The 115,017-nt window shown below is 33.1% G+C and overlaps 5 protein-coding genes across 6 annotated transcripts; all 5 read left to right on the top strand.

Moving 5' to 3' along the window:
* Nucleotides 1–3,110: 3,110 nt before the first annotated feature.
* LOC114325746 (uncharacterized) lies at nucleotides 3,111–4,024 on the top strand. Its single transcript, XM_028273879.2, has 3 exons — nucleotides 3,111–3,315; nucleotides 3,600–3,696; nucleotides 3,807–4,024. The coding sequence occupies exons 1-3, from the start codon at nucleotides 3,218–3,220 to the stop codon at nucleotides 3,939–3,941; spliced, it is 330 nt and encodes a 109-aa protein (XP_028129680.1). The 5' UTR covers nucleotides 3,111–3,217; the 3' UTR covers nucleotides 3,942–4,024.
* Nucleotides 4,025–20,197: 16,173 nt separating this feature from the next.
* Nucleotides 20,198–24,320, top strand: LOC114325745 (uncharacterized). The gene is made up of 2 exons (XM_028273878.2): nucleotides 20,198–20,507; nucleotides 24,203–24,320. Exons 1-2 carry the CDS (start codon nucleotides 20,410–20,412, stop codon nucleotides 24,318–24,320), a joined length of 216 nt encoding a protein of 71 aa, XP_028129679.2. The 5' UTR covers nucleotides 20,198–20,409.
* Nucleotides 24,321–24,718: 398 nt separating this feature from the next.
* Nucleotides 24,719–52,600, top strand: LOC114325694 (uncharacterized). Its single transcript, XM_050656340.1, has 3 exons — nucleotides 24,719–29,175; nucleotides 47,668–47,767; nucleotides 49,772–52,600. Exons 1-3 carry the CDS (start codon nucleotides 29,078–29,080, stop codon nucleotides 49,904–49,906), a joined length of 333 nt encoding a protein of 110 aa, XP_050512297.1. The 5' UTR covers nucleotides 24,719–29,077; the 3' UTR covers nucleotides 49,907–52,600.
* Nucleotides 52,601–63,554: 10,954 nt separating this feature from the next.
* LOC114325743 (uncharacterized) lies at nucleotides 63,555–83,424 on the top strand. 2 transcript variants are annotated; one of them, XM_028273876.2, is made up of 3 exons: nucleotides 63,555–63,703; nucleotides 73,014–73,122; nucleotides 83,122–83,424. In XM_028273876.2, the coding sequence occupies exons 1-3, from the start codon at nucleotides 63,606–63,608 to the stop codon at nucleotides 83,305–83,307; spliced, it is 393 nt and encodes a 130-aa protein (XP_028129677.2). In that variant the 5' UTR covers nucleotides 63,555–63,605; the 3' UTR covers nucleotides 83,308–83,424. The 2 variants fall into 2 exon arrangements, with proteins under 2 accessions (XP_028129677.2, XP_028129678.1); XM_028273877.2 differs by having other exon boundaries at nucleotides 73,014–73,126.
* Nucleotides 83,425–97,645: 14,221 nt separating this feature from the next.
* On the top strand, nucleotides 97,646–107,287 carry LOC114325742 (uncharacterized). The gene is made up of 3 exons (XM_050656335.1): nucleotides 97,646–97,867; nucleotides 105,501–105,609; nucleotides 107,047–107,287. The coding sequence occupies exons 1-3, from the start codon at nucleotides 97,782–97,784 to the stop codon at nucleotides 107,269–107,271; spliced, it is 420 nt and encodes a 139-aa protein (XP_050512292.1). The 5' UTR covers nucleotides 97,646–97,781; the 3' UTR covers nucleotides 107,272–107,287.
* Nucleotides 107,288–115,017: the final 7,730 nt, after the last annotated feature.

Here is a 115,017-nt window from a genome sequence, read left to right as displayed (position 1 = left end):
GACAGATCATTTCAACACCCAATCAGAGCCTGTATAACGACTAATACCATACTGTCGGTGTGCGCATGCGCGCAGATTAATAATAAATAATCACCCTCACTCTCAGTCGCGCCTAAAGAAGTGTAACTTCAAAAATGTATGTTGATATATTTATTTAATAAACTTATTTCAGCTTTTTCTTATTGTGTCGTCTCTTTTCGAAAATTGCAAATCAAATTGGCAATTTTAGCTTTGAAACCTGTTGTACGATAGATTTCTGCTTATGAACAATCAAACCATCTCCTGAGGCGTTTTAGACATGAGTTCCGCTGTTAGTCTAGGCGTCAAATAGAGGTCACCGTGTCCTTTTCAATTCTGATGGACAAACTCAACTGTTCCTTAGGTATTTTTGGCTGCTTATTATCCTGGAATTATCCTGGCTGGAATTTCAAGAGTGGATTTCGATCGGAGTGGTCAAGAAATTGTTATCTTCTTCTTGTAGTGCCTATCCGTTCCGGATGTTGGCGACCATCATGGCAATCTGCACTTTGCACACTGCTGCTCTGAAAAGATTTGTAGTGGTTGTGTTGAACCACGTTCGTAGATTTCTCAGCCAGGAAATCCAGGAAATTGTTATAAACAAATTAATTGTTATAAGGCTCTGGCTCATAAACTAAAAGAGATAAAAAATGTTTCAAATAAAAGTTCCTTAATAAAAAACGAAGAAAAAATCGTTTACTAAACATAAATCCCACAATTAGAACTCAAGACATTGTAAAATTAGTGCAAAATGCAAATTACAAATTGAAAAATAAGTATTTTTCGAAGCTTTATCGATATTAACTCGACTACTACGCATGCAAATGGGCCTTTGAAGGTCTCATTTTTAAGCTTAATTAATAGGCTTCCAAAAAAAGTTTGACAAATTGCTTTATCTTCATTTGTTTTAAAGTTATCCCCGTTTGAAGTTATAATTTTCTTTAAAAAAATTGTACATTAATTTGTTTATGTTGAAACTTTATTAAATAATCTAAATTCTAATCTCTGCTTTATTACGCCCCTAAAATTATGTCACATTTAATTCACGATTTTGGCGTTCTTAAAAATTAAACTCAAAAAATGACAGTGATTATTTCATTCATAGGAGATTCTGACCAATAGAAAGCTACAGAAATCTGAATTAAATCGATAATTTTTGATAATCTCCCGTCGTTAAGTATACTACGTCAGATGCCCTTCGTTGCTACGAAAAAATACATTCAGTGACATTAATGACAATTAATGTTTTAAAAATTATAAAAGTGATGACTTTCAATCGTCAAATATTTATAAAAACTGTGTGTTTATTGGTACTTACATAAATAAATTACAATAAAATTTTGGTTTTGAACAGTTTTATTCATGAAATAATCGCAACAAATTGCACTCGACCTCTGAAATTAATATAGAATTTTTGCTCTCGTGGCACTTTGACAAAACTGTCAAAGTGTCACTCGGAAAAATTCAATAATTTCAGAGCTCTTGTGCAATTACTACTGATAATTCCTAAAAAATATTTGTCATTGTGATACATTTTTCAAAAAACGATAGCTTTTTCCATTATAATAGTTCTTATTTGAGTCCCAATTAATATTTTCGACTTTTTTGTACAACATATTAATTCTCGCTGTATCTGGCGTAAAAGCTAAACTTAGCTTTTAGTAAGTGTAGTCTTTTTTAAATAAAACAATTAGTGAAAAAGAAGTCATTCATTTTTCAATCAAGAAACGGAGAAAACGGTTTGGGATTTGAAAACAAATCGGTACTTCTTCAGTTTATAAGGGTTTAAAGCAAATTTGAGCTATAAACATTAATACTTTAATTAACAATATTGTTAGAAGGGCTAAAAAGAAATATTTTGAGATTAAGAAAATGTTTGTAAGTTTATTTTTGGCCAAGATATCGATATTTTAATAGCGCGCTCTGAGGCTAAAGCAACTTTTGTTGCTTAGAATTAACCAGTTTATCCAATTCCCGACTTATTTTAAAGGTTTCTTTTTTCACCCCGAAACGGGGTGAAAGTCACCCCCAGGGTAAAAGCACACATCGGCATAATATCACTTGTTTTGTTTGGCATGTTAGCTACGTGCACGCCAAATTTCATACAATTCCAAGCGATTTTTTTTAAATTTAGAGCAAAAACTGTGAGTAAACGTACTTTAAACCGTTTTGTCAATAATTTATTAATAACAAAGTCGGAACGTGGTTTAAGCTTTCACGTCTAGTAACAATCGATTTAGCGTATAAAAATACTATGAAGAAGACTACAAACTTGCTGTAGATAACGCATTTCGAGCTTTCGGCGAATAAACAATTATTTTGTTATTAACAAAATAAGAACACATTTCGAGTAATCGCGACTAGTCGCATTCGATTCAGTGACCAAAAATACACCAGAGAAGACCTTAACACTATCAATTTATTTACAGGGCTTCTAATAATTCCTGAAATACACCTAATTTTACCATAATTTGTTAATAACAATTAAACGCACCACATTTGGGCTTTCAGACCACTTCCATTGGATTCAGCGATCCAAAAAACCTATAATAATACCATCAAATCGCGGCGAATAAAAAGTGTCCACTGGCACCTCTATGTTTCGACTAGAGACTAGACTATCATAGACTAGACAAGTCCATCAGTCTACTGTAGGAGGGTTGTTGAACGACTGGGGCACATTGGGCCTTGAAGAATTCGTCATTGACTTACTCTGACCAATCCTGCTCTAATTATTACTTTTGCTTGATTACTTCTGCCTCTGGCTACTCTTGCTTTTTATTTTCTATTTTTTGCCTAGATTGAATACAGTATGTTTTCAAAAATAGAATGCTGATGGTGAATATTAAAAGATTCATTTTTTATTATAAATTTGAAACTTTTTGTAAATATTGTAAAATAAAATAAATGAATTATATTTTTTTATTGTACAATATCCTGTTTGTTACGATAAGTGACATTTTCAAGTGACTCTTTTATATTGCACATTATTCTAGGAATTATAAATAATAATGTGAATTTTGAGAATAAGTATTATAATATCTTATCTAACCTTATTTCAGAACTATTCTTTAATTTCTCATAAATAAGAACGTTAAGTTGTAAATAAATAAATATTAAGTATAAATAGGTATATTATTGTTGTGATACTATACCAACAACCACACTTGACTTCATATTTGTAAACATATAGCTTAAAATGGGTTCCAAAGCTTCTTTTGTTTGCGTATTGATGTTGTTGGTTGTTGTAGCCAATGCGTATGATGCAACAAATTGTCCTTCAAATACAGGTCGCCAGTAAGTAGTAATTTTATAATTATTCTTTTGTTATTTCCTTTTTCTTCTTCAAGTGCCATCTCCGCGACGGATGTCGGCAATCATCACAGCTATTCGGATTTTAGAGACGGCTGCTCTGAAAAGTTCATTAGAAGTTAGAATTGTAGAAGACTATGATATTAGTTTGTAAACAGAATTTGTTTTCCAGCGTAAAGAATCTTTTTTTCTTCGGTTCCTTGGATTTATTTTTGCTTTTTATATATTTTAAATTTTTATCACTATATTTTATTTTTTTAATGTTTTAGAAAAAATCTTGTTTACGACAGTCTTTTGACAGGAGTGTCTATCAATGTTCGTATTCCACAGGCAGGATATTTTAATAGACCCATAACCTGCCTTCAAGTAAGTTCTTTTAAATGCATGATTCATGATTCTAAATTTTTTTGTATAGAAAATTTCTTTAAAAGCTCGAAAAAAAAAATGGGTTTTCTTATATTCTTTTTGATTTTCAGCTAATTGATCGACAGGGAACCTCTGTTTCTCCAAGGATAGTGGAAGGCGGATATCTCGATACATACATGGTAGTCAATATTACATCATTAAATGGCCAAGTACTTTACTACTATGCACAAATATATATTGATTAATTTAATTTTTTTAGTTGAATAATATTTATGTCAAACTTAGTTTTAACAAAATAAAAGCATATCCTTTAGGATAACTAAAAGTTTCTCCTATTTTTTTTCTCGTATTGACAAAAACGCAATTATTGAAGTAGGTACGAAGATGGTCATCATTGATCATCAATCGACATACATTCATGGGACAAGTGGACGTTCAGAGGCAGGGGAGTCTACAATATTATGTAAAAAGAAGAAAAACATAACCCAAAACTCCAAAAAACAATCCCGGAGAATACACGATATTTGGACACTGATTTTATTGTTAACAAGGAAATAATCAACTCAGTCTTGGATTTCTGTTTATCTCAACGTCAAAATGTAGAATCTAATCGTTGTCCGCCAAATTAATGAACAAAGTTGACACGATTGTTAATTTCCTTGATCCTATCAATGAGTCAAACATGAAAGAATAGAAGAAATCTTTAGAAGGATTATAGGAAAAAGTAGAAGAAATAGTAGAAAACATTCCCAACCATGATTCTATTATTTTGACTGGTGATTTTAAGACACAACATGGCCGAGAAAAAAAATATAATAATAGTGTCATCATCCCAGCTGATGGATGACAACTATAATATCATTTTGGAGTATATTGGGATGAAATTTATTATCACTAAAGTTTTAGTTAAGTGAAGACACGTAAATAGTAAGACTTACAAATGTTAATTATGTCGAATACAATATCTAATTGAAGCGTTTATTTGAAAAACAACACTTGTCCAAGAATTAAAAATTTGGCAAATCAAGAAAAACTTTCCAGATATCTGTTGTTTTTCTAATACTATCCAAATGTTCTATGTAGTTCACTCCGGATATTTGAGATTTTTACACAACTGAATATGTCAGATTAGTACATTCTTTCACGGTTTTTGTTCTAAATTTTAAAGAACCGCTTGGAGTGACATGAGATTTGGCATACGCATGGCTTACATGTCAAAAAAAGTGATATTGTGCCGAAGTGTGCTTTTGCCCTGGGGGTGACCTTCACCCCCTGTTGGGGGTGAAAAAATATAAGTCCAAAATAAGTCCGGAAATGGATGAACTGACTAATTTTAAGTAACTTTTGTTCTATAGGGCTTTTTCGCCAAGTCAACACTTTTCGAGTTATTTGCGAGTGAATATGTTCATTTTTTAACAAAATAACTACATTTTTTGACGGTTTTTCGCAAATAACTCAATAAGTAAGTATTTTGTCGAAAAAAACGTTCTTAGCAAAAATATGGCCTGTAAAAAAGTAAAAAAATGGTGTACGCGTTATCCAAAATATCCAAAAAATTAAGCACTTTTTGGGGAAAATCTATTATAACTTTTTTAAAGCGTTTAAAAAGAGCTTTATTTCTGTTTTTATAAAAAGTTTTTATCATTAAATTTAAGCAAGTTACGCTCAAAATAAAGTTGGTCCCTTTTGTTTTGGCGAAAAAAAATCGGGAAGACCACCCCCTAATTAGCAACTTAAATGAAAAAAATCGTTACCGCTCCACAAATTGTGTTAATTATGTTGTGTTTATATGATCTTAAAGTTTCATCGATTCAAAGTGCTTATTTTTGAAAGAATTTGGTTTTAAAGTGAAATTTTTAAAAATTTTAATTTTGAAAAATATGATTTTTTTCAAAATAACTTAAAAATTGTTAGAGATACCAAAAACCACGAAAAGCAAAAAAAGTCAGCATTGCTTTTCTGAACATCATGTATATTTTTGTTTTTCTGTTAGACAAAAATTGATTAAGATTTTGTGTTTCTAAATTTGCATACATTCGTGATCAGTGACTCGTTCAACCCCTTTAACTACAGCCCTTTCAAAAATAAGAACTTTGAACCGATGAAACTTACAGATCATATAAATAATACATACACAAATCAAGCAACTTGTGAAGTCGTAAGAATTAAGTTCATTTGATATATTAATTAGGGGGTGATTTTCCTGATTTTTTTACCAAAAAAAAAGGGACTAACTTTATTTTGAGCGTAACTTGTTTACTTTTGATGCTAGAAATTTTTTTTATAAAACAAAAATAAAGCTTTTTTTAATTATTTAAATAAGTTTTCCCCGAAATGTGCTTCACTTTTGTTTATTTCACGTTAAAATATTCCATTTAGAATTTTACGAATATGAACCTATATTTAATTAGCTATAACTCTGCTTCTACTAGGTATATAGAGGTGATATATACACCATTTTTTTAAATTTTTACAGGCTATATTTTTGTTAAGAACGTTGTTTCGACAAAATACTTATAGTCCAGAAAGCCACTGCGCATCCGTTAGGAAAAATATTCTAATTCGTATTTCTTGCACAATCTTACTCAAAAAGGAATCCTTTTAACAAATTTGCATGTTGCCAGGACCAAAAGGTGGTCAAAAATTTTTTAAACGTTTTTTTTTTGTTTTTTTCCTAAAATTATTTTTTTTGCATGGAAAAAAGTTTTTTTAGGTTTTTTGGATCATTCCAAACAGAAAAGGTCTTTAGTGACTTTTCTCTAAAAATGATAGTTTTTGACATAATAAGCGAATAAAAATTGGAAAATTGCGAAATTGGCCAATTTTAACCCTCAAAACTATGTAAAAAACTGAAAATTTGAATGTTGCCAAGGTAGGTAGATATTCTTTAAACATCGATTGATGAAATCCCTAAGAGTTTTTTGCAATACAATATTCAAAACTCCTTTGTTTTTTAATTGCTAATCAAGCGTGCGCTACACTATTTTCCACCGACAGTATGGTGCAAATGAAAGGAATAAATTCGTTATTTCGTAAACCGGCGACTTTAAGGAAAAATCCCGAAACAGGTCGATTTTTATTGTTAAGTTATGATATTGTGGCATATATGATATACTAGTGACGTCATCCATCTGGACGTGACGACGTAATCGATGATTTTTTTAAATGAGAAAAGGGGTCGTGTGCTAGCTCATTTGAAAGGTTCTTCAATTCTCTATTCAGTAATATAAACATTTACATAATTATTTATACAGGGTGTCCAAAAAAATTTTATTAAATTATATTATTTGACAAAAAAATAAGTAGAAGGACAATGTTTACATTACTGAATAGAGAATTGAAGAACCTTTCAAATGAGCTACCACACGATTCCTATTCTCATTTAAAAAAATCATCGACTACGTCATCACGCCCAGACGGATGACGTCACTAGTATACCATATATGTCACAATATCATAACTTAAAAATAAAAATCGACAAGTTTCGGGATTTTTCCTTAAAGTCGCCGGTTTACGAAATAACGAATTTATTCCTATCATTTGCACCATACTCTCGCATGTCGGTGGAAAATAGTGTCGAGCACGCTTGATTAGCAATTAAAAAAAATAGAAGTTTTGAATATTGTATTGCAAAAAGCTCTTCGGGATTTCATCAATCGATGTTCAAAGAATAGCTACCTACCTTGGCAACATTCAAATTTTCAGTTTTTCACATAATTTTTGAGGGTTAAAAATAGCCGATTTCGCAATTTTTCAATTTTTAATCGCTTATATGTCAAAAACTATCATTTTTAGAGAAAAGTCGCTAAAGATCTTTTCTGTTTGGAATGATCCAAAAAACCTAAAAAAACTTTTTTCCATGCAAAAAAAATAATTTTAGGAAAAAAAACAAAAAAAAAAAACGTTTAAAAAATGTTTGACCACCTTTTGGTCCTGGCAACATGCAAATTTGTTAAAAGGAGTCCTTTTTGAGTAAGATTGTGCAAAAAATCCGAAATAGAATATTTTTCCTAGCGGATGCGCAGGGGCTTTCTGGACTATTACTATTTGAGTTATTTGCAAAAAAAACGTCTAAAGGCGTGGTTATTTCGTTGAAAAAATGAACATATTCACTGCCAAATAACTCGAAAAGTATTGACTTAGTGAAAAAACTCTGTAGAACAAAAGTTACTTAGAATTAGTCAGTTTATCCATTTCCGGACTTACTTTGGACGAATATTTTTCCCCCCCAAGAGGGGGGTGAAAAGCACCTCCAGAGCAAAAGCACATATCGGCACAATATCACTTTTTTTTTTGATTTGTTAGCTATGTGTATGCCAAATTTCATGTCAGTCCAAGCGGTTCTTTAAAATTAAGAGGTTTTGCAATATTTTACCGTTAAAGAACGGACTAGATGGATAAAGAAACTACTATTCCATGAGAGAAATACATAAAGTCGAATACATAAGAGAAAACAATCTTTTTATATAAAAAAAGGCAGAAATTTTACCTTTCACTTTGAGTTTACCTCTGTTATTGTTTTTACAGATTTTCTGCTTCTTCTTCTTGGTATGTTTGTGTAGAGATGACTATGTCTGTTTTTTAATGCTCATCCAATTATACACCAGTTAATAGGGAAAAAATTCATCGATTTCACGTAAAAATGTTAAACAGGGTTTTGAAGGTTTTAAACGATAGATGAGGGATAAATGATGATAATTCCGTGAAGACGTACAGCTAATATTTCTTCTTCTTTTTTCTAAACAGTTACACAGAATGAAAAACTCAGTTTTTTGACTATAAATCGTTTCTTGTACATTTTAGAGAAAAATGTTTCAAATAAATATTGTAGATCTTAAAAAGTTCTTTAACTTGGTGGGACAAGTATTAAAATATATAAAGAATTGACCGAGATAATTGTAAAAAACCCTCATATTTGCACTAATTTATAAATGTTAATAACTGTATTTTTTGCACAACGAAATTTAATTTAACTACTTTAGATTATGCCAATTAAAGGGTTATTTCAGTGTTCTAAATTTCAACCAGATTGACCAAATAGTTTATGAGTTATTCAATTTGTTTATGCCAGAGAGCAATTGTTTAAACAGCTGTTCTTGCCCTAACAGTGACTCTAGAGATATTTTACAAATCCCAATCGATTATTTGAGACTTTAATTTTAAGATGTATTGAAAATGTTTTAAGATTTTATTAAAATTGTTATTAAAAAAACCGTCTGAAAAAGACCCTACTTTTTAGGTTATAAGCAATTGGAATAACATTGACAGTTTTTATGATACACGCTTGTATGTAGGTTCACTGAAAAGCTGGTGAAAAAATATACTTTAAAATTGTAAAAAGAATTTTATGTGACCAATATAAATCAAGTTAGATTTTTTTTCAATAAATCATATTTCCATTGTTATAAACATTAAGAGCTGAAAATTGAATGAGTTGTTTAAGAAAATCTGTATTTTATGATCCACTTCATATATTGCATATGCGGTGAAAAAATAAAAAGTCATGACTACTCATGAGTCATGACCCGTTAAACTGATGGTATTCGTGAAACACCGCCAACGAATGTGAAGGTGAGAATAGCTTCGTTTTATTTTTTAGAATGGAATCTCAATTTAAAACAATTTACAATTAATTCAACTTTTATGTGCAGAGCTCAACAAATCTGGGTACCGAACTAAAGTAGCAGATGAAGATGCAGACGTATTAATAGTGCAGACATCTCTTTACGAACATACATATGAACCTGACAAGATCGTTGTAATAATTTGTAATGATACCGATATAATCATAGTATTGACGCAACTCTCTGTTCCGGACAATTACATATATTTTGAAAGAAAAAAAAAGCGAAAAAGGACAATCTATCTATCTATTATAGTTGTAATAGGTTTAAACAATCTCATATAAGAAAATACGTTGGGTTCTTCTTATATAGTTTTACTGGGTGTGATACAACTTTTTAGATCTGACAAATATTTTTTATGACGAGAATGCTAACAAGGAGGACATCATGAAAAACGGATATATCATTGTTGCTTTGTATTCTGCTGCAATTGATGTTACATATAAAAAACACAATAACATATTGGCATTAAATGAGTTACGATTTTTAAAATTTGTAAGAAATACAGGGAAAAAAATTTGCGTTTATCATCAATTACAACACTGGTTAGGTAAAAAACTGGATGCTACCCATACCCAATATGGATAGAAAAAGACTGATATTGATTTTGAACCCATTTACACCTTATATTGTTTGACTCCTTAAGTGATATTAAAACAAATAGCATGTAAATGTTTAACGGGTTGCAAAAGTACAAGATGTGGCTGTAAAAAATATGGTATAAACTGTACGGATCTTTGTACACACTGTGCAGAGTGTGCAGTGGAAGAACAGGAGAAAAAATGTTGCAATCGCGCTGCAGTGGTTCTTGACGATGTCGAGTCAGACTTTGTAGACGATGAACTAACTGTAACTTGCCGAGAAGTCTAGAAGTTGTAGATGTTCACTAGAATAATCAAATTAAAATTCATAAACAATGTTTTATTATTTATTTTTATACTTATTAGATGCCTACCTAGACAAATATTAATAGCTTCTTTCAATTAAATCATAATAAAACAAAAATTAATTTTTTAAAAACTATTAACCCTCCGTTAGGCGCGTGGTCTACAATCGTAGACCACTCTCCTTTAAGGGGTCGCCAATTGCATAAAACTGCACATACGCCCCCATCCCGCTTAGTAGCTATCACTAATACTTCCAACTTACTCTTCAGTTTGCTAAACGCCGCCGATCTGTTTGCATTATTTTTTTACCATTATTCAAAGGGCACTGGTCTACAACCGTAGACCACGCGACTAAGCGCGTTTCAGTTTTTAGTTGTATATATAAAGCTAACATGTAGCCTGCTGTGTATATAAAGCTAATGACATAAATGAAAATGTTTCAAGAAGAGACTTCATTGAAAACTTAGCATGGGAACTAATCAAACAGCAAATTGAATATGGATTAACTATGCCTTCCCTGCTACGAGAACTTAGACGACGAGCTCGCGTACTGCTCGGAGTTCAAGAAGTCGTACCCCCTTCCCCTAATATTCCAACAAATTACGTGGGACGATGTTGTATTTGTGCATGAATTTGCAATATGTCAACAAGAAGGGCATGCCAAAGATGTGACAAATTTTGCATTCAAGGACCATTTTGGGGATATTTGCACTGAATGTTTGACGGACTAAAATTGTGCCACTTTGACCATTTAATAGTTTTGTTCTTTTTTTAATTTTTAGTTTTATTCCTTATTATTTATCCCTATTGGTCATTCTATAAGTTCAAATATAAAAAATATTTGTGTTTTTTACTAGATTAAGCTTATTTTTGTGACCATTTTCATTTACTTGCGAATAAAGACCCAAAAAATCATGACCCCGTTTTTAATTTTACCACTGTCAAAATGAGAAAAGCCAAGGAACAAAACATATCTATTATCAAAGTGCGAGCATAAATAAACATGTTATTAACCACTAATTTGTTAATTTTGTCAAAATCCGGTATTATACGACAAAAAACTATTGGTCTACAATCGTAGACCACGCGCCTAAGCTTGTCAGCAATAACGACGCGCCTAACGTAGGGTTAAGGACTTTTATATACTTTTAATTAATGCAATTAAAATAAATAAATATTGTATTGTACTAATTTATAATTATTTTATACTTATATAAAAAATATACTTTGTTTAATAAAATTTAAAGGAATTTTTACGAAATACTTGTAAAATTCAATAACTTTTATAGTATAATTAAATCAATTGATTTTCACGGGATTTTCCCATTTTCCCGGAAGTTGAAATTTGCACAGTTTTTATTATTTTTTTGAGCTAACCCAGTTAAAAAAAGAAGGTTGCGCGAGCTATGGAAGGTGATAATTTATTTCAGTTTTTTTTCCAAAAAAGGAAGCGAATCTCGAACAGTTCCCACCTTCACTTTCGTTGGTGGTGTTTCACGAGTACCGTCAGTTAGCGATACCGTTATAATAATAAGTTTTTTTATTATTTCACTGCCTATGCAATCTATACACTGGATCATAAAATATAGATTCCCATAAATACAATATGTTCAATTTTCAGCTCTTAATGTTTATAAACAAGGCAAAATTGATTTATTAAAAAAATAATAACTTGATTCATATTAGTCATATACAATTAATTTTTCTATTTTAATATGTATTTTTTCATCAGCTTTCCAGTGAGCCTACATGCAAACGTGTGACATAAAAACTGTCAAAGTTATTCTAATTGTTTATAACCTAAAAATTAGGGCCTTTTTCAAACGGTTTTTTTAATAACAATTTTAATAAAATGTCAAATTTTTTAATATATCTTAAAAATAGATTCTCGAATAACTGATTGCGATTTGCTAAATATCTCTAGTCACTGTTAGGGCAAGAACAGTTGTATAAACAATTGCTCTCTTGGATATACAAATTGAATAACTTATAAACTATTTGGTCGATCTGGTTGAAATTTGGCACACTTAAATAGCCCATTAAATAGCATAATTTAAAGTAGTTAAATTATAAATCATTATGCAAAAAGTAAAGTTATCAATATTTATAAATTAGTGCAAAAATGAGGGTTTTTTGCAATTATCTCGGTCAATTGTTTATATATTTCAATATGTGTCCCACCAAAGTAAAGAACTTTTTAAGGTCTACAATATTTCTTTGAAACATTTTTCTCTAAAATGAACAAAAAACGTTTTATCGTCGAAAAACGAGTTTTTCATTCTTTGTAACTGTTTAAAAAAAAGAAGAAGAAAAATTAGCTGTACGTCTTGACGAAATTATCATCAGTTATCACTCCTCTACCGTTTAGCACCTTCAAAACCCTGTTTAACATTTTTTCATGTTTTTTTACCTATTAACTGGGGTATTAGTAGTAGCCCAATAAATGACCGTTTCGGAGTGTAATTTCCAGGGGCAACTCCGAATTGCATGAAAATTTGGATTTAGGTTCTACTTATCCTCCACTTCAAAGTTGAATTTGTGCCGTTGGTTGCTTTTACTTGGGGGGTGACATTTACCCCTTCTCGGGGGGTAAAAAACGCGTGTTTAAAATAAGGCCGGAAATAGATAAATTGACTTATTTTAAGCACCTTTTGTTCTATAAAGTTTTTTACGTAAGTCAAGACTTTTCGAGTTATTCGCTATTAAAAATGTTGATTTTTCGACAAAAAAACTACGTTTTCAGACCGTTTTTCCCAAATAACTCAAAAAGTAAATATTTTATCGAAAAAATATTTTTAGCAAAAGTGTAGCCTATAAGAAAACAAAAAAAATGGTGTACCAGTAAAATCTACAAATTGAGTAGAAGCAAAGTTGTAGCTCATGAAAAATACGTTCTTATTCGTCTACTTCCAAATCGAATAATTCAACGCGAAATCACCGAAGAAAGATGCGTTTTTCGGGAAAACCTTATTAACATTTTTAAAGTATCGAAAAAAGCTTATAATTTGTTGTTTTAAAAAGTCTACAGCATCAAAAATTAACGAGTTACACTGAAAAAATAAGTTGGCCCCTTTTTTTTTGGAAAAAAAAATCGTGAAAACCTCCCTCTATTTAGCACCCTAAATGAAATTAATCGTTTGGTTTACCATCTATTTTAACTGTTTTATGTGTATTGTTTATATGATCTGTAAGTTTGATTGGTTTGATGTGCTTATTTTTGAAAACATTTGGTTTTATAGTAAAAAAAGAATTTTCTAAAAATTTTTGAAAAATTTTATTTTTTTAAAATAACTTAAAAAGTATTAGTGATGAGAAAAATCTTAAAGAGTAAAAAAATGTAGGTCTTCCTATTATAAATATGCTAGTTTCATTTTGTTTCTCCATAAGACAAAAATTGGTTAAGATATGGCTGTTCAAAATTTGCATACACTCGTGATTAGTGACCCATTCAAGCTTTCTAAATTATAACCCTTTCAAAAATAAACACTTTAAACCGGTGAAACTGACAGATCATATAAAAAATAGATAGGTAAGTAAATTGTTTGTAATGCGGTAGCTATTAATTTCATTTGGGGAGCTAAACACGGCGAGATTTCCTTATTTTTTACAAAAAAAAGAGGGCCAACTTTATTTTGAGCGTAACTCGCTTATTTTTAATGCTAAAACATTTGTTAACAATTAAAACAAAGCTTTTTATAAACACTTTAAAAAAGTTTAAATGGATTTTTCCCGAAAAGTGCTTAATTTTTCGGTGATTTCACCTTGAAATATTCGATTGGGAATTAGACGAATAAGAACGTATTTTTCATGAGCTACAACTTTGTTTTTATTTGATTGATAGATTTTACTGATACACCATTTTTTTGGGATTTTTATAAGCTACAATTTTGCTAAGGATATTTATTAGATAAAGTATTTACTTTTTGAGTTATTTGCGAAAAACCGTCTGAAAACGTAGTTTTGTTGTCGAAAAATCAACCTTTTCAATGGCAAATAACTCAAAAAGTATTGACTTACGCAAAAAACTCTATAGAGCAAAAGTTGCTTAAAATTAGTCAATTTATCCATTTCCGGTCTTATCTTGAACGTATGTTTTTTCACCCCCGAGAAGGGGTGACTGTCACCCCCAAGTAAAAGCAACCAACGGCACAATTTCAACTTTGAAGTGGAGGGTAAATAGAACCTAAATCCAAGTTTTCATGCAATTCGGAGTTGCCCCTGAAAATTACACGGTGTCGCCGAATTTCCCGTTCATTTACTGGGCTATAGTTGTCGTTCTGTAATTTTTTTGATCTTGCCACTAATCGTTTTCCATCGGGGAATCGTCCCTCGCCGTCTTTACTACTCTATTTGTTGTCATTCGGCTTATGTGGTCGTTCCATTCTATTCTTCTGTTTTTACTCAGTTATTAATGTTCTCCACCTTGCATCTCCGTTGTTTATCTGTACTTTTAGCTTTTTCCCTTTTTGTCCATTCTCTGTCAGGTCGTGTTTCTGCCGTGCATGTCATTATTGGTCTCATGACTATATCTTGTAAATTCTGCCTGTTATTTCTTTCGCGATGTTTTTATTTCTTCTGATTGTTTTATTAAAGCCAAGTGTGGTTCTGGTTTACAGATTTTGTATTAGTTAAATGAAATGATGGGATGATCGGACACTGACACAAAAGGAAAGAACAAACATAGACGCCACTGAAATATTCTTTTGGAGACGAATGTTACGAGTTCCTTGAACCACCGCGTAGAACAAATAATTCAATTTTAAGAGTATAACGACTCTCCAATAAAGTCCATCTTTACCAACTAAAATACTGGCACATGTTATGAGAGCAAACACAGAAAATATGGATAGACTCACTATACAAGGAGAGGTGGAAGGCCAAAGATCACGAGCAAGATCCCCGACAAGATGGATCGATCAAATTACAGGAATCTGCAAAAGACCTATTCACGAGTTAAAAGAAATGACCAGACACATAGATTTTTGGAAACGGACAATACACGACATCACGTTGACCAATACACTCACTCAGAGGGTCATAATTGCAGAGAGATAATTCAAATGATAGAGTACGCAAATTTAATCGAGGACACTCAACGAAATGCTTTGGTATACTTAATATACCAGAAGTAGTTTGGTATGCTAAATTTCTCGTGACCAGACACCTCGTAACACGACAGTTCGTAACCGGACAGTTGGTAACGGACAATTCGTAACAGCGACAGTTCGTAACGGCGACACTTGGTAACGGCGACAGTTCGTAACTAGACAAATTCGTAACGGACAATTCATAACGTCCAAATTGAATTATTCTGTTTATTGAAGTTAAACTTCTTTACCGGCGATAGAGGGTAAATTTTTATATGGGAAAACCTAGCGACCGGGCGCATGCGCATTATAACTTTGTTCTGATTGGATGTTCAAATGACATGTCAAAAATTATTCAATATGGTGGCTGTGGCACAGCTGTAGTTAGATTATTTATGGTTGTTGCGTTTTAAAATTTGTGTGAAAAGAAACAACAAACAAAAGTTAGTTAATAGTTATACTGCCTTTTTAAATAGTTTTCATATACCTATATTTTTGGACTTTTGGACTATTTTGGACAAGGAAAACTCATTCTAATTTGGTAAGTACCTAGTTTTTATTATAATCATATTGTAATTATACATTTGGATTAGGTTGAAATACATACATTTATTTTCTCAAGAATGCGGAATTTAGAGAGAAATCCCAAATTAGGTTTGATTTTTATTTTTAAATTATGATTATTTGGCGTAGATTTATTTATCTAGTAGGTATGTAATGCTTTGATTTACATACTTAATTTGATTACCAACAAAAGTTCTACCAATCTTCATCTAATATATTGTTTTCTTACTGTTTTGTTATATTTTTATATTTTCTTCCACAAAATTTAAACTACATAATTTTCAAAACAATTGTCAAACAGTAAAACGTTCAGTTACCGTATTTTTCCACATGATAAATGATGTGCGATTGGACGAGTGAGTCTACGCTTCGATTACGAGTCAAAGCGGCACGAAATTCAAGGGTTCAATTCCCGATGCAAGTTTTATTTTTTTATTTTTTTATGCATATTATGATTGTAAGTATATTTGTTATATAATTTTTTTTTCAGCAAATGCGTATTTAAAATTTTTGCCAACAATTATTATCGTCCAGAAATCATTTTTTCTTTGTGGCATTTTTCAATGTGTTTGTGTGCGTTTTATTCTTTTATTTTTTTAAATTTTTGGTATAGTCTTAAAAATCACATAATATGTAGTAGAAGTATAACTTCTTACGTGCGTACAAAGTACACACACATTCTTGTTTTTGTTAAAGTGGAAACTAACTGTTATCACAGTTATAATTGAAATTATCTTTATCAATTTAACGAATCAGTACGGGGATAAACATGTTTAACATATTTTATATTTCGTGTTTCAGAGTATATCAAAAGTCTTTAAACACAAACAAATATTTAAATACATACAAACTTTTAACAATATTCTTAAAAGTTTATTCCTCTTATTGTTCCTTAAATTTGCATATACTAAAACCTGTGTTACCGGCCACCTGCCAAAAACGGCCACCTGTACTGACGGCCAGTTTAAAAATTCTCCAAACCAATTACATATATGTAGACTACAAAAACTGGCAATGCCGGCCACCTTTCTATATCGGCCAATATTTCTTTCATTTGTAGTGGTCGTTATTCACAGGTTTTACTGTACCCAGACAAAGGAATAATGAAGTACTTAATTCCTGAAATCTTTAATCTGACAATCGTCTTTAGACAGCCCCAACTTTTTAAATAAACATTTTGTAAAGGAAAGATTATAATTACCTGTTATTATAATAAACCTTGTGATTGGTAATAGCTTTGGGACATTCAATCAACGGTTATACAGTAAAACCTGTCAGTAACGGCCACTAAAAATGAAAGAACTATTGGCTGATATAGAAAGGTGGCCGGTATTGCCAGTTTTTGTATTCTACATATAATTGGTTTGGAGAATTTTTAAACTGGCCGTTTTTGATAGGTGGCCGGTAACACAGGTTTTACTTTAGTTGATAAGAGGGATGGCTTTTATTACTTTAATACCTGGTTTAAATACTTTTATTATATTCTGAAACACGAAATATGAAATGCCTTAAAAATGTTTATCTTGATACTGATTCGTTAAATTGATAAACATAGTTTCATTTATAAATAGCAGTTAGTTTTCACGTTAACAACAATAAACAGAATAATTCAATTTGAAAGTTAGGAATTGTCCGTTACGAATTTGTATAGTTACGAACTGTCGCCGTTACGAAGTATCGCCGTTACGAACTGTCGCTGTTACGAATTGTCCGTTACCAACTGTCCGGTTACGAACTGTCGCGTTACGAGATGTCATGGAACCTAAATTTCTACTATGTATTATTTGACTTGTATTGAAAACGTTGACCTAAACTTGATCTTAACTTATAATAATAGATCCATGTTCTCTGCTCTACATATAATAGACCTGACTATATAGACCTTATGTAAAACATCCTGGGGGTTCCATGTGCAGATAGCCTGCAACCCGGTTGTTGAATTTCGTTGGCCATGCATGTAAATATTTGATCAAAAATGAATAATCATTTTCAATTTCGTTGCAACACGAAACTACAGCCGCATCATTGTTCCAGTTCAATCAGAGAGTGCAGCAAGCACCTCTACCGGTTTCGAAACTTATTAGTCTCTCATCAGGAGGCACATATGCTGCTCTCTCTGACCCAACTAGGACAAACCCCGGCGTGCAGTGACGGATTGCAACGAACGAAATAGCAGGGATACCCTAACGGCAACTGCTAGGAGGAGACTAAACTTTCAATCTAATAGCACATAAAACAACACAAAAAAATATTACTCTACATCCTACCAGATTGAAAACCATGGGAACCTTCTCTGGTAACACCTCCGCCATAAAGGCCATTGTTTTAAATCTGGTAGGGTGTAGGGTAACATTTGTTGGTGTTGTTTTATGTGCTATTAGATCGAAAACTTAGTCTTTTGCTAGCAGTTGCCGCTATGGCATCCCTGTCATTTCGTTTGTTGCAATTCGTGACTGCACTCCGGAGTTTGTCCTAGTTGGGTCAGAGAGAGCAGCATATGTGCCTCCTGATGAGAGACTAATAAGTGTCGAAACCGGTAGAGGTGCTTGCTGCACTCTCTGATTGAACTGGAATAATGATGAGGCTGTAGTTTCGTGTTGCAACGAAATTGAAAATGGTTATTCATTTTTGATGTTCATGTGTACTCTGATTGGAGTACGAAGGGAACCATTCTCGTTGGAACTTTACCGCGCTGAGCAGATGGGACGTGAATTATAAATTGTAAAATTCTCTCATCTTCCTTAGTCTCAGCATCCGTTATGGCTTGCAAATTGTAGAAGCCTCGGAGGTGTTACCAGAGAAGGTTCCCATTGTTTTCAATCTGGTAGGATATACAGGGTGTCCAGAAACTCTACCGACAAACGAATACAGGAGATTGCTCAGATAATTTTAAGACAATTTGACCCAATTCATCTAGTCCGAAAATGCTTCCTAAAGGAGCTAGAGCTATTTGAAGATGGCGTCTGGTAATTGGTTTTCCTTAAATATCTCCAGAACGCTTATATTTAGAAAAACGAAAATTGTTGCATATACTTATAAAAGAGATAAATCGATTCCATCCATTGCAAATCTCTAGTACCGGTCACAGGCATCCGTTTTGGTTAGGGCAACAGTTATATTATCGCATAACTTTTTGGTTTTTATTCTTTAAGCATTTTTGAGTCTCGATTATTAAAACGTAAGGTATTATAGTGCTAAATGGTACTTTTAGTTTAAGTCGATAGGATACACCGTTTTCTAGAAAAATCGATTTTAAAATTTTTCGTTTTTTTAATATCAATAAAAAATTAAAAAAAAAACTATTTAGAAAAAGGAAAACTGATAATTTTATTTAAATTCTACAGATGAATCGATTTCATTAATTGCGAATTGCTAGTACCGGTCCTATGCGTCCGTTTTGGGTAGGTCAGCGGTTATTTTATCGCATAACTTTTTTCTCTTCAATTTTTAAGAATTTTTGACACTAGATTATTAAATTATGAGGTATTCTAGTACTAAAAGTTACTCTCGCTTGAAGTTGGTAAAATACACTTTTTTTTTAATTTTTTAAATTTATTTTTAATTCAGGAAACGAAAAATTTTCAAATTGATTTTTCTAGAAAACGGTGTGTCCTATTGACTTAAATCAAGAGTAACTTTTAGTTTTAGAATACCTCACAATTTAATAATCTAGTATCAGAAATGCTTCAAAGTTAAAGGCAAAAAAGTTATGGGATAAAATAGCCGTTGCCCCACCCAAAACGGACGCCTATGACAGGTACTAGAAATTCACAATGGATCCTGTCGATCTTTCTCTGGAAGATAAATACGTTTAATTTTCGTTTTTCTAAATGGAAGCGTTCTGGAGGCATGTAAGAAAAACTAATGACAAGACGCCATCTTCAAAGAGCTCTAGCTCCCTTAGTAAGCATTTTCGGACTAGGTGAATTTGGTTAAATTGTCTTAAAATTATCTGAGGAATCTCCTGTCTTCGTTTGTCGGTAGAGTTTCTGTGCACCCTGTAGAGTAACATTTTTGGTGTTGTTTTATGTGCTATTAGATTGAAAAATTAGTCTTTTGTAAATATTTGAGTTTTAGATGATGTTTTCATGATAGTTATGTAAGTATTATATTTTTATTTTATTCTTAACATGATAATACCTAGCACACGTTATATAAAACTTTAGAAAATTATTATTAATACTTAATAGTACAAACATGTTCGAATTTGAAGGAAATTGCAACATATAAAAATTGTCTTTTGATTGTAATCTTTACCTAGAAATATCTGGCATAGTTTATGTAAAAGATTAGAGAAAATATATACCAAAATAACAATAAATCAGCATTATTTTAATCCACTTTATCTTGAAATTGGAGTTTATCCCAAAAAAGTACTTCAGATAAATAATCTCATTAGGCAACTTAGCGAAAATAAAAGGGATTTGATATTCAAGGAAATAAAACATTAGTCAATTTGAGTAGGTATATATATCTTAAAGATTTCACCATTAGCCAGAAGAAACTTATCGCAGATTGGGCTAGATATTTTTGAAAAAACTCTCATTAAAAATGGTTTTTAAAGTATCCCTTTTGTGTACACTGCTGGTGTTAGTTGCTTATTCTAGTGCATACGATTACAGCAATTGTCCTGGAAATACCAACAGACAGTAAGTACAATATGATAATCGTTCTATTAGAGGTAAAACCCACTAAGTGCAGTTTTTTGAGATTTTGACATTTTCATCAATTTGAACTCAATACGGCACTGACCAGCCCCGAAGAAGCCATCTGGAGCTCTATTCCTTCGACATGCCGAGATAATTTATGGTACAATTCACTAAGTGCATTATTGTGATTTTCGGTTTCATGTTAAAACTCATTATTATTGTACTTAGTGAATTTTCCTTACAATCTGGAGTGCCGAATCGGTACTTAGTGATCTTTCAAACAATACATTAATAAACATATCTGTGTATTATTTGTCTGCCTGATTTATTCGGCAATTGATTAAAGAACTGAGTTTAAATTTATTTGCAACAGATAGCTTACATAAAGGGTAACATAATCTATTTTGCAAATAAGCTGGTAACTTTTGTGGCTGTCTTAAATGCCGAAAGAATTACATTCATTTTCAGAGAAGGAAACTTATTGTTCATTTTATCTTTTTTGATCATAATATCGCACACCTAGTTCAATTGTGCCACAACTGCAAAAAATTCGAATTTTGTGTTAAGGCTGTAAAATATTGCCTATATAATGCCCCATCTTATGCAATACAGCCTGAACTAAAATATTGTTTTGGATAAGTATAAAGTAAGTTACTTCGGTATTTCACTGTAGGGTTTTTGGAGATTTTAAAAATGCAATATGGCCATAACTGGGAGATGTGGCGATAATATACACTGCCACAATACAACCGATGTAATTATTCAATACGTTCAATACGGCCACAACTGCAAAAATAAATTGATTTTTTCATTATATTGCCGCCGTATCTCCTAGGTATCGTTCTATAAATGACTTTCTTCACAATTTTAATAAACTGTAATATGATCCAGCGAATAACTGTATAATTTGCTACCTAAATTGTAATTTTGAAGTCAGTCATTCTCAAAATAAATTATTTACAGGGCATAACGCGTTTGCTACAGAACGTTTTACACTTGTGGCACTATTGAACTAGGTGTGCGATATGTTTAGTTTTAACATTTTTGTAATACAGTCAAACCCGCTTATTGGAATAGCCTTTGTGCCAAGTAAAAGTATTCCTATAACCGGGATATTCTAACCGATCATTGGTTGCTACTATAAATGTTTCGGGACCTCAAATTTCTATTCCTTAAACCAGGATTCCTTTAAGAGGTATTCTAATAAGCGGGTTCGACTGTATAATGCATTTTTTGTTACTTATTTCTTTCATTTTAAATCCCAAGGTCATGATACTTTATGGAGACAAATTCATTAACTGCTCAATATCCAATAATTACATTAATAGAAAAACGCATCAAGTACAAACATTGATCTAATATTGATTAAATTGTAGTTCTTGTGACAAAACAAGGCTTAGAATATCTGATTTTACTTAGTCTTTAAAGCTGCATTATTACGAAAATTTTAATATTCAAGTCAGGTGAAAAATCAATTTGTTTTGATTGATTTTATTGATACAAAATTGATTTTATTAGGCATGTACACTAAGCGTCGAAATTAACGCACCACCTTAAAAATGGGACATTTTTGAAGTCTCGTATTTTCTAAACCTGTTATCCGATTTTAGTGATTTTTTAGTATGTTATAGCTTTATTCTTCAAAAATATTACATAATAATATTGTTGCTAAACAAGTAAGTGTCATTGTATACCGGGTGTAAAAATGATAGTGTGTTTTTTCCTCAAAGTTTGGAACACCATGTGGAATATTCTAGCATATATAAAATATTGAAATTAAAACTCAATTATAGTCTTAAGCTTGCTTAACATTTTGGTTTTTGATTCATTCGCTTAAGTTGCATAACAAAAAAGTTAGGTACTTTAACAACTACCAACGTTCTTCATCAATACAGGGTGTTTCTAAATAAGTGCGACATACTTTAATAAGGGATAATTCTGTATGAAAAATAATGACTGTTTGACTTATAAACATAATATGTCCGCAAATGCTTCGTTTCCGAGATACGAGATGTTGATTTTTTTCTTACAAACTGACGATTTATTTACTGCTCTAAAACCGGTTGAGATATGCAAATTAAATTTGGTAGGTTTTAAGAGGTAGTTATTGTGAATTTTTCTGCTGCAATTAAGAATTTTATAAAATTAACATGAAGTAAAACTCCCTAGTGTAGTTGGTATATTTAATAAAAATTCTAAAAAAATTTTTATGTAGGCCAAATTGTTTAACAGATTTCACCCTGTAGTTAGAACATACATCTTGACCAGTGTTTGGCATTGTGGCTATTTAGCAAGGACAGCGAGTAAGTAATCGTAACCACACTTTTCAATTTTTAACATTCAAAATTTCACCCTTTTCAATTTTACTAAGTGAGATTACTTACTTTTAGGTTCACTGATGATGGACTGATAAGTCCGAAAACAGTAATCCGTTTGGATTTTTAAAATTTTTTTAGAATTTTTATTAAATATACCAACTACACTAGGGAGTTTTACTTCATGTTAATTTTATTTAACTAGATGGTATACAGCCAACCTTCGGGTATTATCCCGTTTTATTTAAGAATTTTATATTTACTATTAGCGTGCATACGGGTCATATTACCCGGTCATAATCCACGTATGCACGCCAATGGTGAATATATAATTCTTTATTGTATGCCAAAAAATGCGCAATAACCACCTCTTAAAACTTACCAAATTTCATTTGCATATCTCAAACGGTTTTAAAGCAGTAAATAAATCGTCAGTTGGTAAGAAAAATTTCAACATCCCGTATCTCGGAAAAGCATTTGCGTACATGTTTATAAATCAAACGGTCAATATTTTTCATGCAGAATTACTCCATAAAGTTTGTCGCACTTATTTAGAAACACCCTATACAGTTTAGTTTTAATTTAAATATTTTATATATGCTAGAATATTTCACAGGGTGTTTCGAACTTTGAGAAAAAAACACACTATCATTTTTACATCTTGTATACAATGACACTTACCTGTTTATCAACAATATTACTACAACGATATTCTTGAAGAATAAAGCTATAACATAGTAAAGAAATCACTAAAATCGGCAACAGGTTTAGAAAATACGAAACATCAAATATGTCCCATTTTTAGGTGGTGCGTTAACTTTGAGGCTTAGTGTATTTAGGAGTTTCTTATTTTATTATTTATTTGAATGTTAGTTCTCACTGTTCAAGAATCTTTTCCTGCTAATGGCCTTAAAAGTTTAAGTTCAAAGCATACCTTTTATTTTGTCTGTTCTCTATTTTTATTCTTATAGTCTGACAGCTGTCAGTTAACCTATAGAAATTTTGTGTTGATTATGTCAAACTACTACTATGCCAAAAAACTGGCAAAACTATATTACAATAGATTGATGAATGAATTTAGTGTTCCCAGTCATAAACCCAATCAAACAACAAGTCTTTGAAATAATCATATGCTCTTGTAAATACATCCAAGCGGTTGAAATCCTTTCTAGAAGATGTTTGCAAATATCTTGCAACGCAAATAATAAAAAACGATAATTAGTATGTTTCCTTTCACGGCCATTAAAGTAGATGAAACTTTTGTACATTATTATAATCATTCTTTTTTCTTTAAAAATATAATGAAAAGAAAATAAAAGAATAAATTTTATGTTTAAGTATAAGTATTGGATTTTAATAATTTTTGTCTTCGTATTACAGAAAAAATCTGATATACAGCTCTTTACTGCCACCAGGATATAGCGTGAAAACTCGTATCCCAGCAACTGGATATTACCAAAGACCTATCACCTGCTTACTGGTAAGACCTAAGAATTAAAGTGTAATTTCTGTTGTGCTTTTTGTGTAAAGTAAGTGTTTTTGTTATTTTCATGTCTGTTATAGTGGTACCTTTTTCATTAAAACCTTTCCTATTTTGTAAACTTGCAGATGATTCGTCACTCGATAAAGATTGTCACTCGATGTGAAATCATGTAACGTAAAATCAAAGTTAACTTTGTTCGTATTTTCTAAGTTATTTTTTACCTAATTTAACGTTTACATTTTTAATTTTCAGCTAATCGATCAAAAAGGAAGCGCCAGCTCACCAAAAATTATAGAAGGTGGATATCTCGACACTTTTGCTGTAGTAAATATCACTTCCACAACTGCGCAACCAGTTAGTTACTATGCAATAGTATTTATTGATTAGCCTATTGATTAGCCTTTAGTAGTATTTAGATATATTTATGCACTACTATTATTTATTTAAATGATATATTTTCGTTGATAAAATAAAAAAATTATAATATTAAAAAAATCAATTTTCTCGTGTAATTTTCCTAATATAAAATTTTTTAATAAGACTATTTGATAATATGATAAATCAAGTTGTATTTGTATCCAAATGGCAGAAAAAATATAAAAACTATTAATAATTTAAACTTCAAAACTGTGTTTAGAAATAAATCCTTGAAGGGGAGCTCTAAAAACTCATAAAATGTAAATACATGTAAATATTTGCAAATCTCTGGTAATACAATGAATAGATAAAAGTAATTAATAAATTGTTTTTGTTCATAGCTGTCGAAGTAGATGACACCATTACACGCTTACTACTTGAGTGGGCAACATTAAGGCGTCGTTTGTTGGCCTTTGGATTTTGGTTGTACATATTCAAATATTCCGTATCTGATAAGTTCTAATGAAAACGAAATACTGCATTGTAGGTTAAATTTGATATAATTCCAAACATCTCAGAATTTGTGGATCTTATATCAAGGACATCATCATCATCAACAGCTATTTCATCCATCGTCACATGTAAGCCTCCCTTAGGTGTGTCCAGTCATATCTGTTTGCTGTTTTTTGCATCCATTCATGTCCTCAGCCCATCTTGTTTTGTTGTCCATCCTGTTGTTAACAGCCCAAGTTTCAGTTCCATATGTCAGAACTTGCAATACGTACTGATTGAAGGTTTTGCCTTTAGAGTACTTGGTAAGTTTGATTTAAATACTCTTTGTGATTGACCAAATGCTGCCCATGCAAAAGCACATCTTATATTTTAATCAGTCTTAACCTTTAACTACACGCGCTGGCGTATTTTGTACGCCAGATATAAGAATTCCACTGCAAATGTATTTAAAAATTTAATTTTTAACCTTGTTTATCTCTCTAACCTATCACTGGAATGTGTTTTACAATTTGGTTTTAGTTTCGTTATAATCGGCTTTCTGGGAAGATCGTAATTTACAGTTTAGTATTTGTTGTTTCCGGTGGTGGAAAATATACGCCACGTTTATATTAATATAACTAGTAATATAAGTTGATATTTCAATTGTTTTTTAGTCAATATGGCACAAAATATATTTTTCTTAATAAACAATACTTTTTCTCCTGTAAAAAATCACATTTCAAAAAAAAATTTATTAGTAATTTTATCTAACATGGAATCCAGTTATTCCATGATTCCAGTTATAAATCCCAATTGGCTTACTGAGAAGAAACTCCAAGTATTCACTGATGCTGAATAAGGTTTATAACAAACAACTTAGTGTATTTTGTCAAAATAAAAATAAACAAATCTGCTGTTTTTAAGTGTATTGTCTTGTGGCGTATAAAGTACTCCACGCGTGTAGTTATGTCATAACTTAATGCGCGGGTAGTTAAAGGTTAAGCTCAGTTATATCTAGAGTTGTTGGTTATGGTGGGGGAGCAAAGTATGCTAAATGTGCAGTCTCTCGAGCGCTTTGGGGACCTACTGGGTTGTGAAGAGTAGGTCCTAAAACCAAAAAAAGTTAAGTAAAGTTTTCCATTTAAGTGGGCGCTTGCCATTTTTTAATTTAATTTTCCATTTCCAACAATCGTTTTTTCGATTATAGCGCCATCTATCCATAATTCGAAAAAACGTTTCGAATAAAAGTTACTTACTTTTACGTAAGGAATCCAAATCTGCAATAAAAAATGGGGGCTCCTATTTAGGATTTTAAAGTAACCCCCACCTCACCTTCGTGGGAGGTCGTGTGTGGTGCCATTCTATAGATGTTTCAAAAATATTGAATAAGTGTATTTTACAGTTGTTCGATCTGATGTTCATTTTGCGAAATATCGCGGAATTCGTATTTAAAATATTAAATTTACCCCCCACCCCTCTCCGTGGAGACTCGTGTTTAGTATCATTCGATAGATTTTTAAAAAATACTTAGCACAATTTTTTTTAGTTTTTCGATCTGTCATTTATTTCGCGAAATATTCGCTTTTTCCTGTTGAAATTTTGGGACTTTCCCATTTCCATTTCCTTACGCCGGGCTCAAATCGTCAGATTTTTGAAATATACACTCCTTTGCATGTATTTAACTTACCTTATCTTAATCTGACAATTTTGAGATTTTTAAGGATATATTTTTTTTTCGGGCCCCCCTTAACACTAGAAGCACCAGAGCGGTCATTTTGACTGCTTTCTATTATTGACACTCTGTTTTACTCATTCATAGTTATTTTAGAAACTTGATAATTTATGACTTTTCCTAGATCTATTTCAAGAATATAATTTCTCTTTTACAGCTACTTAGCGGAGTTACTTTTTAAGATATGCTAATGTCTACCTAGAAGCAGCAGAGCAGTCATTTTGACTGCTTTCCCTTTTTGACCCTTTGTATTACTCATTCATATTTATTTTACAAAATTTATAATTTGGGACTTTAATATTTATTTGAGGATTATAATTTCTCTTTTACAGGAACTTTTACAGTATAATTACATTTTGAATATACTTAATGTCTATCTAGAAAAATTGGGTAGTAATGACAAGGTATTCTACATTTTGTTCTATTTTTCTGGGAAGTTTTTACTTATTTTATGTATAAAATGCATCGAAAACATTTGTTATTAAGTAATTTGAGTATACTTTTTGCAAGTGCGTGCTCAATATGTATTTTGATTTTTCATTGTGAACTTTCTCTTTTCTGCTGTTATCACGTCTCGTCGATATTTGACTGAGAAATAACTATTGGAGTGGGTACAGAATTTGTCAGATAATGAATATAAAGTAGAGTTATGTGATGAAAATATATCCAATAATGAATAAGACGAGTATGTGCCTGATCAAGTTGATCAAGGACATTCATCGGGTAGCGATTCTGAAGATAAAGTTGAGATTGAGGATACCAATACCTCTTTAGGAATTATTACTAACCGGGTAAGAGGAATTCGCGGAAGCAGTTTAGAGAATTCCTCCGTCGACACTATAGGATGGAAGTTACTTTGCAATAGCGCTAGACTATACTATAGTAGTAGCTTCACTAGCTTATATTTATGTATTCACTTAGGCATATAATATTTTTGAGCATATTATTTTTATGTGCCTATCCGTGATGAATGTTGGCGACCATCATGGGAATTTTTACCTTATCCGCAGGATGTTCTTCTTCCTGGGCCCCGTTTTCCACATATTTTTCCTTGCAGGATGGCTTCTAGAAGGGTATATCTGGATTCATTTCGCAAAATGTGTCTAAAGTACTCGCACTTTCGAGATTTGATGGTGGTATCTCTCGGTTCTTCTACATTATTCTGAGGACCTCCTCATTTGTGACTCTCCGATTCTGTTTTGGCTATTCTCCGATATAGCCACATTTGGAATGCTTCCAATTTTCTGCACATATTCTTTGTTCAAGGTCCACGATTCAACACCACAAAAAACAACAGAGAAGACATAGCAGGTGAAAGTGAAAAACATGTGAAATTTGTCATATACATAAATGTAAATAAAATTTGTGTGGGTCTTGTACAAGCAAAATTGAAAAATTTTGCTACTGCATAAATCGTGCTTAAATAATTAAGTAATTCATTTAAATTAATTAAATATGTCTTTTATTATTAGTTATTAACTCAATATAGGTTTTTATCAAGTAAAAAAAGAATTCAAAAACGGCTGGCAATAGAAATTCTAATACCCGTCATTTTGACCGCTGCGGTGCTTCTAGGTATGCAGAAATGTTGGTGCGTCTAGTGTTAACGAACTCCCCTGTGTTAAGAGCCAATATATGGTAGAGGTACATCTGCAGGGTACCAGGTTTCTCCCCATATGATAATCTGACGCGCTCGAGTAACTGCAAAAGTCCCCGCTTGGGTTTCCCTACCATTATATATTTAGTTTATGTTAAATTTATTTTTATTATATCAAGGTACCTCTTTCTTTTCTTACATGTTTATAAAAACTCCCGTTTCTACATAGTTTTTTGGAATACAAAGAACTTGCAAAAGAGAAGGTTTGTAGAATTATTATTTTTGATTATAACCTTCACCTGGTAATATATGCAAAATTTACATAGGTAAAAGCTTAGAGAAAAGTTATCAGTAACAACACATCACTTACATTTTAATCCTATTTACCTTTAAATTAAAGTTATTTTAAGAAACTATATCAAACAAATAATATTATTACAAAATCTAACAAAAATATAAGGATTTTGTGTTCTAGGAAGTATTAGAAAAATAAATAAAGTAGGCATATATATCTTGAATGTTTTAGCATTAACTTTAAAACAAAATCTTCTCGTATATCTAGCTAGAGATATTCTCAAGTGTTTATTGGTCAAAATGGTTTTTAAAGTCTCCCTTTTGTGCGCGTTGTTGGTATTAGTTGCTTATTCTAGTGCATACGATTATAGCAATTGCCCTTCAAATACCAATAGACAGTAAGTACAAATTTTAAAAATAAAATCACTAAGATAATAATTCTTATGTATCCTATAGTGCTTATTGTTTAGTTTGATGTTAACTTTGTGTACAGTAGAGCGTCGATAATCCGAACTAATTGGTACAGGGGTAGTTTGGATTATCAAATTGTTCGGATTATCGAACATATGTTCAAAATACATACAAAGCTCATAAACATAGTACATATCGTCCCACTAGAACAATACTAGGATATCTTTAAATATTTGACTTTTGAGTTATCTGCTCTATCTGATGTAAAATTTCATAAGCTATCTGGAGAGATACTAAGATTTGTTCAATCGGCTGCTTTGTGGTGTTTATGAGCAATATCCTAATATTGCACTAGTTGATTTGTTGGAAATACCTGGGTTAAAAGGAAGATATCTTAAAATACCTTTTTATTATCCGATTAATATTTGCCTTTTCTCGTCATAGTTGTGGTGAAATAACCGGACATTCCCACATGTCTTTGTTTAGCCCCACATCTGCATTATGATTTTTTTAACATATCTGTGTTTTTAAGTTGTCTTAGTATTTTACTAGCCAACTTGTCCGACTATTTCACCGAGTGTGGCAAAGAAAATTTTAAATTAACCTGTTTTTTTAAATTGCCTGTATTTCCCTATAGTCCAGAAAGCCACTGCGCATCCGCTAGGAAAAATATTCTAATTCGGATTTTTTGCACAATCTTATCAAAAAGGACTCCTTTTAACAAATTTGCATGTTGCCAGGACCAAAAGGTGGTCAAAAATTTTTTAAACGTTTTTTTTTTGTTTTTTTCCTAAAATTATTTTTTTTTGCATGGAAAAAAGTTGTTTTAGGTTTTTTGGATCATTCCAAACAGAAAAGGTCTTTAGTGACTTTTCTCTAAAAATTATAGTTTTTGACATATAAGCGATTAAAAATTGAAAAATTGCGAAATCGGCCATTTTTAACCCTCAAAAACTATGTGAAAAGCTGAAAATTTGAATGTTGCCAAGGTGGGTAGATATTCTTTAAACATCGATTGATGAAATCCCGAAGAGTTTTTTGCAATACAATATTCAAAACTCCTTTGTTTTTTAATTTCTAATCAAGTGTGCGCGACACTATTTTCCACCGACAGTATGGTGCAAATGAAAGGAATAAATTCGTTATTTCGTAAATCGGCGACTTTAAGAAAAAATCCCGAAACAGGTCGATTTTTATTTTTAAGTTATGATATTGTGGCATATATGGTATACTAGTGACGTCATCCATCTGGACGTGATGACGTAATCGATGATTTTTTTAAATGAGAATAGGGGTCATGTGCTAGTTCATTTGAAAGTTTCTTCAATTCTCTATTCAGTAATATAAACATTTACATAATTATTTATACAGGGTGTCCCAAAAATTTTTATTAAACTAAATTATTTGACAAAAAAAAAAGAAGTAGAAGGACACCCTGTAAAAATAATTATGTAAATGTTTACATTACTGAATAGAGAATTGAAGAACCTTTTAAATGAGCTACCACACGACCCCTATTCTCATTTAAAAAAATCATCGATTACGTCATCACGCCCAGACGGATGACGTCACTAGTATACCATATATGCCACAATATCATAACTTAAAAATAAAAATCGACCTGTTTCGGGATTTTTCCTTAAAGTGGCCAGTTTACGAAATAACGAATTTATTCCTTTCATTTGCACCATACTGTCGGTGGAAAATAGTGTCGCGCACGCTTGATAAGCAATTAAAAAACAAAGGTGTTTTGAACATTGTATTGAAAAAAACTCTTCGAGATTTCATCAACCGATGTTTAAAGAATATCTACCTACCTTGGCAACATTCAAATTTTCAGCTTTTCACATAGTTTTTGAGGGTTAAAAATGGCCGATTTCGCAATTTTTCAATTTTTAATCGCTTATATGTCAAAAACTATCATTTTTAGAGAAAAGTCACTAATACCTTTTCTGTTTGGAATGATCCAAAAAACCTAAAAAACTTTTTTCCATGCAAAAATAATAATTTTAGGAAAAAAACAAAAAAAAAAACGTTTAAAAAATTTTTGACCACCTTTTGGTCCTGGCAACATGCAAATTTGTTAAAAGGAGTCCTTTTTCAGTAAGATTGTGCAAAAAATCCGAATTAGAATATTTTTCCTAGCGGATGCGCAGTGGCTTTCTGGACTACTAACTAAGCTTCAAAAATAAGGATTGTTTGAGTAAATGTCCGAGTATATCCCCACGCTCATCTACGAATTCGTGGATGAGTCGGTCAGTTACAGTAAAGTTGTTCACTTTCACTGGTCAGTTCAAGTTGCTCTCCGACTGCAATAGAGTGCGGATGCGAGAAGTCGTTTTTTAAATTCCTTATCGTGGGGCATACCCAAAATGAGGGTGACTCTATGCGTTGCTGCATAGAGTCTGCCAAAAAAAGAGCTTTATACTGAGTGGACCTATTTCAACTCCACAGGAAATGGCAATGATCATAAAATTAGCCAAAAAAAAAACAGGAAAGCCTTACATGGTTAATAATCTTCAATTTTCTGATATTTTAGATTGGAAAAAGTTTAGCATGAATTTTGAAGTTTTTCTAAAATTTCAATTGGAGAGAAAATACTCTGGAGCAATATTAAGGTACTGCGAGTGACCAAAGAAAGCCCAAATATTATTATCTACATCTACAAGGAAACCTTTGGTACCGATTCATTTAAACAAATTAACGTTTGAATGAATGAAGTTGACAATATTGCTCCAGCTTATATGGAACGCCCTAAAATTCCCTTTAAGAAAAAAGAAGATCTTTTAAGTTTAATCCGACATATCCCTGCTAAACGTCACGATTTTTTTTTTAAATCTAAAATCGTACAAGAAAGGTCAACAACAAGTTCAAGAAGTTAGCGATTAAAAAATGTTCGCGGTTTTTTTTTCAATTTATTATTGTTTATTGAGTGGAATTTTAGTATAAATGATTTAACCAGTTGGTAATATTTGATTTCATTTTATAAATTTATGTAATAATATAATGTTTTCTATTTCTTGAAGTTTCAGTAAAAAATAAAAAATGACAATACATACCTACTGCATTGTTTTGCGAATAATTATTGTGTAAAGATAACTTGAAAAATTAAAGAAACAAGACAAAGTGGTCAAGTGCGTCAAAAAATAGTGTAAGAGTGGGATATTTTGAAATGCTAATAATGGTAACAAAATTAATTGTTGAAAAATAGAATTGGTGAAATACTAGGATAAGATGAAGAAAAATAAAGAAATTTTAAAAGAATATTACAAAAAATAAATACAATACTAGGAAAACTTCAACACTTAGCAAAGATAAATTGTATATATCAAAAAATTTTAAAGTGTAAGAGGAGGACATGTTATAAAATCTTAGTTTATTGTCATTATTTATTATTTCAAATTTTCAGTTGAACTCTAAACACACTCAAGAACAAATAGGGCACCATAAAATTTAAGAAACAATGCAATAAACTGATGTAAAATATTTTTATTTCATACTTTCTATGGAGGAAATTTAAAACTCAATTTACTCGAAACTATATTTTTTAAGTTGTCTTAGTATTGTTCTAGAACGACGATGTGTAAATACATTTTAGTTACAAGGAATAAAACACCTACATAATAAACAAATATATTGTATATATTTCTGCATAAACAAAACAAAAATTCGCTGTCATATTTTGCCCATATTGTCATATTAAATCCAAAAATTCGGTCCGGCGATCATATTTTTTAATTTTATAATTTTTTTTGCGTTCGGATTAGCGAACGTTCGGATTACCAGGGTTCGGATTATCGACGCTCTACTGTATTTCTATATACAGGGTGATTGGTTAGTGGGTTAAAGCTCAATGGATCCGCTATAGTAATAGATAGCAAAAAAAGTTAATAACGAAAATTTTAGCCACCTTTGAGCTTCACATTACAAAATTAGTTAGAATATTACAGGGTATTCGATAACACAGTGGCAGATCAAACTTATGTATTTTTAAATGGAACACCCTATATTTTATTTTAAATTCGAAATCCTGTTAACTTCTCAATCACAAAAATATAAAGGTTTGTTATGTTATACAGGGTATTTACAAAGTTATAACCAATTTTATATGAAAATCGTAACCAGTTCAGCTCCCTGTATAAATAAAAATAAGTAAAACAGCAATGGTTTGTTATTGCCTTTGATGCAATAGTTTGATAACGTATTGTTAAAATTTTCAAGAATGATTGATATTGCTTATTTTTTTTTTATATCAAATACAGGGTGAGTCAAAACGCACATTATTTTCTCAGTAATTTTAAATGGAACACCCTGTATTTTATATCACTACTGAAAAGTACCATTACCGTACTTTTATTTTTAGATAACATTTCCTATGTCTAAATTTATTATTTTCGAGATATTTTCATTTTTCAATGGACCAGTAGCGTGACCAGCCAAATCAGCAAAATTTAATAAACTGGACCGATCTTTTTTTGGGGTTACGTTAATAATGAAGTTTATAAAATACCTCCAACAACAAGGGATAAGATGAAAAATAATGTACTAAGTGTATTTCGCTGTGTTAATTTACAAATGCTTCGTAGAGTAAGTATCTCATTCAATGATCGTTTTTAGGCGTGCATAAATTTCTTCGACAGGCATGCAAACGAGCCGTATCCATCCTTGAGTGTCAAGTTGTTCTCTTGAATCTCTTGCTAGCCAATTCTATTCAGTTTGCCTCTGTCTCTTCATATTTCTACTACTATCCCTTTTAATTCCCCTGTCCTCAACTTCATCGTCTTATCATTATATCCCCTTTCATCCCTCTTTTTTCAGTACTACTGCAAAGTAGTATTTTTTCTTACTTCGGCTCCTCAACGTAGAAGCCACTTCACTCTCTTCTTTACGTCCGATCTATTTTCATTTTTGTCCCACTATTTACTCTCTTTTCCTTACTTCTGTTGGAGTATATCTTTCTCTTTACTTTCACTCCAACAGAAATTCTTCTTTCTTTTTTGTTTCATATTAAAAATATTTTATTAAAAGTAGCTTCAAATTTTTTCAAACATGTTTTTTTGCAAAATGTATTACTGATAAATTATGTTTTGTTGTTTATTTGTTACATTGTTACATTTACATACAAAAGTAGTGTTTAATTGTCTTCACAAAATGTTGTATTTTGTGTTTGTGTATTTTTTTGTAAAATTTATTACTAATTTTCTTTGTTTATTTGTTGCATTTACATAAAAAAATAGTTTTTAATTGTTTTAAAAATGAAGCAGGTTGTGGTTGTGTGTTTTTTTGTAAAATGTATTACTAATAAACTACACATTTTTATTCCTTTACTTGCTACATTGTTACATTGATTACCGGATTACAGTCATGGCTTATTTTATTTAGATAAATTTAGGCACCTAAAATAATTTGCTTTGAAAAATGAAAATATCTCGAAAACTAATAAATTTAGACATAGGAAATGTTATATAAAAATTAAAGTACGGTAATGTTACTTTTCAATAATGATATAAATAGAGGGTGTTCCATTTAACATTACTGAGAAAATAATGTAATTGCATTTTGACTCACCCTGTATTTGATATAAAGAAAACTAGCAATGTCAATAATTCCTGAAAATTTTGACAATAAATAAAAAATTATAGCATAAATAAACCATTGCTGCTGTGCTTATTTTTATTTATACAGGGAGTTGAACTTGTTACGATTTTCATACAAAATTGGTTATAACTTTGTAAATACCCTGTATAACATAACAAACCTTTCTATTTTTGTGATGGAGAAGTTAACAGAATTTCGAATATAAAATAAAATATAGTGTGTTCTATTTAAAAAAAAAAACATAAGTATGGTCTGCCACTGTGTTATCGAACACCCTGTAACATTCTAACTAATTTTGTAATGTGAAGCTCAAAGGTGGCTAACATCTTGGTTATAAACTTTTATTGATATCTATTACTATAGCAGAGCTATTGAGCTTTACCCCACTAATCAATCACCCTGTAACTGTCATTTTTGTGTGTGGTAACGGTTTTTAAAAACCACATGGAAAAGAAAAAATTTTCTTGTAGTTGGCTGTATACCATCAATTACAAAAATTAAAAAAATATTTTGTAAAAGGTACAAAATTTTATTAAAAATCCCTTTAAGGGCTACATCACAAAATGTTTTTGATTTTATTAAAAAATCATGATCAGTGTTAAAACAGGTTGGATGCCAGCTGAGCCACCAAAGAAATACTAGGGTAAAAACCCTTTAAATATTATATAGTTGCATTACAGGTGCATACTTGATTAAAACTCCATATGATGGATATAGATTAACAGAATAGTGCCCTTAGGTAAAGTATAGACCTTCCCAACACGTGGGATGTAAATTGAGTTGGTTACATTACAATATTTTGATGGCAAACAAATGGTTTTTAAAATGTATATTAGAGTTGATATCTTTTACTACACTCGGGGCCGGTTGTTCGAACGCTAATCAAAAATGATCATTATCAAATATTTAATTACTCTCACAACTGTCAATGTAAACTTTGATTGGGTTGCTGAAAACATAATTATTTATTACAATTTTGAAATTAGTTAATCAATTATGTTAATAATTATTGTTATGTTAATTGATTAACTAATCTCATAATTATAATCAATTATGTTTTCAGCAACCCAACCAAAGTTGGCATTGACAGTTGGTGACAGTAATTAAATATTTTATAGTGATCATTGTTGATTAGCGTTCGAACAACCGGCCCTAAATTTATTATTATTTGAGTGAAGAAGTATTTAAAATAAAAATAAAAAATATTAGTTTTGTAGGGTCCGCGTTTAGCTATTTTCCATACTGCTTATTATGATACATTGGATATTCTGCACAAGGAATTTTAGCGCATGATTATCTCAAGTCGAGTTGGTGTGAACCTTGCATAAACTATAGAATCCTCAAAACCATCGGTCAAATTTAGCCTGATTATTGCGCGCATTATTGAGTAGAAACAATGGCGTGCTGGCCATATAAATGAATCGGGGCAATCACCGAGAGGCTGCGGCCTCTTGAGGCCGGTCAAATAAGAATTTCCCAAAAACATAGATATAACAAACATTTTTTTTAATTTCTAATCGAATGATATTAAGAAAATATTTCAAAAACATTTTGTTTTTTCAATACCACTGATATCTTTAGCAACAAGGAGCATAGACGGTATTATTCTTTAACATGTGTTTTAACTGAAACAAAAGTTTGAGACACCCTGTAGGAAGGAAAACGTACAAAGGTGGATACATTGAAGTTATGTTGTACTCCCATATTTTGTGAACATTTTTTTTTAGTTTCTCTGATATCTTTAATAACAAAGAAACTAGACGGTTTTACTCTTTAATATGTGTTTTAACAGATGACATGCGATACGTGAGGAGGTTATGTCTTATCATACACTAAGATGAAATTATTTTCTATATATAGTGCGAAAGGAACAAAGTGTTCAAATAAAGAAAATCTGTGCAATGTACCTCTCGCTATTTAAAGAGCCTCCACGTAGACACCAAATCCGTACTCACTCTCAAGGAAAGTCCACCCCAAAACATCACAGAGCCTCTATTAAACAATCTCGTCTCTCTTATGTTGCGCTGTGAATACCGCTTACTTGTTCGACAAATATATCTTAAGGTTTCGACCAGAATTGTTAACGTTATATGCCTCTCTGTTTTTAAAGGTTTGTTAGCTCTTATTTTTTATTGTTAATTTAGTTTTGTTTCAGCTAAAACATGTCATGCTAAAGAAATAAACCGTCCATTTTCTATGTTTCTAAAGATATCAGGGACATTCAAAAAACAAAATGTTCACAAAACATAAGACTACAATACGATTTCGATGTATATCAACATTTATACCTTGTCCTCCCTACAGGGTGTCTCAAACTTAACATAAGAAAAACATTTCTTTTCTTCCACCCGGTATAGGTACAAAAAAGAAGTTTGAGTAAACCTTTGTCCAACTGGGTAAATACCAAAGAAAAATCTAAAATAGTAAAAAAACATAGCGGAATCCGCTAATCTGTTCACGAAAAAATCAACTATGAAAATGAGCATAATTTTAAGTAATGCATAACTTTTGAAACTATGTATATTTTATTATGTGATATGTGATGATAGGTGATAATATTTATTATTTGTAAGATTGCTTATTCCTAAATAAAAAATATAGCAAATTTAAAAAAATTTCATTGAATTCAAAGTCTTATGTTTGATTTAAAAATAATTTATATTTTTGTATTTTTGTTTTATAAATAACGAATAAAAAATCCTGATAATAGAAGGTAAGATGAGGATGGGAGGCCGCTTTTCTATAAAATCACCGGGCCGCTCGAAAAGTTCCAGCACGCCACTGAGTAGAAACGTGGACATTGAAAGCGGAAACTCTATCGAAACTTCACACTTTTGAGCTATGGTTCTACAGAAGGATCCTAAAGATACCATGGACAGATAAAGTCACTACTGAACAAGGATGAACTACGAAGAATGAACACAACCACAGGTTTGGTCAACATCGGGAAGGGCCGTAAGCTGCAGTACTTGGGACATAAAATGGAAAATCAATGTTGTTCTGAAGCTATATAATAAAAAATCAAGGCATATACGAGCTACTCCAATGAAATTTTCAAGGTAAAATTGAAGGAAAAAAGGCCCCAGGACGAAGAAGAATATCCTGGCTTGCTAACCTGAGAGCATGGTATAGAAAAACCTTAACACAGCTATTCCGTATAACTAACAAAATAATCATAGTCAGAAGTATCGTCAACTTTCGGAACGGACAGGCATCTTGAGAAGAACAATTGCACCAGTATGACTTAAAGATGCAATATACTTATTAGTCAAAGCTGTGGGTGAAAAATAGGTCGATTTCAGGATATAATTCAGGAATTTTGAAACCTATCAGGCGTTGTAAAGGACGATGCCAAGAATAACTTATACTAAAATGTAACCAAAAATTTTGTGCGGTTTTTTATTTATGACGATTTTCATTTGTTAAATTTGCAATTTTTAAAGATTTTTAATTTTGCCGCTTAGGATATTTATTTTAGAGAAAAACTTTTAAATAGAAAACTGTAGTAAATTAAAAAACCTACAATTTGAGCTATTGTAAGTTTAATTTCGGTAATAAGTTATTGCAAAACAGCCTGCGAAAATCCAAAATGGCCGTTTGTTGCAATTACGTTATTTATTGTAAAAATAACTTCTTTGTATTTTTTAAGGCTTTAAAATGAAGATCCTTCAATACTTAACATGAAAAAAATTTGTAGTGCCCGATTTCTGAACTTTTTGCTTAGATATAATTTGTTTATCCCAAGAAGTCAAATGTCCAAGGCTATAACTTTTTCAAAAAAAATCGTACAGAGTTAATCCAATTTTTGTTAAAACTCTTTTTTTCAATAAAATACTTACTTTTTGAGTTATTTGTCAAAAATCGCCTAAAACCGTGTCTTTTTAGGTGGTATTAACTCGAAAGGTATTAACTTGGTGAAAAAATGTTATAGAACAAAAGGTGCTTAGAATTAGAGGTTTTATCCATTTCCGAACTAATTTTGAACGTATATTTTTTCACCCCTTATAAGGGGTGAAACTCACCCATAGAACCAAATAACACAGAGGCACAATATCATTTTTATTCTTTAACATATTTATCTATGTGTTTGCCAAATTTCATGTCAATCCAAGCGGTGCTTTAAAATTTAAAGAAAAAAATCGTGATACAATGTATTATAAGTTGCTAGCCGTTGCTAAGGGCAACAGACACAATAAATCATAGTCGTAACGAAAAATCAATCTCCATTACATTTTAAAAATCATTTTTAATAACTAAGTGTAATTTTCGGTTAAAATAATTTTTATTTTAAGATAATATAAGTCTTTCTTTAGTCAATGACTGTGAAATAATTTCTTAATTGTTATAAATAAAGTCACTACGATTTAAGAAAACAAAAACAATTATCTCGGCTTCAGTTGGTCGTAGAAAATTTTTATTTAGTTTTGAATCTTTATTTTGTCTTCAGCAACAATAACCTGCAAGTTAAAAACTCATAGGATGTACAGGCTTCAGTTATAAATGTTTATAACGAAATTTGCCCCTTTATTTTCAAACCCAAAATAATAGGTTGAAAAATGTTATACGCATTTATTTATATCAGAATATGAAAATATAAGTCTTAAGAAGGAGAGTTAATCTTGGATTAACTCTGTACGATTTTTTTTTCAAAAAGTTTTAGCCTTGGACATTTGACCTCTTGGGATAAACAAATTATAATATCTAAACAACAAGTTCACCAATCGGGCACTACAATTTTTTTTTATGTTTAGTATTGAAAGATCTTTATTTTAAAGCCTTAAAAATTTAAAAAAGTTATTTTTTCAATAAATAAGGCAATTGCAAAAAACGGCCATTTTGTACTTTCGCAGGCTGTTTTGCAATAACGTATTAACAAAATTGAATAATTGATGGATTCGACCGTTACTTGATGGAAGTTCATTTTATCTCACAATAAAACACTGAAAAACGTTTGTTTTTCTATACTTCCACAAAATTTATTACAACTATGTTATTACTACAGCTGTTTCGGCAAAGTGCCTTTCTCAAGTGATATATTTAACAATGTGTTTGCCTTTTTAAGTCTTTAACTGAAGAGGTTGAGGAGTGGGGAGCTGTTTATCTCGAGTTGGTCATTCAAAATTATATCTGTATTTTTCAATTTATTAATTTCCATTGATTCTAAAAGTGATAGCTTAAGGCCTTTATTTTGAATATGTAGAATTTGAAACTCTTCATTGAAAGAATGATTATGATCTAGAAGGTGAAGTGCGTATGTAGAAGTGTCTGTTTTTCTATTGTTGAAAGCCCTTTTGTGTTCTGCTATCCGTTTGTCAAAAGTTCTGCCAGTTTGACCGATGTAAGTTTTCGGACAGTCACCAAAAGTTAGTTTGTACACACCACTCTGTAGTTGCTTTCTCTTTCGGCTTTTATTGTTTTTAATATGTTTGCTTAAGTTGTTGTTAGTTCTGAAAGCTGGTGTTATTCCTTTCTTTTTTATGTATCTGGCTATTTTTGTTGTTATTTTGCCAGTATATGTGAGAGAGCAGAAGGTACTGGGTTCTTTCTGTGGTGGTGGATACACTAATTTCAAGGCTTTCTTATGGAGTTTTTGGTTTAAAATGTTGTTAACTGTTTGTTCGTTATAGCCATTATTTACTGCTATTTGTCTAATGATATTTAGTTCTGTCTCGAAGTTATTTTTTGTCATAGGAATTTCTGTCAGTCTATGTATCATGCTATGGTAGGCTGCTAATTTGTGTTGTGTAGGATGGGATGATGAATTGTGTATAGTTGTGTCAGTATGGGTAGGTTTATGATATACGGAGAACTCATGTTTGTTGTGTAGTCTGGTAATCGCTATCATGTTGGTATATCATAAACCTACCCATACTGATACAACTATACACAATTCATCATCCCATCCTACACAACACAAATTAGCAGCCTACCATAGCATGATACATAGACTGACAGAAATTCCTATGACAAAAAATAACTTCGAGACAGAACTAAATATCATTAGACAAATAGCAGTAAATAATGGCTGTAACGAACAAACAGTTAACAACATTTTAAACCAAAAACTCCATAAGAAAGCCTTGAAATTAGTGTATCCACCACCACAGAAAGAACCCAGTACCTTCTGCTCTCTCACATATACTGGCAAAATAACAACAAAAATAGCCAGATACATAAAAAAGAAACGAATAACACCAGCTTTCAGGACTAACAACAACTTAAGCAAACATATTAGAAACAATAAAAGCCGAAAGAGAAAGCAACTACAGAGTGGTGTGTACAAACTAACTTGTGGTGACTGTCCGAAAACTTACATCGGTCAAACTGGCAGAACTTTTGACAAACGGATAGCAGAACACAAAAGGGCTTTCAACAATAGAAAAACAGACACTTCTACATACGCACTTCACCTGCTAGATCATAATCATTCTTTCAATGAAGTGTTTCAAATTCTACATATTCAAAATAAAGGCCTTAAGCTATCACTTTTAGAATCAATGGAAATTAATAAATTGAAAAAAACAGATATAATTCTGAATGACCAACTCGAGACAAACAGCTCCCCACTCCTCAACCTCTTCAGTTAAAGACTTAAAAAGGCAAACACATTGTTAAATATATCACTTGAGAAAGGCACTTTGCCGAAACAGCTGTAGTAATAACATAGTTGTAATAAATTATGTGGAAGTATAGAAAAACAAACGTTTTTCAGTGTTTTATTGTGAAACAAAATTGAACTTGCCATAGCTCAAATTGTAGGTTTTTTTAATTTACTACAATTTTCTATTTAAAAGTTTTTCTCTAAAATGAATATCCTAAGCTGCAAAATTAAAAATCTTTAAAAATTGTAAATTTAACAAAAGAAAATCGTCATAAATAAAAAACCGCACAAAATTTGTAGTTACATTTTAGTATAAGTTATTCCTGGCATCGTCCTTTACAACACCTGACAGGTTTCAAAAATTCCTGAATTATATCACGTTTTTTCACCCACAGCCTGGGGTATATATCTTGTGTAATAAAAAGATACCCGCTGGATATTATACAAAAAATTGAAAATGTCTCTTAAAACAATAAAAAGGCAGTCAGAATAGATGGGCAGCTTACAGATCGTATAGCTACAGGCAATGAAATACGAGAGGGGGAATCACTAAGCCTTATGTTATTTAATCTAACCATGGTAAAGCCATAACGAACGTCAATAACGGAAGAGGATAAAGAATAGGGAACAATGCAATCAGAATTCTCCGTTATACAGACAATGCAATATTGATAGCCCAAAATGAAGACATTTTTGAAGGGCCTTTGTGGCCTAGTGGCTCCAGGGTGGGACCACTTTTAAACATTTTTTTTCCTACTGCCTGAGTAATCGTACGCTGGGACCACCGGACGGAATGCAATGTATAGTAGGGTGGAGCGATAAATTCAATTTTTGAAATTTGAAGTGGGGTAGTGCGCAAAAGTTGTCTATCGGTATACAAAATAACGTGTTAAAAGCACAAATAAATTAAAAATATTTCAGAGGTTCCCCGAAGGCTTCGAATTTTACAATAATAAGGTATATTATATATACGGTATTTTTTTGGTTTACAACATCAATTTGATTCTCCCCCGTCAACAGTCAACAAGTGTATGAGTTCTGTGAAATTACTTGCTCGCGGATCTGTGTCCGTAGCACGTGACATCACATCACAAGTTTCAGAAGACTGGGTCAGTACGTGTTAAGTTACGGTATCGAGTGCGTCGCTTTGTTTTGTTTTCTGTGTTACGTATTTGGATTTTGTGTATTTTATTATTAATCGCGCCATGCCAACAACAAGAAAAGAGACCTTTTGTGCAGTGTTTGAAGCGTAAAAAAAAACTAAATGAACTAATGTTACCGACTTATAGTGATGTAATGAGACATTTTTTATGGATTAGATTTCAGGTAAAACAAACTCATAAAAAGGAACCAAATGTTTCTGAAATAATAGCGCTAGTGACAACAGATCTGGAAGGAGTTTGGACCAAAGCTTCGTTACCTGTTTTGTCGCACAAAAGGATTACCGATATGTTAAACGGATATTATAAGGAATATCAAAATTTGAAGAAACCATTAAAAAGCAGAAAAACAACTGCCATGTCACAAAAACTAAAAAGCTTTCACGACCATGCCTAGTACTATTACTAGTATTACTTCATGTAAATGTACCGATTTTGCTTTATGCAAGTGTAAAATAAAAGTTCCCTTAACAGAGAGGACTTTTTTATTAGACCAGCGAAGCCAACGTAAAATGTCAATTAGTTCCATAGATAAGATTGAAAGTAAAAAAATAGAAAAGAAAATGGCAAGGAAATTAGCAGATAGACCTAAAATTACCGAAGAACCAAGACAAACAGAAACTGTCATACAAGATGTTACTTTACGAGAATCCGATTCTTCTGATGGTGTTTCAGAAACGTCAGAAACAAATTACCAATCGATTGCTTTAAGTTCCCAGTCATGTGAAAATATTGGACAAATGAGAATTTTCTTGCCAAAATTGGCGAAAGCGTGTGACAGAACAGGTGTCTCTAATAGAGCTGCAGCAATAATAGCTACTACAGTTTTAGAGGATTTTAAAATAGTTACTCCACGCGATACTTCTAAAATAATCGATAGAAGTAAAATACGTCGTGCTAGAAAAAAGAAGAGAACTGATTATGAGAGCGCAAGTAAGGCTTATTTTTTGACGGTCGAAAAGACAAAACACTGTCGAATGTATGAAGGGAAACAAATTTTATAGAAACACCGTCGTTGAAGAACATGTTGTATTAGTGTCAGAACCGACTCCAAGTTTATAGGACATGTGACGCCACAGTCTGGAACTGCATCTCATATTAAACAAGCAATCGGAAAGTTCTTAGAGACAAAGGTGGATTTTTCCCATTTAAATGCTATCGGATGTGACGGAACAGTTGTGAACACTGGAAATAAAAATGGTGCCATAAGAATGATGGAACTATATCTTAAACGCCCCGTTCAGTGGTTGATCTGCCTTTTTAACGCAAATAAATTATCCCTAAGGCACTTACTTCAAAAGTTAGATGGACCTTTAACAGGACCTAGCGGATATTTTGGTACCATTGGAACAGTTTTAGAAACCTGTGAAAATTTGCCAGTTGTGTCATTTAATCCAATACAGAGTGGAAACTTTCCAGTGCTTGTTCCTGATGATCTAAGTACCGATCAAAAATATTTGTGGGATATATGTCAAACTGTTACTTCTGGCATTTGCACGGAGAGCCTAGCCAATCGAAACCCGGGCAAATTATCCCATTTCCGTTGGCTAACAGCGGCAAATAGGATACTTAGACTTTATATATCCTCAAATGAAGTCTCAAGTAATCTTCAAATTCTAAGCGAATACGTACTAAAGGTGTACGCACCTTTATGGTTCCATATTAAGCTAAAGCCGTCATGTAAGGACGGTCCTCGTAATCTGTTGAATATGTTTAGATGGTCCAGAAATTTTGACAAGAAACTTTTGGAAATTTATTGATCCCGTCATTCAGAGAAATGGATTCTATGCTCATCCAGAAAATCTGTTACTTGCGATGGTAACAGATGAAACCAAGTCCATAAGGGAGCTAGGTTATCGTCGTCTCTTGAAAATTTGTCAGCAAAATCAGAATAATCAATATATACGATTTTTTACTATTCCAAAAATTAATTTTAATGCCACAGACTTTGTGGAACTCATCGATTGGCAGTCTTGCAGGCTGACGGAACCTCCATTACTAGCTGATATTTCTAACAAAGACATTTTAGCTATGATAGAAGTGCCAGATCAAATGGAAATTATTAAATATTTATGTAATACTCAAGCAGTTGAACGATGTGTCAGACTGGTTACCAAAGCTTCTATGGCGGTCTGTGGGGAGGACAACAGGGATGGATTTATCAAATCAAGATTAGACTCACGACAACAGATGCCGCATTTTAATACAAAACGTGAGTACTCACTAGACACTACATAATACCATATTTACATTATGAGTTAGGGGGTGAAAAGAATTTTTGGTGGTGGAGGGCGGTGGCGGGGGAGGGGTCGAACTCGTTTACCAGCCACCTCCTCGTGGTGAGTTCTGGGTTATATTTTAATGCTAAAATTTAAAATACAAGCGAAGAGCTGCTATTAATGTATACAACGTTATAGGCAAATTTCAAGTCCCGGGGGAAACTCTAAATTACAACACAGGGGGTTGATTTTTTTTCCCTATAATATACTACCTAATAGACAACTTTTGGGTACTAGCCCATTTCGAAAAAAGAAAAATGAAAAATATCGGTCAACTTAGCTCCACCCTAATGTATAGGTCTTCTTTTTCACCGATCACGTGATTACAAAATTTTAGGATCAATCATTATTATTCATAGTGTACTTCATACATTTGGCGCGCTAACACGTGGATGAGAGTGAGGTTATTTTATTGTTGTAAATAAACAAACCTTCTTCTACTGCTAAAAGATATAAATTATGTTAATGTGTTAATAAATAGATGCATTTATATATTTAGTCCAGTCGGGTTAGACGAATAACAGGCCTAACCTTGCATTAGGAGCTGTCCCAAATTTTATTTTTCTAATCTTTAGGGAGGGTCAATATTAGTCCAAATTTAAAATCTCGACTGAATTCCACTGTTGCGTTAGCCGCCATCTTGATTTTAAACGAGAACCGTTTTTCCTCAATATCTCCGCCATTTTCAATTTTTTGACAAAAAGTGTAGAAACTAAAATTGTTGGAAATACGATTTTCTATAATTTCATTTATTATAATTTTTTTCGTGTGGTCGATATTTTCCGAGTTATGAGGGGAAAATAGTGACAGTTGGAGCATAATTATTGTATTACTGAATTATCTCGTTTATTGTTAGTTTAACAACAAATATCTACCTATACAAAAATGAAGAGAATTAAATTCTATATAATTTTGATTTCTTTCATTTTTTTGCTAAAATTAATATTTAAGGTAGTACGTATGCGTTAATAGCGCGAGCGTAAGACCGGATTGATTTTATAGCAAATGTTTTTGTTCAATAACTACGCCATTTTCAACTAAAATTGTTCAAAATATAATTGCCTACAATTTCTTTTTAACAATTTTTTTCATGCGGTTGATATTTTCCGAGTTACATGGGAAACTAGTAAAAAGCGGTGGGGGGAGCATAATTATTGAATTGAATTTTGTTTGCGAGCTGCCCCAAATTTTATAATTCTATCCCTTAGGAGAGATCAATGGTAGTGTAAATTTAAAATCTCGACTGAATTCCGCGGTTGCATTAGCCGCCATATTGATTTTAAATGAGAACTGTTGTTGCTTAATATCTCCGGCATTTTCAACTTTTCGACATAAATAGTGGGATGCAATTTCCTACAATTTCTTTGGCACAATTTTTTTATACGATCAATATTCTCCGAGTTAAGGGGGACAATAATGGAAGCGGAGGGGAAGCATAATTATTGAATTGTCTCATTTATTATTAACTTTACGACATAATTGTACATAAACAAAAATAAAGAGAATTATATTTTATACAATTTTTGAAACTTCCAATGAAACATCAACCAAACTAAGTATATAAAAGACCTAAAAAGACATTATATGCATTAAGTTCACTTAATTTTATTAACTAGCGGGTTTTATTGGTTGAATTTGTCTGTCGATATTTTAAGTTTTATGTCAGCTAAAATATCGTGATGTTTCAACATTTTTTTTTAAATTTTGGACCTTGTTGGGGGAAATTTTCCCATTTCCCCCCTTGTAGACCCGCCACTGGTTCTCTCGAAAAATTGTAGTAAATCGTAATTGCAACAATTTCAGTTATTACACTTTTTGTCGAAAAGTTGAAAATGGCGGAGATATTGAACAAAAACCATTGCTACAAAATCAATCAGGTCTTACGTTCGCACATTTACCACATACGTACTACCTTAAATATTTATTTTATCAAAAAATGAACGGCATCAAAATTGTACAAAATTTAATTCTCTTCATTTGTGTATAGGTATATATTTGTTGTAAAACTAATAATAAACGAGATAATTTAATAATTCAATAATTATGCTACAACTGTCACTATTTTTCCCTCATAACTCGGAAAATATCGACCGCACGAAAAAAATTATAATAAATTAAATTATAGAGAATCGCATTTTTAAAAATTTCAGTTTCTGCACTTTTCGTCAAAAAATTGAAAATGGCTGAGATATTGAGCAAAAACGGTTCTCGTTTAAAATCAAGATGGCGGCTAACGCAACGGTGGAATTCAGTCGAGATTTTAAATTTATACTAATATTGACCCTCCCTAAAGATTAGAAAAATAAAATTTGGGGCAGCTCCAAATGCAAGGTCAAATGCTATCCCGACTGAGCTAATTACCGTATTGAGACTTTCTGAACTGCGAAGATAACTAAGCGAATTTTGATATTTTGTTTGGTGGTTCCAGTAAGGTGCCACTAGGCCATCGGTAACTAGTAGGTATGTTTTTTTTTAAAGAATTCCGTAATGAAAAGACGTCTTGATTTGAGTAAAATAACAAAAATTGACGCTTACGATTTACTAAGAGATATCCCATCGGATGAATCTGACGCTAAAAAAATTGTTTCATTCCATTTCACGCTAAATAATTTTTTCGTTTGTGGCCTAGCGGTTCCACATGGTTCCAACGTTTTTTATAATAATTACAAAAATTTAATATAAAAAGCCTTTATTTTGCATGTGTTTTGCCTTTATATGTCCTAAAAACAAATTATTCACCATCTAATATAAACAACAAAAAGTTCGTCCGCAAAGGGTTAAAGCTTTCCTTTTGATATAAATTAATATCATATTTAATTTTGTAATGTTTACACTTTACAGGAAAATTTTGACTTACAACGCTGTATTGCCATCAGGATACAATGTGAGAGCACGTCTTCCAGCAACTGGATATTACAGCAGACCTATCACATGCTTACTGGTAAGTTTAGAAAAGTACTTTTACACATTTGTCTTCTCCTTCTTCTTTTTGTGTAGACATGCCTCTGTCTGTTTTTTCAATGTATCTCCAGCAAGTTGTCATTCCATCGTTTTTGTGGTCTTTCCACTGATCGTCTTCCTATTGGAGAACCTTCTATCGCCATGCTTACTATTTTATTTGTTGTCATTTGGCTTATGTGATCGTTACATTCTACTTATCTGTTTCTCACCCAATTAATAATGTTCTCCAACTTGTATCCCCCTCGTGTACTTCTAGCTCTGTGTCATAGTCCCTCTGTCTCACCATCGATTTTTCAAAGAGTTTTCATTTCTGTTGTTTTTAGTATTGTTTTTTGTTCTTTCTGTACGTCCATCAAGTTAGCAGAACAAAGTCAGCAGAACACAGTTATTTTTATACCATAATTAAGTGTAAATTAAATGATAATTTAATGTTCCAAGAAAAAAATTATTGCTCTTCTTCTTTAAAAGTTATCGCATGTTCTGCTAACTTGATAATCAATCTAGCAGAACACTAGTTAAAAAATTTGATAAATCATTTATAATTGAATGCCAAAGTATTCTCTGAATTAAATGCTAATTAAATGTCTCAAGAAAAAATTTATTGCTCTTCTTATTTAAACGTTATCGCAAGTTCTGTTAACTTGATAATCAAGCTAGCAGAACGCAAGTTCAAAAATTTGATAAATCATTTATAATTGAATGCCAAATTATTCTCTGAATTAAGTGCAAATTTAATTTTCCAAGAAAAAATTATTGCTCTTCTTCTTTAAAAGTTATCGCATGTTCTGCTAACTTTATAATCAAGCTAGCAGAGCACAAGTTCAAAACTTTGATAAATCATTTATAATTGAATGCTAAAGTATTCTTTAAATTAAATGCTAATTTAATGTTCCAAGAAAAAATTTGTTGCTTTTCTTCTTAAAAGCTATCGCATGTTCTGCTAACTTATAATCAAGCTAGCAGAACAGTAGTTCAAAAATTGATAAATCATTTATAATTGAATGCCACAATATTCTCTGAATTAAATGCAAATTTATTGCTCCTCTTCTTTAAAAGTTATCGCAAGAGGAATATATTTTTTCTTGGAAAATTAAATTTGCATTTAATTTAGAGAATACTTTGGCATTCAATTATAACTGATTTATCAAATTTTTGAACTACTGCTCTGTTAGCTTGATTATAAGTTACCAGAACATGCGATAACTTTTAAAGAAGAAGAGCAATAAATTTTTTCTTGGAACATTAAATTAGAATTTAATTCAGAGAATACTTTGGTATTCAATTATAAATGATTTATCAAATTTTTGAACTAGTGTTCTGCTAGCTTGATTATCAAGTTAGCAGAACATGCGATAACTTTTAAAGAAAAAGAGCAATACACTTTTTCTTGGAACACTAAATTATCATTTAAACTTTGGCATTAAATTATAAATGATTTATCAAATTTTTGAACTAGTGTTCTGCTAGCTTGATTATCAAGTTAGCAGAACATGCGATAACTTTTAAAGAAGAAGAGCAATACATTTATTCTTGGAACATTAAATTATCATTTAATTCAGAGAAAACTTTGGCATTCAATTATGAATGATTTATCAAATTTTTTAACTAGTGTTCTGCTAGCTTGATTATCAAGTTAGCAGAACATGCGATAACTTTTAAAGAAGAAGAGCAATAAATTTTTTCTTGGAACATTAAATTAGCATTTAATTTACACTTAATTATGGTAGAAGAATAACTGTGTTCTGCTGACTTTGTTCTGCTAACTTGAGCTTGATGGACGTCCTTTCTATATCAGGTCGTGTTTCTGCCGCTTATGCCATTATTGGTCTGATGACTGTTTTGTAAATTCTGTCTTTCATTTCTTTTCCGATATAATTATTTCCTCCTCTGTTTACTTAACTTTTGTCTAAAATATAATTTATTCTATCCAACAGAAATGTGTTATAATGCATCTAAATTCAAATTTTCATTTTTTATTTTGTAGCTAATAGACCAAAAAGGTAGTACCAGCACACCAAAAATATCGGAAGGTGGATATCTCGACACCTATGCCTTAGTAAACATTACTTCCAATACAGCCGACCCAGTCACTTACTACGCACTAGTATTTATTGACTAAATTATTTTTTTTTATACAAATAAGCTAGAATTTTGTTAGACTGTTAATTTAATTAATAAATTATATTTTTTGGTTATTCAAATAAAAAATAACTAAAGACTTGTTTACACGGGTAGAGTAATGATGCAAGTACTTGATAGAGTAGAGTAACTCTACCCGTAAAAACGCTCAGCACAGTAGAGTAGCAAGTAGAGTGTATAGTAGGTGGTAAAGTAGAGTGACTAGCAGTGTTCCCAGATGACTTTTTTGAGGATCAGGAGGTGTCGCCACGAACGATCAGGAGATTTCAGGAGACTCGCTCGCCTCAAAAATTGGTAGAATTCTGTAGTTTCAGTCTTTACGTTTATAGATAGGCAACTAGATGTCGCCACGAAAAATCAGTAGAATCAGTTGGTGGACGCCACCAATCAGCAAGGAGGGGGGTATTTTTTACGTTTATACTATGGAGACCTGTAAGAAGGAGTGGAAACGCAATGCATCGTTTGTGGGCTAACTTTTCAACCTCTAATTCAACTTTCAGCAATCGCCGCTAGAGGCGCAAGTGTTCGAATAGGTGCTACAAATACATTAGCTCTTATGGACTTATTTATTATTTAACTCATTTTATTATTGTTTTTAGCGTAATTAGACATTAATTTATTGGTGGATTGTAGCTGAATATGTTTTATGCCAAAAATAAATTATTTTAACCTTATAACATATCGATGTGTGGTAAAAAGTGTATTCTTTTTATACCATTGTAGATGGAGATGTGACATCAAAATTAAATTTGTCATTACTTTAATATGTAGGACAGCTTATTTTGAAGCGGAAATATTTTGTCACATTATCTAACTGCCACATTTATATACCAATGGTATTTCAACCGCAAATTAATTTGTTAATATCTTTGTAACTGATATCAAAAAGTTTGTTAGTTGAAAAAATTTAACTTAACTGTAGGTAATTGTTTTTAAAAAGTTTAAAAAGTTATTTAAATAATTTGAAGTTTATTGATAAATTTTTTTTAATTATTCTTTTTATCAAAATTTAAAAGCTTACCTATCAGATGTTTAAATTTAGTTAATAAAAATATATGTCTATAAACTACGCAGACGATAGTCTGACTTTTATAAAATTAATGTTAATTTTTGTGAAATATTTTGTCTCAAAAATGCATTGTTTCGACAGAAAAACTTTCAAGATCGTCCTACTATTATCACTATAATTTTCAGGTTAAAATAAAAACCAATAATAGGCACAAATTTTATTTACACCGAAGGAAATAACATACAAACGAATAGGTTTAATCCACGAACGTTATAAATAACATAAAGACAAATCTTTATAAAAAGTCTTTATTAACTTCGTTAAGTTCCCTTTTGAATTTTTTATCGGAACGATAACTCGATATAAATCCCGGTACGAAGCAAGTTCTTTTAGTGTAAGCTTTCTTGGCACTCATATTTAAATAATATTAACCACCAAAACCAATAATCTTATATTAACTACGAATAATTAATTATTTTCGAAATTTTCACATTCACTCCAATGCAAAAGTAGCATCTATTTCTACGCCACCGCCGCCCTAGCGAGAAACCAAGCAAACAGGCAAAATTGTGTACAAAAATTTCAAGGTCGTCCTATCTCGATTCCTCTCCTCTGTGTAGGTCTCCATAGTTTATACTTATACATAGGTACAATACACAGAAAATAGCTGATTAAGTTCCATCTGTTGACTTTTGGGGGAAATGCAACTTTATAAAATCTGTAAGGGACGGCTGTGGCAACGCTAGATGGCGGCTAAAGCATAAAAATAAAAAAAATAAAATAGGATAAAATTCTGAAAAATTCAAACTCCATACAAAACCGTTCTTGAATCGTTACGCGCATGCGCAATGACGAATAATGCTGCGCAGTAACACATTTTTCGTTACTACGCATCCTCGTAATCGTCCAAGAACGGTTTTGTATCGAGTTGGAACAAAACCAGATGATTTTCAGAATTTCATCACTTCATCAGGAGGTTTAAGGACGCCATCAGTAGATCAGTAGGCGAGGGTCGCCATCAGTAGGTCTCCTGAAATTTCAGGAGGTCTGAGAACACTGGTGACTAGCAACATGTGGCAAAGTAACTCTACTCTACTACCACCACCACCACCACCACCACCACCATCGCCAAAATGTCCACTCGCCTGCGGTCACTACCCATGGAACTCGCTCAATTCTGGTAGAAGTGATAGAGTAGAGTAGGTAGGAGAGTACATAGGGACGCTGTCATTCCGGCTGGAATTGTGTTTTGTGTAATTAGTGAAAGTTAAGTTCACCGAAGATGAAACTTTAAAACTTGTAGATCTGTATGGTGAATACCAGTGTTTATGAAATAGGTAGTGCACACTACAGAAATAAAAGTATGAGGCAAGCTGCGGAGGATGAAATCGTCGAAAGAATGGCAAAGGAGGTCTTTGGAGTAAACGAGATCAAGCAAAAAATTAAGAATTTAAGGTGCACTTATAATCAAGAGTGTTTAAAAATATAAAAGTCAAAAAAAATCGGGTTCACTATACTAGCATCAGTACTATACTTGTACTCTCCTCCTGTGAACGGTATCAAGCCATTTTTGGTAGAGTAGCGAGTAGAGTCTACTCTCCTCGCTACTCTACTCTCCTCAAAGCTCTACCCGTGTAAACAAGTCTTTATGTATTAAGAAACATACATTTTGTTTTTCTATTTCATATTCTAATATGTTAACTCATAGTAGTCTAGGGCGCATCTGTTTTGAGATGGACGTTGAGAGGTGACTTAAATTTTTTTGCAGAAATTGCTTGAAAATAAATCAAATAATAATATTTGAGTTATCCTCCCTCTCAAAAACGTCCGGAACATTGTTTAAATAAACAAAATGGCAAAAAATGAAGAAAAAATTCGATTTTATTCTTCGATTATTGATTATAACTTTAAAATTATTCATTTCCGAGAAAAATTGTTCTAACATAAAAGTTGCATAATTAAATTTCCTACAATATGGAATTGGTTACAAATTTAAAAAATACTCACCCTAGTTGCAAAATAGCAATAATTGCGAAAAAAACATACAAAATCAAATATTGGCATTTTACATTTTTCAACCATTTATGCTACACTTAGGACCTTCATATTTCACCCAGAAAAATTCTATGATACAGTAAAATAATAATGTAAATTTCATTAAGATCGGTTCAATAGATTTTGCAAAATAAATTTCGCAATCCAGCTTTCGCAAAAAAAATTCATTTTTTCAAAATGTTACAGAACCGAAAATAAAGCAGATAGCAAGTTGATTTTCTTTTGCTTATAGAACTGTACTGTACCTTTCATTTTCAATTTGCAAAATTAAAATCAATTAATTACCACGGCGTCAGGAAATCTTTTAAATAAACATTAATTTCTGGTGCTACGCGCAGGACAGCGGTGTTCGATTCACAGAAGTTGATTTCCACCAAAATTTCTTCCAATCTTTATCTAATATATTATTTTCTTACTCTATATTTTGTTGTATTTTAATATTTTAATTCCACAAAAATCAAACTAATTTTATTATTGTTTGTGAAATATTGTTTAAACAATTCCATATATTTAAAAATAATAAACTTTTACTCTCTAAGTTAAATTATATGAACAAAGAAAATGTTTGCTAATTAAAGTGTTATTTCAAAGGATAGAGTATGAGTATTTATTTTGCAATAAACAAATTTATTTATTTACATCGAAATGTAATAAAAATTAAAATGTATCAATCATTATCAAAGGTCATTGGAATGACCAATCAGAGCAAACTATCCGCTGTCCTGCGCGTAGCACCAATAATTAATGTTTATTTAAAAAAATTCCTGACGCCGTGGTGTTAATCGATTTTAATTCTGCAAAATTGAAAATGAAAGGTACGGTAAATTTCTATAAGCAAAAAAAAATTCAACTTGCTCCCTGCTTTATTTTCAGTCCTGTAACATTTTGAAAAAATGAATTTTTTTTGCGAAAGCTGGATTGCGAAATTTATTTTGCCAAATCTATTGAACCGATCTTAATGAAATTTACCGTATTATTTTAATGTATCAGAAAGTTTTTCTGGGTGAAACATGAAGGTCCTAAGTGTAGCATAAATGGTTTAAAAACGTAAAATGCGAATACTTGTTTTGTATGGTTTTTTCGCAATCATTGCTATTTCGTAACAGGGGTGACTATTTTTTAAATTTTTAACCAATTCTATATTGTAGGAAATTTAAATACGCAACTTTTATGTTAGTACAACTTTTCTCGGAAATGAATACTTTTAAAGTTATAATCAAAAAACGAAGAAAAAAATCGAATTTTTCCTTAATTTTTTGACATTTTGAACATTTAAACAATGTTCCGGACCTTTTTGAAAGGGAGGATAACTCAAATATTATTATTTGATGTATTTTAAAGCAATTTTTGCAAAAAAATTTGAGTTACCTCTCAACGTCCAAATGTACTAATATTTTTACAGATGCGCCCTGGTCTATAGTGGAAAATGGTTGACTCAAAAAAAAAAAACTACAATCGTGTGGAACTTCGATAAAACCTGCATTTATTTTCTTATCTCAACAAAAGGCCATCACTGAGATAAGAAAATAATTAAAAATATACCAAAACCATCCAAAACATAATAATGGTTCCAACTGAAATCATCAATAAGACGTATGAAGTGTTGCATACACTTTAGTGGGTTTTCTTAAAAAATATTAAAATAGATTTGATTTACGAAGGCAAAATAATTCATAATAATTACAAAATGCGGTAAATATAAAGTATAATATTCTATTGGTTATAGAAAAGTCAGTACTTACAATCTTTAGTTAGTTTATTGATGTTTAAAAAATAGGCCATCGGTTTCGAGACTTAGATCTACACTTTTTGCCTCATCAAGCTCAGTACAAAGTCTTCGAGAAATGAAAACTACAAGAGATTTCATTAACAAGAACTACCTACCATGCAACTATAGATGATGTTTTTTTAAATCAATAAACTATCTATAAATAATTATATAATACTTGTAAGTACTGATTTAATATTATATACAGGGTGTCCCGAAAAGATTGGTCATAAATCATACCACAGATTCTGGAGTCGAAAATAGGTTCATTGAACCTCACTTATCTCTATACAATAGTGCACACAAAAAAGTTACAGCCCTTTGAAGTTACAAAATGAAAATCGATTTTTTTTCATATATCGAAAAGTCTTAGAGATTTTTGATTGAAAATGGACATGTGGTATTCTTATGGCAGCAGCATCTCAAATAAAAATTAAAGTAAAATTTGTGTACCCCATAAAACTTTTATTGGGGTTTTGTTCCCTTTAACCCCCCAATCTTTTGTGTACGTTCCAATTTAAATTTTATTGTGGCACCATTAGTTAAACACACTGTTTTTAAAACATTTTTGCCTCTTAGGACTTTTTCGATAAGCCAGTGTTTATCGTGATAGTTTGAGTGTTTATCGAATCCACCACATATTTTTATGTGGTTAAGTACGATTATAGAGACCTGTTAATAATCTTGCGTTAAACGCAAAAAAGTTGTAAAAACAATGTGTTTAACTAATGGTACCACAATAATAGTTTAATTGGAACGTACACAAACATTTGGGGGTTTAAATAAACAAAACTCCCATAAAAATTGTATGTAAATATATTAAAAAAGAAGCCGCATCTCGATAAAAACTCGCTTATCGAAAAAATACTAGGAGGTAAAAAAGTTTTAAAAACGTTGTGTTTAACTAATGGTACCACAATAATGAATTAATTGGAACGTACACAAAAGTTTGGGGGGTTTAAGGGATCAAAACGCCCATAAAATTTTTATGGGGTGGACAAATCTCACTCTAATTTTGTTTTAAGATGAACCTGCCATTAGAATGATACATGTCCATTTTCAATAAAAAATCTGGAATAGTTTTCGATATATTGAAAAAAAAAATCGATTGCCATTTTGTAAGTTCAAAGGGCTGTAACTTTTTTTATGAGTATATTTGTACTAAGGTAAGTTAGGTCCAATCGAACTATTTTTGACTTCAGAATGTGTGGTATTATTTATGACCAATCTTTTCGTGACACCCTGTATAATATTATTTAATTTATATTTAATATTATAAATATAATTGTAAGTACCTACTGATTTTTTAAAACCAATTGTATAATGGACTCACATTGGCAAAATTAATAAGTATTTTTATGAGGGCTTTTTTATTAATGAAAGATTACGTTATTACTGATGGCTGAAAGTCTCTGAAAACTTCTATATTATTTATTTTAGTAAGTTACAGGGGTGAAAAAAATAAAAGATAAAATTTAGTGTGACTTTAAATTTCAAATATCTCATTCAAAAGAAATTGTTTGGTTATTCTAAGGGACTTTCGGCCCTCGGTAATAATACATTCTTCCATCCTGTGTTTAAATTTTTCAAAAATATTTATTAATATTCTCAGGATTCGAAAAAAACTAATACATTTAAAACACATTGAACATTTTGACAGGCGACATTTTGCACATTTTGCGACTATGCCCTTAAGTGACTGCAGAAACTAATAAATATTTCCTCAAAGGATCAACCAGAACAGCTTCTGGTCTCTTGCTAGAGAAGTTCATCCAAATTTATTAACAAAGAGCCTAGGACCATCGACGTCATCGTTCAGGGAGACTTTCTCTAGATCTGTATTAACTCTTGCAATGTCCCCTATACCAACCTTAAAAAAACATATTAGTTTTTAAAAATCATCCACGGGTTTAGATTTTGTTTACTATATTTTGTCACTCATTCTGTAAGAGTAAGACTAAAAGATGTAATCCAGCTTCTATCTATATAATAAAGAAATTACCCTAGACATCATAAAACCTTTTGAAAACATCTACCAAAACAACAAAATGGAAGTCAGGATAGATGGCAAATTACAGAAGCTATAAACATAGGCAGCGGAATAATACTCATCGAGCCACATTCTCTTCAATTTAATCATGTGTAACGTTATCAAAAGCGTCAACAAAGAAAGAGGACACATAATGCGAAACAAAGAAGTGAAGATACTTTGTTACGAAGACGACGCAATACTGATAGCCCAAGATGAAGATAGTCTGCAAAGATTAGTCCATAGTTTTAACATACGAGCAAAAGAATTCAATATGACATTTTCATTTCAGTACACTAAAACAATAGTAAATCAGTAAAGAAGCAATTAGATATAAGTAAATTAAAATTAATAGGGTCAATATTTAACAAGTAATGGAAATAAAATACCTTGGAGTTACACTGTCCCGCTACGGAGATCTGGAAAAAAAGTCAGAAATCAATAGACTGGAAGGATGCCTTAGTAAACTATATGACGAACCCGATATATTAACATTGAGATAAAGTCAAGAATTTATAAAGCCAGTATAAGAGCAGTAATAACATACATCAGAGGCAAGACCAGATACAGCTTCTTCTTCTTCTTAAAGTTCCCTCTCCTATCAAAGGTTAAACCATTCTCTAAGGTTCCTCAGCCAGGGGATGCGTCTTCTTCCTATGGTTCTTCTTCCTTGGATCCTTCCTTGCATAGTAATTCTCAGCAACTCATATTTTCTCCTCTGGTAATGTGACCCAAATATTCCAGTTTTCTAGTTTTTATACTTTTCATAATTTCTAACTCATTATTTAAACTTCGTAGCACTTCAACATTGGTAATCCTTTGAACCCACTGAATTTTCAAAATTCTTCTGTAACATCACATGTCGAACGCTTCTATTCTTCTTATGTGTTGTCTCTTCAATGTCCAAGCTTCCATTCCGTATAGCAATATAGAAAATATGTAGCATCTTAGAGCCCTTAATCTGAGAGGCAACTGAAAGTCTTTGTTTGTAAGCAGTGTCTTCATTTTTATAAATGCTTGCCTTGCAGTTTCAATTCGGACTTTAATTTCTTTGCTTTGGTCATTTTTGTCATCAACCAAGGTTCCCAGATATTTGTATGTCTTAACTTTTCTATTTGGGTTTGCTCTAACATTTCCATGTTCTCTTTTTAGACAATCATAAGTTTATTTTTTTTATTGTTTATTTTTAGTCCGTATCGACTGCAATAATCGTTAATTCTATTTAGCAATTCTTGTAGCGATTCCAAGGTGTCTGCCATTATAACGGTGTCATTAGTGAATCTTATGTTATTTACTATTCTTCCGTTTATAGAGATTTCATCACTTAGCTCCTCTATCGCTTCCTGAAATATGGCTTCACTGTACAGGTTAAATAGTAGCGGCGACAGAACACAACCCTTTCTTACTCCTCTCTTTATATCAATATTCTCGGATTCTTGATCTTCTATCTTTATATTGGCCTTTTGATTCCAATACAGATCGATGATAATTCGTAAATCTCGTCTGTCTATATCTCTGTTTTTCAATAATTATATTAGTTTTTCATGTCGGCCCTGTCGAAGGCTTTTTCGAAGTCGATGAAACAGGAATAAATATCCAGGTTCATATCTAACCATCTTTGAGAGAGGACATTAAACGCAAACAATGCCTCTCTTGTTCCAAGTCCTTTGCGGAACTCAAATTTGGGTATCATCCATATCATATTTTAGCTTTCTGTATAATCTTCCATGAATCAACTTTAGAAATATTTTGAGGGTATGGCTTATTAGTGATATTGTCCTATAGGCCGAACAATCTTTGGCATATATTGTTTTTGGTATTGTTACAAAGGTGGACACCAACCATTCCTGAGGGATTTTTCCAGTTTTATATACTTCATTAAACAGATCCAGTAGTACCGGTAGAGTTTCATCGTCTAGACATTTCAGTAATTCCGCAGTATTTCGTCTGGACCTACAGTTTTTCCGTTTTTTGCGTTTCGTATTGCTTGTTCGATTTCCTCCATTGTGATCTCTGGTCTCGTTTCGCTGTCGATTTCTTCCGGTTCTTGTCTATTATCCTCAAACAGATCTGCTATGTATGTCTTCCACTTTTTTAATTTCCCCTTGACTTCTATAATAATTTATCCATTTATGTCTTTAAGAAGGCCATCTTTCTTTTTTCGCTGTGTATATGTGATTTCCTTTATTATTCTGTGCATGTTAAGGCTATCATTCTTTTTAGAATATTCTTCTATTTCACTACATTGATTTGCCAGCCAGGTGGATTTGGCCTCTTTTATTTTGTTTCCTATTAATCTCTGGATTTCCTTGTGTTTTGCCTTACTCCTGCCTTTATGTTTCCTTCTTTCCTCCATTAGCTTAAGGATTTCTGAAGTCATCCATCTCTGTTTTTTTATTATTTTTGTGGGTAATATCTTCTTTCCTGCCTCTACTAACGTTTCTTGAATCATGTTCCATTTGTCATTAATACCTGTTGTTTTTATCACGTCTTGTTTGATTTTCTTTAAGTTATCATTTATTTCTTCTTCTAGCATCGGACGTAGATACAGCTACAATACAAAAACTACTAGAAACGGCAGAAGTGAGAGTACTGAGAAGAATTACAGGAAATACACTGAGAGATCGAAAGAGGAGCGAAGATATTAGAAGACAATGTAACGTACAGTGTATAAACGAATGGACACTAAATAGAAAAAAATGGAATATCCACATACACAAAATGGGAGAAACACGTGTGGTCAAAATAGCAACAGGTAAATCAATAATTGGTAGAAGAAATATAGGCAGAACGCGCAAAAGATGGAGTGACAACCTTTTATATCAATCCGCCAATGTACAAGCAGAATTGTTTATAAAGAGGATGAAGAAGACAGGGCCGTAAGCACGATGTTGGGGCCCCGGGGCAAACGTGATGTGTGGGCCCCCTATCGGGGGTCTGGGGGTTTACCCCCTGCGGAAGGTGAGGTCCGGAAAAATGTTTGATATTTAACCCCTTGAAAATGCATTTTAATTCATTCCATGACTGAAGTTTCTTTTATTACTTTGTCAGAACTAGACTTGAAAGGCACTTCAAAAGATAAGCAAGGTTTGAAAAATTGTTTCAAATGATGAAATCACAACCAGAAGAGAATAAATTATGAACAGAAAGATAAGAAAAGGCTTTATAGAGACAAACAAGTCAAATAAAAGCAATGAAAGAAGAATGAAAGAATAAACGACAAAGATAATACGCTATTAGCAGAAAGACAAGAAAACGCTTTAGAGTTTAAAAGTAAAACAACAAAATGTACAGATGATAAAACAAAATGGAACAATATAATAAAATAATAAGAACAACAGAAATAAGAACACCGATCCGAAGCATTTAACAATAAGAAGAAAATTTCTTGAAATTTCAAAACCGAATAGAAAAATATGACGATATGAAGGTTTATTTAGAGAAAATGCAGGAAGAGGTAAACCAGATTGCTGAGAAGATACAGAAAATTGAAAAGGCGGAAGAAAAATTTGAGAATAAGTTAAAATTCGATATAGAAAAAGTGGAACAAAAATTGAAGGAGGTAGGAAAATGTCAAAAAGGAGGAGACCGTCGGGAAGTAATTGTATACAGCTCTAGTGAGAACAGAATCCAATTTGGCGGTGATATTGGAAAACAACATCGGGTACCATTCATTAAAATCTTAAAAAAGAATGTGTGTGTACTATGTACGCACGTAAGAAGATATTCTTCTATTATATAATAGGTAATTTAAATGAAGTAAATATACTTAAAAGGTTATTTGTATTTTATTTAAAAATCAAACTAACTTTCTTATCTACCACTTTCAAAATTTTTTTATTAAAACAACCACAAATAAAAAAAAAATATGAATCGGCCGGGAATTGAACCCGCAACCTTCCAATCTCAGTGCTAACGCATTTCTAACTACTCCATCGAGGCACTAGAAATACACATGTAAGTTTCGGATATAATTACACAACACGGCACACGACATATAGTGTAAAAATGTTATGCTTACATAATATTTTATTAATCCAAAAACACAAGAATTATAATAAATAATACATTTCCTAAAACCACTAATATATTCTTTTAATGACTTATTTGCACGGTTACAGATACATACATACCTATCTTGAAAGATTAGCAATGAGCAATGAATGTCAAAACTACATACTGTCAGTGTGCGCAAGCGCGGTAAATGTACAATTTTACCCTCAATCGATTCGCCGCTAAAGAAGAATATCTTCAAAAACAAATGCCAACACGCAGATTTTCGAAGCCTGCAAAGAAATTCTAAGAAGCCAAAAAGGGGGAGCTGCTTTGTGGTTTCAAAGCGAAGAAAATGAGGTGACTTAATGGAGATATTTTGAGACTATTTTTTATTGGTGCAGGTGAAACAGGTTAAACTCGATCATTGAAGTTGTTAGAATTAATATGTCCTGTACTTATTACAGCCGGACAACTCGAAGTAGAACTTGACTGAAAATATTTTGAAAAGTTAATTTGACCTCGTTAAAATCTATGCAATGCCAACCAAACGGGTGCCTCTGCGGGGCCCTCCTTGAGCGGGGGCCCCGGAAGGAGAGAAGAATATCTAATATTTTGCCAAAAATTCTACGTCCCTGACAATAAACTTGGGTAGAGATAAGTAAGACATATTATACGGAATCCATAGATTAGGTAAATTATTGTAAAAAAATAAGTTTATCTTGTTTATATATTTAATGGATTATCTATTGTTAACACAGATTAATTGGTTTAAATGTATCTTGAACTCTACAAATAAGCAAAAAATATCTCAGCTTATCAGAGTTAAGCTATTTTTTAAGGATTGACACTAAATTTTTATGAGATATTTCTATATTTTGTAGAAATGCACATTATTATTTAAAAAAATTCGATTATGTTCTATATAATTTTATTTTATATTAGGGAAAATAATCTACTATAACCCAAGATTAGGCAGTTAGCATTTACTTTATAAATAATGTTTACCTGTTAACCGTATCAAATTATCAGCAGACAAGTTATTGGATAAAAATACTTGATTAAATAAAGAAGGATCTTGAAAAAATTTGGTACACAATATTGAAAGCCAATCCAGTGTTGGACTTAGCAAAATAATGGCTGAAGATACGTTTAGTAATATTGCTTTACAATATTAGGGCAGTCAATGAGGGTATTTGGCTCCGAATTTCATCCTACCACATAGATTTACTTGATATTTTCACAGTAAGTAGGGAATAGCTCAAGAAACAAAGTCTACCATATGCCGATGTGCGCTTTTACCTTGGGGGTGGTTCCCACCCCTTCTCGGGGGTGAAAAATGTTTTGGTTAAAATAGTCACTGTTCTATGATTATTTTTTGAAAACTCAATACTGTTTTAGCTATTCGTGATTAAAAATGGGCCATTTTCATTGAAAAATGACATGCATCTAACAAAAAAACTATCCAAAATATTTCTGTAGGTTATAAAAAAACAGGCATTCGTTTCTTCATAAATCTTCTAGTTAAAATACAAACAGGGATATGGTAGGTAAGAAGAGTTTATTTTTTTGCCGCATGGTCAAATCAGTGTACTCAACTTGAAGTAACAGAGAAACTGCCGATTTTAGGTGTATAATGATACTAATAACTTTTGTAATGCTTGAAAAGACCTTTAAAATGAGCAATACTAATTGTCGATTACATGCAAACGAGATATTCTCAAAAAATTAAAGACTAATGTATTTTAAGAAGAAATGGGAAGTATACTTAACCCCTCATCCATCAGAATTTAAATATATCGTTTCCTTCTACAATACTTTTTTTATAGTGTTATTTCTATGTTCTAAATTCTCTGATACGAGTCTGAACAATCCGAAAGGATCTCCTCGGCAAAAATGCCATTAGATATTATTATTACTATTTAGTTTTCTTAATATTTTTAAAAAAGTTAGGTGCTTTAACAACTAGTCATGTTTTTCATCAATGTCATGTTTTTAAATAAGTATGAAAAACTTTAAAGGGTAATTATGCATGAAAAAGTAATGACAGTTGGCTTTATATATGTGTATCAGTAAATGCTTCTTTGCCGAGATATGGGATATTGAAATTTTTCTTACAAAGTGACGCTTTATTTATTGCTCTAAAACCGGTTGACATATATGTATTGTCTTTTTCATGATCATTTTTCAGTGCGTAACAAATGATAGGAAAAAGGGTAAGTCCGTGATAATACACATTTATGACATTTATTCTAACATGACATTTTAGTTAAATCTGACAGTTGTCACATTTTATTTTCAATTTGGAATAAAAACAAATCAAATGTGTTTCTTGCATTTATAAAATGGTATTTTCTTTGATTTGTATAGTCTTATAAATTATACAAATTATATTTGTAATTCTATTATCTCATTAAAAAAAAATTATTTTTTATTGTGGCGCCATCTATCGACAACTAGAATAACTAGAATAAATGTTATAAAAATGTCACCGACGAAATGTAATCACCGACGTGCCTTTTTTCTGTCACATACAATTTAATGCGTTAGAAAAAAATCGAAAAACTGTGACGCACTGAAAGATGATCAAGAGAAATACGTAAATGAAATTTGGTAGGTTGTAAGAGCTAGTTATTGCGAATTTTTTGACATACGATTAAGAATTTTATATATGCAATATAAGTATAATAGAATTATCGATCAATGAAGTATTGAAAACTCACCAATTGCATCACAATGCAGGCTCGTACGGACCTGTAAAGTTATTATCTTAATACACCTTAAAATATAAACGTATTTCGAAATTTTCCTAATTTCACTACAAAATGTTGACAAAAGTGGGATTGTTTTTTGTTACTGCTTTCGTGTTTTTGGAAAATGCACAAGGAAAAGATTTAATATTGTGTCCACATCCTGGGCAGGCGTAAGTATTTCTGATAAGTATTTTTGATAATATGTTTACTCCATATTAGAAATAGTAAGATTTTATTATTAAAGGTTCTATAAAATAACCTTTGAACTACTAAGTAGGTAATAGTTATCCAATATTTTCAAATACATTTTCTTTTTTAATTGAACGGATAAATAAATAACAGAGTTCAAAATTATGATATTTAAACTAAATTTTGAAGAAATTTTGATAATTATGGTTTGTTTTTAAACCAGGAGTAAACTAAAAAGACAGATTCACACCCAAGAAAGTAACTAAAAAATCACCAAATACATGTTCTTTTTTTGTTGATCATATCCGCCTTCGACGATAATCCGTACATATTATATTATTATACTAACACGTCGCTAAAGGGTTCTAAAAACCACTGTTTTTTATATAAAAGCAGACTAAAAATCTAAAAAGTAAAGGAATAATGCAAGAAAGACAGAAAAAGACAGATATAACTTAACCAATGAAATGCCAGGAGTGTCAAAATTTCATAAATGTCATTAGTGTCAAAATTTCATAACAGAGAAGTAAACTTGTCTGACGTTGGTCCAATTACAAGCAAGCATTAAAGCGCAGTAAATTTGAATTACTCCTCTTGCTTTAAATACAGATCATAGTAGCCTAAAATATGGTTAATAATATTTTTAATCATACCGGCTATTGAATGAGAGAAATATAATCAATCTGTAATTCTTTAATTTGATCCACTCAAACCACGCAAACTTTTCCACACAGGACCCTATGTACCCTAAGACGCCCTTGGAGCATTAGTAACTATGACTCTTTTGACAGGTTAAGTGGCACTTAAGATTAACATGTTAATTATCACATATACACAATTGGGTGGATACAATGGCAAATAGCTGATTAAAACATATTCAGTTATTTGGATTAGGTATCCATATTTTCAAAACATAGAAATGTTTTACGAGCAGGTGGGCATGTATTACAAAAACTGTTGACTTATGTTTTGAATATTGAACTTTTCCTTGTATATCAAATAAATTGGGGGACGCATCTAGCAAAATATCTGCCCTTTGATATCTTCTTTAACCTTTAACTACCCGCACATCAAGTTATAACATAACTACACGCGTGGCGTACTTTATAAGCCACAAGGAAATACACTAAAAAACAGCGGATTTCTTTATTTTTTTTTTGAAAAAATACCCTTAGTTGTTTGTTATAAACCTTATTCGGCATCAGTGAATACTTGGAGTTCCTTCTCAGTAAGCCAATTGGGATTTATAACTGGAATCATGGAATAACTGGATTCCATGATAAATAAAATTACTAATGAAAAATTTTTTGAAATGTGATTTTTTATATTGTTTATAAAGAAAAATATATTTTGTGTCATAATGACTAAAAAACAATTGAGATATGTACTTATATTACTACTTATATTAATATAATCGTGGCGTATATTGTCCATCACCGGAAACAACAAATAATAAACTGTAAATTACGATCTTCCCAGAACGCCGATTATAACGAAACTAAAACCAAATTGTAAAGCACATTCCAGTGATAGGTTAGAGAGATAAACAAGGTCAAAAATTAAATTTCTAAATATACTTGCAGTAGAATTCTTATATCTGGCGTACAAAATACGCCAGCGCGTGTAGTTTAAGGTTAAGTTGCCAAAATCGACCCCGTCAAGCCTGCACGACGTGCAATTTCCAGCAACCCTTTGTAGTTGGTCTATCTCTACTTCTTCTGTCTGTTCGTGGTCTCCATACTCTAAATTTTTTTTAGCCTACCTCCCGTTCTTTATTCTGGCTACGTAGCCCGCCAAATTCCACTTCAGCCATGCTACTTGCTCTATCTGTGACGTATGTCATTCTTCTGATTTCCTCGTTGCTCACCCTGTCTCTGAGAGTCAGTTCAAGTAGTGACCGTTCCATTCTTCTTTGTGCCACTATAAGCTTGGTTGCTGTGGTCTGGGCGCTGTAAGTCATGACTGTAAGCACACATTGGTCGAACTTCTTCTTTTCCAAATAATCCTCAGATAATAAATAATTGAAAATAATCAATGGGTTCTTCAGTTCTCTCAAGCAAAGCAGTTATTTTCCCTCGCTTCTTCCCTTTCCGTTTGTGAAAAGGATATTTTATGCTTTTTACCTTCCATTGTATTTTATAGTTATGAATAAACATCTAATATTTCTTATCACACTTCAATACAGTAAACAATTCTGATATCAAACCATATATTCTCACAATAAAACACTGAAAAACGTTTGTTTTTCTATACTTCCACAAAATGTATTACAACTATGTTATTACTACAGCTGTTTCGGCAAAGTGCCTTTCTCAAGTGATATATTTTACAATGTGTTTGCCTTTTTAAGTCTTTTACTGAAGAGGTTGAGGAGTGGGGAGCTGTTTGTCTCGAGTTGGTCATTCAGAATTATATCTGTATTTTTCAATTTATTAATTTCCATCGATTCTAAAAGTGATAGCTTAAGGCCTTTATTTTGAATATGTAGAATTTGAAACTCTTCATTGAAAGAATGATTATGATCTAGAAGGTGAAGTGCGTATGTAGAAGTGTCTGTTTTTCTATTGTTGAAAGCCCTTTTGTGTTCTGCTATCCGTTTGTCAAAAGTTCTGCCAGTTTGACCGATGTAAGTTTTCGGACAGTCACCACAAGTTAGTTTGTACACATCACTCTGTAGTTGCTTTCTCTTTCGGCTTTTATTGTTTTTAATATATTTGCTTAAGTTGTTGTTAGTTCTGAAAGCTGGTGTTATTCCTTTCTTTTTTATGTACATGTTGTTAGTTGTTGTTATGTACATAAAAAAGAAAGGAATAACACCAGCTTTCAGAACTAACAGCAACTTAAGCAAACATATTAAAAACAATAAAAGCCGAAAGAGAAAGCAACTACAGAGTGGTGTGTCAAACTAACTTGTGGTGACTGTCCGAAAACTTACATCGGTCAAACTGGCAGAACTTTTGACAAACGGATAGCAAAACACAAAAGGGCTTTCAACAATAGAAAAACAGACACTTCTACATACGCACTTCACCTTCTAGATCATAATCATTCTTTCAATGAAGAGTTTCAAATTCTACATATTCAAAATAAAGGCCTTAACCTATCACTTTTAGAATCAATGGAAATTAATAAATTGAAAAATACAGATATAATTCTGAATGACCAACTCGAGACAAACAGCTCCCCACTCCTCAACCTCTTCAGTTAAAGACTTAAAAAGGCAAACACATTGTAAAATATATCACTTGAGAAAGGCACTTTGCCGAAACAGCTGTAGTAATAACATAGTTGTAATAAATTTTGTGGAAGTATAGAAAAACAAACGTTTTTCAGTGTTTTATTATGAGATAAAATGAACTTCCATCAAGTAACGGTCGAATCCATCAATTATTTAAACCATATATTATTCATTATTTATTACCTACTATTTTTTACCAATAATGAGCTTTTTCCAAAACACCTTCATACATCCATCCAATTTTAAACCTTTTTAATTCTACTCAATAACTTGGGTAAAAAATCCCTAATTCAAAAACATTCTCTTATACTTTTGCCCAGGTTATTAGTTCATTAATATTCTGTCTTCACTTCCAATTTCAACACTCAGCTAAAGTTGACACCATCTATCGTCCGTCGGTAAATTCAAACAAAAATATAACTCCAGACCATCTTTTATCACTTTTAGTCGAGACAAATTAATATATGTATTTTATATATTTTTACCACCAAAAATGAGATTTTTTAATCAAATATTACTTCAAATATAATCTGCAGAATAATTTTGAATCACGTTACTCTAGTGAACTTGATTTTTTGCCCTTAAAATAAAAAAAAGTTTCAATTCTATTGCTTAATATTTCATCTAAATATAATCGTCCAACAATTATAATTGTACTAATGTCCAAGTAGACATTTTCAAGTGTTAAACTGATTGATTTACGATGAGTAACCCGGTTGTAAAAATACCGGCGTGTGCCTTATCAAAGGGACATCGGTTTACTCGAATTTCATAACATACAAATGTTACCTGTTTGAATTTGCCGACGGACGAAATATCTATGGACCCGACTTTACCTATAACCAATTAACTTACATTTCATTATATCATAATAATATCAGTTTCCTCCTGTGACTTATACTACTTATCTTAATTTCAACACTACTTTGATATCAGACTTCCATATACTGTAGACTCTCTAATTTACTCTGCCAATTAGTACAATTAAACCAACAACCCCCCTTTAAATTCATAGTAAATTAAATTTTCATCAACACAGTTGGACTTACTTCAATTTTGAATAGGAACCACAATCATCAACCTATTCATATAAATAAAACATCTTAGCAAAAATATTTTCCACTTAATTATTTGGTCCCAGATGTTCTTTAACTATTCCGCATGATACACAAAATGTTTGAGAGAGCACTGAATGGAGAAGACTTACCGGCAGAATATACTCAAGCGTATATTTATGACATCAATATATAAGAAAGGAAATAGAAAAAACTGCGAAAACTATCGAGGAATCAGCATAATATCATCTATAGGCAGACTGTATCGAAAGACCATAAAGGCAGGTTTACATGTATCCAGTAACTGGCGCCAGTCGCACTGGAACGACAGTGCTGGCATGGTAGTGGCATCATGTAAACGCTTTTTTGTTCCAGTCCAGCGCTGTCTCGAATAGAAAGCTGGTCTATTTTTCATGCCGTGCCAGTTGGTGTAGACACGTGTAAACACAGCGTTCCAGTCGCTGGCGCTGTCGTACCTGTAGTTTCAGTGGCAGTATTAGGATTTTTAATAAGAGTGCCAGTGAGATTGGGGCCAGTTACTGGATACGTGTAAACGAACCCATCCAGCGCTGTCTTAGTCAAGCACTCGCATTCCAGTGAGACTGGCGCCAGTTACTGGATACGTGTAAACGTTACTTAAAGGAAAAATTAGAAATATATATACAGGATAAAATCGGAGAAGACCAGGCAGGATTCACAGCGGGGAAAGCATGCTTGGTTCATATCTATACGGTCGAACAACTAATAGAAAAACGAATGGCAAAAAATAGATCCGTCCATCTGGCATTTGTAGACCTTAAGAAGCCGTATGACTCGATACCTAGAACCAAGCTATGGGAAGCAATGGAAGATATCGAAATCCCACGAAGATTAATAAAAGCAGTAAAGGCACTCTACAAAAATAACACAGTAGCTATCAGAATGGGCAATCCAATATGCAGTCCATTTAAGACGACAAAGGGACCACTACAGGGCTGCTCCACATCCCCTACCCTATTTAAAATATTCCTGGAAAAGACACTGAAACCATGGAAAAGAAAGTGCGAAGGAATGGGTATACCAGTAAGGAATGAGTATCTATATACCCTAAGTTTTTCTGACGACCAAATAGTGATCGCACAAGACGAAGATGACCTCAGTTTTATGGGAAACTGGAACAGGAATATACAAAGAATGGGATGGAAATAAACCTAAAGAAAACTGAATACCTAACAACGGAGAATACAGAAATAAAACAACTGGAAATAGACGAAGGTAAACAAATCAGAGGAACAGATAAGTACAAGCATTTAGGTTTTATAATATCAAACAAAGCAACAACTGAGGAAGATATAAAAAATAGACTAGGACAAACAAGAGACTGCATACGAAAATTGAACCTGATACTGTGGGATAAGAACAGCAGCATAAAAACAAAAAGAAGAATATGTAATACCATGACAAGAAGTATTCTCATTTATGGGTGTGAAAATTGGACAATAAATAAGAAAACCAAAAATAAAATAAGAGCGACAGAGATGGAATTCCTAAGGAGAAGCTGTAGAGTAACAAGGAGAGATAAAATAAAACACATAGAGATTAAGAGAAGAATGGGAGTGAACTCAGACATAATAGAATACATCGAACAGAAGAGATTAACCTGGTATGAACATCAGACCAAAATCGGTGGATAAATCGAATAACAGAGTGGAGCCCGATAGGAAAAAGGAAAAGAGGCAGACCCCGAAGATCCTTCAGAGATGAAGTAGACGAAGCAACTGAGAGAAGAAATCTACAGGGGGGGGGACTGGCAAGACAGAAAGAGCTGAAGAGAACGGTTGAGTGAAGGGATACAGTGAAAACTGTGGAAATCCTTTGTATATATAATATGTTCTTTAACATGAAGACGACCAAAAAGATGGAGAGGTAGCTGGCAGTCTACCTCTCAAGAAATACTTCAACGTCGGAATTAACAGATCGACAGATCTACAACAAGTACAAGAAGAAGAAGAAGAAGAATTTTATACTCTATCTACATCTTCCATAATCAAGGTACTTAAATGTAATTATAGCCACAACTTTGTTGATGTTTGTTATTGCTGTTGAAAATTTTTTAAAAATCTTTTATTACAATTAGTTGGCTGTGGTAATAAAGGGTAACTTCTACGTCACGTTGTCGGTTTGTTTTTTGACACCTTTCAGAACCATCACTCATTTTGCATTTAGTTGCCATTAAGTCAGTGAAATGTAAACAACTCAATTTGGATCCAGGTGTTGGGAAATTCAATACATTACCTTAGGGCATTATCCTAGTTGCCATGTGACCATCATAAGGCATTTTATTAAAGTATGCACTTTTAACGCATCCATGTTATATTTAAAGGGTTTTTATCCGAATAGTTTTCTTTGGTGGCTCAGCTAGCGTCCAGTTTTTAAGTATAACCAACTTGCTCTAACCTTAGTCAAAATTTAAATACCAACTTTACATTTTCCTTTAATAAATGGTTTAATGTTTTTTGTATTTTATAAGATAAAGAATAACCGAGATACAAACTTTTAAAACATTAATTTTACGGCGAGAAGCATGTAACAGGAGCCCTTTAGCCTTTTACTTAAAAAAATTAAGGGATTTAAAAGATTTAAATTAATACTACTTTAAAACCATTGAAATTGCCTTTCAAATGGTTTTAAAAATTAACGGAGTTATTCTAAAAAAAATTTTTTGAAATATTTTTGTAACATAAATTTTGAAAGTTATTGGAGAATAAATTTTAATGCTATCAACTTCTTAAGCAGCTCATTTGATAGATATTTCGGAGTACTTCAACAAATATGTAGTAAGTATGTTATAAATGCATCGTTAACATTTACTTAAGCTTGAATACTTAGATTTGAGTACTCGCCGAAAAAATATACATTGAATTATCTATAACTCACTTCAAATTAATATTAAAAAATTTTTCGGACAATAATGTTATTTTCTATATTATTTTCTTCAATTTTGGTAATTATAAGTTTTTTGTAAAAACTTACAATTTTTGAGTAATTTATGAAAATCCGTTTTAAAACATGTTCCACAAAAAATTCAAATCTTTGATCTTTAATAACTCAAAAAGTATTTATTTATTTTGAAAACTTGATATAAAAGATTTTTTTTTTTTTATTTAATGTTGTAATATTTACAATCTGTCCTCAACTGAGAACAATAGGTAAATTATTTGACAAAAATTGAAAATTTTGACCTGTAGAGGGAGATCCAGTGATCACCCTCTTTACATAAATTAAATTAAAACAAATTAAAATAAGTTTAGTTATCACAGATTATTCGAATCTTCTTGCTAGATCCACTACTTTGAATCTCTTCAGGCGTCGTACATCATTGTGGTCATCAGCAAGGTTGCTGGCTAACTCATTTGGATGAGATTCTAGTCTCTTGGAATATTTTTTGTAATATTCCGTTATTACTGTTTTTATGGATGGCACATTGAGGTCTTGCTCTATCACATAGTTTGGCACGTACCAAGGGGCATTCAGCATTGTTCTAAGGACTTTGTTCTGGAATCTCTGCAATATTTCTAGGTTAGTTTGACTGGCTGTCCCCCAAAGTTGGATACCATAAGTCCACACTGGTTTTAATATAGTTTTATATATCAGCAGTTTGTTTTCAAGTGATAGTTGAGATTTACGACCGATGATCCAGTACATTTCTCGAAATTTTATTCCTAGTTGTTTTCTTTTTGTAAAAATGTGTTTTTGCCAAGTTAATCTCCTATCAAGATGGATTCCTAGGTACTTGACAGTATCGGTTTGTGGGAGTTGAGTTTCATTTAGTGTTACAGATGGACATGTTTGTCTTCTCATGGTGAAGGTTACATGGATGGATTTACTCTCATTCGCCTTTATCTTCCATTTTTTAAGCCATATTTGTATATTATTAAGGTCTTTCTGAAGGGTTCTGGATGCTGTATTTGGATCATGGTGAAAGGCTAGTACAGCAGTGTCATCAGCAAAAGTTGCACACGTTGTTTTGTTACTTATGGGTAGGTCAGCAGTGTAGAGCAAGTACAATATCGGTCCCAAGACACTTCCTTGTGGTACTCCGGCTTTTATTGGTCTTAGGCTTGTGTATTCATTATCCTGCTTGACTAGGAAATGTCGGTTGGAAATATAGTTTTTTAGGATTTGATAAAAAGGATGAGGAAGGTTTTTCTTTAGTTTAAAGAGCATACCAGCATGCCATACCTTGTCGAAGGCCTGACCAATGTCCAGGAATGCAGCAGAACAATACCTTTTATTTTCTAGATCACTTCTGATGTGTTTTACCAGTCTATGTACCTGTTCTATCGTTCCGTGTTGTGTTCTGAACCCAAATTGGTGTTGGGGAATTAGTTTCCTTTCTTCTATAACTGGGGATAATTGTTTAAGGAGAAGTTTTTCCAAAATTTTTGATAGAACAGGTAGCAGGCTTATTGGTCTGTATGAAGTCACGTGAGTCTTATTTTTCCCTGGCTTAGGTATGAGAATAATTTGAGCAACTTTCCATTGTTCTGGGTAGTAACCTAGCCTAAATATTGCATTAAATACTTGCGTTATCATTTTCAGACCTTTGCATGTCAATTGCTGCAGTACTTTCCCGTTGATCAGGTCAAAAGATTTTACACAGAATGAATTCCTCTATCGGTTTGTGGAGTTGTTTTTATTAAATTATTTTCACCCCCGAGGAGGGGTGGCATCCACCCCCAAGATAAAAGCGCAAGTTGACACTGTGTCACCTTTGTTCCTTGAGGTATCCTCTAACCACTCACCAATTTTCATAAAAATCTGTGGAAGTTCAATGAAACTGAAGGTAATAGCTCATATCCACCTTGAGTGGCTGCACTATAATATTTTAGTTCACATGTTTCAGAAGTTTATTTAATTTCATTTTTGCGTTTATTGACATCCTGTGCTTGAATATTTTTGTTGTCTTTATATAATATGTTACATTAGTCTAATTTTAACTTTTTTGTATTTTTTTAGGAAAAATTTGGTATATGAAAACACTATCAATACTCCAATGCAGGGAAGTTCCATCGTGGCTAGAATTCCAGATGTCTATTTTCTTGATTCGCCCATGACGTGCCTGTGTGTTAGTATGTATTTTCTGTATATAAGAATTAAAAAATTTGTAAATAGATAATACAGTAGGGGATAATAAAGTATGCTAAATTTGCAGTTAGTCGAGCGTTATGGAAATCTATTGGGTTGTGAAAAGTAGGGCCTTAAACCAAAAAAAGTTAACAACGTGGAATGAAATAAACACTTCTGTTGTATGTAGGCATATGAATTTATTAAAATTCTTAAAATTTATCTACAAGGGAGTGCAAGTACAAAATGCTTTAGGTCAAACTGACCATCATCAGTGTAAACCTGGAAATAAATGAACCACTAAGATTAAAAAGCAAAAGGGCGAAATTTTGACAGTTAAAAAAAATTAAGAAAATGCGGTTACTTACGTCCAGTCTACAAGTAATTGTAACTAGCCACTTCAGTAGGTGTAAAAACCTCTAAATTACATTATTGTTACATTCTATATTAAAAAGTAGTCGACATTGAGTCGATGTCTTAAAATTTTGAAGATCACATGTAAATGTATTTCATCCTTGCTCGAAAATTGCACAAGGTACAGTTGAGTCCGCGAGTCCTTACCCGTGCGTCATCATTTAAAGCATACGAAATAAGTCGGAAATCTATTTCACGCAACAACAACTGACAGAAAGTGGCCACTGTTTCGATTACGGGTTCTATTATAAAATTTGAGACGTTATCAAATATATAGAACGTCAAATGTAAGTTTTGCTTCAAAATTTTTGTGCAGAATTACAGCTACATTTGAAGTAGCTTATTAAATTATTATTTTATTATTATTGATTGATAAATAAATAAACAATTTATAAAAAAATTCAATCACATATTTTATTTTTGTTATTTTCTTCACTTTGATGGAAATCTAAACACAACCATTTCTTTACTGTGTGAATGACGTTATTGTCCTTTTCATGAGCATTTTTCAGTGCGTAACAAATGATAGGAAAAAGGGTAAGTCTGTGATAATACACATTTATGACATTTATTCTAACATGACATTTTAGTTAAATCTGACAGTTGTCACATTTTATTTTCAATTTGGAATAAAAACAAATAAAATGTGTTTCTTGCATTTATAAAATGGTATTTTCTTTGATTTGTATAGTCTTATAAATTATATAGATTATATTTGTAAAATTATTATCTAATTAAAAAAAATTAAATTACAACAATTATATTGACAACTAGAATAACTAGAATAATTGTTGTAAATATCTGTAATCACGGACGTGCCTTTTTTTCTGCCACATACAATTTAATGCGTTAGAAAGAAATTGAAAAACTGTGACGCACTGAAAGATGATCATGAGAAAAAGAATAGCTTTGTATGTTTTAAATATTAATTGCCAAAATATAAATATTTACCTTAAAATTTCAAAGCCCAATATAAAATTAGTTGTGAAAACAACTGTTTGTGTAATATAAAGAAACTTCAAAACGCAAAAATTCGACAAAAACCACAAAAAATTCAACTGACTGACAGCCACGAAAGTAAACAAAGCAGAAACGTCAAACAAATTGTGCTTAAAATATCAAAACATACCAAATCGTCTTTTTTGTACCTATCTCTTTTCAATGCACTGAGTCTAGATGGTTCATAAAAATAACATGTGTTTTTACTTATTAACAAACGGCAGCTGGTTTGTCATGAGTTTCATGCGTGGAAGAGAATGATGCTAGATAAAAAGTATGTGTTTTATCCCGTCAGGTATTAATGACGCACTGGTAAAGACTCGCGGACTCAACTGTACTTGTGTTCTAGTGAGACGTTAACGACCAACTAGTTATTAGAGTTTGGTGCCAGAAATGTAAGCCGAGATGTCAAGGGAAGGTAGGTGGATTTTTCATCTATCATCCGAAAAATTTTTAACAAAGAGAATTAATATTTAATTTTAATTGGTATATTGAAATGTGCAGGTCTTAAAAAGTTTATTGTGAGTTCTAATTTGTAAATAAAGGTTAATGAGTTGTAATACATTCATTAGTACAAACTGAAATTGGAAGAAAAGTCTGCTCATACATTATGTGACGTCAAAAACTGTTTTTCAAAATTAATTGAGTGGCAAAATTAAATTTAGTTAAGTAAAGTTGTGATATTGTGATGAATGAATATTGTTGAAATTGTCTAAAAGTATTTAAAAACAAATGGTATTTGGTATTTCAATAGTTCAACATGTAGCAAACTTTTAACATTCAGGCCTCTACAATCAAGAAAAAATTTTTGGTTAAGACACTTACATCTCTTTCAACTACATTTTCCTCATTTAATATCAGTTCTTATTCCATTCTATACTTCACACAAATTACAGACATTAATAGTATTTTCTTATTCTATTAATTAGTCCCCTGAAACACATGCAACCAACCATGTATTCAATTACAATAGTTTCTTACTCAACATATTATTACTCCATTAAAATATAATTTGTTTTTAAATACTTTTAGACAATTTCAACAGTATTCATTCATCACAATATCACAACTTTACTTTTTTTCCACTCACTTAATTTTGAAAAACAATTATGGCGTCACATAATGTATGAGCAGATTTTTGCTTCCAATTTCAGTAATACTAATGAATGTATTACAACTCATTGACCTTTATTTACAAATTAGAACTCACAATAAACTTTTTAATACCTGCGTATTTCAATATACCTAGCAATTAAAATTAAATATTAATTTTCTTTTTTTTTTAATTTTTCGGATGACAGATGAAAAATCTACCTACCTTCCTTTGACATCTCGTGTTACATTTCTGGCACCAAACTGTCTAATAACTAGTTGGTCGTTAAGCTCTCACTAGAACAAAAGTACCTTGCGCAATTTTCGAGCAAGGATGAAATACATTCACATGTGATCTTTAAAACCTTAAGTCATCGACTTAATGTCGACTACTTTTTAATATAGTGTGACTACTAACAATAATGCAATTTAGAGGTTTTTACACCTATTGCAGTGGCTAGTTAGAATTACTTGTACTCTGGACGTAAGTAACCGCATTTTTTAAATTTTTTTCAACTGTAAAAATTTCAGCCTTTTGCTTTTTAATCTTAGTGGTTCACTTATTTCCAGATTTACACTGATGATGGTCAGTTTGATCGAAAGTGTTTTGTACTTGTACTCCCTTGTGAATAAATTTTAAGAATTTTAACAAATTCATATGCCTACACATACAACAGAAGTGTTTACTTCATTCCACGTTGTTATATCGAAGGTATAGAGGCAACTACAGGGTTAACCCCTTTTTAAAGTTAAAAAAAAAGTTAAGTTAAGTTTTTCATAAAGTGGAGGACTTTTCATTTTTTAATTTAATTTTCCATTTCCAACAATCGTTTTTTCCGATTCTAACGCCAGCTCTTCATAATTCGAAAAAATGTGTCGAATAAAAGTTACTTATTTTTTACGTAATTAATCCAAACCTGCAATAAAAATTTGGGGGTCCCATTTAAGATTTTAAAGTAATCCCCCATCCTATCTCCCTGGGGGCTCGTGTTTGGTGTCATTCGATAGATTTATCAAAAATATTGGATACGTGTATTTTTCGTTTTTTCGATCTGATGTTTATTTCGCAAAAAATCGCAGGGTGCGTATTTAAAATTTTAAATTTACCCCTGCCCCTCTTCGTGGGGATCGTGTTTGGTATCATTCGATAAATTTTTGAAGAATATTAAACACTTATATTCTAGTTTTTCGATCTGACGTTCAGTTCGTGAAATATTCGCTTTAATTTGTGAATATTTGTGACTCATGCATTTCCTTACACCCCGCTCAAATCGTCAAATTTTTAAAATATACCCTGTTTTGTATGTACTTAACTTCTATCTATCTAAACAGCAATAAACATCCATCCTTGGATATAGGCCTCCTCTTCCTTCTTCCATGCCTCTCTATCTTGGGCAATTTGCATTTGACCCAGTGTGTTTCTTCAGGTCATCTGACCATCGCATCTGTGGCCTTCCCCTTTTTCGTTTGTGGTTCCACGGTCTCCAATGTATAATCATCTTAGTCCATCTTTCATCCTTCTGCCGTAGGGTGTGTCCGGCGAACTTCCATTTAAGCTTTGCTACTTGGGTAGAGACATCTTTCACTTTTGTTTTGTTACGGATCCATTCGTTTATTTTCCTGTCTGATAGTTTAATGTTCAGTGTACTTAACTTACCTTATCTTAATATGACGATTTTGAGTTTTTCTAAGGATAGATTTTTTTTTTCGGACTCCTCTAAACGAATTCCCCTGTATTAAGAGGCAATAAATGGTAGAGGTATATTTACAGGGTACAAGGTTTCTCCTCGTGTGATAATTTGACGCGCTCGAGTAACTGCAAAAATCCCCGCTTGGGCTCTTCTACCAATACAATTGTGTCGCAATAAATATAAATTTTTTCGTTACAATTAAATTTACTATATGTAATAACATTTCGAATGACATTTTAATTATAGTTGTAGTTCGTTGTTTATGGTAGGGGAGCAAAGTATGCTAAATGTGCAGTCACTCGAGCGCTTTGGGGACCTATTGGATTGTGATCATTAGGTCCTAAAACCAAAAAAAGTTAAGTAAAATTTTCCATTTTAGCGGGCGCTTGCCATTTTTTAATTTAATTTTCCATTTCCATTAATCGTTTTTTCCGAATATAGCGCCAACTATCCATAATTCGAAAAAATGTTTCGAATAAAAGTTGCTTATTTTTATGCAGAGAATTCAAATCTGCAATAAAAAATGGGGGCTCCCATTTAAGATTTTAAAGTAACCCCCCACCCCACCTCCGTGGGGGGTCGCGTTTGGTACCATTCGATATATTTTTCAAAAATATTAAATAAGTGTATTTTGCAGTTTTTCGATCTGATGTTTATTTTACTAAATATCGCGGGATTTGTATTTAAAATTTAAAATTTACCCCCCACCCCTCTCTGCGAGGGGTCGTGTTTGGTATCTATCGATAGATTTTTGAAAAATATTGAACGTGTAGTTTTTAGTTTTTCGATCTGACTTTCATTTCGCGAAATATTCGCCTTTTTATTGTGAAACTTTGTGACTCACCAATTCCCTTACGCCCCGCTCAAATCGTCAGATTTTTTAAATATACACTGTTTTGCATGTACTTAACTTACCTTATCTTAATCTGACAATTTCGAGTATTTTTAAGGATAGATTTTTTTTTTCGGGCCCCCCTAAACGAACTCCCCTGTGTTAAGAGCCAATATATGGCAGAGGTACATCTGCAGGGTACCACGTTTCTCCCCATATGATAATCTGACGCGCTCGAGTAACTGCAAAAATCCCCGCTTGGGCTCCCCTACCATTATCAGAATTCGCGACCTGTTGCCAGCCTCGATAGGGATCGTAACGTGAACTCTTTTGCTGTTGTCCGTGACAAAAGATATTGAAACCCTTAAAAAATTATGACAAGGCACGATTAAACAGAGTTAGAAGTATAGAAATACGACGGAGAAGAAAGAGAAGCATAGAATTGAATGCTGATATAAGCAGAGCGACAGCTATATTCATTAATAATTTATAGTCAATAGTAAAGAAGACGAAGTTACAATCAAATGGCCAAAATCAAAATAGAAGACCAGTTGACTGATAAAATTGCAATAGAACGAGGAGGACGACAGGGCTGCATTTTATTTCCACTACTATTCAATACTTACTCTGAATGGGTATTTTAGGAAGCTTTAGACGGTTGTGCGAAGGGAGTATTAATAAATGGTGAATGGTTGAATAACATTAGATATGCAGATGACACCATAGTTTTTGCCGATAAACTGAATGATTTATGCCTGGTTGCACCAACAGATCTTAAGCTCCAGCTTAGATAAGCTCTAGTTATAGATAGGGCCTCCTTGAGTATCACTACGTTGCACCATAATTTTAGATTCTTACCTTATTATCAATTATATCTATTATTATGTTGTGGTATTCTTATTGTAATATATTATAATTATATTATATTAATTCTAATGATATTCTCGACTTAAGCTTAAGATCTGTTGGTGCAACCTGGCATTATAGATATTAACAAATCGTATAACAGAAGTCAGCAACAGATTCGGACTAGCTCTAAACCTAAAAAAGACCAAATTTATGACAATTAGTAAAAAACCAATACTAAACGCTCAACTTACAATCAACCAACAAAATATCGAAAGAGTTGAGAAATATACATATCTGGGCACGAATTTAAATAGCCAATGGGACCACTTAACAGAAATTAAACAGCGAATAATAAAAGCGAAAGCAGCATACGTTAGAATGAGACACATTTTCAACAGGCGAGACAAATCATTAAAAACAAAATACCGTCTGTTGAAATACTACATATTCACAGCTCTGTCTTCGGAATGGAAGCGTGGACACTAACTGTTGCATGTGTATGAATCGGCTCGAAGCTTTCGAAATGTGGTGTTATAGGCGCATCTTACGTATATCCTGGGTTGACCGAATTACTAATATGGAAGTCCTGCGCAGAATGGGGAAAGAGTGTGAAATTCCGATTACCATCAAAACAAAAAAATTAGAATATCTAGGACATGTAATGAAAAATCAAGAACGTTACGGCCTTCTACAACTGATTCTCCAAGGGAAGGTAAATGGTAAAAGTGGACCGGGAAGAAGACGCATTTCCTGGCTTCAAAATTTACGAAAGTGGTATAACACGACTACGACTGAACTGTTCCGCGCTGTGGTAAACAAAGTCAAGATAGCCATGATGATCGCCAACATCCGAAACGGATAGGCACTTTAAGAAGAAGAAGAAGAAGTAAAGAAGACCAATAAGTAAGGTCCAAGAAGCTCCAATAGGAAGACGATCAGTGGAAAGACTACCAAAACAATTTAAAAAATTTCTTTAGACATAATATTGCAAAACTAATAGTTATACTTACTTACTTACTCCGTGGCGTTACAACCCTTCGTGGTTTTTTATGGGAAATAAGCCACAATTTTACTAAAAAATGAATTTATTAACGTTTCGAAGCCCAAATCGGGTTTCGTTGTCAAAATACAAAATACAATAGTATTTTGTATTCTGACAACGAAACCCGATTTGGGCTTCGAAACGTTAATAAATTCATTTTTTAGTAAAATTGTGGCTTATTTCCCATAAAAAATACGTAATTATTAAAATGCCACAAGGAAATAGCTTCAGAACAACATTAAAAAACCCTTCGTGGGTTTTAGCCGACTCGACAATATGCCTCCACTGTTCTATGTTTTGAGCAACCTCTCTCCAGATCCCCACGACCATAGTTTTCAGGTCTCCTATTATATTATTATTATCTCGCCACCGGAGTCGAGGGCGTCCGCGTGGTCTTCTTCCAGTCTTCCAGTTGGGACTTCCTTCCACACCTGTCTTATTGTTCTTTGGTCAGAATGTCTTCTGAGGTGTCCTGCCCATTGGAGTCTTCTGGACTTTATTTTTTTATGATGTTGGCGTCTGGATAAAGTTTTTCGAGCTCTTTTTTAGTTCTTATTCTATATTGTCCTGATGCTTCATCCAGCACAGGCCCCTTCATCTTCCTTAGAATTTTTCTTTCCCAAACACGTAGTCTCTCTTCGTTTGCCTTTGTTATCGTCCACGTTTCGCTTCCATACATCTCAATGGTCGTATGATTGTTTTATACACTTGTATCTTCGTACGTCTTGTTAGTTGTTTCGATTTTATAAGGTTTTGGAGGGCAAATAGACATATGTTGCCGACCTGTATCCTTCTGTTTATTTCTTGTAATCCCTTAATATCTTCAGTTATTTTTGTTCCAAGATACTTAAATTCCCTGACGCTTCTTCTTCTTTAGGTACCGTGCCCAAATTTTTATGCGTGGGTAGCTTCCATAACAATTTGCCGATACTGTTCTCGATCTTGTGCGGTATGTAACAATTTATCTGCTGATAAGCCAGTCCATTGACGAAGGTTTTGGAGCCATGAATATTTCTTCAGACCAATTCCTCTTTTTCCGTCGATATTTCCATTGAATATTAACTGCAGCATCCTATATCTGCTACCTCTCATTATATGCCCCAGATATTCAAGTTTTCTCTTTTTTATCATCTTGGTTAACTCACCTTCGCCTTGACTTTATTGATTTAAGACTTCTCTGTTTGAAATGCGTTAAACCCAAGATATTCTGAGCATTCTACGATACGACCACATCTCAAAGGCTTCTAATTTGTTCATCATGTTAACCTTCATGATCCAGGTTTCACATCCATATAGTAATACAGGATACACATAACATTTTAGGAACTTGATTCTTAGTTGTAAGTTCAGCTAAGAGTTGCTTAGAATAGATCTAAGTTTCATAAATGCTCCTCTTGCAATTTCTATACGAGTTTTAATTTCTTCATCCGGTTTAGTGTCTCGTTTATCCAACATCCTAGGTATTTAAAATGGTTAACTTTTGTTATTGGTTCATTACTGACAATTAGTTGCATAGGGCCGACGTCTTGTTTACTAACCACAAGTAACTTTGTCTTTGTTGCATTTATGTTAAGTCCGTTATTGGAGCATTCTCTAGTGAATCGATCTATAAGGAATTGAAGATCTTCGATATTTTTAGCCACGATCGCGGTGTCGTCTGCATATCTGATATTGTTAATACTTTCTCCCCCGATTCGAACTCCAGATTTTCTTTCCAAGGCTTTATTAAAAATTATTTCTGAGTATACGTTAAACAAAGTTGGGGATAACACACAACCCTGTCTGACACCTCTTTGAATGCAAATTTTGTCTGTTTCTTTGCCGTCTACCAGAATAGAAGCTTCTTGATTCCAATATAGATGTTGTAAAAGTCTCAGATCTTTATTATCTATTCCAATCATTTCTAGATATTCAAACAACCTATCATGTTGAACTCTATCAAACGCCTTCTCAAAATCTATAAAGCAGAAGTAAATTGGTTTCTGTAATTCCCATGATCGTTGAAGTAATGTAAACATTGAGAACATAGCTTCCCTTGTTCCCAATCCTTCTCTGAAACCGAATTGTTTGTTTCCCATTGTCGCTTCACATTTCTGCTTGATTCTATTAAGAATTATCTTAAGAAGTAGCTTGAGAGAGTGACTCATGAGACTAATTAGTCTAAAGTCTTTACATGATGATGTATTAGGTTTTTTGGGTGTGGAATAAATGTAGACTCTAACCATATTTGTGGCATCATTCCAGTCTTGTATATATGGTTATAAATGTTTGTTAGTTGTGAGACATTGTCGTCATCCAGAAGTTTGAGCCAGTCTGATGGTATTTGGTCAGAGCCTGGAGATTTCCCATTTTTGCTCTGTTTGATGGCTTTCTCTACTTCCGCATTTAAAATACTAGGACCAGTATTCGTATACTTTGTGGTGTCTCATATCCAGGAAGAGCTCTTTTATATTGTTAGTCCATTCTTCCTTTTTTTTCATCCAAGTTGAGAATATTTTACCTTTGGAGTTTCTCATGAAGTGAGGAGTTCTTTTTCTCTGAGTGTAGGTAATTTCTTTACCGTTTTTATGTATACTAAACTCGTCATGTTTTCTTTGTAGTTCTTCCATTTCACGACATCTTTGTTCCATCCAGTCCTCTTTTGCTCGCTTAACCTCGTATCATATTTGTCGATATATCTCTCCATATCGAATCTCGTCTTTGTTTTTCCAATTTCTTCTTTGTTGAATAAGGTCTAGTATTTTATCGGTCATACAATCCTTTTTCTTTATTGTGTCTTTTTTTTTGGTCTCAAAACTTCGTTTGCTATGGTATGATATTTTCTTGTTCAGATCTTTCTAACTGTTTTTGTCCCTAATGCGCTCAAAGTTAAAGTCATCGATGGTGATGTTCTGACCGATTCTGTCTCTGCTTTGGTTATTGCGGCTTATAATATATTTCGTCTTATTTTCGTTGACTGATGGTTATGTATACAGACAAAGAAAAAAAGATAAAGAAGGAGAAGTGTTTCTAAAAGTGTAAAAGATTATAACTTTCACAGTTAACCGTAGTATTGTGAAACTCAATTTTTTTTGGTTTCAGGTCCTGGATAACAATGATGGTGTGAGCCAACCTGTTATATCTGATGGTGGATTGGATGTAAAATATGCTATTGTGAATATTTTAAATGAAGATTATAACTATCTCAGTTATACCATTCGAGCTTATACAGCGGATGAAGGCAATTCAGGATCTGTTCATTCTGAGTCACATCCTTGCAGCAAATAATATGTTACTTATGGCAACACAAGATTTTCAAATGATATAAATCAGTTTTATATTTCTGATTTTCAATCATTTAGTATTTATAAATTGTTTATAACAAATAAAAAATATTTTGTCGTAGTACTTGTATATCTAAATTGTTGCAGTCATTAATTCTATTTCATCACAAGTGGATGTGAAATTATCATTAGAAACAAGGATAAAATAAAACGAATAATGCTATCATTTTAATAAGTCAAAAAATTAACAAATTGTTGACAATAATTGTATTAATCACTTTGACATTAATAAACGTCAAATACGGTTGCATCTAAAATAGCTCCAGAAAAAATTAATTTTTTAGTAGTTTAACTTAAATTAATTTTATAGTGGTTTTAATTATCATTGATAAGAAGTTTCAGTCCTATGGGTTAAACAGCCTAGGCTTCTTTTCACGGTGTTTAACTTTTGTGTGAACAGTTTAAAATTTGGCCATGGTTAAACGTACCTAAATATTGACATTCAGCTCGCAGTTTTTGTGACAATTAAAACATTTAAATTTCATCGTGGGTAAAAACATTTACATATTGTAGAATAGTGATACAAAAGTGAAAATATTCTCCCCAGATGGGGGAGAATATAAAAAAGACGCCAGTGTGCGAACTAAATACTGCTGAAGTTATTAGTGATAGTAATCAAGACATGGATACAGGAACTATCACCACAAATTCTTCTGCTACAAGGGAGGTAAAACTTTTTAATATTAATTGTAATAGTTACGACTTTCAAAATTGTTGTGTTTATGTTGAGAAGATCAATGATCAGAATATTTCCCGTTTGCATCCAATGGTTGTTGCAGATATTTTACATCAAAAATTAAAGATTAATAATATTAAGCAAATTAAAAGTATAGGAAGAAACCGTGTTAAAGTAATCCTCAAATCTATTTTTGATGCAAACAATTTAGTCAATAATAGTCACTTAAAGGACGATAATTTAAAAGCGTACATTCCAAATCACCTCTTGGAAATCAAAGGACTGATACGCGATGTTGATACCAAATATAATATTGACTATTTGAAAAAATATATGAGCTCTAGTTCACCAATTATTGATATTAAAAGGATGCACAGGAAAGTAGAAAAGGATGGAAATACAGAATACGTCCCTAGACGTAATGTTATAATTACTTTTGAAGGCAATTGTTTGCCAAACTATGTTGTGATAAATTATGTATTTTTCCAAGTGGAAAAATTGTTGGGTAAAGTGACGCAATGTTATAAATGCCTCAAATATGGACATATTTCTAGACAGTGTAAAGGTACACAGGAATACTGTATACAATGTGGACAAATTAAAAATGACATACATACATGTGATGAAACAAAAAAGTATTGCATACACTGTAAAACTGATAAGCATATATCGATCTCTAAAAACTGTCCTTTTTTCGAACATCAAAAAAAAAATAAAAAATATCATGATTGAACATAAAATCTCATATTTGGAGGCAAAAAATTTGAGTGACTCATCATTTTCTGGTCTTATTTCTAATAACAGATTTGAAATATTGTCAAATTCAGACAAAGAATTTCCAAAATTAACTAACTCCTCTGAAGTTAGTACATCTCCTTATTTCAAGCCATTGAGGCCTCACCTACAGAAACCCAAAAGTTTTAGCCAACCAAGCTGTAGTACATCAAGCACTGAGTATAGTGCAAATAAAAAAAGAAAAGTATCATCTCCAACTTCCGAAGATCCTACACCATATCTCATCCCTTTCAGATTTGGACCGTCTCAACCTTTACCTCCCTTAAATAAGGAAAGTTTTCCTAATACAGACAATGATAAAAATAAGTTAGTAGATTCCTTAGTACTTCTTTTCTCAAGTTTTATTCAAAATATTAATTGTTTAGAAGAGGCAAAATCACTTGACATGAATTTGTTAGCCAAAGGTATTAATAATGTTCTAGATAATATTTTAAAAAATAACTCATCTAATGAGGAACAAATCTAAACTCAAAATAATACAATGGAATGCTCGATCAGCTGTTGCTAACAAAAACAGCCTTATTAACTTTTTAATAACCGAAGATATTGACATAGCTTTAATAAGTGAAACTTGGTTTAAACGGGATGTATATATTTATAGAGGTTATAATGTGATACGCGAAGATCGCGATGACGGCTATTCTGGAGTTGCTATTTTAATTAAAACTGGTATTCCTTTTGAGCGCATAACAATTAAAAAAAATTATATTCAAGACTTGCTTGCTTGTGGTATTAAAATCAACTATAAACAAAGTTATTTAAGTTTACTCTCTGTATATAGGTGCCCAAAAACTAAAACCAAAACCGAAGATTGGGATAAGTTATTTTCTCAACTAAAACACCCTTGTATCATTGGAGGAGATATGAATGCACATAATTCTTTGTGGGGCTCATATAAAAATGATAATATAGGCCATCAAATTGTGGAGACAATTCAGAATTTAGATTATGTAGTAATGAATAATGGACAACCAACTTGCCAAACGAGTCCAGGAAACTCAGATTCCATGATTGATGTCACGTTTTGCTCACCATCCCTTTTTGATAAAACTTCGTGGTCTGTAGATCTTGATACCTTGGGATCAAATCATTTCGTTATAAAGGTTGTGATCGATGTCTTGGGAACTAATGCTAATACCATTTATCCCAGTACTAAGTGGAACATTAAAAAAGCAAATTGGTCATTATACTCTCAGCTTGTTGATACCTTATTAAACGAAAAACCTCACACATCCTTAAATACCCAAGAAAAATATAATTTCCTTATTGACTGTATTAATGAAGCTTCTAAACAATCTATTTCTGAATATAAACCATTTAAATGCAAACGGACTCCCCCTCCGTGGTGGGATTCGGAATGTGATCAATCCGTTGCAGAAAGAAAGAAGGCAATAATAAACTATAAAAACAATTCTTCTCCTGAAAATTTTTGTAAATGCAAAGAAGTAAATGCTCGTGTCAAAAAATTCCTGAAATTAAAGGCCAAACAAAGTTGGGTTGCATGGTGTTCAAAATTAAATAAACAAACTTCATCTAGTCTTATTTGGAATCAAGCAAGAAAAATGAATAGGAAAAAAGTTAATTTTTCATTACCTCTAAGTAATTCATGGGTAGACGATTTTTTCGATAAAATAGCTCCACCTTACGTAAATAACCAGTTAGATGTTATTAATTCTAAAACGCTTCCATCTGATCAGAATCATTTTCTCCTTACACCTTTTTCGAGAACTGAATTAGAATTTGCCCTTGATAATCGCGTTAGTACCTCACCAGGATACGATGCAATCAAATATCCTATGATACAACATTTACCTGATAACGCAAAACAATTACTTTTAAATATATTTGACCAGATAATTATTGAAGGCAACAGCATAATAGATTTTAAGCGTATTATAGTCGTTCCTATTCCCAAACCGGGGAAAGACCCTAAATTAGCTGAAGCTTACCGACCGATATCATTATTATCATGTATATTGAAGACTCTCGAACGGATGGTTAAGATTAGGTTGGATTGGTGGCTAAGGGATCAAAATCCTTTACCCGCTAACCAACATGGTTTTAAAAAAGGTTATGGAACTTTAGATTCCTTAACAACTCTTGTTGTAGACATTCAGAACAGTTTTTCCAGGAACAGTTATGTGCCCGCTTTATTTTTAGACATCGAAGGTGCTTATGACTCTGTCTCTCTTTCAATTCTCCAAGAAAAAATGATTACATTTGTTAATATTCCATCACAGTTTGCTTCTAACATTGTAAACCTGTATAAAAATAGAATAATTTATTTAAAAAATAATCATACTCTTATAGGCCCTAGACTTAATAATAAAGGATTACCTCAGGGCTCCGTTTTGAGCCCTATTTTATTTAACATTTACACAGCAGATCTACACAACATCACTATTAACAATATTGCATTTAATGTTGTACAATATGCTGACGATTTCTGTTTGTACACAGAACACAAGAAATATCAGCAATCCATTGAAAACTTGAATAGTGTCTATGGTCTCCATAAAAAATGGTTTATTGAAAATGGCTTTGAATTATCATGCAGTAAATCACAAGTTTGTTTATTTACCAGACATAACTTTCCTAATATTAGCACAATCACCTTAGGTGGGCATAAATTTTCTTTTAAAAATAAAATTAAATATCTTGGAATGATACTCGACCAAAAATTGACCTGGAAGTTACATATTGACGACATGTTGAACAGGTGTAATAAGGGAATAAACTTTCTTAAATCAATTAATAGAACTTGGTGGGGATCGGATGTTGAAGTAAGTTTATTATTTTATAAAGCTTACATACGATCTATTTTCGATTACGGCAGTGTTTTGTATGGATCAGCAAGTAATGCACTACTAAACAAAATCAACGTTTTACAGAATTCAGCCTTACGAATATGTCTAGGAGCTATGAGATCCACTCCAGTACAAGCTTTATATTTGGAAGCCTTGGAACCTCCTTTAAATCTAAGACGAAGTTTTTTGTCCAAAAAATATTTAATGAAAGTATACTTAATTAACCCTCTTCTATACCAAAAAATAGTGACTTTAAGTTGCCATGATCTAACCAATCAATATTGGCAAAAAAAGAAATCTCCCTTACTGTGTGAAGCTTATAATCAAAATATAGTACTCTTAAAAAATATAGATAAAACAAACGACTTATTCAAAAACTACGCGTACTCTTCTTTCTTTTCTCCTACAGATATTATTGTACCAAATTATAGTGAAAACATATATTTAAATAAAAATATTCTTTTATCCATAACGAATAGTTACAATGAGTCAATAGCTCTATATACAGATGCGTCTAAATCTACAGATGGAACTGGATGCGCCTTTTTTATACCATCGGGACATATAGGAAAGAAATTCAAACTGAAACCGGAGACTTCGATTTATACAGCAGAGGCTATATCAAAATAGATACTCGTTAATTCAGCCCGATATTCCCAAATTTCCTTGGTACAAGTCTTGTAGAGCTTCTAGAAAGTACATAACTTCTATTATTAGAGTACGATTCGGGCACGCATGTTATCCAAAGCATTTATTTAAAATACAGGTTTTGGATAATGATAAATGTGAGCATTGTGAAGAAGAAAGTGATTTAGATCATATATTTTTTGGTTGTTCTAAAAATACAATTTACTCATCTAAATTAATAAATGATTTATTAAAATGTAAAGTAGCAACTTCTTGGAATATACTATATTTATTATCACTTGGTTCTGTAGGTGTATACAACTCTTTAATTAACTTTTTTAAAGACAGCAAATTATCATTATAATTCCCTTAAACATTTTTAATTAATACCTTTGGTAGTTAGTAGTTTTAGCTGTTAAGCTTAGTGTTACTTAATACCTTTTAGTTGTTATCTTTGTTTTAAACCTGTTTTGTATAACTTGATAACTTGTATTCCTTATGTGTCTGGCAGTATGACGGTAAGTCTAAGCCAAAATAAAAAAAAAAAAATTGTATTAATAACTAACGCGGATTTGAAAAATACATCTTGGTTAGTAACTCGGTAGCCGCCGAAGAGACAAGACGTGCAGAGTGCGGACGAGCAGCAGTAGCAGCGCAACAAGTCGAGGAGAGGGAAGTGCTTTGGTGTAACGTACTTCTTAGTACGGCTGTGAATGTAAGCACAGCAACACTAGAGCGCTCGCTCTCGCTAGACGCGAAGACGTGGAAGCAGAGGCAAAAGCCAACCTCTTGGATGTGGTGAAACTCAGGAAGTTTGATTTCATTGAATTTTCTGAGACATTGCAGACAAGGGTTGGAAAGCAGAATAAGCAATAGCGGGCTCGACGTGAGCCCGCTACGGGATACTCTCTGTGCCTCCGTTAGGAATGGGTACAGTTTAAAACACTGTGCCTCGACACTGCAAGGTGTAGTTATTTAGAATACATCTTGCAGCCCCGGCCCCTAAGGTCAGAGAGTTGAGAAAATCAAGAGGATCCCGTACCTAGTTCTGTCTAGGTACGAGAACTACCGCGCTGTTGTGCAGGGAGCCAACCCTGAAGTCGATGTGGTGTCGGGCCAATCGGCTGAAAAAAAGGCTTCTTCTAAAAGTTAGGTTACCGCTCCCAACCAAAGATGACACGAGTCAGATCTCGGTCACCCCCCAGATCCAAGGCGCTTTCCCCGCCAAGATATGCAGACTCTAAAGAGTCCCTCCTGTTACAGCACCCTGAAGAGAGCAGCGATGACCACTCGAGCGACCAGGAAGATGGAAAAGACGGTTTTACGATCCAAAATCGTAGAATAAGAAAAAAGAAAAAGAAGTCAAAAGGCAAGGACTCCACGCAGAACGTCGAGACCACCGAGAACGTCACCGAAGCCACCCAGGAAGTCGAGGATTCCCAGAACATCGAGGCCACCCAGGAAGTCGAGGACATGGACGAAGACGTCCCAGGCACCGAAGGCGGGGGCACTACCAAACGTCAGCGGGTTGAAGAGGATGCCGCCAGCGAAGACGAGCTGACAAAGGCCAACGCAGAAATCAACCGACTCAGAACCCTGATGAAAGAATTTGCAGCAAATGTTGATGCAAACAACAAAAAATACGAAGAGGTGATCGCACAACAGAAGGCAGAGATCAATGAGCTGAATACGGAGATTCGACGAATGAGCGAAAAGATGGATGCCAGATTCGACGAGTTGATAGCTCTCCAGAAACAACTCGCAAAGAAATCGGAGAAGAAAAACCCCGAAAAGACGGACAAAAAGCCACCAGTAGAGCAGCCTGCCACCAAAAAGATGACCACCGAGCAGACTCGACCACCCAGCCAGAAGGCTACCACCTCGACGAAGGAGGCGTCCACCCAACAGAGGAAAAAGAGAAAGGAAGAGTTTCCACCCCTGGTGACACACCTTCCACTAACCGACGAGGAAGACGCCACATGGACGTCCAACCAAGAAAAAGCCATGAAACTAGCTCCCCAGGTACAGCTACCCCTCCCCGAGGAACCAGTGCCATCCACGAGCACAGATAGGGACGCGCTTGCCGCTTCCAGTCAAACTGATACAGTGTCAATGGAAACAAACCAAAACGAAGAAGACGCCGAAGAAGCCGTGTTACCTGAAAACCAGGTAACACCATACAGAAAACCGCCTGTAATTAAGTTACAGAGTGTCAGCGAGACAGGGGCTATTCTTACCATAGCCCAGGGCAAAGGCATCATCACCACAAACAAAATCTCCAGAAGTGGCAGAGAGACGCTCATCCAGGCTAAAAGCCCGGATGACTACAGAAAGATGACAAGGATAGTGGAGGAATATGCAGAAGCATACGCCGCCAAAGAGAAAAAGAGGCTACAATGGATAGCCTTTCCACTCGACGAAGACAGGAAACCAAAATTAGTGTTACGAGGATTGCCCACGAATACCACCGAGAAGGCAATCCAAGAAGACATGGCAAACCAATATGGAATAACCTGCCACACAGCACGTAACATGTCTACGAGAGTAGGGAAAAGGAGGCCACTACCCATGTTTGTCATGACACTGGATCAGGAAGACGTGGAAAAAGCAAAGCGGGTAACGAACCTGTGCCACATGAAAGTTGTGGTAGAGGACCTACACAAGGCAGCAGGACCGACGCAGTGCTTCAACTGCCAAGGGTACCATCACGCCCAGAACTCGTGTCACAAGGACCCGAGATGTGTGAAGTGCGGCGAAGAACACCACTCAAAGCAGTGCCAGAGAGCCAGAGAAGTCAAGGCAACGTGTGCCAACTGCAATGGGAGCCACCCAGCCAACTACAGAGGATGTCCTAGGTGCCCAACCTGGGGGAGGCCTCCACCACAGAGGTCACAACAGCGACCACCACCAAACCGAAGACAGCAGGCAACCGGGGTATCCTACGCGCAAGCCACGCAGGGAGACCAACCAGCGCAGAACAACACACCGTCCAACCGACCAACCCTCCCAGACGAAGAGTACCTAGTCAGGATGGTCACAAACATCGTGACTAAGGTAGTCCAAGAGGTGATACTCAGCACCAGGCAGGCACAGAAGTAATGGCAGAGAGGGGATACTTGAGGATAGGCTCCTGGAACCCGGGCGGCATAACCACAAATCAGAACATACTAGATGAACTCGCCAACAGATACGAGATGGACATCGTAGCAATTCAGGAAACAAAACTGACCAACAACTTCAACCTAAAGTTTCCTGGATACGACGTATATAGGAACGACCTCACTAGAAGATCAGGAGGAACGGCCATCCTAGTAAAGAAGGGTATTAGACACACCAGTTACACTACTCCACCACTGGTCAACATGGAAGCCACAACAATAGAAGTTAACATGAGGCAAGGCGCAATAAGGATCACATCAGCCTACGTAAGACCACAAGACCCTTTAATGGACGATGACCTAGATGCGTTCCTAAACATCGCCGAACCATCCATCATAATAGGAGACCTGAATGCAAGATCCCCCAACTGGAACGACAGAGCTACGAACAGGAATGGACGACTACTAAACAGATACATAGAAAACAACGAAGACACAATGGCAATGGGCCCAGAAGAACCTACCCACTACCCAGGAAACGCACTTCCGACACACATCGACTTAGTTGTAGCCAAAAACCTAGGACTGCAATCAGAATTAATCACGCTGGACGAAGGATCAACTGACCACCACCCCATCCTATTAGAAATCGGAACATGGGAAGAGACAAACCCGCCAAAAAGAACAAAAAAGAAAATAAAGTGGACTAACTACAAAAGGTTAGTAAGTGAAGGAATAAACATAGTGCCAGTAATAAACAATCCAGAAGAAATAGAAGGAAAAGTCCTAGAGTTCGAAAATATCATCCAAGAGGCAATTAGAAACAGCACAACAGAGGAAGATGTCGAGATATTCATGGGAAGGTTCAAAGACATACCACAAGAAACACAAGAGTTGATAAGGGAAAAAAATAGAGCAAAGAAAACAGCAAAAAGAACAAGAAACAGAGTAGATAAATCCTGGGCAAATATTTTAAATAGGGAGGTCCAAACGGCCCTAAAACTCCACCGTAGCGAAAAATGGGACAACTTTGTACAAGAGATGGAAGAACAAGACTCAAACATGAGAAATGTCTGGAAGCTCCAGAAAATGTTGAGAAGCGACAGGAAACCCATCCCCCCACTACATGGAAGATACGGCATGGTATACACCATAGAAGATAAAGCAGAGGCAATGAGGACTACACTCGAAGATGAATGCAGATTGAACTTCCACCAAGATGAAGACGACGACTTCCTGGAAGAAGTCGAAGAACAAGAAGAAGGACCAGAAGACCCAGAGGACTTCATCCCCCCAACATCACCGGAAGAAATCAATGAACATATCAAAAATAGTTCACCGAGAAAAGCGCCTGGCCTCGACGAAATAACCAACAGAGCCCTAAAATATTTGCCCAGAAAAGCTATAGTGTATTTCACAAATATTATAAACGCAATATTAAGATTCAAGACATTCCCAAACAGATGGAAAGAGGCCCGTGTCATCATGATTCCAAAACCTGGCAAGAATCACACATTCCCACAGAACTACAGGCCAATCAGCTTACTTCCAGCGATCAGCAAGATAGTGGAAAGAGTCATCCTCAGCAGACTGCAAGCGGAAACAACCCGACTAAATATCATCCCAGAGGCTCAATTCGGATTTAGAGCAGAGCACTCCAGCGAACTACAAGTCCTCAGGCTAACCGAGTACATAGCAGCCGGTTTCAATGATAAGCAGTACACTGGAGCAGCGTTCCTGGATGTAAGCAAGGCATTCGACAGAGTCTGGCACAAGGGGCTCCTATTCAAAATGCGGGATTACGGGTACAGCGGAGCGATGACGAGGCTAATCTCGTCGTACTTGGGCGGCCGGAGGTTCAGGATTCGGATAGGACAAGTCCTGTCCGAACTCGGAATCCCGGAGGCTGGAGTACCACAGGGAGCGGTCTTGTCACCCCTGCTGTACACGATATACACCGCAGATGTACCTAGAACACCAGGTACCCTCATGAGCCTCTACGCCGACGATACAGCAATAGCGGCCAAGCATAGAAACGCAGATATAGCAGTGACCAACCTACAAACTGCACTAGAAGAAATTGAAGCATGGTGTATCAAATGGAAGATAGCCATAAATTCAGAAAAAACACAAGCGGTTCTATACAAGAAAGGGAGACAGCAGCCAGAGGAACAATTGAGGGTGCAGAACAGGCCCATCGAGTGGAAAAACGAAGCCAAATACCTAGGAGTCATTATGGATAAAGGATTAACCTTCCAAAAACACGTAGAAGCCACAGTCCAGAAGGCCAACATAGCAAGAGCGAATCTAAGAGGACTCACAGGCAGAAAAAGTAAACTAACACTCAAAACAAGGTTAAGATTGATAAATAGTATAATCCTACCGGTATTAACTTATGCGTCTCTCGCATGGGGACACGTATGTAATACACACAAGAAGAAGATCCAAGCAGTCCATAACAACAGCTTGAGGGAGGCCGTCAGAGTCCCAAGATATGTAGCTGAAAGATTCCTGTTCAGAGAACTCCAACAGGTGAGAGTCACAGAAACCATGACAGACAAGGCAAGGGTCAAATTCGCAGAATTAGAACATCACCCAAATTACATACTGCGAGAGACGCTAAGATACGACGAGTTCCACCGATGGAAGCACAGACGCCCGAAACAACAAATTATAGGATAAACTAAAAGTGATAAGTGATAGTAGTGTGTTCGTAGCTCGAAACAAGTGCCGAAGATAGCGTTACCCACGAAGTCCAAGTACCACGACCACCTCCAAGGTAAGCAAATATTAGAAAATTAGAAGGGCCTTAAGCCCCCAAAAAAATTCATATAAAATAAAAAAATGGCGAAAGCCCCCAAAAAAATTAAAAAAAACCAAAAACACAAAAAAATTAGAGCATCGAGTCATCGGGCGGGGCCCAGCAGGGCCCAACAGGGCTCAGTGGGGCTCGGCACGATGACTCGGGGCCCAAGCAAGCAATTTTTAGTACCGCGGATAAGTTATTAAGAAGATAAAGGCATAGAGCGCATCACGCTGGGCCTAGTTTTTTGCATTCGATTAGGTTACCACAATGGAATCTTATTACCCAGGGTTCCATTGTGAAGAGCATTTGGCTACGATAGTTGTGCCTCCATCGCGCATCAGCGTGCTATGGGGGGGAAAGGGATGGCCTGGGGCATTGGGGCGAGGTGGGGTGATCCCTGTATAACTCGGGTCAAAACACCTCGCCCCAATGACTTGTTACACCCGAATGTACTCCTTCGAGAGGGTGAACAAATCCCACAGGTCGGGTTAAATCAAATTGCTTGCTTGCTTGCAAAAATACATCTTGAAAAGAAACATTTAATGGTATATTCCTATCGTTGACTTCTTCTTTTATTATTAGCCACTATAGCCTGCTACATTATCCTGATGGGTATAATACAAATTTTTCCTCATTTGGGTAGGATAAAAGCTGCTTCTTTGACTTTTCTCTTTTTCAGTGCTTACTTTTACATATGTTTTAGAAACTATTGGTAAAAATTAATAATCAACATTCCCAGACTCATAGCTTTGGTGGTAGCTTTTATCAAATACTTCAAACCTTACAAAACAGGTTACTTATTTTCTTAATCTTGATTTTTTTATATACAGTATGTCCCTGTAAGTTGTATCCATATGCAATTTTACGAAAAAAAGTTATTCTTCATAAAAAGCTCTGCATGGTCCAAAACCTAAGATTCAATCATCAGATATAAAATTTTATAAATGTTATACGAGGTATGTCAAAAAGTTTGAATTTCACTCAAGAGTAAAGTAGCTTTATTTCTCACAATATTGAAATTTGCTATTATGAAAACTTGTTTGGAATTAAAAACTATATTCTAATATGCAATTACATCCTTCTAATTGAAAAAATTTTTTTTTGAAAAATTATGGATAACTAACATTATTTTCAGTTATTTCAAATCTGATAACTCTTTTATTATTAATTTTACGAAAAAAAGTGATTCTTAATAAAAAGTTCTGGATGGTCTAAAACCTAAAATGCAACCATCTTATATGAAATTTTATCGATTTTATACGAGGTATGTCAAAAAAGATAAATTTAGATCAAAAGTAAAGTACCTTTATAGTTCAGAATATTTCAATTAGAAGGATGTAATTACATACGGAAACATAGTTTTTTATTCTAAATAAGTTTTCATAATAACAATTTTCGATATTGTGAAAAATGAACGTATTTTACTCTTGAGCCAAATTTATATTTTTGACATACCTCGTATAAAATTGATAAAATTTGACATGTGATGGTTGTATTTTAGGTTTAAGACCATGCATAACTTTTTATTGGGAATTACTTTTTTTCGTAAAATTAATAATAAAAGAGTTATCTGAACTGAAATAACTGAAATTAATGTTAGTTATCCATAATTAAAAGAAAAAAATTTCAATTAGAAGGATGTAATTGCATACTAGAATATTGTTTTTAATTCCAAACAACTTTTCATAATAACAAATTTCAATATTGTGAGAAATAAAGCTACTTTACTCTTGAGTGAAATTCAAACTTTTTGACATACCTCGTATAATATTCAAAAAATTTGATATTTGATGGTTAAATCTTAAGTTTGGGACCATGCAGAGCTTTTTATGAAGAGTAACTTTTTTTCGTAAAATTAATACTAAAAAAGTTTTCCATATGGATACAACTTAGAGGGACATACTGTAAAATACTTAGGGAAATAATCCAATAAACTTATAAGCCGCTAGACCAATCAGAAGGGCTTTAAAAAACTAAGTACTATTTTATAATACAGACAGTGCGCTGGAATAAGTGTTACCCCTCCCTATTAACTTATTTATTTTTAGTACATAAGCAAAACCCTTCAGCAGGTCGATTTTTAACATAATGATAGTACAATGTTTATGATCATAGCATCAATGTTTCGAACTTTACGCGATCCCTCTTCAGGTGACAGGCATAACTTTGATATTTTTAAATGGGAAAGTACATCATGTCAACACCTTAATCCTTTTTGAGATAGTAGGCGCAACATTTCAATCAAATTATTTTTAATCCGAATCCTGAATTTCGAATCCTGAAAAAACTAATAAGTATTTTTTTTTAATTTAAACGCAGAGCAAACTATTACATTAAAATCAAGGGCTAAAGTCGCTTAGAATAAACAAAAAGTTACTATTGAATGGTATATTTGAAATTGAAAATCACACTTAATTTTGTATTTTTTTTTATTTCTGTGAAGGGCTGTTAACTTATTGAAATAAACATTATAGAAGTTCTCATGGACTTTCGACCCTCGGTAATACTGTATTCTTTCATTCTGATATTCCTTTGATTTGGGAATGTTATGGAATATCTAGGCAACTAGGCATGATAAAATGATAAGATAGGGGATCGGCAACTACTTTTTTTTGTCAAAAGGCTTTCTTGATATAAGAAACTTTAAGAAATACCGCTTTGAAGAATATTAGGAAAAAACAACCTGATAGTGAGAAAAGCGAGCACATAACTGAGATATGTCACATAAAAACCATAAATAAGCGGGTAACAAAACGGTAATAGGAACCAAACCAGCCCATTCGGAAAATCACAGAAGACAATATGGTAAGAATAGCACGAGAAAAATCAGCAAATAGTAGAAAAAAGGATTTGAAGAGCAAAAAAGGGGTGGGGTGTTAATTTAGAGAATACAAGAGACTTATATCAAAGAAGAAAGACACCTTATGAGCCTTTGTATATGATCTAATATATTATTTATTTTAATACATTCCGTAGAATTGCTGATCTTTTCTGAATTGGGCAGAATACACGGTGTAATTCCTAACTGTCAGTCAGAATTTCTTAATTTAATCGATATTGACAGCGACAGCATTTAGATGTTTTAAAAAAACACGATTTTCGGGCGCCATTTTGTTTATAAAAAAAGTAGCACACTATCTGCGGACTTTGCATACCTATATTATTAATACATACAATAATAAGATTCGATTCCAGCAATAAAATTGCTGGTAAATAACTTTTCCCAAAAATGGCCTATTCTCCGATAATCTGTCCACACTAGTAATACTTAGGCTAAACATGAACACAATATGCGGTAGAAGGGTTAGTACTAGGATGATTTATTATTTATAGGATATAGGACTCCACTCATTTCATACTTACCTGTGTTTTTTAAATTTGTAGGTACAACATATACCATTAGGTAAATATTAAAGAGGAGTGCCACTGATACATCCTGAGCATTTGTCACTTAAGGAACGGCTTTCTTAAAATAAACTGAATTGTATATTCCAATAATCTTATCGGATAAGTCTACATTTTAACTAAAGTATACATATAAATACATTTAGTAGAAGACTACAGACAAAACATATAATACTTAAAGTATACACTGGTTTTGATGGCAAAATGTATTTTTTGTGTTTTGTTATTTGTATCTTGTTTGGAAATGCAGTATCCAGGGATTTGAACGATTGTCCAGATACCAGTAGAGCGTAAGTTATTTGCTTCTATTAATCAAAATCCTGTAGTAGTTTAGTCAGTGATTTTAAATGCGTATTATTTTCTATACCCAAATACAATAATAAGTTGAGTTTATATTTATATAATATTTTATATTCCTTATCAGATAAGGTAGATGTCATTTTATACAAACGAAATGATATATTATGTTGCATAAATATTGGATAAATTAGAGCCCACGAGACATGGATTAAATGATTATATGATTTATAGATCATTTTAATACTGTTGTTGACTATAAAGTATGATAACATTTACTGAAGTAGTCTATTGTATGGAGATGGTGGCTACGTGAGCTAAACACTAGAAGACGTGAGCTAGAAGGTTACACGAAGGGGAGATGTACAATACCAATTGTAACAATAAAACCGCTAAACATTAAAAAGAATATTTTACGAAAAATTCCGGGCATAACGGGCAATGGACTCAAAAAATTACAGCATGGAGACCGCGGGCAGACTGGCAGACAGAAGCAGCATCTACAGATGCTTCACCTAAATGCGTCTTCAAAGTCTCATGGACGGATAGTTATAAATCGTGCAGCGTTGGAGAGACTAAATATTACACCTGGAATTCTTGAGATTAAGCTTGGGTTTACAGTTTACTTTAATCGTTATCGTCACTTCACTTCACCTTTCCTCGCTAGATGTCGCTAAATGCGTACTTTCGTATATTGTTTCACTACGAGTTTTATACTAGCCATTGCGTTTTGAATCAGTTTAGTCTTCTTATAAGTCTCTCTGATGATGGATAGACACTTGGATGGATAAACACATACAATATAAAGTCAAAAGACTTGAATTGAATCAAAACGCAACCCTCTAAATACAAATTTAGATTGAAATTAGTGTATCCACCACCACAGAAAGAACCCAGTACCTTCTGCTCTCTCACATATACTGGCAAAATAACAACAAAAATAGCCAGATACATAAAAAAGAAAGGAATAACACCAGCTTTCAGAACTAACAACAACTTAAGCAAATATATTAAGAACAATAAAAGCCGAAAGAGAAAGCAACTACAGAGTGGTGTGTACAAACTAACGTGTGGTGACTGTCCGAAAACGTAGATCGGTCAAACTGGCAGAACTTTTGACAAACGGATAGCAGAACACAAAAGGGCATTCAACAATAGAAAAACAGACACTTCTACATACGCACTTCACCTTCTAGATCATAATTATTCTTTCAATGAAGAGTTTCAAATTCTGCATATTCAAAATAAAGGCCTTAAGCTATCTTTTTTAGAATCTATGGAAATTAATAAACTGAAAAATACAGATATAATTCTGAATGACCAACTCGAGACAAACAGCTCCCCACTCCTCAACCTCTTCAGTTGAAGACTTAAAAAGGCAAACACATTGTAAACTATATCACTTGAGAAAGGCACTCTGCCGAAACAGCTGTAGTCACTTAGTTATAATAAATTCTGTGGAAGTATAGAAAACAAACGTTTTCAGTGTTTTATTATTGGATAAAATGAACTTCCATCAAGTAACGGTCGAATCCATCAAATTTAGATTGGATAACAGAAACCACTCGAAGGAAGCAATAGTAGATAGCTTCAGTTATATCTGATCTAGTATAGGTAACGATAGCAAGTACATAGCAGAAGCTTGAAGACGCATTAGTATGGGAAAAAGTGCAATGAGATGCCTTACTAAAGTTTGGGAAGACACCTCTCAAAAAGTCAGGATGATATTGGTGAATGTATTTGTATTCTCAATACTTCTATTAGGGGCAGAAATGTGTACTCTTTGCGCACAAGGACGCCAAAAAATTGATGCCTTGGAGATTTAGTGTTAAAGAGGAATGCTCCGCATACCTGGACAGTCAATTGGACAAAAGTTTCTAATCAACTTGACAATAAAAAAAATGGATATCCACAACATGTATGCAGCGAAGTCAATAGTTACAGTTGAATCCGCGAACCTTTACCCGTGCGTCATCATTTAAAGCATACGAAATATGTCGATGATTAGTCGGAAATTGAAATTTATTAAACGCAACAGCAAGCGTCAGTAAGTGACTTGCTGTTTTCCGACTTATCATCGACTTATTTCGTGTGCTTTAAATGATGACGCACGGGTAAAGATTTGTGGACTCAACTGTAGTTCTTTTGTCACGTGGTTCGCAGATGTGACTAAAATTTAGAGAGACTAGTTGATTCTGAAAATCTTCCTGGCAGAAAACCAAGAGGACCTCCACACACCAGAAGATGCCACTGAATTCAAAATTCAGGGTACCACTTATTCTGCGAAACCCTTAGGCATGCCGCACACCAAAAAATATGAAACTAAAAACATGAAACGTGAACTGTGAAACATGTTTCATGAAAATAAAACTCTGCTAAACAAATCTCAAAGTCCGCTTACCAATGAAAGGAGTGTGATTCATGTTCATGACACATTTTTATTTTCGGAGAGTTTCATAAATGGCCGGACGTATATTTGTTTAGCAGTGTTTTATTTCCATGAAACGTAAAACATGAAACATAAAACATGAAACACGTTTCATGAAAATAAACAATGCTAAACAAATAGAAGTCCGCATATGAAACGAGTGTGATTCATGCGTGTGAAACATTTTTATCTTCCGAAGGCGCACACCAAAGAAATATGAAACGTGAAACACGTTTCATGGAAATAAAACACTGCTAAACAAATAGACGAATTTAGATATCAGTTTCATTGTTTGAATAATTAATTACGTGCGTAAAATAAATGCTGACCCAGAATTTAATATTGCATTGGTTTCTGTGGTGGAGCAGAACGAAGAGTTGTACAATTATAACCTGGAGTGGTACTCGAATAGACAATAACAAGAAAATATCGTTTTTTTTTAAATCAGGATCCACAATAAAACAATGTAAATGATTGAATACTCATTCTATAAAATTATTGAAATTTAGCAAGATGATTATTTAATTCGTTTGCAACCAAATAATATGTACTATGGTGATGTTTTTGGGTCAATAATAAAAGATAAAAATGTATACCATTTTTATTCAGTTGCAATGCGAAGGCAAAACAATCTCACTTTTCAATTAGAATATGGAGTGCAGTCCAGTCCCTTGAATCGCGATTTTCGGCTCTTATTGGAGCCTTCATCGGAAGGAACGTAGGCACTGTTCTCCATATTTTAACTGATTCGTATCGAGAGCTTTTCCCACCCATTGCAACTGAAGTGATGATAGTAGGTGGCTAGCGCCATCTGGCATTGAAAGACGAAGTAGTTTTCAATCCTAATAGTAAATTATTAATACTGAAAATATTAAAAATATTACTAAAAGATTTTTAAATTGAAAACTTATTGGTACACTTTCCTGGTGACACCTCCAAGACTTCTACAATTTGCAAATCAAATGGATTCTGCAGTGAAGACGAGAGGGAAGGAATTCTACACTATGCAATTCACATCCCCCGTCTGCAGCTGGTAAAGTTCCAACGAAAAAATGCACCTAGTTAATAATAAAAGAGTTTCCACAACAGCAACGACCTCGTCATCATCACGTCTTATTATTTACCATACAAATTTTGTTTTTGTTTCTTTGATTAGTATATTAGTGTAAGCAACAGAGGTTAAATACGCAAACTCGACACAAGTCCGGTTTTACTTTTTTTCTGGTATATCAAGGGGTGCTTATTATGAGACTAACATTTTCTTAAAAGATTTGCCCCGGAACACCCATCTCCATTCCTTTAAAGGGACTAGGGAAAAATCCTACTCCATCAGTAGGGTTTTTTTCTTTAATATATATTATGGTTATTGCAACATCCCTGCGGAAACTGCCCTTATCCCTGAAAATAAGTTTGGCGAGCATGCTTTTACGATTTTTTCATTGCCTATATATGTTTTTGAAACAACGCTTATACAGAATTAAAGACCACTATTTGCTCTACAAACAAATGCATTTTTTTCGTATAAGCAACCGTTATGGCACCGCACCGTGGCCGCAAACCTCAGAAATGCTTTGGCGGGCTCCAGTTTTTGATTTTTTTTCGTCACCTATTCATTTTATTAATAACATGCTTATATGACAAATAAAAGAACACACTGTCTGCTACATATTATGACCTATACATATTTTACTTTCTTTGCACCCTAAAGCCACAGTGGTGGCCCGGAATCAATTTTTGCCTATTTTCTTTATTCACATTCCTTTTTTTGGGTGGTTTCGGGGAAAATATGGGGGTGAATTATACAAATTTGTAAATAACACTTGTACATGGATAATCGCTGAAAGTTTTTTTACTCTAGCATAAGCGGTTCAGATGGTATAAAAAGGGACTTTTTAAAATTTAACACCCTGTAATGAAAAAAATGGACAATGCCCTTAAATGAAACTTATACCAAAAAATCAGACATTTATATGTGATTACTTGCCGCTGGGATGCTTCTTGATTCCCATTACAGTTAGGGAAAAATAATTTTTTTTAAAATCTGTTTTAAAAACTTGTCAACTTTGGGGCGCCACCTCCGCTAAACGGTGTGTGATAGATATATGCTGTCGCGGAATAAATTGTAGGAAATATAGTCCTCTTCATATTTCTATTAAGGAATTTTTTGCAATAACGTACAGGAAGGGCTACGTTTCGCAAAAACCACAAACTACCCCCTTTAAAGGGATGAAAATGGGTGTTCCGGGGCGAAATCTTTTAAGAAAAAGTTAGTCTCATTAAAAGCACCCCTTGATATACTAAAAAAAAAAAAATAAAACCGGACTTGTGTCGAGTTTGCGAAGTTCAACCTCTGTTTCCTACTCTATATAACATGAAACGATTTCGTTCTTCATAATTTATTTGTTTCATTTTTCACGTTTTGTGTTTCACGTTTCTTTAACATTATAAGGCAAGCCGCACACCAAAGAAACATGAAACGAAAAACATGAAACATGAAACGAAAAACATGTTTCATGAAAAGAAAACACTGCTAAACAAAGTCAATGGCTCAAAGTCCGCCTATCAATGAAACGAGTGTGATTCATGCTCATGACACATTTTTATTTTCGGAGAGTTTCATAAATAACCGGACGTATATTTACGTTTCATGTTTCTTTGATGTGCGGGCCTGCCTTAAAAGCAATTAAAGAGCGGCGCTGACAGCAACGACCACGTCACTATCCATTGCCGACTATATAAATTTTATTTTTGTTTCATCGATTAGCATATCACACGAAACGGTTACTTTTTTTACAATTTATTTTTTTCATGTTTCACGTTTTATGTTTCACGTTTCATGTTTCTTTGATGTGGGGCCTGCCTTAGAGAAACTGAACATAGAGACCGATGAAGAAAATTTGTTACGAGTAATGAGTAAATAAAGAGAAAGAGAAATATGTAAATATCCACAAGGAAAAATTTCCTGTAGCTGGCTGTATTTCCTACCAATAATTACAAGTAAAATTTAATAAAAAATTTTTGTCCTGGTAAAAGGTATATTTATGTAGGGTGAGGCAGATAACTGGCCTATTAGAAATATCTCGAGAACTAAAGGCAACAGAATCATGAAAATTGGAATAAAGGTGTTTTGAAGGATGATCTATTAAATAAAAATATTTTCATCTCTTTGGAACTTCCGGTTATACCGGAAGTTGCTTATAACTTCGTTTTTTTAAATGGGACACCCTGTATATTTTTACATTTTTGGATTCTCTTCGATATCTTCTTTCTTAAAATATAAGGTTTTGTAATATTATACAGGGTATTTTAAAAGATAATTACGTTTTTTTATTAATTTCGTAGCAATATTCACACCCTGCAGAATTGTAGTAGTTTGACATCTAAAACTCTACTTGCGTTCAAATGATTTTTAATAGACTCTACTATTGTTAAGAATTATTAGTATAGCTAAATTTTTAATTTTAGTATACAGGATTGGTCGAAACTCGGAATGAGTATTTTCTGAGTTTTATTAAATGGAACATCCTGTATTTTTGTATTGTAGTGAAATGATATTTTATAGTACTTTTTTATTTATTAAGCATTCCCTATACCTAACTGCTTTAATTTGTGAGTTATTGGTGATTCAAGCTAAACATTAATTGCAAAAAAATACGTAAAATTTTATTAGGTTGGTCGTGAAAATACTCAATCCCAGATAATTTTTCAGAAATAAATACATATTAATCCAGACTGGTCCTTAAAATTACCAATAATGATTTAGCTATCGAAATACCTACTTAGTTAAGATTGTTGGTGCGATTAATAATTAAGCACAAATTTAAACAGTTAGGTGTAGGGAATGCTTAAGAAATAAAAAAGTACCATAAAATATCATTTCATTACAATACTAAAATACAGGGTGTTCCATTTAAGAAAACTCAGAAAATACTCATTCCAAGTTTTGACCAACCCTGTATATTAAAATTAAAAATTTAGCTACACTAATAATTTTTAACAATAGTAGAGTATATGAAAAATCATTTGAACGTAAGTAGAGTTTTAGATGTCAAACTACTACAATTCTACAAGGTGTTAATTTTGCTACGAAATTAATAAAAAAACGTCATTATCTTTTAAAATACCCTGTATAATATTACCTTATCATCGAAGAGAATCCAAAAATGTAAAAATATACAGGGTGTTCCATTTAAAAAACAAAGTTATAAGCAACTTCCGGTATAACCGGAAGTTGCAAAGAGATGAAAATATTTTCATTTAATAGATCATCCTTCAAAACCCCTTTATTCCAATTTTCATGATTCTGTTGCCTTTAGTTCTCGAGATATTTCTAATAGGCCCTTTATTTGCCTCACCCTGTATAGAAATATGTACATTATCATTCCTGCCAAGAGAGATCATCGGTAATAATGGTTTTGCTCGTTCGTTCTACTAATATAATACTTTGATATGGCAAGCATTTTGGTGATGGTTGCCTCCATAGCGGCTCAGCGTGACATGAGGAGATGGAAGATAGCCTGGGGAGTATTGAGTCTTGAAGAAGTGGTCTCTGATTTCTCTTGAATCCCAATGAATTATTCTTCTTTTTCTTCTTCTTCTTTTTATTATTCTTCTTATTCTTCTTCTTCTTCTTCTTCTTCTGGTAGCACTACAACCCGGGGTGGGTCTTGGCTGACTGCACAACTCGCTTCCATCTCGAACAGTCGTCCATGATAGTTGGGTCAGTGGGTAACCACATTGTTCTTAGATATGATCCCAATTTGTCTCTCCGTCGCATTCGTGGGCGTCTTAAGGGCCTTTTTCCTGTGGGGGCTTCCTCCCAGATCAGTTTGGTAAGGCGGTTATTAGAGAGTCTATGGACATGGCCAGGCCATCTTAGACGCTGAGATTTAATTTCTTGGACTCCCCAATGAATTGTTTTCCCGAATATCCTTATGATCTATACAGGTTGGGTTAACTATCATTGCTTGCATCGCATGCTTGCTCTACTAAAGATATTATAAACCTGTGTTCTTATTGTTTTAATTTTTTTTTCTTCCAAACCATTTTTAATAAGGTTATAGTGGAACGTGTTTCTAGCTTTTCAATTACATTCGGTTTTATGTTCAATTCACTTAAGTTTGTTCTAATATGCTTGATGAAAGGTTATTTCTTTAATACTGCAGTATTTATGGTAATATTTGTATACATACTTTTAGAGTAGAAGTTGTTTTCGACAAAGAAGTATCAACGTTCGTAGTAGGAAGTCAAGTTTGCGTACGTATTCCAGACGACGGCTTGCTACAGAATCCTATAACATGCATATCAGTAAGTAACTTTTATTTTATTTTAATTGCCGTATTGTCTTACTCCAGTACTAGCCTGATATGGTTACCGGTTTTTGAGAAAAATAGAAAAATATTTCAAAGTTTTTATTCAATATCCTCCTCTCTCCTTCTGTTCCTTCTTCTTCATCGCCCCAGAGATCAGACAGTGTACCACTCCATTATTTCCCTCTCCTCATCAGAATATCTACCATGTTCTTTTCATCCAGCCTGAAACCCATTCCCCTCCCTCCCATTCAGTTCGCCGAGGCAAAGTTGCCTATCCCATTTGTGTAGGTGCCAAAACTACTATGCCCGGTGAGAAACTGAGTCAGGAATCAAGTTTCCTAATTTACATTCCACCCGCGGCCTCAGATTGGGAATTAGCTCCTTCGTCCACCTTGCCCCTCGCTCGCTCTTTGTACAAGGCGATCGCTATCACTGTTCCAATAATTGCCTACATTTTCTCATTTTCTCTACTAATACTATTGGTTTACAGCGTTCTCCGACGCCTTCCGACTCAACAACCATTCTTCTCTCTTTAACCATATACCTGGAGGAATTTCTCTTTCTTCTAGTTCTTTTTCAATTCCCTCCTTCCAGCTTCTTCTCTGCCTTCCTCTTTTTCTTCTTCCGTATGGTGTCCATGCCAAAATCTGTCAAGGGATCCTGTCATCTCGTATTCTCTATACATGGTCGTACCTTACTCGTTGTTTTGTTTTTATGACATCAATTATTGTATGTGTGACTGCCATCGTTTCTTGTATTCTCTCTTCTTGATTTGCCTGCTTCTCTTCTTCTGAAGTCCATTTCTGTTACTAGTAACATTTTCTCGGTTCTTTGTTTCAGTGGCCAAACTTCACTGCCATTAGTGATTTCACTTTTAAGTATAGTATTGTGTATGAGCTCTTTGTTTGATGTAGATATTGTTTGATCCCACATAATGCCGTTCATCATGGATATGGCGTTTCTACCCTGTATCTTTCTGTTTTTGAAACAGCATGGAATATTCCATCTTGAGTTATCTTCACGCACAAGTACTTGTATTCATCACAGTGTTTAATTTCTACCCCATAGTCTAATGTAATGGACGGCTTTATCACTCCAATAGACATGTCTTCAGTTTTATTAATGTTGACTTCGAGACCCCATTTGTTATATTCTTCTATTAGCTTCCGCGTCATGTAACTTAAGTCGTCATGATCCTGAGTAATCAGGATTTGGGCGAAATTAAAATGTATAGTGTTCTCTCGCCATTGAGAGGTATTCCCATGCCATTACATTTTCTTTTTTGTTTTTTTTTTCTTTTCCGCAGCTTGAATGTTTGTTTCGCCTACATTTTCTCAAATGACATTTTTGGATATTCTGTGTCATAATAGAATTACTGATAATTGCTGTACTAAAAACTCACCCTGTATTGTATTAAATACTAATTTTTTAGGTTACGGACAATCGACGTAGTGATAACACACCCGAAGTACAAGCTGGAGGTGTTGGCTACCCTTATGCTGTAGTATCGGTTTATCCAAGAATGACGGAGCTGCTAAGCTACAGAGTAGTTGCTTTCGTAGATCCTAGATATGACGTTGTTAAAGAAGATAAAGTGAACGGACTTTCAGAAACATGTTTAGACAGTACCAATTTGCATTCACCTACTAATAAATAAACATTTTGATAAAATATTGCTTGCTCTTAATAGTCAAAAAAAAATTATTAAAGTCAAAAATCTTGATTTTTTCCTACAACAAAATAATATTTCTTAGCATAAACATGCTTCCCTTGGAGAAGGATAAGGACAAGGAGGCAATATCTCGTAAACTATTTGCGCTTTACAAGTTTATACTTATTAGTACTGACCATCAAATCTCGAAAGTTAGAATACTTTGGACACATAATGCGAAATGAATCCAGTTATATTATGCCCTCCTACAAGCCATCTTGCATGGAAATATTTGGAAAGAGAGGTCCAGGAAGAAGCACATCCTGGTTGAAGAACCTAGGGACCTGGTCCAACCCAACATCTGTGCAGCTTTTCTGCGCTGCTACAGATAAAATAAAAATTGTCATGATGATCACCAATATTCGTCATTGATAGGCACATCGAGAAGAAGAAGAGGAATACCTATAAGTAAGCATCAGGGAAATGAGATTAAACTAAGAAGAAACTTAAACAACAGAGTTAAGCAGGAGAATAAGACTAACCAGAACTAAGAAAGTCTTTGGATCAGATAGTTCCATGTTCTTGAAATGAAGGTCTACTATCAGTGTGTACTCTCAGTTCTAACATATGGAACAGAAATATTGACCTTCACCAGAAGAGTAAATAATAAATTACACGTGACACATAGATTATTGTTGAATATATACCCCAGAGACAGACTTCAAATCAAATCGTTAGGAGAAAATCGTATCCAGAACAAGTGTATTCAGGGTTCAGAAGGTCGGATACAATAAAAGTATTTACATTATGATCAGCAGTGGACTTAAAACAGCTAATGGTGATGATGATGATGATTCATAATGCATGGAACACGAAAAATGGAACATGAAAAATTAGGAGGTAAAAATCTCATAGACAGTATTACATTTGGCTTAAAGCTTTGGATAACAAATAAAAAAAGAAGCATCCCAAATAAATGCAAAGGATTATCCCAATAATCGTTGACATAGACACTGACAAGTCGCAAGAAATGAGTAAGGAATACTGAGATCATAGAACGTATGGGCATAGACATCGACATCCAGGAAACTGTAGAATGCAAAAAGACTGAAATGGTATGGCTATGTCCAAAGAAGTAATCATCAAAAATACCACTGCAGAACCCAAAGTAGAATTCTAGAGACCAATCGCAGAACAAAGAGAAGACCCAGAATATCGTGAAGACAGTAGAGTCAAGAGTAGGGCGATAGTGAGAAAATGAAAGTTCCTAGATATTTAGAATGTAATGGGGCGATACATAGACTTGTATATATTAATCATATTCCCTTTTCCCATATGTACATATTGTATTGGATAACATAAAAATTATAGGACTTAAAAAAATTAATTGTGATAAGATCCTAATTATCCAATCAATTTATAATTAACGAGAGAGAATGTTTTATCTTCTTTTATTATTTGGCAGTGTCAATGAGATGGATGAGATAAAAAATACAATAGTATCATTCATATGTTTTAATTTGAATATAATTTAAATGATACGTAAATACAAACACTTGTCTCAAGAGTTTTGTTTTCGAAAATACGCACATTTTTTTATTATCAAAAAACCTTTAATCGTGTTTAAGGACCCGTGCTTTAGAGCAATAAAGAATGATGGTACACTTCTCTATAATCATTTTTATTGACAGATTAAACAATATTACAATACTGTAATATCGTTTAGTGGACTGTATGTTTCTAAATAAAAAAAGTGTGTGTACTTTGTACCCACGTAAGAAGGTATACTTCTATTATTATGATTTCAAAAAAATAGATATATTTTAAACAATTTAAATGTATTTTACCATAATACCAAAAAATAAGGCAAGACCACAACATGAGGTGTTCGAAATCGGTCACCTGTCCAAAACATAACCGCAGTCGACACTGCTTGACTATGGTTATCGGGCGACAACCGATATAGTCAGCGGAATGGGACGTTGCGATGCCGCCGGTTCATCGCCGGCCGTTTCGATGCCGCCGGTTCATCGCCAGTCCATTTCATCACCGTCATATCTCGCATTTCCTAGAATTCCTAATTAATACTAAAAATAACTAATAATTGTAACTGTCGAAAATTCGGAAATATATCAGATAACGATTAATTGACTGGCGATGAATCGGCCGGCATCGGCATCGAACTGGCGGCATCGAAACGGCGGCGATGAAACGTCCTAGACCCTATAGTCAGTGTGCTATGGCCGTAAAATTGATACCAATATGAATTATTTTGACAAATTGTAGATATAACATTTTCGTAGATATAACATTCCATCGACTTCGAGAAGGCATTCGACCGAGTACAACATGATACACTTTTCAATTGCCTTCGGTCAGCAGAACTTGACCACTACGATATAAGAGTGCTGAAATACTTATATTACAATCAAGTAGCCTCTATCCAAATTGAAGACAGTCGTACTGAACAACTACCGATAAAACGTGGAGTATGAAAAGGTTGTTTTTTATCACCCACTCTTTTTATTCTGTACTCTGAAGAAATCTTTAGGAAGGCTTTGGATGGCAGACAAGAGAGAGTAAGGCTAGGCGGAAAAGTAATCAACAATATTAGATACGCTGACGATACAGCCATTCTTGCTGAAAATTTACAAGATATTCAGATACTACTAAATCTAGTCAGTGAAGCAAGTTATCGGAGAGGCCTTAAAATCAACATTTCAAAAACAAAGTGGATGGCAGTTGGAAAGATTAATATAGATCAAGGTCAGCTTTCTCTTGATGGAGAGGAGTTAGAACGGGTACATTTCAAGTACCTTGGCAGCTGCTTAAATGTAAATTGTGATTCCGATGAAGAGATAATAACTAGGATCGAAATACCACGGAAGGCTTTTACGACCTGGAAACCAGTTTTATGTAACAGAAACCTGTCGATGAATATTCGAAAGAAGGTCCTGAAATGTTATGTGCGGTCTATCTTATTGTATGGTTGTGAGACATGAACGTTAAAAACCACAATGCTAAACAAAATAAAAGCATTCGAATTGTGGTGCTATCGACGAATCCTAAAGATATCGTGGGTTTCGCATACTTCCAATGAAGATGTTCTTCAAATGATGAATTCAGAACGTCTTGTCATAAGCATCATAAAGAGGAGAAAAACAGAATACTTCGGCCATATAGTTCGAGGACCGAAATACCATCTACTTAGCCTTATAATACAAGGAAAAGTGGAGTGAAAGAGATGGATTGGTCGAAAGAAACTTTCATGGTTGCGTAATATTAGACAATGGTGTGGCTGCACAGTAGAAGAATTATTTAGCGCAGCAGCCGATAGAGAGAGATTTCAGGAAATTGTAAACATGATGACGGCCAACGTCTGAATACAGACACGGCACCTAAAGAAGAAGAAGGTATAACATTAAGATTGCTTTTTAATCTTGTTTTAATTATATTTTAATATTAATTATCCTATTGTCCTGGGCGCTAACTTCATACTGTTATTTTTATAAAAAATCACTCTCAACAATTTTCCCAATCGCACATAAAGAAGTATAACTTTAAAAAAGAAAACTTTGGCTGTATAATAGAACTACTTGCTGTTTTTATACATTTTCTGACGTGCGAGACTTTACGAGAAATTTCGGGATATTTCGATGAGATATGACTAAAGAGACCGAGGAACCGACTAAAGTCAGCAGGGTAGAAAAATTTGAATTAACATTTATTTATTTCTAGAGAAACTGAATGCTGTAGATTATATTGTTTATTTTATGCATTACGGTGTACGGACCCTCCCAATGGGCCTAGCCGGATAAGATGATGAAAACTGCCCCCAACTCGATTCGAATTCCATATACGTCACCGTTTAGCATATATAGTGAAATTAAGTTTCTGAAATTTTTAGCCCCCTAGGTGGTCATGTGACCCACCTAGAGCCTAATTAGAGTTTTTATGTTTTTATTTTTTATCTCAGCCGCATCGAGAACTAGCGAAAAACTTGAAATAAAACAGTTATAAGCTTTAAAAACTTCTCTCCGAAATTTTTTTTTTAATTTTTGGCGAAAAAATTAAGTTTTAGAACGATTTTAAAATTTTAAATGAGTATAAAAAAATAACTAAGACATCCTTTTGTACGAAAAAAATATATAACGTGTATTTTTGGATAACGTTTCAAACTGAATTTTTAAAAAAATTTAAAATTGCTGAAACGCACCTTTACATATAAAAAACCGCATTTTTTCGTTTTTTTTTTCGTTTTTTGATACAATTTTATACATATTTTTCAAAAAAGGTAACATCACTGGAATAAGTAAAAAACTGAAAAATAATTGGGGTTTGCTAAATAAAAATTTTTTGTAATGCCGTCCATTTTCAAGATACAGGGCGTTGAAGAAAACAAAATTTTACACATTTTTTACGATTTTGCCGAAACTACTAGCAACATTGTAATTAAACTTGGCAGGTTTTAAGAGGTAGTTATTGTCCATGTTTTGACATACAATTAAGGATTTGATATTCATCATTGGCGCTCATACGGGTAATGGTCTTAGTTTTCAAAGAAAAAAAGATAGTAAGCCACTGACATATTTCACATCAACAATCGTTTTTGAATTCCTCGTGCTATTTGCGATAAAAAAACCATCTTCTCATTTTTTTATACGACGCGCCGTTTTGCTGCGAATTCAAAACCGATTGTTAATTTGAAATATGTCAGTGGCGTACTATCTTTTTTTTTTTAACAAGTTCGGACCATTATCCCTAGGCGCGCCAATGATAAATATAAAATTCTTAATTGTATGTCAAAAAATTCAAAACAACTACCTCTTAAAACTCGCCAAATTTTATTACAATGTTGGCAGTAGTTTCGGCAAAATCGTAAAAAATGTGTAAAATTTTGTTTTCTTCAACGCCCTGTATCTTGAAAATGGATTGGATTACAAAAAAATTTTATTAAGCAAACCACAACTATTTTTCAGTTTTTTACCTATTCTAGTGACGGTGTTACCTTTTTTGAAAAATATGTATAAAATTGTATCAAAAAAAAAAACCCGAAAAAATGCGGTTCTTACGCTACGGCTTTACCATCTTTCTATAAGAGTACGGCATTTTTTACCTTATCTATATAGTGCAGTCATTGAAGGTGGATATGAGCTATTACCTCCGATTTCGTTGAACCTCCATCGATTTGCATGAAATTTGGTAAGTGGTTAGAGGGTACCTCATGGAACAAAGGTGACATGGTGCCAACTTGCGCTTTTTCCCTGGGGGTGGATGCATTCCCATCTCGGGGGGTGAAAATTATTTAATTAAAAGTAACCCCATAATTCGATAGAGGGACAAATTCTAAGCAAAATTTGTTATGTAAAGTTAAGAGAATAAATCAAAACTATTTGAGTTATTAAAGATCAAAGATTTTAATTCGTGAGAAAATGCATGTTTTCAACCGATTTTTCATCAATAACTCAAAAACTATAAGTTCTAACAAAAAAGTTATTATTACAAATAGTAGAGATGATAAAAAACTAAATAAACTGTTTACTAAAAAAGCCTTTTAATGTTAACAAAAAGTGAGTTAGAGGTAATTGAATGTATATTTTTTTCGGCGAGAACCCAAATCTAAGTATTCAAGGTTAAATAATGGGAAAATAATGCATTACTACATAAACTTATTAAACATTTAACATTTGTCAAAGTACTTAAAAATATATGTCAAATGAGCCCCCCGAACAAGCTGATAGCATTAAAATTTATGCTACAAAAATTTTTCAAAATTTATCTTTTAAAGGTTTTTCCAAAACATGTTATTGTTTTTTTTTAAATAACTCCGTTAATATTTATGATATCAGGTTATCCTAAAACCCTTTGAAAGATAGTTACAGGGGCACTTAAACCACGTTGAATATATTTTTTTACATCGCTTACTTTTTTAAAAATAAAAGGTTAAATGGCCCCGGTTACATGATTCTCACATCAAAACTTAAGCTTTAAACGTTTCTATCTTGGTTATTTTTTACCCTACAGAAATAGTAACACAGGTTAAATATTTTTAGCAGAAAAACCTAAAATTTGATTATATATCATTTTTATGTATATTGAGTAATTTTGGAGTTATTATCAAAAGAATATGAAAATTACGATAATTTTACAAATTCTGATCTTTTAAAATATATATTTTTAAATATGCATTCTAAACCGGTCAAAATTGTTTAAATCAGTAATTATGCTAATATAAACAAATTTTTGTAAGGATTACTATAAATTTTAATTTGTGTCGAAATGACGTATGTTTTATTTTTAATTTTTTCCTAAAAAAGTCGGAAGGGTTATCTTATTTTCATCATAACTTGCTTAATTTTGATGCTATTAACTTTTTATAGAGCTCATTTGATTGGTATTCCGAAGTACTTTGACAAGTGTTTAGTAGGTCATCATCATCATTTGGCTCTACAACTCTATGTGAGTCTTGGCCGCGTTTACTATTTCCCTCCATTGTTGTCGGTCCTGAGCAGCTATTTCCCATTGCTGTACTCCCATTTTGCGTTGTTTAGTAGGTACATTTTACAAAATGCACCGTTTTTGCGTTATTGAAGCTTGAATACTTAGATTTGAGTACTCGTCGAAAAAAATATACATTCAATTGGCCATAACTTACTTTGAATTAAAATTAGTTTAGTTCTTTAAGTAAGGAGTATATTCAATTTTTTATTATCTTCAATTTCAGTAATAATAATTTTTTTGTATAATCCTATAGTTTTTGAGTTATACGTGAAAAACCGCTTTAAAACATTTATTTATTTTACGAAAAAGAAAATCTTTAATCTTTAATAACTCAAAAAGTATTGATTTATATTCATAACTTTAAATAACAAATTTTGCTTAGAATTTATCCCTTTATCGACTTGTGGTATCATTTTTAATAAAATAATTTTCACACCCCGAGAAAGGGTAGCATCCACCCCAGGGTAAAAGCGCAAGTTATCATTATGTCACCTTTGTTCCTTGAGGTATCCTCTATTTACTCACCAATTTTCATGAAAATCGATGGAGGTTCAACGAAATCGCAGGTAAAAACCTTCAGTTACTGCACTAATAGTGATGAGAGGATGATAGATGCATATTTCATTAATCTCACTGAAATATGGGAGTCGTTGTATTCTTGTGTTCTTAAACATGTTAAAAAATCTCGACTGAATTCCGCCGTTGCGTTAGCCGCCATCTTGATTTTAATTTTAAACGAGAACTGTTTTTGCTCAATATCTCCGCCATTTTCAACTTTTCAACAAAAACTATACCAACCAAAATTGTTGCAAATTTTATTTTCTATAATTTCTATTATTAAAATTTTTTCGTGGGGTCGATATTTTCCGAGTTATGGCGGAAAATAGGGACAGTTAGGGCACAATTATTAAATTATCTCGTTTATTATTACTTTTACGACAAAAATGTACCTATACAAAAATAGGGAGAATTAAATTCTACACAATTTTGATCTCTTTCATTTTTTTGCTAAAATTAATATTTAAAGTAGTACGTATGCGGTAATTGCGCGAGCGTAAGACCTGATTGATTTTATAGCAATTGTTTTTGTTCAATATCTACGCCATTTTCAACTAAAATTGTTCCAAATATGATTTTCTACAATTTCTTTTTAACAATTTTTTTCATGCGGTTAATATTTTCCGAGAAAAGTGGGAAATTAGTAAAAAGTGGTGGGGGGAGCATAATTATTGAATTGAATCGTGTCGGAGC

Source organism: Diabrotica virgifera, chromosome 7 (assembly GCF_917563875.1).
Source record: "Diabrotica virgifera virgifera chromosome 7, PGI_DIABVI_V3a".
In the NCBI taxonomy this organism is placed as follows: Eukaryota; Metazoa; Arthropoda; class Insecta; order Coleoptera; family Chrysomelidae; genus Diabrotica; species Diabrotica virgifera.
This window is presented reverse-complemented; position numbering and strand designations above follow the sequence as displayed.

Excerpts from the sequence above, each read along its gene's own strand:
- LOC114325746 (XM_028273879.2), top strand. The coding sequence starts at position 3,218 with ATGGGTTCCAAAGCTTCTTTTGTTTGCGTATTGATGTTGTTGGTTGTT. Across the intron at positions 3,316-3,599 it reads CCTTCAAATACAGGTCGCCA|AAAAAATCTTGTTTACGACA; the intron begins GTAAGTAGTAAT and ends TTAATGTTTTAG. Across the intron at positions 3,697-3,806 it reads GACCCATAACCTGCCTTCAA|CTAATTGATCGACAGGGAAC; the intron begins GTAAGTTCTTTT and ends TTTGATTTTCAG.
- LOC114325743 (XM_028273876.2), top strand. The coding sequence starts at position 63,606 with ATGTTGACAAAAGTGGGATTGTTTTTTGTTACTGCTTTCGTGTTTTTG. Across the intron at positions 63,704-73,013 it reads TGTCCACATCCTGGGCAGGC|GAAAAATTTGGTATATGAAA; the intron begins GTAAGTATTTCT and ends GTATTTTTTTAG. Across the intron at positions 73,123-83,121 it reads CGCCCATGACGTGCCTGTGT|GTCCTGGATAACAATGATGG; the intron begins GTTAGTATGTAT and ends TTTTGGTTTCAG.
- LOC114325742 (XM_050656335.1), top strand. The coding sequence starts at position 97,782 with ATGTATTTTTTGTGTTTTGTTATTTGTATCTTGTTTGGAAATGCAGTA. Across the intron at positions 97,868-105,500 it reads TGTCCAGATACCAGTAGAGC|AGTAGAAGTTGTTTTCGACA; the intron begins GTAAGTTATTTG and ends ACATACTTTTAG. Across the intron at positions 105,610-107,046 it reads ATCCTATAACATGCATATCA|GTTACGGACAATCGACGTAG; the intron begins GTAAGTAACTTT and ends CTAATTTTTTAG.
- LOC114325745 (XM_028273878.2), top strand. The coding sequence starts at position 20,410 with ATGGTTTTTAAAGTATCCCTTTTGTGTACACTGCTGGTGTTAGTTGCT. Across the intron at positions 20,508-24,202 it reads CCTGGAAATACCAACAGACA|AAAAAATCTGATATACAGCT; the intron begins GTAAGTACAATA and ends TTCGTATTACAG.
- LOC114325694 (XM_050656340.1), top strand. The coding sequence starts at position 29,078 with ATGGTTTTTAAAGTCTCCCTTTTGTGCGCGTTGTTGGTATTAGTTGCT. Across the intron at positions 29,176-47,667 it reads CCTTCAAATACCAATAGACA|GAAAATTTTGACTTACAACG; the intron begins GTAAGTACAAAT and ends TACACTTTACAG. Across the intron at positions 47,768-49,771 it reads GACCTATCACATGCTTACTG|CTAATAGACCAAAAAGGTAG; the intron begins GTAAGTTTAGAA and ends TTTATTTTGTAG.